Raw genomic sequence first — 144,179 nt, 5'->3', positions numbered from 1 at the left:
TTTTTTTGTGAGCCAGTGACTTGAACTGTTCAGAGGATCCTTAATGCTTTTCCTTCCAGTCTATAGATCCTCTCAACGGTAATTCAACCGAAACTTGTCAATTTCTCAATCTTTTTAAGTAGTAATGACCTTCAGGAACAGTGTCACAGAAAATATTTTGTTACAGTGCAGTTATTTTTACAAGATCAACTAATGTGCTTTGCCAATTCCAACCTCCCCCCCCCCCCCCCCCCCCCCCCCCCGCCCACCCACCACCACCAAACCAAAGACACTGATTCCTGCGGGGGTAGATTCCCACAAGTACCAGCTGTTTATAGTATCTTACTTAAAGGGCTATTCTTTATGAGTGTGCGTTGTCAGACCATAGTTTCTTGGGTTATCACACTCACCTGATATTCCTACTTGCCAGTAAATGTCACATTTTCTCTCTGTGGCCCAAGGGCACTTATGCCAAGTGTAGCAACCCTGCTGGCACAAGTCAAAACCAGCGAGCTCAGCACATAGCAGCAATTAAATCAGGGACTTACTGGTTTGTACAGCTCACTTAGATGATGTTGCTGCCAATTAAGCTATTGAGAGTGCCTTGGCGACACATCTTTGTGTAATTCTATCTAAAGCATTTCCTTCAGGTTTCTCAGCAAAGCTCTCTCCACTTCCAGTTCGTGTTTGTGAAGGAGAGAAATATTAGCATTCAGAATTGGATTCTGTTTTACGCAATCAGTATCAAGCATTCCCATGTCAAGTGTGAAATAGCCAGGGGCAGAGTGCACCTCTCTCTACTCTGCCCCAGCGATCTGCTTCAAATCAAACCTAGGAAGAGCATTCCCTATGACATGAAATGAAAATGAAAATCGCTTATTTTCACAAGTAGGCCTCAAATGAAGTTACTGTGAAAAGCCCCTAGTCGCCACATTCCGGCGCCTGTTCGGGGAGGCTGGTACGGGAACTGGTACAGGCTGGTATGACATCTGTTTACTGCTGGTGTCAAACCAGTTCTGAACTAAAGTTGTGGTAAAGCTGCTCCCCGCTCTATTTTCTATAAAGATAGATGGAAACCACATGCAGACTTGATGATATCTGCACTGACCATTTCCACCAAATCAGCATCTGCATCACATCATATCTTTTTTTTTCTTTAAATATATTTATTAAGAATTTTTAAACAAAATTTTCAACCTTACAAACGGAACCCCCCCCCTCCCCCCCGTAACACAAAAGAAAGAAAGTTTGCGTAGCAAGACATGAACTTGGCAAGTCAATGTGATACAGAACTTTGTACATTGGATTCCTCCCGTACGTTTCAGTCCTCCGGATCATTCATGTATTTTCTTGCTCAAATGCCCCCAGAAACCCCCCCTTTCCCCTTCCCTCCCCCCCCCCCCAAGAAAGATATCCCCCCTTCCCACCCCACCCCCCCCACCCTGGGTTGCTGTTGCTGCTGTCCGACCTCATTCTAACGCTCCGCGAGATAGTCTAGGAACGGTTGCCACCGCCTGTAGAACCCCTGCGCAGACCCTCTCAAGGCAAACTTTATCCTCTCCAACTTGATAAATCCTGCCATATCATTTATCCAGGCCTCCACGCTGGGGGGCTTCGCCCCCTTCCACATTAACAAGATCCTTCGCCGGGCTACTAGGGACACAAAGGCCAGAATACCGTCCTCTTTCGCCTCCTGCACTCCCGGCTCGTCCGCTACTCCAAATAATCACATCACATCTGGTCAACTCGAATTGTGTCTCATCAGCAGGGCATCCGGTGCCCTTGCCTAAGTCATGCAAATATTACAAACATGCCTTTATTTGATAAATCAATGCTGACTCTCTAACCTGTGCACATCTCAATGTGTTCCATGGAATCTTTATCATGCCATACACTCTCCTTTTGTTTCTTTCAATCTGCACTCCCACCTTTGAAGATTTATGTATTTGCACCTCTTAATCTCTGCTCTTCCACCTTTTAAGAATCACACTGTTTACAGTATACACTTTTTCACCTCACAATTCTTGGCTTTGAATTGCACCTAATTGCCTTCTCTGCCGCTCTGTCTATATCGCACAATCTTCCTCATAGTTTGTTATGTCACTAATTATATGCCATCAGCAAACATCAATATAATTTCCCTTGTGCCTACAGTCATTTTTATAAGTGGTGGACAAGCCCCACCAGAGATCCACAGAAAATATTGTTACCAAATCAACCCTTGGCAATCCAAACAAATTCCATTAGCCACGCCTTCTCTGCCTTCTGTCCCCTTGTTACTGCTCTATCCAATTATATTCCCTTTAATATCATGCATCTTAATTTTCATAAGTCTCTTTTGCGCATCTTATGAAACATCTCTGAAAATATAAAGCATTCACTGTGTTATATCCTGCACGGGTCTTACAGGGTGAGAATGATTATCTACCCCGTGGACATTGCAGAATACACACTCCCCCGACAAAGGAGTAGGGGATCTCCAACAATTTCTAAAAATATATCTGTATAAATAGCGTCGGCCAGTAAAGCACTGACTAGTGAAGCCACAGTTAGGGAGCTACTGGAACTGTACAAAACAGTAGTTTTAAAATAAAGTAAGTTTTTGTTTCTACAAACTCGGTATGGACAGATCGTAGCCTTACAAAACACTGTTTTCCCATTAACTGTAATTTCCTAAAGGAAAATAAATTGAATTTGTCAAACTTGACTCGTCTTGACAGTGACTGACAATTAACAGGCAGTCTAAAAACGAGAATCCATAACCATCTAATTGGGAGTAAAGTATTTAAAAGGGCATCAGAGTGGGATAGAGAATTGCTCCTGTAAAAATGCTTCATATTTTTATTGGTGCTCATCATCGTGCGAGACATTAGTGCTGGCTAATGAAGTAAAACAGGACGACACCTCAGTTAGTAAACAGACTGTATGGTGTGGTACAGAAAAGGAAGGTCTAGGTTTGATCCCTCATCTATGCTGCAAAAGCCACAAGACCCAACATTACTTTTCTATGCTTGTGTACTCTCGTTCTTATACTCACAGTAAGTGGAATGGCCCATAATTAGTCCACAAATACCCAATTAGACAAGGGAGTGAAAACAATTAGTGTTCATGTGGAATTTCATCTCAATATAAGTCACTAGCTACAGAAGACTACTGTGATAGGAGAAAATTAGACCTTAATTAATAATAAATAAAGCACAGTTGGGTTACAAAACAACTGTGTTGAGAGGGCCCAGCTTATTCATAGATGTGCATGAATTCTGATAGAAAATAAATCAGATAATGTGCCTCAACCACTTCCATCAAATTGCCACTCCTTCACAGTCGCTGGGTCGAAAGCCTGGAACTCCGTTCCAAACAACGCTACACCACATGGACCACATCAGTTCAAGGAGGCAGCTGAAGGGCAATTGGGGATGAGCAGGAATTGCTGGCCTTGCCAGTGATTCTCACATCCAATGAACACATTTTGTAATTTGCTGGCTGCTCGGCCACTACATGAGAACTGTCAGCAGAAGGTTAGATACTGCCCTTTTACCTTTCAGATCCAAGTCAAATTTAATTCAGAACAATTGAGAATGCATTTGAGTAATCATTACTTAATTCCTAATAACGTGTTATTACATAGAAACGTACATAGAAAATATAAGCAGGAGTAAGCCATTCGGCCCTTCGAGCCTGCTCCGCCATTCATTATGATTCATGGCTGATCATCAAATTCATCCGCCTTTCCCCCATATCCCTTGATCCCTTTAGCCCCAAGAGCTATAGCTAATTCCTTCTTGAAATCACAGGTTTGGCTTCAACTACTTTCTGTGATAATGAATTCCGCAGATTCATCACTCTCTGGGTGAAGACATTTCTCCTCACCTAGGTCCTAAAAGGTTTTCCCTTTATCCTCAAAATATGACCCTTGTTCTGGGCACCCCACCATCGGGGGAACATTCTTTCTGAATCTACCCTGACTAATCTGTTAGAATTTTATAGATTTCTATGAGATCCCCTCTCACTCTTCTAAGCTCCAATGAATATAATTCTAACCAACTTAATCACTCCTCATATGACACTCCCACCATCCCAAGAACCAGCCTGGTAAACCTTCTCCGCACTCCTTCCATAGCAAGAACGTCCTTCCTTAGATAAGGACACAAAAATGGCCGCTCAGCCCATCGGGGCCCGGAGAATTGCCAGGTGTGGCCTCACCAATGGCCTATACAATTGGAGTAAAACATCGCTATTCCTATACTCACATCCTCGCACTAGGAAGACCAACATACCATTTGCCTTCTTTACTGCCTGCTGTACCTGTGCGCCTACTTTCAGCGACCGATGCACGAGGACACCAAGGTCTCGCTGAGTATCCACCTCTCTCAATTTACACCCATTCAAATAATAATCTGCCTTTCTATTTTTGCTACCCAAGTAGATAACCTCACATTTATCCACATTATACTGCATTTGCCATGCATATGCCACTCACGTAGCCTGTCCAAATCATGTTGAAACATCTCTGCATCATCCCCACAGCTCACACTCCCATCCAACTTTGTATCATCTGAAAATTTGGCGATGTAAAGCGGGGTTCTCCGAACCCCCCCACCCCACCCCACCCCCGGGGTGGAAGAATCCCCAGGGGGCGGTGCAAATCCCGCCCCGACACCGGCTGCCATTTCCCCAGCGCCGTTTTTTGGATGGGGGCAAGATTCATGCCATGCCCGTCGGGGGCCGTAGGCAATTCTCCGGGCCCCGATGGGCCGAGTGGCCATCCGATTTTGGCCAGTCCCGCCGACGTGGGTTACGCATTGTCCCACACATCGGGACCTGGCAGGTAAGTGCTGGGGCAGTCCACGGAGGGGTGCGGGGGGGATCCAATCCTGGGGGGGGGGGGGGGGGGGGGGAGGGGGGGGGGGCCACGGTGGCCTGGCCCGCGATCGGGGCCCACCGATCAGCGGGCGGGCCTGTTCCGTGGGGGCACTTCTTCCTTCCGCGTCGGCCCCTGTAGGGCTCCGCCATGGCCGGGGCGGAGGAGAGAACCCCCTCCGCAGGCGCCACAATACGCTGGCCGGTCTACGCATGTACCATCACGCCGGCCCTTCAGAGCATGCGCGAACCCGTGCCATCCTTTCGCCGCCATCTGGAACAGCCCCAATCCCTCCGCCATCCACCTAGCCCCCGAAAGTGCGGAGAATTCCGCACTTTCGGCGGCTGTTGACGCCGGAGTGGTTGGCGCCGGTTCTCCCGCCGGTGTGGGGACTTAGTCCCCAGAAGGGAGAATTCCGCTGAATATGTTTAGTTCCCTCGTCCAAATCATTAATATATAATGTGAACAGTTGGGGTCCTAGCATAGATCCCTGTGGTTCCCCACTAGTCACTGCCTGACAATTGGAAAAAGACCCATTTATTCCAATCTGCTTCCAATCTGCTAACCAACTTTCTATCTCAAAACACTACCTGCAATCCCATGTGCATAGTAATCTGCTACGTGAGACCTTGTTGAAAGCCTTCTGAAAGTCTAGACAAACCACGTCCACCAGTTCTCCCTGGTCAACTCTACTAGTTACATCTTCAAAGAATTCCAGTAGATTTGTCAAGCATGATTTATGCCGAATTTGTCTGATTATACCACCGCTTTCCAAATGCTGTGCTATGAAATCCTTGATGATGTTATCGAGCAACTTTCCTACTGCCAATGTTAGGCTCACTGGCCTATAGTTCCCTGTTCTCTCTCTCAGTCCCTGTTTTCTATCTTATTAGCAGCAGAATAACTACTGTTGGAAATGGAAAACGTAGATTCCTGATACAATAGGGGCTGTTATTCTAAGTTTGGGGTTGGAGCACAGTTCCAGATGTGTCGTGCCTATTTGTGCTGTACTTGACCTTGTAGTACTTTATTCTGCTGTTGTATGGCCTGAAATGGAAACTGTTCCATTGCAATACCAACATTCTTACATTTCGCATGTAGATGAGAACAAAAGTTAAAGATTTTGAAGTTAATTTGTTCACTATCACTAACTCCGTGGCGACTAGGGGCTTTTCACAGTAACTTCATTGCAGTGTTAATGTAAGCCTACTTGTGACAATAAAGATTATTATATTTTATTACTAAGCATACATTTGGTGTCTTGTGAACTTTACTGTTGCTGGTTAATGTCAATTACCTGTGTATAGGAAATTGTGTGAAACAACACATTAATTTTGGTTTAAATATAAACTGTACACTTAACACAATGGAGACAATTTAAAGCTACTAACTCAATCAACACCGAGCACACAGGGTTATTACAAGAGGTATTGTTCCATTGAATCCTGATTAGCATGTGACTGGTATCCAGGTAACTCTTTGTACAGCCTCTTCAATTATTTAGCCCATAACTCAATCGAATCAGTCCAAAAGAAAACACAATTTGCGCAAAAGTGTAAACAATACGAGATGCAATATTTAATTTAGTGAGGTGAGCATTCAAATAGAATGACTGAGGAAGATGTTGTATTGCAAGCAGGCTTTCTACATATTGGAATCAGGCATTACAACAAAGAAGGTTTTGACTTTACTTTTGACGGATAAATAAATGTAATTTGAAAAAAATATTTTAGCCAGATGTAACTTTGCAATAATAACCAATGCACAAATCTAGCTGCACAATCAAACCATGGCAATTGGAAATGTCCATCCAAGACAGATTTTCCTTGATTGTATTAATACTTATATTCAAAGGTAAATTACATCAAAAGTCATTTGATTGATTGGATGAACTGGTTCAATATGTTAATATATGCAGATTAACAGACAAGATGAATCCAATTACACTGACGATTGAATCACTAAAGCATGCTGTTTTGTAGAAGATGATAATATTTAGGTACCATCGTGCCCCACAAGTTGTTCGTGCTGACCTCAAAGTCCTTCCTGGTTGTATATTAACAGGAATCCTGCAACAGAAATCGCACTGCTAGATCTTCAGCCATAAGCCTATCTCGAGATTCGGGGTGGTATTTTATCAACTTAGTCCTTGCTAAAAGAACCAGACTGGAAATTGAATGATGAAGCAGCAGACTTTGTCAAGACTCTTTTGCAGAGCTGCAGCATTAGAATCCTGCCTTTAAGCTGCCCATCCAATGGGGGAATAGAGTGGGGTGAATGGTATTCCCATTCTGGAACAATGACATGAGTTCTCCTTGCAGGAGACGAAAGCACGGTGACAATGTGCGCCCAGTCCCCCGCACCACTGGAGAGAGATCTTGTTCCAGGAGGCTGTAGCTGTGAGCGAAGACTTACTGAGAAAGCCTGAGCATCCTTACACAGTGGTGCCCACGCATGATGAGAGTGTTGATCCTCTGCTTGCAGATCCTCTGGTGAGGATCTCTCATCTTTCCAGCTGGATCTCAGTGTCCATCCTTTCTGCTTTCATTCAGGAGAAGGTTGGTATTTGGTGCTGGTGCTGGTGGTGTTATTTTCTGCTTTTCTTCCCCTCAGCATAAGTACGAGGTACAGCAACATAACTTTCTCCTATGTCATGGTGAAGACCAGCAACAGGGAAGTGCAACTGAAGGTGAGTGAAATTCAAGACAGGTGAAGTACCTTCCAAAAAGATGGCAGCCAAACAATTAGAGCACTCTCTGACCAAGATGCTTTGAACAGCAGTCTTTCACTTGTCCATGGCTAGAGTTTCGCTGTTCAAAACCTTCCTAGCTTGCCAGTTTAATTGATGAAGCTCCTCCTGCCCCACTAAGTTGCTGACAGGTTGAAAATCAGATGGCCTGCCTATTAAATCCGGAATTGTGCATTAAAACATTTCTTAATTTGCTTTTTAAGAACGTTATTTACTTACCTGACAGATTCAAGGGGATTTTCCACTCGCCTCAATCCACCCCAATTGAATATGGAAGAGGCCGGGTGATGTTGTTATCCCAAGCTAATTTCAATTTCAGGAGACTTAACTCCTCATTCAGGCAGAAACCTGCTCCCCTTGTCTGTAACGATTTCACCCCTGAATTCAGAAGTTTGAAAATTTGTCTCATCCACTTAAAACATTGCATTGTGAAACTCCACAACCTTCACCAAATGTACTAACAATTATTAAACTGTGTGAGAAATATATTCTATAAAGAGGTGTTTTTTCTTCTCAAGGACTAATTCTATTTTTATTATTCTTTTAATTAATATACTTTCACTAACTTGTGTTTTTTTCTGCTTTTGTATGTCTCTCAATCTGTAAATAAATCTGACCAGTAATTTTTGCTTGAAGTATTTAGTTTGATGGTGAGATATTTAGCCAATTGTGGCATGGTGACACAATGGTTAGCACAACGGGCAGCATTGTGGATAACACAATTGCTTCACAGCTCCAGGGTCCCAGGTTCGGTTCCCGGCTTGGGTCACTGTCTGTGCGGAGTCTGCACATTCTCCCCCTGTGTGCGTGGGTTTCCTCCGGTTGCTCCGGTTTCCTCCCACTGTCCAAAGATGTGCAGGTTAGGTGGATTGACCATGCTAAATTGCCCATAGTGTCCAAAATTGCCCTTAGTGTTGGGTGGGGGTACTGGGTTATGGGGATAGGGTGGAGGGTGGATCTTGGGTAGGGTGCTCTTTCCTAGAGCCGGTGCAGACTCGATGGGCTGAATGGCCTCCTTCTGCACTGTAAATTCTATGTAACACTGCTGCCTCACAGCTTGAGGGTTCAATTCTGGCCTTGGGTGACTGCCTGTCTTGAATTTGCACTTTCTCCCCCTGTCTGAGTGAGTTTCCTCCGGGTGCTCCAGTTTCCTCCCACAGTCCAAAGATGTGCAGGTTAGGTAGATTGGCCATGCTAAATTGACCCTTAGTGTCCAAAAGGTTAGGTGGGGTTACTGGGTTAGGGGGATAGGGTGGAGGCATGGGCTTAAGTAGGGTGCTATTTCCAAGGACCGGTGCAGACTCGATGAGCCGAACGGCCTCCTTCTGCTCTGTAATTCTATGATACTTTGAAGGGCATAGAGAATATGACGGGTATCCCACATTATGTTTAATGCATTCCATAACTCCTCAGATTGCATGTTATCCCACTTATGGCTTTAATTTAGGCTCAGGTTTCTGTTCAGATGATATTTACCTGCTGATGGAAATTCTTTTTTTTTTGCCTTTTGGCACAGTTTTGAGAAATCCAAATTGTAACAGAGGGTGGTGTAGATGATGGTATTACTTTTTAAGAATTAGAGTTAAAAATAACTTTTCCTTTTCGTGAAAATTGAAGGTCAAATTTATCCACTTTAATGCGGAGAACATTATGTTCCCTAAGAAGATCCCAGCTGCAGTGCTAAAGATCCATGCAACGATACTAGCCGGACCCCAGCCAAACATTACACACTATAATCAGAGGTAATTGTTCATCCAGTTGTACACTTTCCCACTCAAGGCCTCATGTATCTTTTGATGGGGCATGTGGTCCACTCATTATGTAGCTATGAAACCAATATCTTCCTGACAATGTGGAAAATTGCCCAGGTTTGCTTTAACCACAAAAGCAGGACAGGTCTAAGTCAGCCAATTACTCATCATCCTACTTCATCAATAAGGAAATGCTTGATAATGACATTTAAGTGACCTACTCACAAATAACTTTTTTTTACTGAAGCTTAGTTCAGACTCTACCTGAATTATTTGGCTCTAGATGTACATCTTCACAGTCTTGTTCCAGACATAGGAACAAGAGCTGAATACCAAAGGAGAAGTGAGAATAAATTTTCTCAACATCAAAGCAGCAATCAAACACCAAGCGTCAAATGTTAGGTCAATGGTGAAAACCATCCAGTGGCTGAAGACACGTCTGATGCACAGATAGATTGTTGGAGGCTAATCATTGCAGCCTCGGGACATCATTGCAAGTGCGTCAGACCAAGTGGTCTCAAACCATCGCCTGCAGCTGCTTCATCAACGGCCTTTCCACGGTTATACATTCAGAACTGGGGCTGGCCATTGACAACTCAGCTCTTTTTACAGCTCCTCCAATAATGAAGTGGTTGGTGCCAGTATAGAGCAGGATACACATGCCTTGCCCAAGCTCAGGTTGATAACAGGCAGATAACACTTGTATCACCTCACGGTAGCACAGTGTTTAGCACTGTGGCTTCACAGCTCCAGGATCCCAGGTTCAATTCCCAGCTCGGGTCACTGTCTGTGTGGAGTCTGCACATTCTCCCTGTGTCTGTGTGGGTTTCCTCCGGGTGCTCCGGTTTCCTCCCACAAGTCCCAAAAGACATGCTGTTAGGTAATTTGGTCATTCTGAATTCTCCCACTGTGTATCCGAACAGGCGCCGGAATGTGGCAACGAAGGGCTTTTCACAGTAACCTCAATGCTGTGTCAATGCAAGTCTACTTGTGACAATAAAGATTATTATTATTACAAGAGTAAAGCAGTGACCATTTTGAACAAAAGAAGGTTGAAGCCATTCTTCATAACCATTAAGAGTGATACCACCAACGTTCTGCATTTACATAGCCCCTTTAATGTAGTAAAATGTTCCAAAGCACTACAAAGGAGCATCTTCAAATAGAATTTGACACTGAGCCACATAAGGAGATATTCAGACAAATGTCCAAAAGTTTGTTTAAAGAGACAGTTTCGAAGGAGCAGCTTAAAGGATGTAAGTGGGGTCGAGAAGCAGAGAGGTTTTAGGGGAGAATTTCTGAGTTTAGTTCTCTGCTGCTCATAAATTTGTATCAAGGAGTGGCATGGTGGCACAGTGGTTGGCACTGCTGTCCCACAGCACCAGGGACCAGGCTCCATTCCCGCCTTACGTGACTGTCTGTGTGAAGTTTGCAAGTTCCCCCCGTGTCTGTGTGGGTTTCCTCCGGAAAAGGGGCAGCACGGTAGCCTTGTGGATAGCACAATTGCTTCACAGCTCCAGGGTCCCAGGTTCGATTCCAGCTTGGGTCACTGTCTGTGCGGAGTCTGCACATCCTCCCCGTGTGTGCGTGGGTTTCCTCCGGGTGCTCCGGTTTCCTCCCACAGTCCAAAGATGTGCAGGTTAGGTGGATTGGCCATGATAAATTGCCCTTAGTGTCCAAAATTGCCCTTAGTGTTGGGTGGGGTTACTGGGTTATGGGGATAGGGTGGCGGTGTTGCCCTTGGGTAGGGTGCTCTTTCCAAGAGCCGGTGCAGACTCGATGGGCCGAATGGCCTCCTTCTGCACTGTAAATTCTATGATATGCTCCAGTTTCCTCCCACAGTCCAAAGATGTGCAGGTTAGATGGATTGGCCATCCTAAATTGAATCTTAGTGCCCAAAGGCACGAAGGTTGGGTGGGTTACCGGGATAGGGTGGGGCAGTGGGCCCAGGTAGGCTGCTCTTTCAGGGGACCAGTGCAGACTTGATGGGCCGAATGGCATCCTCCTGCACCTTAGGGGTCCTTTGGATTCTCTGGCTACTGTTGAGCAGAGCTTGAACTGAAAGGGGGGCACGTCCGACAATGCAGCACAACCTCAGCACTGCATTGGACTCTGCCTGTCTAGCTTACTGCGTTCAAGTCCTGGACTGGGGCATCGATACATAACCTGCTGATTCAGGGTTACATTCCTGCTACCTAAGTGTTAGATTCATACTGTGCAACAAGGACACTACAGTACATAAACACTGAGACACATTTAATTCCTTATTAGCAACAGCCCCGATTTCTTGTCGCTATCCATGTCCAGGAGACAACAGATGAACGACATTGCGCGACAATCGCCAGGCAGGAATGTCTTACAACACCAGATTAAAGTCCAACAGGTTTGTTTCGATTTCACTAGCTTTCGGAGCGCTGCTCCTTCCTCAGGTGAATGAAGAGGTATGTTCCAGAAACATACATATAGACAAATTCAAAGATGCCAGACAATGCTTGGAATGCGAGCATTAGCAGGTGATTAAATCTTTACAGATCCAGAGATGTGGTAACCCCAGTTTAAAGAGGTGTGAATTGTCTCAAGCCAGGACAGTTGGTAGGATTTTGCAGGCCAGATGGTGGGGGGTGAATGTAATGCGACATGAATCCCAGGTCCCGGTTGAGGCCGCACTCATGTGTGCGGAACTTGGCTATAAGTTTCTGCTTGGCGATTCTGCGTTGTCGCGCGTCCTGAAGGCCGCCTTGGAGAACGCTCACCCAGAGATCAGAGGCTGAATGCCCTTGACTGCCGAAGTGGGAATGGGACCCTGTGTGAGAACCTCTCTGGCTACATCGAGGGCATCTTGAAACCTATCGTATAAGGTACGCTCAGCTTCTGTCGCGACACGACAGACTTCCTACAGAAACTCAGCACCCATGGACCAGTTGAACCAGGAACATTACTCGTCACAATGGACATCTCGGCACTCTACACCAGCATCCCCCATGACAACGGCATTGCTGCAACCGCCTCAGTTCTCAATACCGACAACTGCCAATCTCCAGACGCAATTCTGCAACTCATCCGCTTCATTCTGGATCACAACGTCTTCACCTTCGACAATAAGTTCTTCATCCAGACACACGGAACAGCTCACCCAGCTCATAGGGACCAAATTCGCACCTCAATATGCCAACATCTTCATGCACAAGTTTGAACAAGACCTACTCACTGCACAGGATCTTCAACAGACGTTATACACCAGATACATCGATGACATTTTTTTCCTTTGGACCCACGGCGAAGAATCACTGGAACGACTACACTATGGCATCAATAAGTTCCATCCAACCATCAGACTCACCATGGACTACTCTCCAAAATCAGTTGCATTCTTGGACACACTCGTCTCCATCAAGGACAGTCACCTCAGCACTTCGCTTTACCGCAAACCCACGGATAACCTCACGATGCTCCACTTCTCCAGCTTCCACCCTAAACACATTAAAGAAGCCATCCCCTATGGACAACCTCTCCGTATACACAGGATCTGCTCAGATGAGGAGGCGCATAACAGACATCTACAGACGTTGAAAGATGCCCTCGTACGAACGGGATATGGCGCTCGACTCATCGATCGCCAGTTCCAACGCACCACAGCAAAAAACCACACCAACCTCCTCAGAAGACAAACATGGGACACAACCGACAGAATACCCTTCGTCGTCCAGTACTTTCCCAGAGCGGAGAAACTACAGCATCTTCTTCACAGCCTTCAACACGTCATCGATGAACATGAACACCTTGCCAAGGTCATCCTCACACCCCCACTACTTGCCTTCAAACCATTGTTTGCAGCAAACTACCCAGCCTTCAGAACAGTGACCACGGCACTACACAACCCTGCCATGGCAATCTCTGCAAGACATGCCAGATCATCGACATGGGTACCACCATTACACGTGAGACTACCACCCACCAGCTACGTGGTACATACTCGTGCGACTTGGCCAACGTTGTCTACCTCATACGCTGCAGGAAAGGATGTCCCGAAGCGTGGTACATTGGTGAGACCATGCAGATGCTACGACAACGAATGAACGGACATCGCGTGACAATCTCCAGGCAGAAATGGTCCCTTCCAGTTGGGGAACACTTCGGCAGTCAAGGGCATTCAGCCTCTGATCTCCGGGTAAGCGTTTTACAAAGGCGGCCTTCAGGATGCGCGACAACGCAGAATCGCCAAGCAGAAACTTATAGCCAAGTTCCGCACACATGAGTGCGGCCTCAACCGGGACCTGGGATTCATGTCGCATTACATTCATCCCCCACCATCTGGCTGCAAAATCCTACCAACTGTCCTGGCTTGACACAATTCACACCTCTTTAAACTGGGGTTACCCCATCTCTGGATCTGTAAAGATTTAATCACCTGCTAATGCTCGCATTCCAAGCAGTTTGGCATCTTTGAATTTGTCTGTATATATGTTTCTGGAACATACCTCTTCATTCACCTGAGGAAGGAGCAGCGCTCCGAAAGCTAGTGATATTGAAACATACCTGTTGGACTTTAACCTGGTGTTGTAAGACTTCTTACTGTGCTCACCCCAGTCCAACGCCAGCATCTCCACATCGCAGTCAAGGGCATTCAGCCTCTGATCTCCAGGTAAGTGTTCTCCAAGGCGGCCCTTCAGGACACGCGACAACACAGAATCGCCGAACAAAAACTTATAGCCAAGTTCTACACACATGAGTACGGCCTCAACCGGGACTTGGGATTCATGTCGCATTACATTCATCCCCCATCATCTGGTCTGGGCTTGCGAAATCCTACCAACTGTCCAGCCTCGAGACAATTCACACCTCTTTAACCTGGGATTACCCCTCTCTCTGGATCGGTAAAAACTTAATTACCTGCAAATGCTCGCATTCAAAGCATTGTCTGGCATCTTTGAATCTGGCTATAGTTTCTGGAACCTACCTCTTCATTCACCTGAGGAAGGAGCAGTGCTCCGAAAGCTAGTGATTTGAAACAAACCTGTTGGACTTTAACCTGGTGTTGTAGGACTTCTTAATGTCCAGGAGAGTTAGGAATTCGCCCCCCGCCCCCCATCACCATGTGGGGCACTGTACACCACAAGTTTGACATTGCAATAGTGCTGGTGAAGTTAACATCCTGGTCCCGCCCTTCGATTTCTCACCTCTCACTTTCTCCACACTTCTGCTGCCACTAACATTCGGCCCCTCTCCTCCCCCACAACAACGTTCCCTGCTAGCACAGTTGCCATGATAACACTTTCAGAAGACACACAGATCAAAGGGTGACAAACTTAGAAGTTGGCCCGGCGTAAGACAAATAATTCAGGACAATAGCAACAGTAAAACAAAATGACCAACCGAGCAGAGACCAATGGATGGGAACTGAAATATAAAAAGAGCGACACCGTCAGATCAGAAATGGGATGGAGAGGGAAGTATAGTGTCAAGTGGGAAATGAGAGTGAAATAACGGGTGATAATTGTAACCTGCTCCATGAAATAGCGCCTGGACATGCTTAAAATTCACAAAATATCTATAACGATGGGAACAGCAACAGCACATTAAATCCCAGCACTCATCACTCATACATTTTAAATCAATCGTGGTGACATTTTACTGCAGGTTTCAGTAGATCTGTTGGAATTAAATGACTTATATCCGGTGCCCTTGAAGGTCTCTTGCTAGGATACCACAAGGAAATACGATTTAACAGACAGGGCAACATGCAAGCATCGAACCACCTTAGGTGTCCACCCTCTGCATTGATTTATTCACCGATCACGGGATGTCAGTTGTAAGGGAGGCTTTTAAAAAAAAAACCTGCAATCAATTTTAAAATAAATTATCCCTCAAAAATAACTAACTAGATTTCGACCAGAGTACATTCTGAGTTTCGAGACCATTAAATAGCGAGGGCACGTCTTTCCAGATTGCCTTTAATAAGATGAATGTTCCTGACTTGTTTCCTCCAAAGCAGACTACAGATGTTGGGAAACGTTGATGCCTGAATAATGTGTGCTCTTTCGCGTATGCACCTCACTAGCTGTGGGATCCATCCTATCACATATGTAATCAAATATTAACTTCACAGCCAAAAATAAAATTGCACGTGAGGGTGAATCGAGATGAACTCTCAAAAGTTCAGGTAATTTGCTGGGACTGGATGAAGCAATCAGTGTCATGGTAATTACTTTAAATTCCAATCCTCACTGGCAGACTCATCCAGAAGGCAAATCCAGTCGCTTGGCAAGGGGAACAATAATTATAATGGTGACCACAATACCAAGTGTGTCACTCACAGCAGCGATCCGTTGCCGGGGGGCGGGGAAGTACTGAAAGGGTTTATTTTTCTTTTAAAGAGAAAAGTAACTTAGTTATCGTCCAAAATGCTGTCTTAAAGCATAGCGCGAGCGGGAATGATAACAGCTCCAGTGATCTCCTTGGTAATGTAAGGACAGTAAAAACAATCCTTGCAATTTCAGGAGAAGAAAATATAACTACATCCAGATTATGTATCTCGCTGATATAACTGAATTGGTGTAGGTACCCCACACAGCCAACTCGTATAGATTTCACTGGAGCGGCGGGTCGGATAGGTTGATTGAGTGGTAGTCAAATCAGATACCAAGATAGAAAGATCGATTAATAGATAGATAGATCTATTTAGCATACGTTGGCAGGCAGACTGTATCAGTGAAACAAACGCCAAGGATAAAAGATTTTCTATAGTGTGATGGGGAGGGACAATAGCCTATCTAATGGAATGTAAGTAATAAAGGTAGATATCATCTCGATGCATTTTAATAAGAAAAGCGGAATAAGATAAAAGATCATTCTGCCCATCTAAAGTTCCCTAACTCTCCTAGCATAACATTTAATAGAATGAAACACCATTAAAGTTCATAGGAGGACGACGAAGTTGAGAATACTTATAAATACTCCATATAACTATCCCTCTTTTGAAAGTGGAAGTGTACATAATTCTGACATTTGAATCAACGCAGCACCCCCACGTTAAAGCAAGATTTGGGGCTTAACTTAACTAAGCTATTTAAAATTTTACATGATTTAAAGAAACAATACGCTAACTCTCCTCTCCAAGGTATAAGTTTATCTTTTGAAACGTTATTCATAATTCATCTGCCTCTGAATTGGAATCATTCTGACTAATTCTCTCTGTACCTTCTATCCTTGCATGACCCCCCCACGTGGTAACTAGAGCGGCACACAGTGATTATCTGAAATTAAGTCTTTACACCACTTACAAGGCACAAGTCAGGAGTGTGATTTGTCCTCTTGATTTTCAAAACAACATTCAAAAAGTTCAAAACCATTTAGGGGAAAGTGGCCTGATTTATGGGCAGGGCATCCACCATTCATTCACTCCCTCCACCACCAGTCAGCAGTGTGTGCACCATCTACAAGATGCACTGCAGCAACTCACTGCGTCTCCTTCAACAAACAGCACCTTCCAACCCCGCAAACTCTGCCACCCCGGAGGAAGAGTGCAGCAAGCACACAGTAAATTCTCCCGCAAAAACAACACCACGCTGACTTGGAAATGTATCACTGTTCCTTCATCATGGCTAGGTCAAAAACAGACTGAAACTCCCCAAAAGCACTGTGTTTCCCCACAGGGACTGAGGCAGTTCGAGAAGACGCCTCATTGCCATATTTTTAAGGGGCAATTAGGGATGGATTACCAATACAGCAATGCCCACCACCCATGAATTAATGGGAGGAGGGGCAGGATGATGTGTAATCTCACTCAATGCATTGTACGGTTTCCAATCAGTAGATTGTTCTACTTTAATACCATTTTGTTCACTTTTTGAATGGTATGTCCAGGGTACTGTGGTGTGGCTCGCTGACTAGCAGCAAATGTGAAGGAGGCCGTGATGCTCGATCAATTGAACACAGACGAGAGTTGAATACAACTGAGGCTTTATTACTCTAAGATGTGTGGCCTCCCACAGCAGCTGACGAAATGGCTGCTGCACGGAGGACACACATATTCATACTCTGCCTACTGGGCGGAGCCAGCAGGCAGGGACTACCGTCGTACCTGTAGTACAGGGTCTTACCGTACAACTCCTAATATATGTCCAACAGTGGTTGACCACATTCACACCCTGTTAAAATTTGAGTCCGGCGGGGGTGGAACTATATACAGCAAGTTTGAGTTTAATGTACAGTATTGCAAAAAAAAAACTATTTTGAAGTCCAGTGGATAGACAGTCCCGAACCAGTTATAGGTTTAGTCGGTCCGGGGCCTTGATGTGCCACTTGGAGTGATGCAGTGGTGGCAGCGATTCCGATGTTGGTCTGGTCCTCGGTGACTACAGGAGCATGCCAAAATCCTCTTCATCCTCGGGCGTGGGCAGGGGGAGGACGGATGGTTCTGAGGGGGTTGCTGCTGGGAGCGCCGGGGGATGGGGGGGGGTGGAGCCGGGCCAGAGGTGTATGTCTGTGTGTGGAACCTGCTGGTGCCAAGTCCCTGAGGGAGACAGTATCCTGGCGGCCGTTGGGGTACGCTACATAGGCATACTTAGGGTTCGCGTGGAGCAACTGCACCCTTTCTACCAACGGGTCCACCTTGTGGAGTCGGACGTGCCTACGGAGGAGTACGGGTCCTGGAGCTGCGAGCCAAATTGGGAGCGACACCCCGGATGTGGACTTCCTGGGGAAGGCAAAGAGACATTCATGGGTGTGTCGTTAGTGGCGGTGCCCAGTAGTGACTGAATGGAGTGCAGTGCATCGGGGAGGACCTCCTGCCAGCGGGAGGCCGGGAGATTTCTGGACCGTAGGGCCAGTTGGACGGCCCTCCAGACAATCCCGTTCTCCCTCTCTACCTGCCCGTTTCCCCAGGGGTTATAGCTGGGCGTCCTGCTGGAGGCGATACCCCTGCTGAGCAGCTCATCACTCATGAATGAGGATCCCCTGTGGATGTAGGCGGGGAAACCGAACAGAGCGAAGATTGTGTTGAGAGCTTTGATGATGGTGGCAGACGTCATGTCAGGGCATGGGATGGCGAAGTGGAATCTGGAGTACTCATCGACCACACTGAGAAAATACGTGTTACAGTCGGTGGAGGGGAGAGGCCCTTTGAAATCCACGCTGAGACGTTCAAAGGGGCGGGAGACCTTCACCAGGTGCGCACGGTCTGGCTGGTAGAAGTGCAGTTTGCACTCCGCACAGACCTGGCAGTCCCTGATGATTGTCCGTACTTCCTCGATGGAGTAGGGCAGATTGCGGGCCTTTATGAAATGGTACAACCGTGTGACATCAGGGTGACAAAGGCTGTTGTGCAGGGTCCGGAGTTGGTCTACATGTGTGCTGGCACATGTACCTCGGGATAGGGCGTCTGGGGGCGCGTTGAGCTTACCGGGGCGATACATAATCTCGTAGTTGTAGGTGGAGAGCTCGATCCTCCAACTCAAGATTTTAGCATTTTTGATCTTTGCCCTGCTGTGTGTTATTGAACATGAAGGCTACCGACCGTTGGTCAGTGAGGAGCGTGAATCTCCTGCCAGCCCGGTAATGCCTCCAATGCCGCACAGCTTCAATGATAGCTTGGGCCTCCTTTTCGACGGAGGAGTGCCGAATTTCGGAGGCATGAAGGGTGCGGGAAAAGAATGCCACGGGCCTGCCTGATTGAGGGTGGCGGCTAGGGCGACGTCTGATGCGTCACTCTCCACTTGAAAGGGCAGCGTCTCGTCTATTGCGTGCATCGCGACCTTGGCGATATTGGCTCTGATACGGTCGAAGGCATGTTGAGCCTCGGCCGTCAGGGGAAAATGGGTGGACTGTATGAGTGGGCGGGCCTCGTCCGCATAGTTTGAGGCCCACTGGGCGTAGTATGAAAAGAACCCCAGGCAGTGTTTGAGGGCCTTGGGCCAGTGGGGGAGGGAGAGTTCCATGAGGGAGCGCATGCGGTCGGGATCGGGCCGAGGATGGCTAAGCGGTTTGTGCTGAACATACACTTCTCCTTGTTATAGGTGAGGTTGAGGAGAGTGGCGGTGTGGAGGAATTTCGCAAGGTTGGCATCATGGTCGTGCTGATCGTGGCCGCAGATGGTGACATTGTCTAGGTACGGGAAGGTAGCCCGCAATCCGTACCAGTCGACCATTCGGTCCATCTCCCTTTGGAAGACCGAAACCCCATTGGTGACACCGAAGGGAACCCTGAGGAAGTGATAGAGGTGACCATCTGCCTCAAAGGCAGTGTATGGACGGTCCGCCTTGCAGATGGGGAGCTGGTGGGAGGCGGATTTGAGGTCTACAGTTGAGAAGACCCGGTACTGTGCAATCTGATTGACCATATCAGATATGCGTGGGAGGGGGTACCGGTCGAGCTGCGTGTACCGGTTGATGGTCTGGCTGTAGTCCATGACCATTCTGTGTTTCTCCCCAGTTTTAACTACTACCACTTGGGCTCTCCAGGGGCTGTTGCTGGCCTCGATGATGCCTTCCCGAAGCAGTCGCTGGACCTCTGACCTGATGAAGGTCCTGTCCTGGGTGCTGTACCGTCTGCTCCTGGTGGCGACGGGTTTGCAATTCGGGGTGATTTGCGAGAAGGGAAGGCAGGTCGACCTTTAGCGTCGCGAGGCCGCACACAGTAAGGGGTGGTAGGGGATGCCGAATTTCAAGATTAGGCTCTGGAGGTTACATTGGAAGTCCAGGCCGAGTAGCAGGGCAGCGCAGTGATTGGGGAGGACGTAGAGGTGGAAGCTGCTGAATCCTATACCCTGGACCGTGAGCGTGACTATACAGTACCCCCGGATCACCACGGAGTGGGATCCGGAGGCCAGGGAGATTCTTTGATTGGCGGCGTGTACCGCAAGGGAGCAGCTCCTTTCCGTATTCAGGGTGCTCCCGGAGTCCAGTAGGCAAGAGGTCGCATGCCCATCGATCTTAACGCGGTGGCCAGGTTGTGCGGGAGAGACTGGTCGCTGGTGTCGGATGATGGGGTGCCCGGGGGGCACGCGTCCTGCAATGGTGGTGGTACCCATGCGCCGTGGAGGAGACAAGATGGCGGCGCCTGGAGATCTTGTGGTGGACAAAATGACTGGCCGCACATGGCGGGGGTAGAAAAAGATGGCGGCGCCCATGGGCCGCATGTGTTCCGCGGAGGGGAAGGTGGCGGCGCCCACTGGCCGCGCGTGGAGGGAGAAGATGGTGGCGCCCACTGGCCGCATATGGTCTGAGGGGGAGAAGATGGCGGTGCCCACTGGCCGCGCGTGGTCAGGGGAGGCGAAGATGGCGGCACCCATTGTACGTAAATGAGGGGAGTCGGTGCGATAGCAGCAACTGAGCGGGCCAGGCACACCACGGCAAAGTGCCCCTTCTTACCGCAGGCCTTACAAAGGGCAGCGCGGGCCAGGCAGCGTTGGCTGGGGTGTTTTTGTTGGCCGCAAAAGTAGCATCGGAGACCCCCGGGGTTTGCTGGCTGGCATGTGGCGCAGGTGTATTGGCTGGGTAAGGCCCCCACTGGGGCGGCCGTCTGTGGGGTCCACGATGCGTAGGACGGGTGGGCCGCACAGCTGGGGGTGTAGGCCTGAATATTGCGTGAGGCGACCGTCATGGATAGAGCTAGCTTCTTTGTCTCTGCGAGATCGAGCGTTGCCCCCCTCTAAAAGTGGCTGGCATATGCGGTCTGACCCAATCCCCGTATCAAAAGCGTCCCGCAAAAGGATGTTCGAATGTTCCGTGGCCGCAACAGCCTGATAGTCACAGTCTCCGACTAGTGGAATTAAGGCACGCCAGAAATCTTCTACGGACTCACCAGGGAGCTGACAGTGAGTGGAGAGTATGTTTCTGGTGAAGAGCGTGTTCGTCCGCTGGGTGTAATTCTCTTGAAGTAGCGCCAATACTTTGTCGTAGTTCAGCGCGTCCTGGATCAGAGGAAAGATGTTGGAGTTCAACCTCGAGTACAGTATCTGTTTTTTCTGAGCTTCCGGGATTGGGTCTGGTGCAAACCTGATGTATGTCTCGAAACAAGCGAGCCAGTGCTGAAAGTGCTTTTTGGCATTGCTTGATTGCAGATCCAGCTTGATGCGGAGGTCCATCTTCTGAAAATCTTAGAGTAATAAATTGATGCACGATCAATTGGACAAAGACGAGAGTTGAATACAACTGAGGCTTTATTACTCTAAGATCTGTGGCCTCCCACAGCAGCTGGTGAAATGGCAGCTGCACGGAGGACACACATATTTATACTCTGCCTACTTGGCGGAGCCAGCGGGCAGGGACTACTGCTGTACCTGTAGTACAGGGTTTTACCGTACATCTCCTAATATATGTACAACAGTGGTTTACCACAGGCCGCAAGCCCCAAGCACAAGTTGGAAGCTACAGCGATTTCAGCCTCCAACTTCATAATGTGGCTACAGAATCTGATGAGAATTCCGGCCGTGTTGCATTGAAGGGGTCTCATCACTGTTGGCCTTTGCTTCCTCAGGCTTCCATGGTACCCATTTTATGATACCAGTGCCCTCTCACATTCGACCAGAACCCACTACAAAACAAGCACTCACTACACAGGCGAGTAGTGCCTGGTAATATAGCTCTGGTACTGCATGCATCTAATGAAGCACCTAGAAGAGCCAGTAAATTATTACCAATGTGTTCTCCTAGCATAACATTTAATAGAATGAAACACTCTATTGACATAACTACGTTTATTTTAGAAGTCTTCCTGTGACAATCCTGTTCTATTTGTTTCATTTTCAATTCACAATATTTTGCCTCATGTGCAATGCTTTATTTACACTTGTTTTTTAAAAAAAATGCATTTGTTACTTCTCTGCCTAAATGATCCAAATCCCCACTGGATTAGAATTTCCCTGTTTTATTGTCCATAAATATATCAATTTTGTAATATCTGGCAGAATGTGAAAACATGTCTGTGATTTGTTCCCACAACCTCAGCACATTTGGTGTCACTCGGGCACCAAACTTTAACAAGTTGATGGTCAATTTTGTTCGATTCCTGCATGGGATGTGGGTGGCGCTGACAAAGCCGGCATTTGTTATCCGTCCTTGACTGCCGTCGAGAAGTGGAGGTGAGCCCTTTTCATGAACCGCTGGAGTCCATGTGGTGTAGGTACACACAGTGTTCCCAGAGGTCAGTCCCATAGTGCGTACACCCCTCAAAAAAAATCTGTCTCACCCATCTCCTTTCTCAGAATAAATAATCAACATCTTGGAGGTTACCATTGACCAGAATGTGGACTGAACTAACCATATAAATAGGATGGGTAGAAGAGCAGGACAGACTCTCCAAAGCCGATCCACCATCTACAAGGCACAAGTCAGGAGTGTGATGGAATACTCTCCACTTGCCTGGATGAGTGCAGTTCTAATGACATTTAAGGAGCATTGTACCATCTAGGACAAAGCAGCCCATTTGTTTGGCACCCCATCCACAAACATTCACTCGCTCCATCACTGACACAGTAGCAGCCGTGTGTACCATCTACAAAATGCACTATAGGAACTCGCCAAGGCTCCTTAGACAGCACCTTCCAAATACACAACCACTACCATCTCGATTAGAAGGACAAGAGCGGCAGATACCTGGGAACCCCAGCACCTGCAGGTTCCCGACAAGTCACTCGCCACCCTGACTTGGAAATATATCGCCGTTCCTTCACTGTCACTGGGGCAAAATCCTGGAACTCCCTCCCTAACTTCACTGTGGGTGTACCTACACCACATGGACTTCAGCGGCTCAAGAAGGCATCTTACCACTACCTTCTCAAGGGCATTTAGGAATGGGCACAAATGTTGGCCTCGCCAATTATGCCCACATCCCGTAAACTCATTTTAAAAAGTAGAACCCCAATGGCTGGACGTTTGGTATGAGAATAGAAAATGTTGAAAAGTAGCAGCAAGACAATAAAATAAAGGCTTTGGGACCAGAGTCCATATCAAACTGTTTACCTGGGTTAGACTCAAACTCTTTGAAGCTAGGGGCACAGCTGAGAAAGGAACAAAAGGGGAGGTGGGGGAACAGCCTGTAGTAGGTGTGAATTTGGACTGATGGTCCCGATCAAAACGTGAATGAGTCAGTTGCTAACCCGCCAGATGCGCCTTGCTAGTGTTTCAATTTTACTGGGCAGAACTGCTTTAAGCTTTTAAAATATCAAAGTGTCCCTCCCCCTTCCCCCATCTGTTTAAATCCCCGATGACACTCAAAATATTAATGACCTTAATCCTGTTAAACATTATCCAACAATTCTGTTTATTTGATTTATTCTCCCAGCGCAAACACTTGGAAACACTGTTGGTCAATCCCATAGAGTTGCACAAGGTGAAAGGTCAAGCCAGCTTGGTTGAACTAGGTTAAAGGTCAGACAAACCCAGCTGCCACTTATTCCTTGAACGTTCAGGAATGCAGGTCTGGGGTTGCTCGCTACTTTCAAAAAGAAACATTTCTGCAGTCGGGTTGGGCACATTGATTCTGGGACTGGAGGATGAATGTGTTGTTTGTCCATCTGTCCAGCGGTGGATTTCAGACACCGAGCAGGGTGCAAACTGCTTTCATCTCCCACTCCTCCAGTCATCCAGTCAATTTGCAGATTTCAGATTGGATTTCACCTCAGCCATGAACAGATCCTGGAGATTACGCCCCCCCCCCCCCCCCCACACACACTTCCCCCTCCAGACTCACCATCTGTAAATTTAACCTGGTGTGTTATTCAGCGGAAATAAAGATTGCAACATCAAATCCCATCGCCTTTGAAATTCCCAACTTGTCTTTAAGAACGCGTTTGATCCAGTTATTTACCTCTGATCCTCAACTGACCTATTTAAATCGCCCCCTTGCGTTTTTACGGTGCGTTCAATGATTGTATGTGACTTCTTGTGTCTACTCAAAAGTTGGTGAAACTTTCACCCCCCCCCCCCGCTTTAAGAGTCCACCGATTCTGGGTGATACCCTCTCTCTCTCCCACAGAAAGCTGACTGGAGTCAATCCCGTGTCCTCTTCAGATGGTTCAAAACACGCTCCCTGCCGAATTTGACTGCAGCCTGCCCGTCTCAGCCGCTGCCCCTTCAGCAGCCCGCCTGCCCCTTTAAGAGGAGGCGAGGCTCCTCGATTCCCCTTTAAGCTGACTGGGGAGAGAGAGAGAAAAGAGAGAGAGAGAGCAGAGCCCCGGGGCTGTGCAGGAGGAAGTTGCGCAGACTTGAGGCAGAGCTGACATAAAAGCACAGATAGTGATTGAAAGTGATGTTAAAAGGATTTAGCCTGGGCATTAAGTTGGAGCAGAGCATTAGCCGAAAGCCCTGGACCATCTGCCCTTGAAGGGGGAGGGGGAGGGCAGGAAGCAGCAGAAGCCTCCAGGCTGTCCTGTCACTGATACAGCCTCCGGCACACGTTATGTTTGAGAATCCGGATCGCAGTTAGCAGGTTCGTGTCTCCCCCAGCTCATAATTGCCCCCCCCCCCCCCCCCCCCCCGTGTCTGCTCCCTTTACCAATGACCCCAAAGGTGTCCTCATTCCGCAGTAAGCTCTGGCCCTGGGGTGGGGGCGGGGAGGGGGGGTAAGATGTGAGTAACCAGGTTATGGGTGGGGGTTGGGGTCTTGTCTACTGTGTGTACCCAGGTTATTTTACTCCTCTCTCTCTCCCCCCCCCCCCCCCCCCCACCACCCTCTCCCCTTTCCATTAGTTGTCTGCGATGCCAGGGCGGATTTGGAGAGGACAGGAGCGGACTGGCACCTCGCCGCGCCCGGATACCCCGGCCGTGACCCGCAGCTGGATTTGGGAGGATTGGCAGCGGCTCCTGTGAAGTTTGGGAGGCGGCCAGACCGAGCCTGCGGACTGGGAAGAGTGTGAATGGGGCCCCGGCCCCCCGGCTGCAGAGAGAGAGAGGAGGGGTCTCGATGGGAATGATGGAGTTTCTGGGATGTTCCCGGGCCGGGCTGCTGTGTAAGTGGTGCCCATGCTGAGAGTGGCGCTGCGCCCGGCGCGCCCTCGCTCTCCGCCCCGCCGCCTGTGTGTGCGCTCCGCCCGGGGACCATGCGCTCCGGCCCCATGCCCATGTTGCAGCTGGCCGCCCTCGTCTACTCGCTGCTGCCGGCCAGGACTCAGTACGACAGCTGCAAGTCGCTGGTCAACACCGATGACGCCGGCCCTTCCTGGGAGTTTTACGCCTGCCAGCCCAGACCCGTGCCCATGAAGCGGTATCTGAGGGTGAAGGTGGAGCCGGCGGGGGTGACCTGCGGAGACCCCCCGGAGCGTTTCTGTGCCCTGGTAAGAGTCATGTGGCTGGGGGGCAGTGGCCGAGCCGGGGTTGGCAGGGGCTTGGGGGTGAGAGGGGGCAGTGACCGAGCCGGGGGTTGGCAGGGGCTGGGGGGGTAAGAGGGGGCAGTGGCCGAGCCGGGGGTGGCAGGGGCTTGGGGGTGAGAGGGGGGCAGTGACCGAGCCGGGGTTGGCAGGGGCTGGGGAGTAAGAGGGGGCAGTGGCCGAGCCGGGTTTGGCAGGGGCTGGGGCAGTGACCGAGCCGGGGGTGGCAGGGGCTGGGGGGTGAGAGGGGGCAGTGGCCGAGCCGGGGTTGGCAGGGGCTTGGGGGTGAGAGGGGGCAGTGACCGAGCCGGGGTTGGCAGGGGCTGGGGGGGTAAGAGGGGGGCACTGACCGAGCCGGGGGGTGGCAGGGGGCTTGGGGGTGAGAGGGGGCAGTGACCGAGCCGGGGGTTGGCAGGGGCTGGGGCAGTGACCGAGCCGGGGGTGGCAGGGGCTTGGGGATGGGAGGTGAGAGGGGGCACTGACCGAGCCGGGGGGTGGCAGGGGCTTGGGGGTGAGAGGGGGGCAGTGACCGAGCCGGGGTTGGCAGGGGCTGGGGCAGTGACCGAGCCGGGGGTGGCAGGGGCTTGGGGGATGGGAGGTGAGAGGGGGCACTGACCGAGCCGGGGTCTCAGGGGTTGGGGGGGGGGGGGGGGGTACCGCTTGTCATTAGCCGAGCGCGTTGAGAATTGTCAAACACAAAACCCTGGCGCTCAGTAAAGTTTAATGTCACTGGCGATCAGCTGGGAACGCGGTGGCAGGAACGGGATCGGGAATTGTGATCCAGATCGGCAAAGTTCCATTGCTGCCGGCCGGAGATGGGAAGTGATATTGTGCAAAGTGTGGAATTGAGTGAAGCAGAGAGAGAGAGAGCGAGGGAGAGATTTGAGAGAGAGATAGAGGGGAGAAAGAGAGTGGGGGGGGGGTGGGGGGGGTGGGGGGAGAGGGAGGGGGAGAGAGAGACAGGGGAGAGAGACAGGGAGAGAGAGAGGGGGAGCCGAGCTCACTGTCCGCAGCTTTATAGATCAATTCATATCTCAGGGACCTGTGCCATTATGTTGGTGTTTTTCCCTCTCAGACCTGTTCCCAACAACCCCCCCCCCCCGCCCCCTCAATACAATGTGTGTGTGGGGAGGGGAGGGGGGGGGGGGTTAAAGTGTAATTTCTCTCCGGGTCCCTGCAGCTTACAAAGTTGCCAAGAACACATTTTAAACAAAACACAAACAGGACAGCAGAGAAATTTGGAACAGTTCTGTTGCCTGTCAGATTTCCCCAGCTTTATCTGGGCGATGAGTTTGATCCGTGCGGGGCAGGGAGCTGCAGAGTAAATCCCAGCCCAGCTGCTGCTCCCGGTGCTCAGAACCGGGCAGCACAGTAGCATAGTGGATAGCTCAATTGCTTCACAACTCCAGGGTCCCATGTTCGATTCCGGCTTGGGTCACTGTCTGTGCGGAGTCTGCACGTTCTCCCCGTGTGTGCGTGGGTTTCCTCCGGGTGCTCCGGTTTCCTCCCACAGTCCAAAGATGTGCAGGTTAGGTGGATTGGCCATGATAAATTGCCCTTAGTGTCCAAAATTGCCGTTAGTGTTGGGTGGGGTTACTGGGTTATGGGGATAGGGTGGAGGTGTTGACTAAGGGTAGGGTGCTCTTTCCAAGAGCTGGTGCAGACTCGATGGGCCGAATGGCCTCCTTCTGCACTGTCAATTCTATGAGAAACCGGGGGGATAACCGAATCCACCGGGATCTTTCACTGCTGCCCAATAGGACCACACTCTGGATGGCCATGGGGTTTTGCTGGGGACTCACCGCGTTGCTCAGGAGCCGAAATGAATGAATGCACTTTGCAACATTAATAATTCAGCTAAGAGCGAATGCCGCCACTTTCGTTGAACAGACAGTCGGCTAATAGACTCGCAGTTATTCAGAATGCACCAGGAGAGCCTAATACGTGGTTTAAAAGAAAAGGGCAATTCACTCACGCCCCTGTATAAACTGCATCCGGATTAATGACAGACGGTTAAAATCCTCCCGTTATTTTTGGTTTTGATAAACTCAGATTTCCACAATTTGAATGTGAGTTACTGGGAGGGGAATGCAAACAATGAGGGTGTTTGTGGAACCGTCAGTGCTGCCCTGAATTGTATTCCTTGACCAGGAGATTATTTCGTTTGGAAACTTCCAAGATCCGTTAGGGTTAGTGTCAACACTCAGTAAACGGAACTCCATCCCAGATCCTTGTAAGAATCCTCATATAAATGGAATTCCCCGACTCTCCCTGTCGATCTAAGAACAGAATAAACAGCCTGTTTGGCGCTGGCCACAGCGGAATCTGTTGTAGACATTCTGCAACCATCGCGTTTCAAACTTGCCCAACCACTTTGGAAACAAATGGCAGGATGGAGGAGGAATCTGGGGCGCGATTTACTGGAGCGGCTGGCTTTTCAAGCAGTTTAGACTCGGGATGTGTGAGGGCGGACAGCTAGGGAATAACAGCCAGGCTGGAAGGCACATTGGAAATGAGCAGCCTCACTCACATTCCTTCCTCACACTCAACAACACAAAAACCCTCGGAAGTCTCCTTAACAAATTGACACAGCCTGCAATTGTTGCAATAACCCTGTTGAATCTGAAATGTGTCCGTGGAGCCCCGGCTCGTACCCCCACGTCCAGTCCCCATCAAACATCGATCCCACAGCCAGGATTGATGTGAGGTTGCTGCGGAACTTTGTGGACGGGAATGATTTAGCCGTCACAGGGTCAAGGTTAAACCAGTTTTACAAACCAATCTGTCTCTCAACTCGCCGCTTTGGGCAATGGAAACTATTGGCAAATGGATTCCTGCAACCATTAAACTCAGGGATTGCAGGGAATGTGCATAGCGAGAGTCTAATTTGCCACAATAATGTTTCGCCAGCGCTAGAAAATGGAGAACCTCTTTTAAACAGGATGGAAAATGAAATGGACGGGATGGGGGGGGGGGGGGGGGCTGGAGTGAGAGGGAGTGAGTTAGTTGTCGGTTCAATGTGCTGAGCGATGGCGGGGTTTACTTGTCCACGTCGCACCCCAGAGGGTGCAAATTTTAAACCATGTTATCTATTACTGGACAGCCTCATGTTGTAGTTAGAGAAGCAATTTGTTGGAAGGGAACACGGGGCATGCACTCACCCCGGGTCCCACACACACACACAGAGGGTGAAATCAGAAACATCAATACACCACTCCCAAAGGGGGCAGCTCAGTCAGACTGTGGAGGCAGGCAAGGGGCCTGTGACTCTGTCAGAGTGTCACTCGACACGTTAATCTGTCCACACACTCAGTCTGAGCGCAGTCCGGGGTTTCCAAACGACTGCTCTGCCGATTCCGGTGCAAACTGAAAGGACTAACTTTTACAAAGCGGTTCAGGATGTTTCAATGAGCGAGCAGCAGTAACAGAATGGAATTTGTTCAGTAGCGGACTGTCCGGCGTTCGCTGGCCCAGTTCACGGCGAGTGCTGGAGGGGGGGGGGGGGGGGGGTGAGGAAGTGGGGGGGAAGTATTGGTGAATGGATTAATTTTCTTGTCAGCAGCTGACTGCTTCCCGAGGCACAAGTGCGACCACTCCAAACAGGACCCGTGGGTTATCGGTGGCACAGAGTGGCTGAGGGTAGATCCACTCTCGCCCCACCTCCGTGTCCCGGGTGCCTGGGGCTAAAGGACCCTCCCCATTGAACCCCCCCCCCCCCCATTAGCACGAGGTAATTCGTTTCGATGGTTCAGGCCGGTTTGTGAATCGATCCTCTCAATATCTAAACGGTTACCGTTTGGGGAACTAGGGCAGCGATTGTAGATGATCAGGAATTCGGTGATTTTAAGTAACTGGATTCCAAATTACATTTACCCAATCCATCACTTTAAACATTCAGTCCCTCCACCACCGCACAGCAGTGTGTGTGTGTGTACCATCTCCAGGAAGCACTGCAGTAACTCACCAAGGTTCCTTAGACAGCACCTTCCAAACCCAGGACTATTACCATCTAGAAGCACAAGAGCAACAGATACCTTGGAGCCCCCCCCCCCACCCCCCCTGAAGGTTCCCCTCCAAGTCACTCACCACCCTCACTTGGAAATAAATCGTAGTTGCTTCACTGTCCCTGGGTCAGAATTCTGGAATGTCCTCCCTAGCAGCACTGTGGATGTACCTACACCAGGTGGACTGCGGCTGCTCAGTCAGGCAGCTCACCACAAACCTCCCCAAGGAGCAGTTAGGGATGGACAATAAATTCTGGCCTAGCCCTGATCGAATTAATAGTAACAAAAAGATGAAGTAGCTGATTGCTGGAAAGTGTTTTGGACTGGGGCTGACTCCTGAAAGGCGCTACATAAATTCTGGCGTTTGTTACTTAATTACACGGCAGTATTACAAACAAACACGACCGGCCTGGCTGCAGGCAAGTTTCTTCAACAACCTGAACATCTTTACGCCGCTGCCTGTTAAAGAGACATTTGCATTCATTTCTGAACTCTCAGGAATCTGGATTCAGGGCCGCGTTCCCCCTCAGTGTGGGGCTCAGACTGCTGCCGTTCCGGGAATAACCAGACTAGGGGCTCACACATTAAAAAGGCCAAGTTAAGAATGGGTGTGTGAGAGGGGGTGTTGGCAGGGAAACTGGCAGGATTCCCCGCCCTTCTGCCAATCATGCCACAGGATTTGGGGCCTCTGTTTAACTTTGCATCGAGCGAGGAGGGCGTCTTGCGGCCTCAATATTGGAGTGCTGGAGGCCCAGAGAGTGATTTTTCACCCACTGACTCAGGGAGATTCGACCAGAGCCAGGCTGACACTGCAGCCCGGCCAGTAAATCCATTCCAAGTGAATAAAGTGGATCAGACCGGCCTCACACAGCCCATTGGCATCAGAGTGAAATGCAGGGACATTTAAACGGAGTGACCCCCCCTCCCCCCCTGTCTGTCCTATCTTAGCGCCCCCCCCCCCCCGGTCAGTGTCCAGCTGCAGCTCTCTCTCTCCTTCAAACAGCACAGAAACAAACCGGTCTTTTTACTGGGCGAGGGTACATTAGAATCGCACCAATTTACTCTCACTATTGGCAGCACACGGACAACCCTTTGCCTTTAATTCCCGGTGAAAGTTAGGAATATGTGAGAGCTACCAACGGGGGGATGCACAGGGTAAAACCAGCCACTGGAAATCTATTCCCAAACTGATACGACTGAGCGTGTTCAGCCGCTTTGGGATTCTGACTGAACAGCAAATCCATATCTCAGTGCATTGCTGCAGGTGTTGCTGTTATTGTTTGTATTAATGTCCAGGGGTCGATGTAAGGAGCCGCCAGGGGCATTTCACACCCCGAGCTCTGTTCATCTCACCTGTCATTTCCTTGCTGCTAACTCACACCCAGCTCCGTCTACCAGGTTAGCGGGCAGATTCCTCAACTCTCCGTGAATGTATCAATGTTCCGGGCCACTTAACACGAAAGTAAACTAAACCAATATAAAATAATGGATAAAATGCCTCGACACTCCTTGACAGCGAGGCTCTGCGCAAGGGTTGTGTCTGTGTTTTACGCCTCTGTTTACCTGGGTGTCTGTCTATCTCTCTGTGTGTGGGTGTCTATCTCTGTGTGGGTGTGGCTGCCTATTTGTGTGTGTGTCTATCTGTCTGTGTGTCTGTCTGACTGTGTGTGCGTGTTGACGTGTGTGTATGTCTGTGTATCTGTCTATCTCTGTCTGTATGTGTTTGGGTTTCTGCCTGTGCGTGTCTGTCTACCTGTGTGTATGTGTGGCTGTCTGTCTATCTCTGTCTGTGTGTGTGCGGCTGTCTGAGTGTGTGTCTGTGTATCTCTGTCTTTGTGTGTGGCTGTCTGTCTGCATGTGTGCGTGTATGCCTGCCTGCATATCTGTGTGCCTATGTGTGTCTGTCTATCTGTGTGTGTGCCTGCTTGTGTGTGTGTCTGACTGTGTCTATATGTGTCTGTCTATCTATCTGTGTGTCTGTCTATCTGTGTGTGTGTGTGTGCCTGCCTGTGTGTGTGTGTGAGTTCTTAATGCAATAGCGGGAAGCATTTCAAAAGTTTTTTTTTTTGTAATGTTACAAATCCAAACTCTGGCCGTTGCGCAAAGGGACAAACAAGCGGAACATCGCCCCACAGTCGGTACAGAGCTGGTCACACAGGCAAATCCCGTCACACGCCTGGAGCGTCTATCCGGGGTCGGCAGATGGGAAGAGAAGGGACTGGATCAGCTTAGTATTAAAATATTAAATACTATTTTAACTACCTATTCTAATTGTATTGAAGCACAATGACGGGAGGGAGTGATTCTGAGCGGCGGTGAGGGGGGAGGGGGGGTGAGGGGCGTAGTCCATTTGCAAAGCTCACTTAATATGGAAAAGTGTCCCACTGTGAAAGAGCCGGAATAATTCCCATGTTCCTTCCAACAGGGAGAATATATTCTCTGATTTTAAAAATGAAAGTTACGAAATATGAGGGAGAAACTTCAGACTTCATCAGTGTAATCCTATGGGGGGGGGGCGGTCAGCTCTGGGGGGCGGGTTTAACTCTGGGGGGGGGTTCAGCTCTGTGGAGGGGGTTGGTTCAGCTCTGGGGGGGGGGCAGCTCTGGGGGGGTTCAGCTCTGGGCGGGGGGTTGGTTCAGCTCTGGGGGGGTTGGTTCAGCTCTGCGGGGGGGTTGAGCTCTGGGGGGGGGGTTGGTTCAGTTCTGGGGGGGTTGGTTCAGCTCTGGGGGGGGTCAGCTCTGGGGGGCGTTGGTTCAGCTCTGGGGGGGGGTTGGTTCAGCTCTGGGGGGGTTGAGCTCTGGGGGGGGTTGGTTCAGTTCTGGGGGGGTTGGTTCAGCTCTGGGGGGGGGTCAGCTCTGGGGGGCGTTGGTTCAGCTCTGGGGGGGTTGGTTCAGCTCTGCGGGGGGTTGAGCTCTGGGGGGGGTTGGTTCAGTTCTGGGGGGGGTTGGTTCAGCTCTGGGGGGGGGTCAGCTCTGGGGGGCGTTGGTTCAGCTCTGGGGGGGTTGGTTCAGCTCTGGGGGGGGTTGGTTCAGTTCTTGGGGGGTGGGTTGTTTCAGTTCTGTGGTGGGGGTTCAGCTCTGGGCGGGGGGTTGGTTCAGTTCTGTGGGGGGGGTCAGCTCTGGGGGGGGTTGGTTCAGTTCTATGGGGGAGGGTTGGTTCAGTTCTGTGGTGGGGGGGGTTCAGCTCTGGGGGGGTTGGTTCAGTTCTGTGGGGGGGTGTTGGTTCAGTTCTGGGGGGGGGTCAGCTCTGGGGGGGGGGTTGGTTCAGTTCTGTGGGGGGGGGGGTCAGCTCTGGGGGGTGGGTTGGTTAGGTTCTGTGGGGGGGGAGGGTGTTGAGGAGTCAACATGAAACAGCCTTTCCCCAGGATATATACACCGGCTCTGCCCAGACCACCCAACTCTCTGGGCCAGTAACTAAATGTGTACATGATGTGGAGATGCCGGCGTTGGACTGGGGTGAGCACAGTACGAAGTCTTACAACACCAGGTTAAAGTCCAACAGGTTTGTTTCGATGTCACTAGCTTTCGGAGCGCTGCTCCTTCCTCAGGTGAATGAAGAGGTATGTTCCAGAAACACATATATAGACAAATTCAAAGATGCCAAACAATGCTTGGAATGCGAGCATTAGCAGGTGATTACATCTTTACAGATCCAGAGATGGGGTTCATCCAGAGAATGAACGGACATCGCGCAACAATCACCAGGCAGGAATGTTCCCTTCCAGTCGGGGAACACATCAGCAGTCAAGGGCATTCAGCCTCTGATCTCCGGGTAAGCATTCTCCAAGGTGGCCTTCAGGACACGCGACAACGCAGAATCACTGAGCAGAAACTTATAGCCAAGTTCCGCACACATGAGTGCGGCCTCAACCGGGACCTGGGATTCATGTCGCATTACATTCATCCCCCACCATCTGGCCTGCGAAATCCTACCAACTGTCCTGGCTTGGTACAATTCACACCTCTTTAACCTGGGGTTACCCCATCTCTGGATCTGTAAAGATTTAATCACCTGCTAATGCTCGCATTCCAAGCATTGTTTGGCATCTTTGAATTTGTCTATATATGTGTTTCTGGAACAGACCTCTTCATTCACCTGAGGAAGGAGCAGCGCTCCGAAAGCTAGTGACATCGAAACAAACCTGTTGGACTTTAACCTGGTGTTGTAAGACTTCGTAAATGTGTATAGATTAAGCACTCTTGGCTGGCTGGACTTTGTATTCGTTTGAAGTCCATTAGAGAGTTTTTAAAACACGGGAATGATAAAGTGTGTATTTATTCCCTGCTCAGTCAAGTGTTGAGTCAGGTTCGGGATGGTGTGTGACCCCCCCCCCCCCCCACCCCCAAAGCCCTGTGTCTGTCCCGGTGGGATATGAACAGGAGGCGAGGAGAGGGACACCGCTTTCCAAATTGGAATTTGAACCCAGTTTGTCCAACATTCCAATGAATGAATGTTTTTCCACATTTTCCCTGCTCGAACTTGTAAATCTGACCCCCCCCCCCCCCACCAACACCTCCCTGATGTAGACTCAAAAAAGCTGGTTTAAAGATTGTTACTGATCCTGGCTGAAACCCATTAATGCAATTCCTGGTTGGGCAGCGACCTTCATTTCGAACGACCTCAAAGAAAAATCGATGATATTTGAGTGAGTGTCATTAAGCGGCGCTTGGATTAGGAACTGTCCTTTAAGAAGGCTTTCCGGAATATTAATATTTAATAATCCAAATGTGGAGTTTTTCTAACTGGACGGCAGTGCTCACTGAGGACTGAGGGAGAGAAAAAGACATTGAAGAATGCCACTGAGCGAGAGAACATGTGTTTAACTCCGAGGAATACCAATTTACAGGCGATTTTTGGAATTTATGTGGCGCCTTTTAAAGGATAAATATTCTGGACGCTTGGATACAATCGGGGTTGTGTTTAATACGGAGAAAACAGAAAGTGAAGGACACATTTAAATGCCTACTTGTGGATGCCTCTTGTTGAGCTGAAAGGCGAGAAATTATTTCACAAGTTTAGACAGAAAGGTTTGCATTAAAGTGACGGTGTGAACAGTGAGCGAAAGTTGTTCTCGTCTGCTGAACCCAACCCCTGACTCAGGGGGGATTGAAGTGGATCTGCCGGCTCTACACTTTCATTCTTGTCTGTCCCCTGCCTGCAACATCAATCCTTCCACTGGTTCAGCTTCATCAATACTTGCTGTTGCTTAAGGTCAGGCAGGCTTATGCATAGAAATCCCAGCCGCGCCATTACCGTCTGAACCATTATTGGTCGAAAATGCCCAATCATTTATTAGTAATAACCGAACTAATAATTTCCCATAATTTCTAACCCCCCCCCACCCCCATGCAGAACCAATTCGTTATAAACAGGCAATCAGGACTAGATTAGCAAATCCACAGGAACCCAGAAAGATATCGATCAAATCCCCCAAATTCTCCATCCCTATTGGATGGCGAATGATCTACAGTAACCCATGACTTGAACTCGAGCAACGAGTTCAAAAGCAACCGGGGTTTATTATTTTAGATGCAGTGGGTATTCATTTTCACACGCTTTAGAACACACCCTTTGGAAGTAAATGTCTTTTCAAGGTGGTTAATGCATATTAAATTCAGCTCAATAGCCATGAACTTTGACAAAGGGTCATTCAGGCTCATGGAAACATAGAAAACAGAAGCAGGAGGAGGCCATTCGGCCCTTCGAGACTGCTCCGCCATTCATTATGATCATGGCTGATCATCAAGTTCATTATGACCATGGCTGATTATCAAGTTCATTATGACCATGGCTGATCCCACCTTCCCCCACATCCCTTGTACCTTTAGCTCCAAGAGCTATATCCAATTCCTTTTTGAAATTACACAATGTTTTGGCCTCAACTACTTTCTGTGGTGGCGAATTCCACAGATTCACCATTCTCTGGGTGATAACATTCTCCTCACCTCAGTCCTAAAAGGTTTACCCCTTATCCTCAAATTATGACCCTATTTCTGGATTCCCCCACCATCGGGAACATTCTTTCTGAATCTACCCTGTCTAATCCTGTTAGAATTTTGTAAGTTTCTATGAGATCCCCTCTCACTTTTCTAAAGTCCAATGAATATAATCCTAAATGATTTAGTCTCTCCTCCTGTGACTGTGCCGCCATCCCAGGAATCAGCCTGGTAAACCTTCGCTGCACTCCCCCCATAACAAGAACATCCTTCCTCAGATAAGGACACCAAAACTGAACACAACACTCCAGGTGTGGCCTCATCAATGCCCTGTACAATTGCAGTGAAACATCCTGATACCTATACTCAAATCGTCTCGCTATGAAGGCCTACTTTACTGCCTGCTGTACCTGTGTGCTTACTTTCAGCGACTGATGCACGAGGACACCAAGGTCTCGCTGAGTATCCATCTCTCTCAATTTACACCCATTCAAATAGTAATCTGCCTTCCTATTTTTGCTACTGAAGCAGATAACCTCACATTTATCCACATTATACTGCATCTGCCAGGCATATGCCCACTCACTCAGCCTGTCCAAATCCCGCTGAAGCATCTCTGCATCCTCCTCACAGCTCACTCTCCCACCTAACTTTGCAACACCTGAAAATTTGGAGCTAATGCATTTAGTTCCCTCATCCAAATCATTAATATATAATGTGAACAGTTGGGGTCCTAGCACAGATGCCTGCAGTACCCCTCTAGTCACTGTCTGCCAATCACAAAAAGACCATTTATTCCAACCTTTTGCTTCCTGTCTACTAACAAGCTTTCTATCCATCTCAAGACACTACCCGTAATCCCACGCGCTTTAACTTTGCATATTAAACTGTGATATGAGACCTTGTCGAAAGCGTTCCCTTCTCTCTCCACAGATGCTGTCACAGCTGCTGAGATTGTCCAGCATGTTCTGTTTTTCTTTCAGATTCTAGCATCCGCAGTAATTTGCTTTTATCATTAGTCCTTGTCCTCCTTTCCTCTGGTACACGACTGCAGAAGCAACTATTGTTCTAGGGTTTATACCTCCATACTTTTCAAATTCGGATTCCCCCTTAGTCCTATTCCAGTTGTTGAGCCTCTAATTAATAAAAAAAAAGCAGAGAATGCTGGATAAACTCAGCAGGTCTGGCAGCACCTGTGGAGAGAGAAACAGAGTTAAGGTTCGAGTCCAATACAACGTTTTCCCCCACGTCCACGACTGCCTTCCAAACCGTCACCTGACGGAATAGGGACAACCCTGGGAATTACAGGCCAGTTAGGCTTACTTCGGTGGTAGGCAAAGTAATGGAAAGGGTACTGTAGGATTTCTGAGCATCTGGAAAGGGCAGGATTTCTGAGCATCTGGAAAGACACTGCTTGATTAGGGATAGTCAGCACGGATTTGTGAGGGGTAGGTCTTGCCTTACAAGTCTTATTGAATTCTTTGAGGAGGTGATCAAGCATGTGGATGAAGGTAAAGCTGTGGATGTAGTGTACATGGATTTTAGTAAGGCATTTGATAAGGTTCACCATGGTAGGATTATGCAGAAAGTAAGGAGGCATGGGATAGTGGGAAATTTGGCCAGTTGGATAACGAACTGTCTAACCTATAGAAGTCAGAGAGTGGTGGTGGATGGCAAATATTCAACCTGGATCCCAGTTACCAGTGGCGTATCGCAGGGATCAGTTCTGGGTCGTTCTGGGTCCTCTGCTGTTTGTGATTTTCATTAATGACTTGGATGAGGAAGTTGAAGGCTGGGTCAGTAAATTTGCAGACGATACGAAGATTGGTGGAGTTGTGGATAGTGAGGAGGGCTGTTGTCGGCTGCAAAGAGACATAGATCGGATGCAGAGCTGGGCTGAGAAGTGGCAGATGGAGTTTAACCCTGAAAAGTGTGAGGGTGTCCATTTTGGAAGGACAAATATGAATGCGGAATACAGGGTTAACGGTAGAGTTCTTGGCAATGTGGAGGAGCAGAGAGATCTTGGGGTCTATGTTCATACATCTTTGAAAGTTGCCACTCAAGTGGATAATGCTGTGAAGAAGGCCTATGGTGTGCTAGCGTTCATTAACAGAGGGATTGCATTTAAGAGCCGTGAGGTGATGATGCAGCTGTATAAAACTTTGGTAAGGCCACATTTGGAGTAGTGTGTACAGTTCTGGTCGCCTCATTTTAGGAAGGATGTGGAAGCTTTGGAAAAGGTGCAAAGGAGATTTACCAGGATGTTGCCTGGAATGGAGAGTAGGTCTTACGAGGAAAGGTTGAGGGTGCTAGGCCTTTTCCCATTAGAACGGAGAAGGATGAGGGGCGACTTGATAGAGGTTTATAAGATGATCAGGGGAATAGGTAGAGTAGACAGTCAGAGACTTTTTCTCCGGGTGGAACAAACCATTACAAGGGGACATAAATTTAAGGTGAATGGTGGAAGATATAGGGGGGATGTCAGAGGTAGGTTCTTTACCCAGAGAGTAGTGGGGGCATGGAATGCACTGCCTGTGGAAGTAGTTGAGTCGGAAACATTAGGGACCTTCAAGCAGCTATTGGATAGGTACATGGATTACGGTAGAATGATATAGTGTAGATTAATTTGTTCTGAAGGGCAGCACGGTAGCCTTGTGGATAGCACAATTGCTTCACAGCTCCAGGGTCCCAGGTTCGATTCCGGCTTGGGTCACTGTCTGTGCGGAGTCTGCACGTCCTCCCCGTGCCTGCGTGGGTTTCCTCCGGATGCTCCGGTTTCCTCCCACAGTCCAAAGATGTGCAGGATGGGTGGATTGGCCATGATAAATTGCCTTTAGTGTCCAAAATTGCCCTTAGTGTTGGGTGGAGGTGTTGACCTTGGGTAGGGTGCTCTTTCCAAGAGCCGGTGCAGACTCGATGTGCCGAATGGCCTCCTTCTGCACTGTAAATTCTATGATAATCTGACCACTAAACCTCCCCATCTAGGGTTGCAAGTCCTCCTATTTGTTGATAATTGCCCCATCCCTCTCGAAACCACTGCATTGACAGAATCCGCACAAACTTTGCAAACTGCCCTATAAAACATATAAAATGGCGTACGCAAGCTTGAGGCCCACAGAGATTTCACCACACAGATAGTTAAAATGCTGTATCGTGGAAATAGACTCTGTTCGACTACATAGACATCTTCTCAAATCTATCCGCTTTTTTTGTGGTGAATTTCAGCCTTCCACATACTTTAAAGATTTGGGAATTTTTTTTTAATGAGTAAAATGTTGTTAAAAATGCATCCGGTATACCACTCTTAAACTTCAAAGTTGTCAGATCTGAGGGAGTAAGTTATGCTAATCGCGGTACAGTCAGTTTCCCAGGGGAATTTCCATTTTGTTTGAAGTTCATTACAGAAAAAAAACACTTTCATTTCAGTTAAACATCCAGTCAAAATATCCAATTTTTTTTTTTTTGCTTTAGCATATTTGTAAATTGAAATCAAGATTTTCCAATCCAAAGTGTATCTGTTGAGAGGAACTCTTGGAAATGTAAGATTTGCGAATCAAAATACTAATGAGTTTGGGATCGAAATCGGGGATGGCAGAAAATGGTAGTTGGTGTAAGTCTGTCATTGATTTGACAATTTCACAAAAGCCTCAGCTTCGCTCTTTAATAAAAATATAATTCCTGCCACCATTGAGAGACTCCAGCATCTGTCACCCTCCTAATATTCCTGCCAAACAATCCGTTCTTAGCATGCAGCTATCCCATAATGTTCAAATGCACCACAACCATTGTTAACCTGATCATGCAAAGGAGCACCAGGAAGGAGTGGGGGAGGGGAGGAAACATTGGTCAACAATTTCAAAGGAGACTATGGTCATTATTCTCCATTTGTTCTCGGGTGTAGAGTAGCTCGAGCCTTACAAGGCGTTTTGAAAATGAAAATCGCTTATTATCACAAGTAGGCTTCAAATGAAGTTACTGTGAAAAGCCCCTAGTCGCCACATTCCGGCGCCTGTTCGGGAAGGCTGGTCCGGGAATTGAACCGTGCTGCTGGCCTGCCTTGGTCTGCTTTAAAAGCCAGCGATTTAGCCCTGTGGAAAACCAGCCCCTACCACATTTTGACGCAAAACCACACAAAAACCACATTTTTTACCCAAAATGTGCAAACCTTACCTTATAGCTGCAAATCCTTCTCTTTTCAACGCATTTAGTAAATGCAAACCCTGCCAGTGGAGTTTATCTTACCCCTTATGATATTAGAAAGCTTTTGTTTAGGTTACCTCAGTAGCACAGGTGACCACAGAACTTGAGTGTTGCTGGGAAAGAGGCATGCTGTTGAAGCTTTTCATCCTGCACTCATCAGAGAAGACACAAGAATACCAAATTTCAAAGGAAACAACAATCGGCACGAAAAAAGGGATGCTGATTGGTTGGCAAGCCCTTCTGATTGGTTGAGATACTACCATGGCAAATGCACCAAGGAATTATTGTCTCCCATGCTTTTATTCAAAAAATGTGCAATGCCTGGACATATCCATTTTGAGGAAGTTTGTTGCTTATGAATATATGTAGCTTCCAGCAAGCATAGGTATTCTATATTGTGAGTCCAACTGTTAATCTTAAATTGATTCTGACCTCAGGTGACTGTCTGTGTGGAGTCCACACATTCTTGTGTCTGTGTGGGTTTCCTCCGGTTTCCTCCCACAGTCCAAAGATGTGCAGGCTAGGTGGATTGGCCATGCTAAAATTACCCTTTAGTGTCCAAAGGTTAGGTGGGGTTACGACGCTAGGGCAGGCAATTGGGCCTAGGTGGGGTGCTCTTTTGGAGGTTCCAGCAATACCATGTAACTGCAGGATGCACTGGTGTGTGGACTCCCAAGATACCTGCCCTTTTTGCAGTCTTGTGGGGACCATGTTTATGTAGGTAGCCGTAGGCTGCACTCCCTGTTTCATTATTTAACAAATCTTTGGTGCATAGAGAGGAGGACCTCTTTGTGAACCTGCTCCTGCTGCTGGGCCTGGCAAAGCTTGCCATCAGCAGGTCCAGACAGCGGGCGATCGAGGGGGTTGTCCGACCTGACTGCCTGCCCTCATCCGAGGTACATTCGTGGCCGGGTGACCCTGGAGTGGGAGCATGCGGTATACACGGGCACCCTCAAAGCCTCCATGCCCATTGGGCATCACATGGGCTGCTGCGGTAATATGTCCAGACAACGCACATAAACAAAAGTATGGTTCTAATTGCTTCTTAATGCATATACCATAGCAACGTCTCACCCAATCAAAGCTGACTTGTCAACTAGTCAGTACCCCTCTGCTCAGGCAGTATAAATTATTGCTCCCCTTGAATTTTGACAATCTTGCTTCAACATCAATGAGTGCAAGATGAAAAGCTTCTTCAGCATGTCATGTTTTCAGCAACAGTCATGTTCTGTTTCTCTTGGAGTTCCATTAGTACAGTACATGATACAATAGAAAAACTCTATAATGAAAGTTAAATGCATGAATAACCCACCCCTCGGTGGGATTGCCTGTCCAACCATTCTTCACTCATTCCACTCCAGATGTAGTCCATTCATATTAAGGCCTGCTTACCACAAAATTATATTCATACAAGAATAATAGCTTTGTGTGTTCCACACTTGGTAGCTAGAGTAGTTTTATACTATTGGGTTTCCTCTTAGCTTGCGATATTTTGGTAGAAAGTAGCAAGCTGGCCGAGTGCCAATCTATAATAATGATTGTTGCCAAATGGGAATATCATGTAGACTATCTTTACAAAGCATTCACTGTTGCTAGCAATGTCAGACAGGCTGCAATTTAAAAGTATCATCTGACTTTTAGCTCCAATTTGAAATATGAATCTCTTTTTCCGTTCGACGAACAGTCCATTCAATTTTATTTTTGTTCTGCTGAGGTTTGACTGAAACTAGTCGTTGGTTTTAAAAATTATTATTGAATATACACAAATGGTTCTTAGCCTTTTCACTTGTTAAGCCATGCTGAATCTTCACCTCAACACATTCAAACATGCAAATGGTCCCTTGAATGAAATGCATTCACGGAGGGGCGATTTTCAGCCCATGTCTGCACAAATGGCGACACAAACACCAAACTCTCGCGAGAGGAGAGTCAGGATTCTCCACGTGAGATTGCCTTTTCCGATTTCCATGCCCCGCACCCGTGACATAACGTGGTTCCTGCCTTTCAATAAACTTGAATAAACTTACATTTCGTTATACGGATTCCCCACAACGTCTTCCCCCTTCACTGAATATTCGTACCTCACCAATGTGACGTTCCCAACAGTTATTTTAAAACTTGAAGCAGTTGAGGGGAACCCAACAGAAGCGTAAAAGTAATTATAACCCGGGGAGGTTGGGGGGGGGGCGGGGAGCAGTGGCATGCCCGGGCAGTGCCCTGAAACTGCCTGGGTGGCCGTGCCAGGGGAAGGGCCTCTGGGGAGCCCCGTTGGGGGGGGGGGGGTTCTCCTCATGTGTGGTGGGGGGATCACCCCGATGCTTGGGGGTGCAGGGGAAGCGCTGCCCGATGTCTGTGGGATGGTTGTGAATGTGCACCCTGATGCCTGTGTGGTAGCGGAGTGGGGTAACCCTGATGCCTGTGTGGTAGCGGAGTGGGGTAACCCTGATGCCTGTGTGGTAGCGGAGTGGGGTAACCCTGATGCCTGTGTGGTAGCGGAGTGGGGTAACCCTGATGCCTGTGTGGTAGTGGAGTGGGGTAACCCTGATGCCTGTGTGGTGGGGGAGGGGGTCACCACAGTGTTTATGTCCATGGGCGCACGGGGGAGTATATTTTTCCCACGGTTCGGGTCACCTGTTAAACATGGCTCCCCGATCTCTGGCTCTATCAGATCCCGACCCGCCTGAGTGTCGGTGAAAACCATATCCCAGATTCTTTTGCACAGAGTGTACTAACATCTGGAGCAAAAACACAGAGTGTACTAACATCTGGAGCAAAAACACGGCTGTGCAGCTGGAGCTGCAAACCAGTTATCTCACCTCAGTCACCACTCTGTGTACTGAGCAGAAGATTCCGCTCATGAAATGGGAAGTGTGTACAATTTGTGAGTTTAACATCATCTAAAGTACGATTGGAACAAAGTGTTAACTTAGTTAATATTGGATAACAGGCTCAGTTCTGGGTCAGAAGTTCGTGGATAAAATCCCCACCAGAATTTGAGTTCATTAGCTTGGTTCATCAGCACGGCAGCATTGTGGTTAGCACAATTGCTTCACAGCTCCAGGGTCCCAGGTTCGATTCCCGGCTTGGTTCACTGTCTGTGCGGAGTCTGCACGTTCCCCCCGTGTGTGCGTGGGTTTCCTCCGGGTGCTCCGGTTTCCTCCCACAGTCCAAAGATGTGCAAGTTAGGTGGATTTGTCATACTAAAATTGCCCTTAATGTCCAAAATTGCCCTTAGTGTTGGGTCGGGTTACTGGGTTATGGGGATAGGGTGGAGGTGTAGGATTGGGTAGGGTGCTCTTTCAAAGAGCCGGTGCAGACTCGATGGGCCGAATGGCCTCCTTCTGCACTATTGATTCTATGATTCAGTGTAGTGTTGCAAAGCCATGGATTATAAAATGAAACTTAATGAAGTTACAGGCTGGAAATGACTAATTGAATTTAAAAAAAAGACTAAAGCCACATTCTAATGACTTGCACTCAGTCGAAGAAGACTGAAAACGTTCTTCATTGTACCGCCTACATTCTTAAACATTGAAACGGAGAAACCCTGTCTGCAAAGCTGAACCAGGAACAAATACCTTGACGGAGTTTGAATGGGGCTATCTCCTACCCCATTAGCTAAGCATCCTAACAATCACCCGGATACTCAACTGGGTGGGGACAAACCATTAATGGGTTTCTGACTATGAAAGGAATATGCCCAGCTATAATCTAATTGTCTCAGAAAGGATTCCACTTGTCATGGCCATATTTGGATCACTGGGTAATTGGAGAGTGAGGGCCATGGGAACAGTCAGCCAACCCCTTGTGTGTTTAAGCACCTGCTTCCACTGCAGACCAATGCATAAACATATCGGATGCTTAAGCAAGACCCTGAGTGGGTTCCCTCATTCTCGCACCCCATTCTATCTACAGTTTTTGAGGCCTCTGTGCTGTTCGACTATCTTTGTGTTGCAGGTAGGGAGTAAACAATCAAGCCAGCAGCTGTTGTCTCCAGAAAAATAAGATAAATTGACTGTCCAAATGTTTACTGCCTCAATGCCGAACCCATTGAGTTTTGCCTGAAGCCAGCAAAGTCACCGAGTGGGATTCTCCGGTCCGCCAGCCGCATTTTCCTTTGCGGCGCGCCGGCAGTGGGATTCTCCATTCCCGCAATCAGCCAGGGGGGTTTCCCTCTGTGGGCCACCCCATGGCCTCGGGAAACGCACGGGCGTGAGTGAGCTGCCGGCAGACTGAAGTATCCCGCCGACGGAGAAAACCGCAGACCAACGTCCAGGATCCATATACCACTTTATTTTTATTAGACTTTAAATTGCACAATCTATCCTTCCAGCCCGTGAGTATATGTGGTTGTGAGAGTGAGCGTTGGCCCGTTTTTAATATTTGATAGACTGGGTTAATAAATGCTGTTCACTTTTCCTTTAAAAAATCAGGAAAACCTGTTTTCGCATGTCCTTTACGGTCACAGCACGTAAACAGTTAAACTCTCAATGAATTGGCAGGCACATCCTGTTTGTTGCAGTCAAATAAGGAATAGAAAAAGAGAGAAACTGTAACAATCCCAGTTGATGTTATAACTGGATTGGAAGATCCCAGAAATGAACCCTGGCTCAGACGACAGGCAGCGCAGTGGTTAGCACAATTGCTTCACAGCTCCAGGGTTCCAGGTTTGATTCCCGGCTTGGGTCACTGTCTGTGTGGAGTCTGCACGTTCTCCCCATGTGTGCGTGGGTTTCTCCCGGGTGCTCCGGTCTCCTCCCACAGTCCAAAGGTGTGCGGGGTAGGTGGATTGACCATGCTAAATTGCCCTTAGTGTCCAAAATTGCCCTTCGTGTTGGGTGGGGTTACTGGGTTATGGGGATAGGGTGGAGGTGTGGGCTTGGGTAGGGTGCTCTTTCCAAGAGCCGGTGCTGACTCGATGGGCCGAATGGCCTCCTTCTGCACTGTAAATTCTATGAAAGACGGTAATTTTTACTTTTTCAAAAATCAAACATCGAGGTGCCAAGGTGATGGGGGTGAATAATTAATGCGGATGGAGGATTGGCTAACTAGCAAGAAACTAGCAAGAAAGTTGATACAAACAGGTCATGATCAACTTGGCAAACTATAACCAATGGAGTACCACAGGGTTCAGTGCGGAGGCCTCAACTATTGATGATCTATATTAATGACTTGGATGAAGAGATCGACTATCGCAGTTAAATTTGGTGACAATACAAAAAATAGGCCGGAGAACAAGTTGTGAGGAGGACACAAAGGATCATAGAAAGGTTAAATGAGTGGGCAAAATAATTGGCAGATGGAATATATGTAGGAAAATGTGAGGTGGTCTACTTTGGCAGGAAGGATAGAAAAGCTTTAAAATTTAAAAAAGATTTAAATGAAGGGAGACTGCAGAATGTGGGTTGATGTGAAGAAGAACGTTTTTGTGCTGAGCGGTAATGACACTTCCCTTGAAGATGGTGGAAATAAAGATTTCAAAAGGAAACTGGATAGGCACTTGAAGGAAATAAATTTGAAGGGTTACAGGGAAAGAATGGGAGAATGGGACCCACTGGGTTGTTTCAGGGGGCCAGCATAGGCTGAATGGGCACAGTGGCCCCCTTTTGTGACATGCATGAAGGAGTTTAGTAATAGTAAATAATAGTTTGGATAAAGGTGCCGAATGTAAATAAACTCAAATCAATGTTTGGAATTACATGCAACACCACCTGTGCCTCCTGTTGTGTGGGAGAGCTGATTGAAGTATGAATCATTTACAGGTTTATCAGGATTCAATTTTAATCAAAGAAATTAAATTCAACGTACCTTTATCCTACACCCACCTATTCTTTCCCTTTTGAAAGCTCCGAATCTTGCAGGCGTGCAGTTACAAGGACACCAGATGTATTCTGGAATTCATTAGCACGATAGCAAAGTGGTTAACACAGTTGCTTCACAGCTCCAGGGTCCCAGGTTCGATTCCCAGCTTGGGTCAATGTCTGTGTGGAGTCTGCACGTTCTTCCCGTGCCTGCGTGGGTTTCCTCCGGGTGCTCCGGTTTCCTCCCACAGTCCAAAGATGTGCAGGTTGGGGGGATTGGCCATGATAAATTGCCCTTAGTGATCAATAAGGTTGTGTGGGGTTATTGGATTATGGGGATAGGCTGGAGGTGTGGGCTTAGGTAGGGTGCTCTTTCCAAGGGCCGGTGCAGACTAGATGGGCCGAATGGCCCAAATCTGCACTGTAAATGTTATGATTCTAGTACCTCACCAAAAATACTCATGTAAAAATAATACAATAATCTTTATTGTCACAAGTAGGCTTACATTAACACTACAGTGAGGTTACTGAGAAAAGCCCCTAGTCTCCACACTCCGGTGCCTGTTCGGGTACATAAAGGGAGAATTCATAATGTCCAAATTACCTAACAGCGCATCTTTCGGGATTTGTGAGAGGAAACTGGAGCACCCGGAGGAAACCCACGCAGACACGGGGAGAACGTGCAGATTCCGCGCAGACAGTCACCCAAGCTGGGACTCGAACCTGGGACCCTGGCGCGGTGAAGGAACAATGCTAACCAATGTGCTACCTTGCCGCCCATATATGCCCGAATAGTGAATGCTGGATGGATGTTTAACTGTGGACAGCATCACTGCTAAGCTTGTTTTCACTCTTTGTCCACACACTACTTTCCACTATTTTTCTGAATGATTTTTCCTGTTTCCTGTTGTGTGTCGGCTGTGCCTCAGTCTGTAACACTCTCATCTCTCAGCCCCAAGGTTCCAGTTTCAAGTCCCACTTCAGCACAAACCTCAAGGCTGGCACTCCGGCGCATCGCTGTAGGTGTGCTGCATTGCTGGTGGGTGAGACTCTTAAACCACGCTCTGCCTGCTGCTGGTGAATCCAAAATATCCCAGGGCGCTAATGAAAAGACGGGCAGGGGAGTTATCTCCAGTATCCTGGTCGATATTTATCGCTCAATCAACAGCCCAAAAAACAGATAGAATAAACACTGCGGATGCTGGAAATTAAAAATGCTGGAAAAACGCAGCAGAATCTGTGGAGAATGAGAGTTAACATTTTGAGTCCAATATGACTCTTCTTATGTACTCAAAACATTAACTCTTGGGTGGGATTTTCTGGTCGAGCCCACCCGGGATCAGAAATTTCCAATGGGCCTTTCGACGGTCCGTGAAATTGTCCGTCTCGCCGGCAATGATTCCCGTGGCGGGTGGGGCTGGAAGATTTACCCCTGGTTTTCTCTCCACCGATACTGCCGGACCTGTTGGATTTTTCCAGCATACCCCACAAACAAATTATCTGCTCTTTATCACTTTGCTCTTTGTGAGATTGACTGCTGAGCTTTCTACATTACAACAGTAACTAATTTCAAAAAGTACTTCCCTGGCTGCATAGCACTTTGAGACGCCAGGTTAAGCACTCTTTTATTCCCGCTCCCCCAATCCAGGGGCAATGAGGTTGCTACCGACAGATGTGTGTGTGTGTGTGTGTGTGTGCAGTTGGAAGGGGGAACGCTTCCCACTTATCTTTTCACCTCTCACAATTTCTTTCAAATAGCCTGACTTCCACCCTATGGCCGACTGGCACTCGGCAAATCCCCTAGTCAGGCCTTTCTCCTTATGGAAAATCAAAATCACCAACTAGTGTCCTCCAGCTCCATAATGCAGCCCAGAAATGTTTAAAGGCAAATCAACTAATGAAAAAAAAAGATACTGCAGTTTCAGCACTCGATGAAGCCAAATGCCAGCACATATTGCATTTGGTACTTGCTGTGGAATCTCACCCAGAGTTTGCAATCCCAATGTGGGAAATGCGGTTGTCAATGATGATCGGACAAGGAACACATGTTTTACCGTCCTGGTTGAAACTAAGGGCAGTTGCAGAATTACCATAGGGATGGGAATGAGGCTGAGAAACCCTTGGGAATAGAAAGTCATACTTTCAGCTGAGATACATGAAAATGCATATTGCTTGTGTTACCGTTGTAACCTACACGAGACCTACCGGGGTACCGATTAGGCTCCCCGTGGATCTCATGGAGTACGAGCTTCCCCGCTGACGTGTGGAGCTCTCTCATCAGAGAGAGAGCAAACCAGAATATAAAAACCTAGTCCCGAGTGTAGGCTGGGTTCGGGTAGTCCCTTCTGGGACCTGTCTACATAGGGTCTTTGTTCGACTATAAATAAATCCTTTGCCTCTACTCCCGTTCTCATATTTACAGAATATCATTGTTGTTTTTCGAAGCATGCTTTGCCGTTAAATTAAAAAATAAATTAACTCGTACTTAAACAACCTTTTTTCGATGTTCTCATTCCAGGGCAATCCTTACATGTGCTTTAGTGAATGTGATGCTTCAAACAGAGACCTGGCTCATCCCCCCAAACTAATGTTTGATCAGGAGGGTAATGGGCCTGTAACTTACTGGCAAAGTGTCACCTGGAGCAAATACCCTGAACCTCTCCTAGCCAACATCACCCTCTCCTGGAACAAGAGCATCCAGCTCACCGAGAATATCGTCATTACGTTTGAGGCAGGCCGACCCACCACCATGATACTGGAGAAGTCCCTAAACTATGGAAGGACATGGCAGCCTTATCAGTACTATGCCGAGGATTGCATGGAGGCTTTCAGAATGGAGGCCAAAAATGTCCGAGATCTCTCACCAGTGACAGCCCTCCAGATAATCTGCACGGAAGACTACTCCAAGTGGGTGGGCTTTGAAAACGAGAAGAACTTGCACTTTGAGGTCAAGGAACGCTTTGCCATTTTTGCAGGGTCACTCCTCCAGAACATGGAGGCTCTGTACAAGAGAATGGACATCAATAAGGGCCTGAGGGACTTTTTCACGTTAACAGATCTTCGAATTAGGCTGATAAAACCTGCAACTGGAGGGACGTTTGTGCAGAGGAAATACCTGAATAAATATTTCTATGCCATTTCTAATGTCGAAGTTGTGGGCAGGTAAGGGATCAGATTATTATTGGAATAGAATCATTTTCAAAATTTCATTTGTATTTTGTGAAAATGGTTTTGGACAAATCATTATTGAAAGTGATGTTACTAACTCTTGAATGTTTCAGTTGTCCAGCTCAGAGTTAAAGGCAAAATAGCTAAAGCTTTTGGACCTGACGAATTTGCCTAAAGCCTACCAATCCACTGATTTACGTTGAAATTGGGACTGGACTGTCTTAATACAGTTCAATTTAAATCTAAATGTCCAAGTTAGCAAAAGGATCAATCAACTCCTAGATTCTGAGGCGGCACGATAGCACAGTGGTTAGCACTGTTGTTTCACAGCTCCAGGGCCCCAGGTTTGATTCTCGGCTTGGGTGACTGTCTGTGTGGAGTCTGCACGTTCGCCCCATGTCTGCGTGGGTTTCCTCCGGGTGCTCCGGTTTACTCCCACAGTCCAAAGATGTGCAGGTTAGGTGGATTGGCCTTGCTAAACTGTCCTTAGTATCCAAAAAGGTCAGGTGGGGTTACTGGGTTATGGGCAAAAGGTGGAGATGTGGACTTAAGTTGGGTGCTCTTTCCAAGGGCTGGTGCAGACTAGATAGGCTAAATGGCCTCCTTCTGCTCTGTAAATTCTATGATTCTTAGCCACACGAACTTCGAGGAGGAGGATCAAATTCAGGTGCATTGGTTAAAATGAAACATTTGGAATAAATATATCAATTTCTCAAGGGTAACAATTCCACAATGGGTGGGCAGGTGAGGAACTGATCATAATCTACTTCAAAGATTATTTTCGGCCTGAAATCATTATTTTAAAAATAACCCTCCACCACTTTTACCTTGTGCTCATTCTGCTCATTTTATGTGTCTTTTGTTCCATTCAAGAGCTGCACCATCTTGGCCAGAGCTAGCTTCAGTGTAGTTGTCAAAGAAACATGGGAACAGGAGTAGGCCATTCAGCCCATCGAGCCCGAATTGAGCCATTCAATACTATCACGACTGATCATATCATCATCTGACAGGAAGCTGTCTTGGCAAAAATAAGCAGGAGCAGTGGGTTAAACATTGGCCTTTCACCACCTGGGCCTGGGTTAAAATACAACCTGGACGGCAGGATTGGTGTCTCAGCTGCTTGCTGAGTGGATATCATGGTCTGGGCTTTCTCCAATACAGCTTCCCTTGACAGATCAGCTTTCACCCCAATGAATCCAGTATGGTTGCAGTTCTAACACCACCGGTATCCTTCCATCCACAAAAGGTGATGGACATGCAACGAGTAAAATCCATTTCAGATGGGCTGTCTCCATATGGCCCAACTTTTCTGATGGCTGAAGAGGCTGATAGGCATTGATAGAGGCAGGTTCTGCCACAGGCTCCGCTCACAAAGCGACTGGATGTCGCTGTGGTTTGTTGCTCCCAGCGTTGCTAACTGCCGTCAATCTGCTAAAAACACTGACGAGTCATCATGGTGATTCATGCCAACCCACAGGAGGGGTTGCCATTTTTCTCTGACATCAGTCATTAACTCCTAAATATGATAATCCATGTCGAGAGCACTCATGCCAGGCCTGCAAGCTCCAAGCTTCAAGCTTCTTTGAAGTGGAGTTTTGGGTGTACAACTGGTCATCAGGCTCCAGCTATCCCGCGATGCAGAATGTCCTTGGGTGTGTGACTGTCTTCTGTCCTACAGTTGTGCCTCAGCAAAAAAAAGCCTTGTCTAGTTTGGTGACCACTAACAAACATGGGAACGCTGTCTTGGGGAGGACAGCTGCAATTCCTGGTCTTGTCCTGTCAGGGTATACCCATAAGGCACCGCAGACAGCGAAGATGCAAGTTGTTAATCTTCTTTTCTTGGTAGTTGTAAGTTGTCCATGTTTCACAGTCATGCAGCAAGATACGGAGAACACAGGCCTCAGAAACCAGCAGCTTTGTCCTAAGGGTCAGTTTGATATATTTCCATGCACGTGTTGTCTGTTGGTCAAAGGTGGTAGCTGCTTTTGCCACGTGTGTATCAGGCTCTGCATCAAGGGACAGATTGCCTGCCACTGTGGACCACAGGTAGCAGAATTTGCTGATCACGTTCAGTAAGGTATTATTTTGTGTGTTATTAAGGGTGGCATATTGCCTCATAGCAGCAATTTTCTTCATGCCTATAATCAGGCAGAACATGTTACAGGCATGGGAGCGACGGTCCCTAGGTTGTTGCAGCTGAACTCATGTGTGGGCTATGGGTGTTGCATCATCAGTGTGGAGGAGTCCTGTGACCAGGGTACAACGGGTGAGAATCTTCCAGCTCTTCGTGCCATGCCAGCGGGACCTTCTGGTCCCTCTGATGATGTGTCCCCGCCGCATGTTTCCCGGTAGCATGGTGTGGAATCAATTGGAGATTCCATTGACAGTGGCGGAACTGGAAGATCCCGTCACCAGCCAAAGATGGACCGCCTCCTGTTGCCGAGAAACCCACTGTGGAGAGGCCAGAGAATCCCTCCGAATGTGACTTTGCCTTTCAGTCTTGCTGGGTTTTAGAGCTTGCTGTCTGACCTTGTATGCAGCTAAACGTCTTCCATATCTGTAGAGTATTACGATCTGAGATCAGACCCCAACAGTGGCTAGGATACTGGACCGAAACTCCAATATTTTAGTTTATTTGAAAGTCTGTGCAGAAAGAATGATTCGCTCCAGGAGTGATTGAATGAAGAAATAGGACATGGTTATTTTAAAAACTTTATTATAACTATAATATTAAACTTTTTAACTTCACACGCAAAAAGAACAGCTTACAATTTACACCTTAACACAACTATACAAGTTCCCATTAAACAACAAGAAAATAAACATGCACATCTCAATCTACCTTATTGTGGGAGAATTGTGGATTCTGCATCAGGCAGATCAGAGGGCAAATCCTCTCGCCAAAGTTTCTCCACCAACTCCCTCACTAATGCTTTCAAAATGTCTCTCTGCCTTCCTTGGCTCCACTCAGCAATGACCTCATCTCCCCAAGTTGAAAAACAACTTAGGCTGGATTCTCCATTGGCGGGTTCCTCCCTTTTGCCAGCAGCGCATTTATACCTGCGGATTTCCCCATTGGCCGGCTGCTGGGATGGAGAACCCCACTGCGTAGAAAATGTTAGTTTAGATGGGCAGCATGGTTGGCACGGGCTTGGAGGGCCGAAGGGCCTGTTCCTGTGCTGTACTTTTCTTTGTTCTTTGTTTGTTTGCTGGCGGGGCACGCCAGTCCAGAAAACTGGTGCGGCGGGACGGAGAATCCCGCACCTTATCTCTACAGGCTGCAAAACATATTAACTCCCCAGGGACTTCCCCACACAAACCACTATGCATTAGCACAGACTGAAAAACACATTCCTTCATCAATTTTCACCTGCTGGCTGCTAAAATCACACAGACCCTGCAGAACAGAATTATTTTTCAACAAACACATTCTAGCCCCAGGCTTTTAACCCTTAAATTGCCCACTACATTTATAATCTAATTTTCCGAACATCTTCGAATCGTCAAGTGAAGATAAAGATCAGGAGCATAGAGAAGAAGATGTCGGTTAGTGTGAGAGCTAGGACACAGCCCTCTTTAATTTCATTCTTCATTTTAAAACTGTCTGAAGTGGAGCCATCAAGTTGTACGGTGCAGTGTAAGTTGTCACGGAAGAAGCAGATGAAACCATGGCGTTTTGGTGGGCAGCCCACTGTTCCCAAAATCTTGCAGCGTCCTGCTCTGCTGACAATGTCAAATGCCTTGGCGAGATCTACGAAAGGGTGGTAAAGGCGGGTTTCCTCTTCCCTTGTCGCTGATTTATGGAGACTATCATGCCCACAGTAGATCTACTGGCTTGGAAACGTCACTGTGTTTCCAGCTACACTCGGTCTGCAAACTTAAATTCTGATCCTAGCAAAGGCCTTCCCAGTGATTCAAAGGATTCTAACTTATCCACGGCAGGAATCTGTGGGAGAATGTCAAGTACACACTGGGAGGTGTCCAAGTCACATGAGTATAGATCACAGTATTGATCAGCCCAGACGGATAACTGTTTACTTCAGGGGGGACAACTTTGGTGAATGTAGGAACAAGCACCATTGTGATCCCTTCAAATGTAGCTTGTAAATTTCCATTTTTGAGGCAGTTTGGATTTCTTGACAAAACTTGATCTAGCATTTATTTTTGCAGTAACCTTATCTTTTGCACAGCTGTCCTGGCCACTTCTCATGTTTTAGCTGTTGGGTTTATTTGTGCATCATGTATGCTTTGCTTTTTGCATCAATGACAGATAAGACCTCAGCTGAATAGATCTCTAACCAGTCCTTGTTCTGCCTTTACCAAATGATGCTTCTCCGCTTCTTCATAGATGATTGAGCTCAGTAACCTCCAAGCTTCACTGATACAAGCATTGGTGCTACCTGGAAAACATTTGGTGGGTAGCAACAGTACTGGTCCTTGCCGTCATTAATTGTGCAGCGAATATTGATTTATGTTGGGCCGTCATGTATGGAACTGTGAAACCTTCTGGGGTCCACCTCCACTCTGCTGGTGACAAGAGAGTGGTTGGTGTCACAATCTTTACTGTGGTAGGTGCGGATGTGGAGAACACTGGGCATATTGTGCCTTCTAATGATGGTGACAGGTCTGGTGGGTGCCAGTGTCTAGACCATGAGTGACTCCATGATACCTTGTGGCAATGTGTACCATGAAGGATGGTGTTGGCGATGCAGAGTTCATTCAGGGTACAAAGCTTGAGAAGGTATTGCCCCCCCCACTCCCATGACGGCTGAGGTACATTGGCCATGAATCACCATCTGCTCCAGCAGGTGTGTTGAAGTGACCCAGGATGAATAGCATCTTGCCGTTTGGAATATTCTTCAGAGCGTCCCCTAGATATATTCTTAGGCTAGCATACAAAGTTGGTGTGTAGGTGCATATGATGTTGACTGTGTCTCCATCAGATGACAGCCACAGGGAGATGAGGTGCTCCGAAGTTGCTACAGGTGACTCATTTGACTGTACCAACTGGTTGGTCAATGCAAAGCCTACACCATGCGTTTGGTGGTTCAGCATTCTTTTCTTGCCAGTAGATGGTGTCATTAGCCTCACAAGTAGAGCCTGCATGGACTAATCTGGTTTTGTGACAAGTGCAATCTCGACACCAAACTTATGTAGTTTCCTGTTAAACAGGACCATTGTGCAAACACATACTGTAGAATGTGGGTCATTGTTCATGCTACAGCACATAGTCCTCACATTCCAGCTTCCAAGCTGAAATGTTACCTTTCTTTGCTTGCTGGTTTTACAATTAATAGCAATCATGGTAAAATGCTTTACCATTGGGTGGCCATTACTTCTGTCATTTGGAAGATGGAAAGTATTGCAAAACTAAAGCTCTGACCAGGTTTTTTCCATGTGATTTATAGAATCAGGGACACAGGCATTTCAATCAGTAACATACCCTACATACAAATGTAGTCATTGTTTAAATTTGTCTGTGATTCAGCCAACTACTCTGTTATGCTCTTAGAAAGCAAGAGCCTCTGGTTATGCACACGTAAGAGTTGCTCACAAAACTCTACCTTCTGTACACACAGCAACTTTAGTACAATTAACAGAAATTAATTAAAATTAAAAGCAGAAAGCGCTGGTAAAACTCAGCAGCCTAGCAGCACCTGTGGAGAGAGGGAAACAGAGTTATCACTTCGAGTGCAACATCATGCTTCTTTGGAAATTAATTAGCATTGCAATAATTTTGGTCGGAGAGATATTTTCCCATTTCAAATTCAAATGAATTTTTTAAAGACGGGTCAGCTCATCAAGTTTGGCTGCACCAGAGAATGAAACGATGGTGTTCCAACCGATCACAATGACCTGTCTTAAATCACACTTTGTAACAAACACTATTGACATCAAATTCGAAGCACACGCATCCACCGATTAATATGACTAAGATTACAGTTTCATGAATTCAACTGCCAGAGGGCTATGATGAATATTTACGATGAAATGTTCTTCATCAATCCAACAGTGATGAGCACTATCTGCATCGCCAGCAATTATGAGGATCACCTTCCGCAGAACAAAGGGGGTTTTATGAAGAATTGCAATGGACCCAGCAAGCTGATGCCATTTTAAAATACGAGTTCTCCTACCTGTTTCAAACAAAACACTAAACACACACTTTTGTCACATAAAAGTCCAGTGCAAATAGGGTCTTGTTAGATAATCCAGATTCTAGTTCATGCAGGCCCACAGGACATGGCTGGCGCTAATTAGCACTAAATAGATAATCTTACTTACAGCAATCACGCAATGGCTAGTGTGGGACATGGAAAAATGTCACAGTGAGGGGGTTGGTGGTTCTATTCCGGGGATGTTTAAGCACCACGGCTTAAGCACCGCATATTTGTTTATACGATAAATACAAATTCTGATTGCAGCTGTGTCTGTTGTTGGGGGAGAGTGAAGGGTGTTTCCACTGCGCCATATCTGAGCTTCATGTGCTGGATGTTAACACTGATGACCCAACATCGACTACCTGTTCTCACTGCTGATGTTCCCCACCTTGATAAGCACCTACATTGCAGCAAAATGTATTTATTTTATTCACAAGCCACGATGATGGATAATGGAATTTGTGTCAAAATGCTTCACATCACTTATACTTCGTATTACCATGTTGAAGAAGACACATGTCTGTTCTCCATTCCTGTGATAAAATCTATGCTTCTTTTAAAATCTGTATAAAAAGGCAGCAGTGACTTTGCAATGGACCTATATCACTGACCCTTATGTTAATACAAGTCTGAAACTAGTGGGTGTCAGATTTATAAAACATTGATCTGATATCTACAATAATTACGCCTGTCATCGTGTCATTGCCTCTGTCCTTGGTAAAACTTGCACCTCCAGTACTTGCTATAAGCAATGTATGCGCCAGCAAACAACAATATTTTCAGACGTGAATCTGATGCAGATGGGGAGATTATGTAGACTGTGATTGGAATCACCATCTGCACTTGCACTGGGGAAAGAGGAGGCCGATTAAGGGAAGGGGAATCTGCCCATTTTTCGTACTCGATGCCCTTTGCACATGCAGTGGCCACTCTGTGGTGGAGCTAGCAGGAGTGGCTGCCTTCGGGAAAGGAAAGAATGAAAATTGAGGGGCAGAGTGGTGGAGGAAAATGTTTTTGATAGAAAGCTGGCACAGAACCCTTGAGCAGATTCAAGTGAGGACGGATGAAATTTCAAGAGCTAGAATTTTAAAGAGCTTATCACAGCTCAAATCAGCAAATTGTGACCATTAAAAAGACAGAATTCATCTAATTCATTATATTCTGACAGACTCAGCACTGCATAGTATTGTCTACTTTTAAGTAATATTTCGATAGAGGTAAGTAATTAGTTGGTTGGTTTGGTTTGGTTTCTTGTCATGTGTACCGAGGTACAGTGAAAAGTATTGTTCTGCGTGCAGCTCAAACAGATCATTCAGTCCATGGAAAGAAAATATATAATAGGGCAAACATAAAATACACAATGTAAATACATGGACACAGGAATCGGGTGAAGATATGTGAAGAGATCAGATCAGTCCATAAGAGGGTCGTTTAGGAGTCTGGTAGCAACGGGGAAGAAGCTGTTTTTGAATCTGTTAGTGCGTGTTCTCAGACTTTTGTATCTGCTGCCCGATGGGAGAAGTTGGAAGAGTGAGTAAACCGGGTGGGAGGGGACTTTGATTATGCTGCCCGCTTTCCCCAGCCAGCAGGAGGTGTAGATGGAGTCAATGGATGGGCGGCAGGTTCGTTTGATGGACTGGGTGGTGTTCATGGCTTTCTGTCTTGGGCCGAGTAATTGCCATACCATGCTGTGGCCACAAGGGAACTTAGGCATCTCTCTCTATTGGCTCCATATTAAGCAAGGGGCAAGTAAGGAGGCTTCAGTTGAAATGGGATTGAAATCCTGCTGTTGGGATTACTCTGAACTACAGGCCACCTGAGCTAACCAGCCCCTAATCCTGATATAACTTGATGTCCACCTTAAAATATGTTTTTTTTTTGTACATTTGTTAATTTAAGATCAGCTGAAAACCATCATGAGGTATGATCTCCACTTTAGCCACAATCTATGATCTGGGTACAAACTACTAGTTTTGAGATTTCCTCATATTTTCATATCACTGACACAAAACCTGCTGATCGGTCAGAGATACTTGATGAAGGCATCTGAAATGGAGTTCATTACAAAAAGTAAACATTTTTAATCTGTAAATTTACCACCTGTGACCTGATTATGAAATACTGAAGAATTTTGAAAGGTACAGAACCACGGATGTGCAGATTAGGTGAATTGGCCAGGGTCAATGTGGGGGATTATGGGGATTGGAGGGTCAATGCAGGCCCAATATAGCTGAATGGCCTCTTTCTGTACTGTAGGGTCTCTAAGGATTCTATACAGTATATGTGCAGAACCATCACTTGGGAGATGAAACGGGAAGGCCTATTCCATGATTCTACCAGTTTCTACCTGGAATTGACAAATAGCTTTTCCTCTTTTCATACTGTTAGGAAAACAAAGGTAGTTTTAAGGGAATTAGATTTTGATTGGTAAACATTAGAAATAAGGTATAGTTTTAAGTGGGTTTAATGTAATATTTCTGTGCCTGTAAGGGTAGAACCTATAGCTAGATTCATGCTGGACAAAGGTGGGCATTGTTTAAGTTTATACATGTAGGCATTGGTTAAGTTTCAACTGTGTTTCTATTGTGCTTAGAGAGGGTTATAACATGAAGAATAAATAGGCCAGCAGAGGTATGTGGGCGTTGCTGAGCAACTGGCTCCTTGTAGGTAGATACGTTTTAAAGTTTTAGTTTAGCTAAGTTGATTGCAGTTGGAGATAGGTAGTGAGAGGGAAGGCAGTTCTCACAGGTCTGCAGTTGGTTTAGAAGGCTAGAGAAGGAACATCTCACTCAGCTTTGTGAGAAGAAATAACATACCATTGAGTAATGGTTAAGAAAACAAGTGCTGAGGTTTGAAGAGCAGCCAGTTAAGAAAACTAGAGAAATGAAGAGAGGTTTCCAAGAAGAGGCACAGTGGTTAGCACTAATGCCTCACAGTGCCAGGGTACTGGGTTCAATTCCGACCTCAGGTTACTATGTATGTGGGGTTTGCGTGTTCTCTCCGTGTCTGCGTGGGTTTCCTCCGGGTGCTCTGGTTTCCTCCCACGGTCCAAAGATGTGCAGGTTATTTGGATTGGCCATTCTAAATTGCCCCTTGGTGTACAAAAGGTTAGGTGGGAGTATGGGGATAGGGCAGGGGATTGGATGCTCTTTCGGAGGGTGGGTGCAATCTCGATGGGCTGAATGGCCTCCTTCTGCACTGTAGGGATTCTACGATTCCATGATTGAGGTTAAAAGTACTAGAAAAGAGAATTGTTCAGTAAAGATAGGCAGAGCCGAGAAGAAGGCTGAGATGCCAAAAAGATATCTGAAGTGATTTTCAGGTTTGTGAGATTTTACTACAGCCTGTGGAACGTGAGTTAAAAGTACTATAGAAATTGGTGGCTGGATGCAGTTCAGACAAAGGAAACCTAAAAGTGGGTGGTGTAAGAACCTAGACTGGATTCGCTGTTAAAAGTAGAGCAGGTGATTGGGTTAAAAGAGTCACTTGTAAAACCTGGACTGGATCTCGGAAGGCAAACTGCTAATTATGTGAGACGATTTCAAAGCATGTTTTTGGGAGTGGAATTTGGAAACTGTCACATGGCAGCCATCTGGGGAATTCTGAGAAGACATCCACAAACATTCACTTAGGGTTCAGAGTGGAGAGTGTACTGGCCCACAGTCATCTTGTGTGCTTAAAAGGGACTTTGTATTAATGAGACCATTGTAGATTAAGATAAACTTTGTAATCTGTGATAATCCTAAAACTGGTGTGTAATTGTTAAACTGAGGGGGGGGGGGGGGGGGAGTAAAGGCACATTGTATCATAATCCAATTTTTAAATAATAAATGTTTTTTTCTTGTTGTTGAAACTAATTAGCAGTCCCATGTCTCTGTTCCTCCATGTTTTACCAAAAAAAATTAAACATTTGAGCCAGTGTTCCATTCTGGGATCTTCCTGTCCAGTTATACCATCAACTGGGAACCTAACAGTACTTTGTTATTAGGAAGTGCCTACATTGAGACTATCGATGTCAAAAAAACACTTAGCAAAGAGAGAGCGAGAGAGAAAGGAAACTGGATCACACCTCCCAGTATGTTCATTATTGCCACGATATCACTATATGGAAACCAAATGCTTTCATCACAGCAACAGATAGATAGCTAAAAAAAAACATCTTTGCCCAGCAAGGTCAGTGTCACACTGAGCGGACATGCCTTCTCTGCTAAAAATGCTCATCATCCAAGTTCATGCACAAAGAAAAGTCAATTGGACAAGGTAGTGGAAAGCTGCCAGCCATGAGACCAGCATGATTAGCTCACTGCCTTCAAGGTGGAGGGGGGGGGGGGGGTCAAGGAAGAAAGTTGGCGTGAAAAAGAAATACGTTTTTTTTTGCATATTATTTATTTGAATATGCAGTTATGCTAACTCATCATTTCACAGATTTGCTGAGAAGAAATACTAATTGAATCAAAGAAAAGGTAATGTAATTAGCAAGCTGGCTGGTTTTATCTGGCTGGGAATTGCTATCAGTGTGAATAGTGGGCAAGTCCATGCCACAAACCTGCATTCCCGAAGAGTTCATTGGAGACGATGTAGGATCCATACTGTGAGTATGGAGACATTTTCAAAATGTCGATCCTAGTTTCATTCAACCTGAGATCCCAGAGGTTGCAACAAAAATAAACTTAAAGGTGGAAAGTTCAAGTTCACAATAATAATAATAATAATAATAACAATAATAATAGTAATAATCTTTATTAGTGTCACAAGTCGGCTTACATTATATTGCAATGAAGTTACTGTGAAAAGCCCCCAGTCGCCACACTCCGGCACCTGTTCGGGTACATTGAGGGAGAAATTAGAATGTCCAATTCACCTGACAGCATGTCTTTCGGGACTTGTGGGAGGAAACCACACAGACACGGGGAGAAAGTGCAGACTCCGCACAGACAGTGACCCAAGACGGGAATCGAACCTGGGACCCTGCCGCTATGAGGCAAAAGTGCTAACCATCGTGCTCCATGCCGCCAAAAGTGTTGGTAAAACTCAGCAGGTCTGGCAGCATCTGTGGAGAGAGAAACGGAATTAACATTTCGAGTCTGATATGACACACCTTCAGAGTCATAAAGCATAAGTTTTTTTTGGGGTTCTATAAATACTGTGTAGACATTTCGGGTACAAAAGCCAGGAGGTTATGCTGAACCGACATAACCACCAGTTCAGCCTGAGCTGGAGCACTGTGTCCAATTCTGGACACTATGGATGGGATTCTCCAACGCGGCGCCGGGGCGGAGAATCTCCGGGGATCAAGGGAATTGCGTCTCGATGCCGGCTTCCTCATTCTCCGGCGCCGATTCCGGGCGCCCTCGGGATTTCCGCCATTGACAGCAGCCCCCCCCCCCGACCCCCGGCGATTCTCCAGGCCCCGATGGGCCGAGTGGCCGACGAGTTTGATCGAGTTCCTCCCGCGTGGGTTACTCAGGTCCCACATGGCGGGACCTGGAAGGTGAGTCTGCGGGGGCCATCCTGGAAGGTGGGGGCGGGGGATCTGACCCCAGGGGGTGGGCCCCCATGGTGGCCTGGCCCGCGATTGGGGCCTACCAATCGGCGGGCGGGCTGGTTCCGTGGGGGCCTATTTTACTCCGTGCCAAGCCCCTGTAGGGCTCCGCCATATTGCCTGAGGGCCGGCGCAGAGTAGGGAACCCACGGGCATGCGTGGAAATACGCCGGCCGTAGCGCACATGCGCAGAAATACGGCGGCTATTCCATTCATGTGTGAACTCGTGCCGGCCGATCTGCTCCGGCGGGGGCTGCGGGGACCATTCTGGCACCAACCTAGCCTTCTAGGAAGGGGAGAATTCCTCACTTTCAGGGACCGTTGATGCTGGAGTGGTTGGCACCGCTTTTCACGCTGGCGTGGGGACATTAGCCCCATTATTAGGGAATCCTGCCCCTTATTTTAGGAAGCAGTTCAAAACACTGGGGGTGGTACTGAAGAGACTCAGAAGAATGGTTTTAGGGATGAGTGGTGGGTTACAACCAGGTGGGCTGCAGAAGCAGGGTATGTTCTCCTTAGAGCAGAGAAGGCAGGGAGGCGATGTATTGGAGGTGTTTAAAATCCGGGACGGGTTAAATAGAGTAAGCAAAGATAAACCTTTTCCATGTGCTGAGGAGTCAGTAACCAGGGGGCACAGGCTTCAAATATTAGCGAAGGAACCTGAGGCAACATGAGGAAAAACGTCTTTGCACAATGAGTGGTCAGAAGTTTGAATGCACGGCCTGATGGGGTGGTGCAAATTGATTCAATAGTAGCTTTGGATAAAACCTTGAAGGAGAAAAAAATGCAGGAATATGGAGGAAAGAGTGGCAGAGTGGAATCAATTGGATTGCTGTTTGAAAGAGCCAGCACAGATTCATTGGGCCAAATGGCCTCCTTCTGCACTGTGCTATTCAATGAAAGTACATTACTCTATGAAAAGACAGTATTCTAACTTCCATGCACCTGCTCGTCCTTCTTCAAATAATTTCTTATGATAAAGAAATTCCAATTAAGGGGCAATTTAGCATGACCAATCCACCTACCCTGCACATATTTGGGTTGTGGGGGTGATACCCACACAGACACGGCGAGAATGTGCAAACTCCACATGGATAGTGACCCGGGATCGAATCCTGATCCTCGGCGCCATGAGGCAGCAGTGCTAACCACTGTGCCACCCATTTATTTCCCAACTATAAACACACCAATACTTTTCACCTCATTTGGGTATCTAATAGACACAAGTTATACTATGTTAATCAAAATCAGCGTCTGTGTCTTGTTAAGGTGTGCAGGTTATGAATGGTTGTCATTAGTATATTTGTCCCCTCAACTACAATTCTTAGACTTTAACCCTTTTAGGAATCCTCTTCAACCGTTCTGTAACTCGTGCATTTCAATTGATTTGAATTACCGTTTATCTTCAGTTTATTTAGATTTTCGGAAGGTTCCACATAAAAGCTGATTTCTAAGAGATTCTAGAACATAGAACATACAGTGCAGAAGGAGGCCATTCGGCCCTTCGAGTCTGCACCGACCCATTTAAGCCCTGACTTCCACCCTATCCCCATAACCCCTCCAAACCTTTTTGGACACTGAGGGCAATTTAGCATGGCCAATCCACCTAACCTGCACATCTATGGACTGTGGGAGGAAACCGGAGCACCCGGAGGAAACCCACACAGACACGAGAACGTGCAGACTCCGCACAGACAGTGGCCCAGCAGGGAATCGAACCTGGGACCCTGGCGCTGTGAAGCCACAGTGCTAGTCACGTGTGCTACCGTGCTGCCCAAGGGCAGAGTTTAAGTTGGTTAAAGGGGAGAAAACAGAGAGAACATCATTGAAAAACGTAACGAAAAACTGAAACGAGGAACTGGAATCCCTCAGGGATTAACGTTTGGAAACCTTTTATTTTTCGCATACATAAGTGACTAAATATAGTTCCAAGGTTTTGAAATTTGTAGAAGACACTAGAATAGGCAGCAATAGAAAATGAGGATACAGCTAAGGATTGACAATTAGATTTGCATAATTTGTTCAAGTAAGCAGGTAGATAGAAAAACACCCAATACTGGCAGATGTAAAGAAGCGGAAATTGGGCTGGATAATGTGTGATACAATGAATGGAATGGAATTAGCAAGGGACATGCAGAATAGAAGTAACTGTAGATTCGCTCGAGATAAATGTCTGGTTAATGTGGTAAAATAATTAAAATGGTTTTATATATATATATATATTAGCAGTATAGTGGAATGAATACATCTCTTTTGGAACAACAAGAATTATTTCAAATACAAGGGAAATGGGACTATGAGAAAGGTATTATTTTAAAACGCCCTCGATCTCTATATATTAGTGCAGTGTTTCTCAAACTTTTTTCCCTGGACCCACTTTTACCACCCGGCCGACCTTCACGACCCACGCTTGCCAACCTTAGTGACTCACGCCGGCCGACTTTAGTGACCCACACCAGTCAACCTTCATGACACACCATTCTCGCTTACCTTTAATGTGACAGGTGAGCCTGTTTGGCCCTCACGATCCCATTTGCTCTGTCATTCAATGTTACAATTCTGCTACGGTCTCAGCTGATGATTTGAGTTCTCACGGCACCCGTTGAAAAAAATCAAGAGGTTTGCCCTCGAACTCGCCGTGCTTAATCTTCAAAGCCTTTGAAGATTTGAGGGTTTTAAACTCTCATATTGGTAGGAATAACAGCAAAAGGGATTATTATTTAAATGATAAAATATTAAAACATGCTGCTGTGCAGAGAGACCTGGGTGTGCTAGTGCATGAGTCGCAAAAAGTTGGTTTACAGGTGCAACAGGTGATTAAGAAGGCAAATGGAATTTTGTCCTTCATTGCTAGAGGGATGGAGTTTAAGACTAGGGCGGTTCTGCTGCAATTGTATAAGGTGTTAGTGAGGCCACACCTGGAGTATTGTGTTCAGTTTTGGTCTCCTTACTTGAGAAAGGATGTACTGGCACTGAAGGGTGTGCAGAGGAGATTCACTAGGTTAATCCCAGAGCTGAAGGGGTTGGATTACGAGGAGAGGTTGAGTAGACTGGGACTGTACTCGTTGGAATTTAGAAGGATGAGGGGGGATCTTATAGAAACATATAAGATTATGAAGGGAATAGACAGGATAGATGCGGGCAAATTGTTTCCACTGGCGGGTGAAAGCAGAACTAGGGGGCATAGCCTCAAAATAAGGGGAAGTAGATTTAGGACTGAGTTTAGGAGAAACCTCTTCACCCAAAGGGTTGTGAATCTATGGAATTCCTTGCCCAGTGAAGCAGTAGAGGCTCCTTCATTAAATGTTTTTAAGATAAAGATAGATAGTTTTTTGAAGAATAAAGGGATTAAGGGTTATGGTGTTCGGGCCGGAAAGTGGAGCTGAGTCCACAAAAGATCAGCCATAATCTCATTGAATGGTGGAGCAGGCTCGAGGGGCCAGATGGCCTACTCCTGCTCCTAGTTCTTATGTTCTTATATGCCAGTACCTTCCTGCATATAACACACATGGGCTTTGCATCCTGATTCCATTGGAAGAATTAAAGCCATGCCTGAAATCATCTTTCTACTGCTTTGTTCTTGATTTCAGTTTTGTCTTAATGAGTTGTTCACCAGAGGCCCTGGGGCTCTGCATACAGCCCACACCTGCGCTGAATTGTCCTGCCATGGACTCTCCTGAGAAGCTCTCTCCAGTAGATTCAGTTGTGAGATCCTGGCCTGTTTGTGTCTCTGACCCTCTCTTCCTTATTCCAAAATATTCCATCTTCAGTCCTTCACACAGTCCTGTTGCTTGCTTGCTGGCAGCTTCAAAATGAAGGAATCTCTCCATGATTTAGCACCCAAATCATTGACGTACGGGGCACATCAGTGTACGTGCCGGGCACGTGACCTCCCCTCTGCCGCTGCCTTTGGTGGAAAGACTCCATCGTTCTTATTTAAAGGCCGGTCGTGGCCGGAATTCTTTTTTTTCTTTGAAACTTTATTTACAATTCCTGATTTTTCCAAGTTTATGACTTTTAACTGCTGAAAATTAAAACCAATTTCAGTTGAACACGCGCATCCTTACATTTGCACACAAACTTTGTTTTAAATATATTCCCATTTCTTTAGAAATTTAAACAAGTATAGATAAAAGTACAATCTTATTCTTACTTGCGTGGCATGGTGGTGCAGTGTTTAGCACTGCTACCTCATGGCACGATGCCAAGGACCCGGGTTCGATCCCGGCCCCAGTTCACTGTCCGTGTGGAGTTTGCATAGTGTCCCTTTTTCAGCGTGGGTCTCGCCCCCACATCCCAAAGATATGCAGGTTTGGCGGATTGTCCATGCTAAATTGCCCCTTAATTGGAAATAAATAATTGGATACTTTAAAATTTAAAAAAAAAGGTTTTACTTTACAAACTGTAACTTTAGATGAAACAAATTAACTTGTCAAACACACACAATGTCACAATATTTCTTACTGGTTCCACTGCACTGCACTACACAAACATTCAAGTCATCTCGTTCTCCACTCTCACCAAAAGCACTCACTTCCTGGTTACCAGAGAGTGGCCACACAAAGTGATAACTCTGAAGGTTTCTTCCAGTGTTGACATGTGTCAGCCGTATTGACCACGGAGCCGCAGGTTGCATACTGTCAATTGGTGATGGGGGACGAGCTGTGCAGCGTGCAGAGGACGAGCACTAAAGCGGAGCTCCAAGATGGGACCACCACCGTTAGCATCACGCATGCATGTGGACGCCAGTCAACCCCTGCCCCCACTCCCCGCGCATGTGTGGTAACCAGCACACAGCCCAGCCTTGCACTGCTCTGCCCCCTTGAACGCCGCAACCAATCGGGGACTTCCCGCGGCCAGCATTCTTAAAAGCCAGTCGGGGCCGTTGGGGGTCTCCTTCCCATGATCGGGAATGCCACGACTGATCACTCCACCATCACCCTCCTGACACCCGTTTGCGACACTGAGTTTCAAAAACCCTGGGCTGGATTCTCCATCGGCGGGATCCTCCGATTCGCCGGCAGCGCACTTGCGCCCACGGATTTCCCGACGGTGCGGAGGTGCCCACAATGGGAAACCCCATTGACTGGCTGCCGGGACGGAGTATCCTGCTGCCAGCGGGGGCAGGCTGCAGCAGGAAACGGGTGTGGCGGGACATAGAATCCTGCTCCCTGTATTAGAGCGAAAATAGTTAGGATAGAGCTTTGTTGAAGTCTATGAAATGTTCAATGGCATTTTAATGCTGTTAGTATAAACCATTAAAAATAAATGATAAAATATCATGAAGAACTTCTACACACAAACAGGTGTTATGAAAACAAAGGTTGTTTTAAGGGATTTATATTTGTATTGGTAAGCATTAGAAGTAAGGTATAGTTTTGAGTGCGTTTAATTTAATGTTTCTATGCCTGGGTAAAACCTATAGTTAGATTCATGCTTGTCAAAGGTGTTTGTATGTGTGGAGGTTGGTTAGGTTCCAGCTGTGTTTCTATTTTGCTTAGAGAGGGCTATGGCATCAAGAGTAAATAGAAGTAAGTCAGTGCTTCGCAACAAGAGGGCACTTTGTGCTTAGTTTTAACTGGAAGCCAGAGCAGTTGGAGACAGGACACTGGGGACTGAACAGCTCTCAACTCTGCCAGGAGAAGAGTGGACAGGACAAAGTAGTTGCAAAGATGCAAGCTTCCTAAGGAGTGAGAGACAATCCAGATAACCTGGGAATTCGGACAGCAAGAACGTTTAAGGCACTTGAAGTTAAGAGAACAGAGACCAAGGTATTGTTTAGAAGAATTCAAGGAAGAGTAAACAAAGTGTTTTGAGTTAAAAAGACAATTGCAGTAACTAGATTTAAAGTGGGATGTCAGGCTTCAGAAGTAGATGAAACATCTGATGCTATTTTAATACAGTCTGTGAGTCGAAGGTTAAAGCAATTGTGAACAGTTTGCAATATGAATTTAAAAAATGTAAAGGGGGTGGTGTAAAATTCTGGACTGGATTCGCTGTTAAATGTGGAGCAGAAGCTTTGTTTAAAAGTGTCATTTGGAAAACCTGGTCTGTTGAAATGCAAACCGCTAAGGGAAAGCATAATTTAAAAGAAGATTTCAAAGTGTGACTTTTGAAAGTGGAATTTGAAATCACTCTTGTGGAAGACAGAGTTCAGTGAGACCAGGGTGGCTCACGGTATAAGAAGCATCTGTGGGGGCGGATTTTGCGGAGAAATCAACAGACATTCACTTGAGTTCAGAGAGGAGTGGGTCTTACCACAATCATCTTGTGTGCTTAAAAGGGACTTTGTGTTAATGAGACCATTTTAGATTAGGTTTTACTTTGTAATCCATGTTAATCCTAAAACCTGTGTGCAATTGTTAAAATAAGGGGGGGGGGGGGGTGGAGCGAAGGGGTTTTGTATCAGAATCCAATTTTTTCATGTTTAATAAATATGTTTTTTCTTGTTGTTAAAACTAATTAGCAGTCCTGTGACACTATTCTTCCGTGTTTTGTAAAAATGTAAGTTATGGTCTATTGAGCTAGGATTCCATTCTGGAATATTCCCGTCCAGTTATAACACCAACTAGGATCGTAATGTTTTGAACTGGCGACCAATGGTGGAGTATGATTTTCAATGCTTAATATGCACTGAATGCTCAGCTGGAAAACTTAGGGATCAGGACAAATGCCTTTACATGTGTTATTGCAGAATACTGAACCACAAACCCTTTGTTCTTTCCGGGGCTTATCGCTATTAACAAATTGCACTTATAATTTAGATTTGATGCTGCAGCTTCACGTGTCAGAGCCAATTAAGATAATTATTTCTTTCTGTCAATTTGTGTGGGAACAACAACTTATATTTACATAGCACCTTTAACACAGACACCACAGGAGTGTTGGCTAACAAAACACCCAGCCACATCGGGAGGTGCTGGGGGCAGATAAGCCAAAGCCTGTTTAAAGAGGTAAGAGGAAACGGGGTTAGGCAGGGAATTCTGGAGTTTATGGTCTGGGCAGCTGAAGGGAAGCAGGGATGGCTGTGTCACCATTTATTTGAAGGGATTAGTTGTAATTGGCGATCTGCATCACTCGATGAAAGCAGCTCTTGTTCTTGGTGGAGATGTGTGCAAATGAGAAATCCTGGTAAAATATTACAACCAAGGCTTTTGCCCGTCTAACGTTACATCAGTGCACAGGTCAATTTTCCTGATAGTTTTGATTATTCAGCAGAGATGTTACTTGCCTGTGATAAACCCCAAAAACCCCAAACTCCGGATTAATGCTGCGCTAATCACTGTGATCAGATAGAGGGGTTCACATACAGGACCTCAGTGCCGTAGCATTTTAAAAAATAATCTTTACTGTCACAAGTAGGCTTACATTAACATTGCAGTGAAGTTACTGTGAAAATCCCCAAGTCGCCACATTCCGGCGCCTGTTCCAGTACACAGAGGGACAATTTGGGATCAATTCACCTAACAAGTACGTCTTTCGGGACTTGTGAGAGGAAGCCGGAGCACCCGGAGGAAACCCACACAGACATGGAGAGAACGTGCAGACTCTACACAGATAGTGACCCAAGCTGGGAATCGAACCTGGGACTCTGGAACTGTGAAGCGACAGTGCTAACTATTGTGCTACCGTGAGGTAGTATTGTGAAATTTGAGCAGTTGTGACAGGTAAAATTGAAGATTGGAAGTCAGGCTTCGGGGGTCTTTAAACAGAATAGGATGAGAGTAATCGCGAACCTGGGACCCTGGCGCTGTGAAGCAACAGTACTAACCACTGTGCTACCATGCTCCTAACCTGAGTACAACGACGGGCATCTCAGGGTTGAAGCCTGGACGGTAGGTGAGGTCAGACTTTTGAGGCAATGAGCAAAATAGCCAATGAGCATCCGCTGTCCCAGCCGCCCAATGAAGAAGAAATGGACGGTCCATGTGAGAACAATGGGGCTGGAGTATCGATTTGCAAAAGAGAATGGGGGAGGAAGGTTTGAGGGAAAAAATCGATGGGGAAAGATTCTCAATTCCCTCAGGTTAAATCTAATGGTGGTGGATGCCTTGACATATCCTTGGACTAGAGCTAAATCTTGAATCTTTTATGGGCTGCATTATATATGCAGAACAAACTGCACAAGAACCATTCCCTGGGGAGTTACGGCTTTGCTGACGCCGTACTTTCTGAGTTGGCTCGTTTCAGGACCGTGGACAGCAGGTTTTTTTTTCAATAAACTTCCTGTTACTATTGATCTAGTGCGTAAGAGGAGACAGATGGAACTTATTAGATGTGAACACCCAGCACAAAGATGAAAGTGCAAAGCCTTTCCGCTGACGTCTAAATCTAGAGCTATATTTTCACCCAATTTTAGTAATGAGACAAATTTAAACTCTGATAAAGTGGACACAGTTGGTTTATCTTTGTCCTTTGTAATACGAGGCCCGATCGATTGGCAGAGAACTGGACTCCTATCTCTGGCATAATATGTACATTCTGCTCATGGATACAATATGCCTGTCCCCCCTAGTCTCCTTCTGGGACAAAGACAAAAGATAACTTGAGCTCAGGAGGAAGCTGCTATCTGGTGTCAGGGAGTTGATAATCGAGCCGAATCATATTGTAGACATAACGAGCTGGCCATTAGACCACAAGACGTAGGAGCAGATATAGGCCATTCAGCCCATTCGAGTCTGCTCAATGATATCATGACGGATCTGATGTGATAATCTTCAACTCCACCTTGATTGCTTTGCTGATTAAAAATCTGTCTAATGCAGCCTTGAACATGCTTAATAACCCAGTCTCTACAGCTCTCTGCCATAAAGAATTCCACAATTCAATACCCTCAGAGAGAAGAAATTCCTCCTCATCTCGATCTGAAATGGGTGACCGCCTTACTCTGAGATTATTCCCTCTGGTCCTTGATTCTGCCACAAGGGGAAGCAAGCTTTCAGCATCTATTCTGTCAAGCCCCCTGAGAATCCGATATGTCTCAATAAGGTCGCCTCTCAGTCTTCTAAACTCTCATGAGTACAGGCCCGACTCACTCAACCTCTCCTCATAAGAAAATCCCTCCGTACCTGGGATCAACCATGTGAACCTTCTCTGGACTGCCTCCAATGTCAGTATCATAGAATCAGAATCCCTACAGTGTAGAAGGAGGCCATTTGGCCCATCAAGTCTGCACCGACCCTCTGCAAGAGGACCCTACCTTGACCCCCTCCCCCGCAAACCTGTAATTCCACCTAATCTTTGAACACTAAGGGCCAATTTATCATAACCAAGCCACCTAACATGCACATCTTTGGACTGTGGGAGGAAACGCACACAGACACGGGGCAAAAGTGCAAACTCCACTCACAGAGTTTTCCGAGGCTGGAATTGAACCTCGGTTCCTGCCGCTGTGAGGCAGCAGTGCTAACCACTGTGCCGCCCTGTATCTTTCCTTAGATAAGGGGACCAAAACTGTTCACAATATTCCAGGTGTGGTCTACTGAGTGCCATTCTGAAGTTGCAATGTGGTCGAGGATAATTATATTTTGTGTGAGAAAAGCAAACCTTTCAAATGTATTCCAAACCCCCCCCGTTATATATTTTCCCTCCAGTATGAAGTGGGGTGGGAGAACAGAGTATCCATTCGTCTGGTGACTAGCAATTTTGCTTTGAAACTGGTGGACTGAAGGTGCAAGTGCGCATGTAGCAGCGTGAAAGGACTGGTCAGTTTTTTTCTAAACAAGCACACAAGTTTCCAAGAATAGATACAAGAGTATACGTGATCTGATACTGACACAGAGATGGGACCCTTGCTGAATGAGACTTGAGATATCAGCCAGCCATGAAATTATCAGTTCCTTGCACACTGAACATATGGGGTCGAGTCGAGGACAGAACATTACTGGCCTGTCCTATCAGAGCACAGGAACAATACTGATCTGCTCATGGATCTTGCCCACAACCAGCTGTTCTTTTGAGCTGAGCACAGAATGGCAGTAATCAAGGATAATTCATCAGTGTTAGTGTTCAGTCCACATTGACAATGTCAGGTGTCCGACTGCAGAGTTTGCCTCTCCATTCTGAAAGTGGCTAGAGTTACAGTTTCAAATGTAGATTAAAGCAGTGTTTTTCAAACTCTTTATCCCGGGATCCACTTTTACCAACCGGCTGGCCTTCGGTACCCATGCCGGCTGAACATCACAACCCAGCATTTTCGCTTACCTCTAATGCGACAGGTGAGCCTGCTTGGTCCTCACGATCTCACTAGCTTTGCCATTCTATGTTACAATTCTGCGAAGGGCTTCAGCTGATGATTTAAGTTCTCGCTGCACCCTTTGAAAAACATCAACAGGTTTGTCCTCAAACACGCCACGCTTAGTCTCCAAATGTCTTTGAAGTTTTGAGGGTTTTCCTGTACTTCCCAGAACGCATCCTGATTTGCATTGGCACAATTAACAAAACCATACCTCAAGAAATCATCTCTATACTGCTTTGTTCCCGATTTCAGTTTCTTTTTAATGGGTTGTTCACCAGAGGCCCTGGAGCTCTCTATACAGCCCACACCAGCATAGCTCTGTCCTGCTGTGGACTTTGTCTCTCTGACCCTCTCTTCCTTACTATAAAACAATCCATCTTCAGTTCTTCACAGTCCTGTTGCTTGCTTGCTGGCAGTTATAAATGGAGGAAACTCTCCTCTGTGATTTCACGCCCAACGCACGGACGTACAGGGCACGTGGCATCAGTGTATGTGTCGGGCACGTGACCTGTTCTCGGCCACCGCCTCTGGTGGAAAGACTCCATCGTTCATCTATAAAAACCGGTCGCGACCGGCATTCCCAACTTAAAAGTCGTGGCCGTTGGGAGCTTATCCCGTGATCAGGAACGCCATGGTCGATCGCTCTGCGATCCCCCTGACATCCACCCATGGCCCACCCGAGGGTCGTGACCCGCAGTTTGAAAAACCCTGGATTAAAGAACTGACCAATGACCCAAGAAGGAAATAAAACAAAAGAACATTTTCACCAAAAAGAAATGATGCCCTCATCTGAAGATGCAGACTCTGGCTGGGTTCCACAGATAGCTGACAGTCCTCTAGTACACACCATTGGCCACCCTCCGGAAGGTGGTACCTTGCCACTGGGGCACACTGGCACTGCCAGCCTGGCACCCTGGCAAAACCACCTGGATGCCAGCCTGGCACTGCCAAGGTGTCCAGGTGGCACTTGAAAGGTGCCCAGGTGGCACTGCCGGCTTGCAGGGGCACTGCCCAGGTACCAGGTTGGCACTGTCAAGGTGCCAGGCTGGCATTTTTGCACGGTGGCTATCAGTCCGCGAGTGCCCTCTGTGGGCATTGGGGAGGTGCGGGGTGGGGGTGGCGGAGACCATCCATAGTGTGTTGGGGCTTGTGGGGGGGGGGTGGGGTCAGGGTGCTCTAGAGGTCGGGGTGCCATTTTTAAATGGTGCCCCGATCTCTTGCTGACTGAGGGGTTCCGGCGAGCGAGCACGGGGAGGATGTGCAAACTCCAAACGGACAGGGATCCAGGGCCGGGATTCGAACCCAGGTCCTCAGCGCTGTGAGGCAGCAGTGCTAACCACTGCGCCGCCCTGAGGCCCCCTATCTATCCAGGGGTGCGTTTAATAGTGTTGTGTCGTTCGGCGCTGCCAGCACCAGGAAACACGCAGCTAAACACACTCGCTGTCCGACTTTGTTACCATTTAGTTAAATCGCACCCTATGTACGATTCCAACCATTGGAGGGTTTTTCCTAATTCCCATTGACTCCAGTTTTGCTCGGGCTCCTTGATACCACGCTTCCTTAATACCTGTTTAGAACAAATAAATAAAAATTCCTCTGGAAAGACCTGGTTTCGAATCTTATACATCAAAGAACAACGCAGAACAGAAACAGGCCCTTTGGCCCTCCAAGCCTATACCGGTCATGATACCAACCTTTGCCAAAACCCTCAGCACTTCCTTGTACCGTATCCCTCTATACCCAGCCTATCCATGTATTTGTTGAGATGCCTTTTGAACACCGTTAATGTATCTGCTTCCACAACCTTCCCTGGCAACGCGTTCCAAGCACTCACCACCCTCTGTGTAAAAGACCTGCCTCGCGCATCTCCTCTAAACTTTGCCCTATGGACCTTGAACCTATGCCCCCTGGTGACTGACCCTTGCATCCTGGGAAAGAGTGCCTGCCCATCCACTCTATCCATGCCCCTCATAATTTTGCAGACCTCTATCAGGTCATCCCTCAACCTCCATCGTTCTAATGAAAACAGTCCGAGTCTATTCAGCCTCTCCACATAGCTAACACCCTCCATACCAGGCAACATCCTGGTAAACCTCCACTGCATCCTCTCCAACACCTCCACATCCTTCTGGTAGTGGGGCGACCAGAATTGTGCACAAAATTCCAAGTGCAGAAACAATTCTGTTTGTGATGATTGGTATTGAGTACATGACCAGAGCAGGATGTTCTCCGCAATTAATTTTTGTTGCCCTGTGGTTGATTGCCTTCCCCCACCTAATGGCACACAAGGCAGACTTTAAACTGTTTCCATAGCTGTTTATTCCTGGGACAGGTTGTTAGCCTGTCGCCAGAGGCTTGTAGCTTGAGGGGCACCACTCCACATTAAGCATTGTTGGCCAGGAGTCCCTCCTCTTCTCACTGCCTATCATTGGTTTAATAGGAAGGATTTGGCAGATTGATACTCAACCTGTTTGACTGCGTTATGAACGCACCTTCCTTCGCCATCAAATCCTGGGGCGGGACTTGAACCTGGGGTCTCTGAAAAGAATCTGGGACAGCACAGAATGTTTCTCTATTTGCCACAATTCTCAAAAATATCGAAAAATACCAATCTTGTGCTGATTTTGAGCACTGTTCTCCGTGCTCTTCCTGGATGCCCCATTCACTGAAACAAATTGTATCCCTCCCATCAGCCCCTAGCGCTGTCTCCTTGGTATTTCTCCAGCTTTGTAACTGTGTCTTATTCTGTGCTTGGCGAGGACCGGAAGCCAGATACAATAAATATTTTAACAAAACTGTGAAAAATGTAACCGCCAATGAGGTACAGGGAAATATATAACTAGCAAGAATCCAAGCTGTTTTACATTGTGATCAGGGGCTGCTGTAGGGTAAATATTGATTGTCTCACCCTTCTCTAACCCTCTGTTAGTGGGGGGGTCAATAAAACGGTATCTCAGTGCAAGTTGGATTTGGATGCTTCACGTGTGTCGATTCCCACTCCCCTGCCCAGTCAATGCACTTTTTAATATTCCTCTTATCAAACAACTGACAACGTTTGAAAAAATAGTTTATGGTCTTTGCTTCAACAATCGTTTGATCCAGAATTCCAAATTCTGATCATGCACTGTGCAAAGAACCTTCTGCTCATGAGTGGGGCTAGAAGTGTTATATATCTACACGAGGGCAGGTTGTGTAGATTAGATTTATATTTCCTAATAAATAGGGGACAAAGGATTATCTATTTTTATTCTTTCAAGGAATGTGGGCAATGCCAGCATTTGCTACCCATCCCTAACTGTCCTTACTCTAGAGGACAGTTAAGAGTCAACCACATTGCTGCGGTTATTGGGCGGGATTCTCCCGTACCAGGCAGGGCGGGGGGTCCCGGCGGGCTGGAGTGGCGTGAACCACTCTGGCGTCGGGCCGCCCCAAAGGTGCAGGATTCTGCACCTTCAGGGGCTAGGCCCGCCCCGGAGTGGTTGGCGTCCCGCCAGTCGGCGGGATAGGGGCCTGGCGCCACGCCAACAGGCGGCGAAGGGCGGCCGGCGCGGGTCGGCGCATGCGCGGGAACGCCAACGCGTGCTGGCGTCATCCCCGCGCATGCGCACATGGCGTCACTTCCGCACTGGGAATGGCGGATGACCACGGCCTCCGGTGCGGAAGGAATAGAGTGCCCCCACGGCACAGGCCTGCCCGCGGATCGGTGGGCCCCGACCGCGGGCCAGGCCACCATAGGGGCACCTCCCGAGGCCAGATCCCCCCCCCCCCCCGCGACCCCCCATGAAACCCGGAGCCCGCCCGTGCCGCCAGGTCCCGCCAGTAAGGAACCAACTCCAATTTACGCCGGCGGGACCGGCATAGAACTGGCGGGACTTCGGCCCATCGCGGGCCGGAGAATCCGGACAGCCCCGGGGCCCATTGAGACGCGCCGGACCCCGCCATTCTCCGAGGCGGGCGGCGCGGCTCACGCCACGCCGGGTTTTTGAGGGGTGGGAGAATTGGGAGGATGGTGGGGGCGGGATTCACGCCGACCCCCGGCGATTCTCCCACCCAGCGGGGGGTCGGAGAATCCTGCCCCTGGAGTCATATGTAGGCCAGATCAGGTAAGGACGGCAGACTTTCTTCCTAAAGGGCATGAGTGAACCAGATGGATTTTATGACAATCAGTGATAGCCTCATGGTCACCATTATTGAGACTAGCTTTCAATTTCATATTTATTGATCAAATGTAACTCAGACAGCCACTACAGTGTGACTTGAAGCCCTTGTCCCCAGAACGTTAACCTGGGTCTCTGGATTACTGGCCCAGCAACGTTACCACTGTGCCTCCACTCTCCTTATGAGGTGTTTACAATGTCCATAGGAGGTGATAGGTAGGTGGAGAGAAGATATACCCTCCAAAGGGCAGACACCATAGGCAGAATTTTACAGCCCCTGTAGGCAGACCTGCCGGTGGGGGGGGGGGGGGTCCATAAAAGTCTCTGAGTGGCTTCCTGCTGCTTAGCCACTCTCCCTGACGTCAACATGATTTTAGGACTGAACAAAATTTCCCCGAGCACATTTACCCGAGCACAGCCGCAGAGAGTCAGGAACAACTCTATCAGGTCATCATTTAACCATCTCTACTTTAGAGACATAAAACATATCTTCTCGAATATCGTCGCTGGTAACATAATACTCAAACTGTGCCTCATCCTTCCCTTTTATATCTTTTCTATCACAGAGAGGCAATACTGTACACAATACTCTGAGTAGCCATTGAACTATGGTCTTGTGCAAGGTCAGTGTTACTGTGTTTGCATATGTTATGTCTCTAAAACCAAGGATTCCAATTGTATTTTATGACTGTATCTATTTATATGTCGCCTTTAATCACCCATATATTTGCACACTGAATTCCCTTTGCTGTTCAGTTCGATTTAAAATCTTATTCATTCGTATTTTTAAAATATTCCTTCACAATCTGCGACATTGCAATGTACCGTTTGGCCATTATGCTGATTTCTATGTCCTTCTGCAGTCTTCTACAATTCAACGTGCCCCTACTTCGTTCTTGTCAGCAAATGTTGATATTTTTACAGGTTGAAGTTGGTATAGTTGGATGCCCGGGCATACAGAGCATCTGCCCCTCGCAGAGATTGCGATATAGATCATAGAATTTACAGTGCAGAAGGAGGCCATCGAGTCTGCACCGGCACTTACAAAGAGCACACTACTCAAGCCCACGTATCTACCCGATTCCCGTAACCCCTACTTAAACTTTATGGACACTAAGGGCCATTTAGCATGGCCAATCCACCTAACCCGCACATCTTTGGACTGTGGGAGGAAACTGGAGCACCCGGAGGAAACCCAGGCAGACACGGGCAGAACGTGCAGACTCCGCACAGACAGTGACCCAGCGGGGAATCGAACCTGGGACCCTGGAGCTGTGAAGCAACTGTGCTAACCACTATGCTACCGTGCTGTCCCAAGGCACACAAGTCCCTGCTGGAGCCCTGGAATGACCCGGTGGCATAAAATTTCAGGACTGCAGTGACTTTCACGGCCACTGGGGGAGCGGGTGTCCTCCTCCGCGGGGTACCAAGTCCATGAGGATATGGCACAGGTGCTGCACTGTCTCCCTGCTGAAATGCAGTCTTCTGAGGCACACGATGTCCATCAGCCCGTTGAATGACCAACAACGCCTGTACACCTTGCGCCATCGCTGGCCTCCCCTTCTGGGTCCGTCCTCAGCCCGATGGGCGGCCACATCTTCAGGGTGTCGGGTGGCCCCCTCAACATGTGGTGCCATCTCCCCACCTTGGCTGTCACAAGCAACACAAGGGCATCGACTGCAGCAAACATCGTTTTATCTGAAAGGAATTGGAGAAGGAGAGAGAGAGACCAACAATCGGGGCTTCCACCCTCAGATCCTCAAATCCCCAAAGTTTCCCCACCCTTGCGTGTCGTGCCTTCTCTCTGAATGCCATCCAGTGAGCCAGTTGTGCTGGCGAACCTTTCTCTGCATACTCACCCCCGAAGACCCCAGACCCCAGACCTCTGCCGGAACACTAGGGAGACTGTGCTCAGCTGCCCGCTGCTCATCCACACACTTACCCCTTGGTCATGAGAAGATCCCCAGTGCTGAAGCCCTGCTCTTTCGTGTTTGATTGTTGGCTGCTGCCTCGATGGTGCTGATGCTCCTAGAATTCAGGCACACTGTTCTGGCATCGAAGATTGTTTGACATGCTATGCACTAATCATCCTCTGACACTGTGCCCTTGTTTTTAAACGGTCAACAGTAACAAAGATTTGAAAATCAACTACGCAACATTCCACAGATCACACTAAACATTAATCAACAAGGAAATGTCACCATTCCATTTGGTACCAATACAAAGCTATATCAGCTCATTTTTCAAAAAAAGGACACACGGCATCCTTCCTCACAGATTCCTCAACAGAAACGGAGGACAATCCTGAGAATGTGTTATTGTGTCCAGACGTTTTATGTATAAATGATCTGTCCATCAATGTGTGACTTGTTCCATGTATCACTTATGCAAAAAAAAAAGGCACAGCCAATATATTTCTCAACCCAGGGCTGAGGGCAGGCCAGACAGCAATGGCGAGGCGGGGGCGGGGGGGGGGGGGGGGGGGGGGGGGGGGGTGCTAGGGTGAGAGGCACAAGCCAAACTGAGCCAGCTGGTTAGCAGCCGTCGAACAGCGAGGAGAGGCTGCCCCGAAGACCCCAGGTGAGCCAAGTTAATGAGAAAACAAAAACACCAGCATTTGACAATAATCAGGACTGATGCTACAGTTGACAAAAAGGATATTCTAAAGGCAGTCACCTTTTTGAAAAAGTGTTGACACCAGGGGAATATTTTTCCCATGCGTGACCCCACTTGTTAATCAACCTTAGGTAATGCATTTTGGAAGGTCTAATACAGGTATGTAATATACAGTGAATGGTAGAACCCTCAAGAGTATTGACAGTTAGAGAGATCTAGGTGTACAGGTCCACAGGTCAATGAAAGGGGCGACACAGGTGGAGAAGGTAGTCAAGAAGAAGGCATACGGCATGCTGGCCTTCATTGGCCGGATCATTAAGTATAAAAATTGGCAAGTCATGTTGCAGCTGTATAGAACCTTAGTTAGGCCACACTTGGAGTACAGTGTTGAATTCTGGTCGCCACACTACCAGAAGGATGTGGAGGCTTTGGAGAGGGTGCAGAAGAGTTTTACCACGATGTTGCCTGGTATGGAGGGCATTAGCTATGAGGAGAGGTTGAATAAACTTGGTTTGTTCTCACTGGAACGAAAGAGGTTGAGGGGTGACCTGATAGAGATCTGCAAGCTTATGAGGGGCATAGACAGAGTGGATAGTCAGAGACTTTTTCCCAGGGTAGAGGGGTCAATTGCTAGGGGGCATAGGTTTAAGGTGCGAGGGGCAAGGTTTAGAGGAGATGTACGAGGCAAGTGTTTTTACACAGAGGGTAGTGGGTGCCTGGAACTCGCTACCGGAGGAGGTGGTGGAAGCAGGGACAATAGTGACATTTAAGAGGCATCTTGACAAGTACATGAATAAGATGGGAATAGAGGGATACGGACCCAGGAAGTGTAGAAGACTTTAGTTCAGATGGGCAGCATGGGTCCACACAGGCTCAGAGGGCCGAAGGGCCTGTTCCTGTGCTGTACTTTTCTTTGTTCTTTGTTGTTCTTTGAATGTTTGCCTACAGACTAATGGTGGGGCTAAGCATCTCAAAACATTATAAAAAGTAGAGTATTAAAAATTTCATAAATATGGAAGCACATTGTTATTTTGCATATTAGTATGTTTTTGTGGCTTGCACATTTGCGTTCTGAGGGGCGGAGGTAGGCGGGGTGGGGAGCGGTGTGATGTCATGGGGGGGGGGGCAGAAATGAAGATGAGCATGGGCAATAAATACTGGCCCAGCAATATCTCATGAAAGATTTTAAAAAGCACTAATTCTCCTCATCAATTGGCAAGATGAGAATGCCATGATGTGAGCCCTGACCTTCCTTTTGCTGCTTTGTGGGTTATGAAGTTTGTTAGTGAGTTTTTGTTTGCAGCCATCGTTTTGCGCAGTCCTGGCCACTGTCAGCTAGTATTCTGGACACAAGTAACACTTTGTCAATACAATTTTTGTTGGATGTAAAAATTCAACCATTACTCCAAAACGTTAATGCTGTTCAGTCAATAAAACGGAAAATGATATCTCTGGGTATGTTGAGTGCATGAAAGCTTCTTGGTAATGGTATTTGAACATTGATTTTAAAAATTAACCTTGTTATATATTTAGCAACTTAACAGAGAAATGCTTTCTCCGTGCTCGGGGGGAATGACTAGCACTATCAATAAATTGAATTGCTGCTTATTCGACAATACAATACGGCAGACCCACTATGAGTCGGCCCGGGGTGCTACAATTAGTTTCAGTCGCTGTGGGGTCAGTGGGGGTAACAAGGATCTCTCTCTCTGTGTTCCCATTCAGAATCTGGGATAGTGCATCTATGTGGATGTTGGGTTGACTGTTGATGTTCCCTTCCGGTTGAAGTTTGCCCAGGCTCACTCTTCATTTCCAAACATGAAAAATCTGGAAAAGAGAATGACGAGGGATGTCCCAACAGAGGTCTTTAAAATTCTGAGGGAGGTTGATAGGGTAAGTTTGGAGAAGAGCTTTCCATTTATGGCGGTGTTAGGAAGGTTTCAGAAAATATCTTGAAACAATTATCAGTTGACAAACGGGGACAATACCAATCATCTTAGTCTACATTGCAGCCACAGCAACAGGCAGTAGATCAGCAGCGCTCCTGGACTCCCAGTTAAGCAATATCCATTCCAGTCTTGATTAAATACAAACAATTTCAGAATCTCAATACCGTCCACATTTAGCTAGCATGCCCATCAGGGAAATATAATCTAATCTGATGGATATACACAGACAATGCTAAGAAGCAGCTGGTGATATAAAGCAGAGCATCAATTGGGGTGAAGTTGCCAGTGTATTGGAAGTGATTGAGTTTTATTAGTCATATCCTAACCAATGCTTTATCTCCTGCATTTCATGTCAACTGCTATTTTTTTTTCCAGTAACATAACTCCGCATCGGAAAGGAATGCTTATTTCTGATTCTCTTTAGCTTTCCCTCTGACCCTTTCTTTCCAGCCACGAGGAGACACAAGCTCAAGGTGAGGGGCTGGAAGTTTAGGGGGGATTTGAGGAAAAACCTTTATACCCAGAGGGTGCTGACAGTCTCTCCCTGCCTGGGAGAGTGGTAGAGGCCTCACATCCTTTAAAACGTATCTGGATGAGTACGTGGCATGTCATAACATTCGAGGCTATGGACCAAGTGCTGGCAAATGGGATTAGGTAGCCAGGTGTTTTTCATGAGTGTGTTCAAACTCAATGGGCCAAAGAGCCTCTTCTGCACTGTGATTTTGTGATTTATACTCTTTTGGAGGTTGAGCCAATAATCATCACTTGTCTTTAATAAGGGATTATCTTAACAATCCAATTGCCAATGCATGAACTTGCTGATAGATTGACAGTGATTGCATTTCAAAGTAATTATTGTGTGAAAGTGCTGAGAAGTTTCACTATTATTTGGCTCACTAGAACACTGTTGCCCCTGAATCAAGGGACAAATGGATCAACCATCACTGCAGGAATTTGAGCACATAATCTAGGATAACATTATAAAGCACCAGTTAGACCTCAACTGGAGTATTGTGTCCAGTCCTGGGCGCCACACTTTAGGAAGGATGTGGCAGCACGGGAGAGAGTGCGGAAGACGTTTACAAGAATGGCTCCAGGGATGAGAAACTTCAGTTCTGAAGTTTGGAGAGGTTGGGACTGTTCTCGTTGGCTAAGAGAAGGCTAAGAGGAGATTCAGTTGAGATGTTCAGAATCATGCGGGGGACAGAGCAGATAGGGAGAAACTATTCCTGCTCGGAAACAGATGGAGAATGAGAGGGCACAGATTTGCAAAAGAGGCAAATGCGAAGTGAGAAAAAACTATTCACACAAGTGAGTGGTTCAGGTCTGGAACACACAGCCTGGAAGTGTAGAGGGGGCAGATTCAACCAAGGCATTCAAGAGGGCATCAGATGATTATTTGAATAGAAACAATGGGCGGGATTCTCCACTCCCGCGGCAGTTGGGAGGATCGCCTGGGTTGCCGAATTTTCCCGCGACGCCGGTCCGACGCCCTCCCGCGATTCTCCCAAGCGGCGAGAACGGCCTCGCCGAGTTCCCCGCGGCGCAGGGCGGAGAATCGCCCGAGACACCCAAAATGGCGATTTTCCGGCACCCATGCTATTCTCCGGCCCGGATGGGCCGAGCGGCCTGCCCGAAACGGCGGGTTCCCCCCGGCGCCGTCCACACCTGGTCGCTGCCGGCGGGAACAGCGGGGGAACGCTGGGGGGGGGGGGGGGGGGGGGGCGGCCTGCGGGGGGGGGGGGGGGGGATCCCGCATCGGGGGGGGGGCCTCAAATGGGGTCTGGCCCGCGATCGGTGCCCACCAATCGTCGGGCCGTCCTCTCTGAAGGAGGATCTCCTTTCTTCCGCAGCCCCGCAAGATCAGTCTGACATCTTCTTGCGGGGCGGACTCGGAGAGGACGGCAACCAGGCATGCGCGGGATGGCGCTGGCCAACCCGCGCATGCGCGGGTGACGCCAGTTACGTGGCGCCGGCCGCGTCATGTATGCGGCGCCGCCTTTACGTGGCGACAAGGCCTGGCGCGTGTAAATGACGCGGCCCCGCTCCTAGCCCATTATCGGGACCTGAATCGGTCGGGATAGGGGCCGTTTCGCGCCGTCGTGAACCTCGACGGCGTTCACGATGGCGTGGGCACTTCAGCGCGGGAGTGGAGAATCCCGCCCATGTGCAGGGTTGTGGGGAAAAGTCATAATTCTCATTCGAAGAGCCGGTGTAGAGACGATGGGCCAAATGGCCTCCTTATACACCGTAACAATTCTGTGATTCTGTGAAGCACTGGGGGAATGTCAGAATTGTCTTTTGTGTAAAATGTTAAAGGGAGCCAAAATGTTGATGGGCGGGAATCTCCAGTTCCTATTCGCTAGCGGTGGGATTCTATACTCACGCTGCTCGTCAATGGGATTTCCCATTGAAACCACCCTACGCCACCGGGAAACCCACCAGTGAGGCTGCGCTGTTGGCAGGAAAAGTGAATCATGAGGGCCGGAGAATTCTATCCCATATTTCTATTTTGAGCAAGAACAGAACTCCTAGATTTCTGGCCAACGCTTGTCCCCAAATTAGCATCAATGAAGCAGATTATCTCACTGCTGGATGTGGGGCCTTACTGGGTGTTAAGTGGCTATTGTGTTTTCCTACATTACAATAGTGGCTACACTGGGGTCGGCACGGTGGCGCAGTGGTTAGCACTGCTGCCTCACAGCGCTGAGGACCCGGGTTCCATCCCAGCTCCGGGTCACAGTCCGTGTGGAGTTTGCACGTTCTCCCCGTGTTTGCGTGGGTTTCACCCCCACAACCCAACGATGTGCAGGTTAGGTGGATTGGCCACGCTAAATTGCCCCTTAATTGGGAAAAAAAATAATTGGGTACTCTAAATTTATATAAAAAAACAATAGTGGCTACACTGGAGTAGTACTTCATTGACTGTGAAACACTTTGGAAGCCCTGAGGGAAAGGCAGCAATTAAATGCAAATTAATTCTTTCTCTTTGTATAGAAACCCAAGTGTTATTAAAAGCAAATTAAGAGAAAGAAGAACTTAATTATGAATAACATTTGTACGCAGCAGAGGTGCCCAAAGCCACAATCGCACAGATAGTGTGCGATTCCCCAGTTTGTTGCAGACAGACCCCCAATCCTCTGTTTCAAACTCTTTGACCAAATAAAACCAAAAACTGCATTGGAATCAATCGAACAGAGACCGGGGGTTGCCAGGGGGTGGGCTGTGGGGTTGCGGTGGTGGGTTGGATTTGCGCATAGCCGGCGCCATGTTGAACGGTGCAACTGGTGCATGTCGTCAGCCGTGCCCAGCCCAGAACTTGCCCATACTCCGGCCATTTTTGGCATGGTCCGCAGGAGTTCCACGCGGCACCGGGGCTAGTCCCTCACCGGTACCAGAATTAGTGAGGGTTCTGCGCAGTCCACACATGCTCCACTGGCATTAACACTTAGTCTCCCAAACAGAGAATCCAGCCCTATGTATTTTGTCTTTTGGGGGCGGAGTATCGTGGGTGGGCCAGCCGATGACGCGCCAATGCGCTGAAACTGCGCAAGGTGCGCGCCACAGTGACGCTGGTTTGGAGGGGGCAGAGCATGGCGGACTGGCGTCAAACCGGCACTGGCCCCGATTCCTGTGTCGGAATCCGTTCTCCGCCCTATTTGGGGCGGTAAGTGATCTTTGTGCATCATCAGAGCCCTGGAAATAGGCCCACGTTTCCAAATGCAATCATGGAATCCCGTCAGTGCAGTAGGAGGGCATTTGGCCCATCAAGTCTGCACTGACCCTGCCTAGGCCCACTCCCCCGCAACCCCACCTAACTTGTACATCTTTGGACTGTGGGAGAAAACTGGAGCTCCCGGAGGAAACCCACGTAGACACATGGAGAACGTGCAAACTGCACACAGTCACCGAAGGTGGGAATCGAACCCGGGTCCCTGGTGCTGTGAGGCAGCGGTGCTAACCACTGTGCCACCGTGCTGTGCCTCTGAGTAATATCATTGTGTGAGTTGGTTCATTTCAACCTTGGACATAGGTTGAACATTTGCTGTATTGCCAGCACTACTACCCAGGATAGAACAGCAATTTTAGACGCATTTACAACAGGAGTTTCTTTCTCTGCTCCTTCGCCCCTCCTTTTTTTAAATTCGTTCATGGGATGTGGGCATTGCTGGCTGGGCCAGCATTTATTGCCCATCCCTGAGGGCATTTAAGAGCCAACCACATTGAATCTGCAGTCACATGTAGGCCAGACCAGGTAAGGACGACAGATTTCCTTCCCTAAAGGACATTAGTGAACCAGATGGGTTTTTATACCAAGTGACAATGGTTTCATGGTCATCTTTAGACTTTAATTCCAGATTTATTTTTTATTGAATTTGAATTTCACTATCTGCCATGGCGGCATTCGAACCCGGGTCTCCAGAGCAAGACTCTGGACTTCTGGATTACTTTTCCAGCGACAATGCCACTATGCCACCGTCTCCCCTCTTTCTGTCCCCTGTCTGGGACTGTTCTCTGGGGATCTCTCCCTGTCCCCTCTCCCTGTCTCCTCTCCCTGTCCCCTGCCTCGGACACTTATTTTCAATGGAATCCTGCTCTCGGCCACATGATTTGCGTTTTCGATCAATTTTTCTTCACGCACAGGCGCACTGAGCCTTACAAACTTAAAAATTAAGAACTGAGTATGTGGAGCCCACTCCCAGTCGGCAAGTGCATGGAAAGTCTGACGTCTGCCGAGACTCAGCATTCCCGATTCCAACCCTCAACTCCAAAGGTACGTTTGGCTTTCATACAATCGCTACGCAGTCAAAATCCTGGGACTCTGTGTCTCACAGCACTGCGGGGGTACCTTTACCACAAGGACTGCAGTGGTTTAAGAAGAAGATCCACATCAGCTTCTCAAGAGCAACTAAGGATGGGCGATAAACACCAACCTTGCCAGGGATGCCCGTGTCCCGAGCATGAATATTAAAGAGAGATTAGTCGAACACAAAAAAGTCAGGTTTCAGAACATAGGCCAATGGAAGCACTGATAAGTGCCACACTCTGGTAGCATATTACCATGGGAGCTAGCTCCAACAGACTTAGGAATGGAGACAGGATCAGAAAAGTGATTATTCTGCCTCTAAAAATTTGAAACATTGTCCAAAAGTATGAAATATATCTGCTGCGCCAGACGCCCATCTATTCTGGTACAATATTGGAACCAACGTGGTGGATAACTGTGAATGATTTTTGCAGAAATATAGTTTGATGTTAACGCTGTTCAATGTGGGAGAACAGCAGCTCGGAGCGCTGTCTGATCAATGGGTGGACTCCCTTCCCGATTCAACAGAAAATAACACGTGCTAAATTGTTTGCTGCAGCAGTGCGTCTCTATAGGTTGGAGAACTCACACCCTGTGCCCTGCTGTGTGCCCTTAGAAATCAATTAATAACCAATATTCATGTAACCAAAGCCTCAGACTGCATTAATAGACTCTGCGTAAAAGGAGCAAATGCACAGATCTGTCACATCAACAGCAAACAGGCTCTTCCTAATGGAGTATCTGAGGACTATCAGCTGCCAAGGTTTGTTTTACATAAAGGCAAAAGAAAAAAAATCAAGGACAAGTAAGGAGCCTTCAGGCTGTTGAGGCCCATTCTTCCCGTAACTCACCCAGCTGAGCACCATCAGGTGAATTTTGATGTCCTTTAACATGGTTCTATTACACTATTTGGCAGCTCAGGGCAAACACTTATCACCCTTTGAGTAAAAACAATTGATCGAAGATCTGTTTTAAATTAATTTTCCACTCGGGTTGTTTCGAAGTGAGATCTTTCCATAAAAGCTGCAACTGTACAGCCGTGCTTTTTATGAAATAATCTCCAAATCTATTTTAAACATGCTCCGTTATGTCCTGATTTGTATTCTGTCTGCTCTAGGGTTTAAAATCTGACACTGTCTAATCTTAGACTGGAATTTAAGCTCTTGGTGAATTGCATTACCAACTCCAACACGACCGACCAGGGACAAAAGTTAAATTCACAGATAACCAACAACATAGCACGTCACACTGAGTATCAGCCCAGTTTTTAAAAATAAATTTAGAGTACCCAATTATTTTTTTCCAATTAAGGAGCAATTTAGCGTTACCAATCCACCTAGCCTGCACATCTTTGGGTTATGGGCGTGAGACCCACGCAAACACGGGGAGAATATGCAAACTGCACACGGACAGAGTGTTAGTCCAGTTGGATACATTCTCGCTTCGGAGTCAAAATGTTGTAGGCTTGGTCCGCACTGCAGGATTTAAGTACATCATCTAGATCCTAGGCTGATGAGCCAGTGCAGCATTGAGACGCTCATTGAGGTTAAGATATTAATCGCAAGCCATTGCCTGCCTGTTACCCTGGTTCAAACAGGTTTTTAAATTCTTTCATAGGATACAGGCATCGCCGAAGGCCAGCATTTGGTGCCCATCTCCAATTGTTCTTGCTGAGTGGTTTCGAGGCAATTTCTTTTTTTTTAAATACGTTTATTAAAAAGTTTTCATACAGTCAAGAAAAACCAGACCACGCAAAAAAAGAGAAAAATACACAACACCTAATTGACTTAAATACAAAACTAACCTAAACCCACTAACAACTGACGGTGACGAACTCCATAAAAAAGGAAATGGTTGCCATCTTAGGTAGAACCTCTCTACCTACCGATACCCTCCCCTTGATGGTGAACTTGACTTTCTCCAAATGCAGGAATAATATTAAGTCACCCAGCCAAACAGAGGCAGTGGGTAGAGCGGGAGACAACCAACCAAGCAATATCCACATGGAGTACCTGTACGTTTGGGGCAGGACCGGGACATATATTCACCGGCCCGAGGGAACAGTGATCACACCTTTCCTCAACACTCAGGAAGAACCCGCTCAACCTTTCAACTCCAGACTTATACATTGAATTCCTGTGCCCGTGTCCCCAGAGCATTAGCCTGGGATCTGGATTTATCGCCCAATGATATTACCACAAAGCCACTGCCTCTCCCCACGTGGTCAGAGGCCCCTGAATGTAGAATACCTCTGTCAACGCTTATCTCGTGTTTCCATGAAAGAGTTAGTTACTGGGGATGGATTTCACCTCATCCACTACAGCTGATTAGTCATAGAGTTATAGGGGTCTACAGCACAGAAAAGGCCCTCCGGCCCATCCTGTCTGCGCCAGTCAAAAACAATCACCTAACTATTCTAATCCCATTTTCCAGCACTTGGCCCATAGCCTTGTACACCTTGGCATTGCGAGTGCACATCTAACTACTTCTTCAATATTATGAGGGTCTCTGCCTACACCACCCTTTCAGTCAGTGAGTTCCAGACCCTCAGCAGCCTCTGGGTGAAAATGTTTTTCCTTACATCCCCTCTAAACTTCCTGCCCCTTACCTTAAATCTGTGCCCCCTGGTCATTGACCCCTCCACCTAGGGGGAAAGAGTCTACCTGTCTACTCTATCTATGTCCCTCATAATTTTCTACATCTCAATCATGACCCTCCTCAGTCTCCTCTGCTCCAGGAAAAACAAACCTAGTCGATCCAGTCTCTCTTCATAACTAAAACTCTCCAGCCCAGGCTGATAAGTCTCCTCTGAACCCTATCCAGCGCTATCACATCCCTCTGATAATATGGATTCCAGACCTGCACACAAGACTCTAGCTGTGGCCTAACCAATATTTTATACAGTTCCAGCATAACCTCCCTGCTCTTAAACTCTATGCCTCGGCTCATAAAGGCAAGAATACCATATGCCTTCTTAACCATTTTATCCACCTGCCCTGCTGCTTTAAGGGACGGCGTACATCAGTGTTCTTCAAACTTTTTTCCGGGGACCCATTTTTACCAACCGGCCAACCTTCGGGACCCAACCCGGCCGATCTGCGTGACCCACCATTTTCTCTTACCTGGGCCGGGATTCTCCCCTACCCGGCAGGGCGGGGGAATCCGGCATAATGGAGGCGGGAACCACTCCGGCGTTGGGCCGCCCCAATGGTGCAGAATTCTCCGCACCTTTAGGGGCCAAGCCCTCACCTTGAGGGGCTAGGCCCACGCCGGAGTGATTTCTGCCACGCCAGCCGGCGCCGAAAGGACAACGCCGGGCGACGCATGCGCGGGAGTGTCAGCGGGCGCTCACGGCATCCCCGCGCATGCTCTCCCGCCTCCGCCATAGTGGAGACCATGGCGAAGGCGGAAGAAAAAGAGTGCCCCCACGGCACAGGCCCGCCCGCCGGTCGGTGGGCCCCAATCGGGGGCCAGGCCACCGTGGTGGCACCCCCCGGGGCCAGATCGCCCCACGCCCCTCCCAGGACCCCGGAGCCCGCCCCCGCCCTCTGCCCCCGCTGGTAAGGTAGGTGGTTCAATCCACGCCGGCTGGCGAGGGTTGACAGCGGCGGGCCTTCGGCCCATCGCGGGCCGGGGGGAGCCCGCCGACCGGCGCGGCGCGATTCCCGCCCCCGCCGAATCTCTGGTGCCAGAGAATTCGGGACCCGGCGGGGGCGAGATTCACGCCAGCCCCCGGCGATTCTCCGACCTGACGGGGGGTCGCAGAATCGCGCCCCTGGTTTGCTGCTGACGAAAATGGAGGAAATGGTTTTGGGTCCCTTTGGCCCTCGTACACGCTCCTCCAATGGAACCTGTTGGATGAAGGTGAAGCATTCTGGTGTCAGAAAGTATGGAGTCTCCAACTGTCCAAAGTTCTGCATTTTTTTCCTGTAAAGGTTTATGAAATAAACCCCCCCCCGAACTTGTAAAAAAAAATAATAAAATGAGTGAAATAAATGAAAAAAATGAATAAAACCCCCCTGAACTTGTAAAAAAAATAAAATGAATAAAATAAATGAAAAAAATAAAAATTAAATGAATAAAATAAATGAATAAAAACCACTACAGAACTTGGAAAACAAAAAGCTGCAACCGGTCATCGTGCGCACATGCACAATGCGGCCAAATGTTTTTTTAAAAAACATGTTCGCGGGCGCTTGCAGCCCGCGTTATGAAAAGCCGGCTGCTGCGCAGGGATTTGTGCGATCGGGAGCGCCGCAGACAACGGCTCCGCGACCCTCCCGACACCCGGCCGCGACCCACCCGCGGGTCGTGCCCCTGACTTTGAAGAACACTGGTGTACATGCACAACAAAGGTTCCTCTGATCCTTGGTGCCTCCCAGGGTCCTTTGATGAATTGATTTGATTTGATTTATTGCCACACGTGCTGAAGTACAGTGAAAGGAAACGGGAGTACAGTAGAGGACTGAGCACACATCCTTGTGAGGCCTTGGTGGTGAAGATGCTGTTACCTATCCTGACAGATTGCGGTCTGTTGGTGAGGAAGTCAAGGATCCAACTGCACAGGGAGGGGTCACGTCCAAAATTTCAGAGTTTGGTTATTAGTTTTGCCGGTATAATGGTGTTGAAGGCGGAGCTGTAGTCGAAGAATAGCAGTCTGACGTAGGTGTCCTTGTTGTCAAAGTGTTTGAGTGTTGAATGTAGGGCCAGAGAGATAGCATCTGCTGTGGACCAGTTGCGGCGATAGATGAACTGCAGTGGATTGAGAACGCCTGGGTGGCTGCCGTTGATTCGTCTCAAGACTAGCCGCTCAAAGCATTTCATGATGACAGATGTCAGGGCCACCAGTCGGTAGTCGTTGTTGAAGTAGTGAGGTGTTGAAGATGTCTGTGAATACACTCGCCAGCTGGTCTGCTCAGGCTCTGAGTGCTCGCTCAGGGACTCCGTTGGGGCCCCTCGCTTTCTGCAGGTTCACTTTCAAGAAGGAAGCTCTTACCTCTGAGGCTGTAATAGTGGGTATGGGTGGGTCCAGGGCTGTTGGGGCGGGTGGCACTGATGGATTGGCTGACTGTTCAAAGCGAGCATAGAACCCATTCAGTTCATCGGGGAGGGATGCTCCAGCACCGGAGATTCTGCCTGGACTTGCTGTACAGCTCGTAACCCCGTGTAAGCCCTGCCATAGATGTTGTGGGTTTGTGTTTTTGGCCTGGGACTCTAGTTTGACCCGGTATTGTCTTTTAGCGTCCCTGATGGCTTTACATGCGTCGTACATGTATTTCTTATCCCAATAAGGATCGTCAGACTTGAACGCCTCAGTCTGGGACTTTAGCAGGGAGTGAACCCTCCGGCTAAGCCAGGGATTACGATTGGGAAACACCCGTATTGTCTTCTTTGGTACACAGTCATCGACACACTTACTGATGAAGTCTGTGACGGTGGTTGCGTACTCGTCCAGGTTAGCTGCCGTGGCCTTGGATATGGACCAGTCCTTAGACTCCAAGCAATCGTGGAGGATATCCTCTGATGCCTCGGACCAGCACTGCATGTTTTTCTTGATTGACTCAGCACGCTTGAGTTGCTGTTTGTAAGCCGTCCTTTGACTTGCCTGAGGCCTTCGTGTGGTCCATCAGGTGGCTCGAGAAGCCTTCGGATGGCGCAATCTGGTGTGGCCGGAGTGAGCCATTACTCGGTGAAGCAAAGCCAGTTCCTCACTTCTCTCTGGGAGCTAAGCCGAGCGTTGAGGTCCAGCTCGTTCTCAATCGCTTGAACATTCGCCAGGAGTACGCTGGGGAGAGGAGTCTTGAAGCCGCGTAATTTAAGTCTCACCTTCAAACCCACGTGTTTTCCCCGCTTCCTGGGTCAGCGGCTGCTCTTGGGTGGGAGGGCTGGATTTCCATAAGGTAAGTGGTTACGTTCAGTGGGGTCGTGGATGATGGTGGCAGTGTCAGGCTCACTGGAGGGGTTGTACGTGGGGCGGCGAGGTGGGGGTCACCTTCCGATGTGGTCGGGGCCCCCAGTGGAGTTCCTGACACCCCGGGGCTGGCGAGGGCATTTCAGCTTCGCTGGCGAGGGTACGCGCCCCCCCCCCCACCCCCACCCCTTGCCCTTTATCATGTATTCCCTTGCCTTGTTTGTCCTGCCCAAGTGCATCACCTCATGCTTAACCGATTGAATTCCATTTGCCACTGATCAGCCCATCTGAACAGCCCATCTATACCCTCCTGTAATCTAAGGCTATCCTCACTATTTACAACCCCACCAATTTTCGTATCGTCCGCAAACTTACTGATCAACCCTCCCTACATTCAAGTGTAAATCATTTATATAAACCACAAACAGCAAGATCGCGAGCACTGATCCCTGCGGGACCCTTCGGACACCGACTTCCAATCAGAAAAATAACCCTCGACCATCACTCTCTGATTCCTAGTCAGAGGATAATGATTGGGCTGAAGACTATATGTGTTGGTACACTGTACATTCATGAGCTATGAATGAGAAAGGACTGTCAGAGTTTGGAAGTCAGCATCCTTACCCTTATTCAGAGGAATCCTACGGTTCACTAAATCTCAACTGGTGAGGTTTGAACCTCGCTTGCGAGATTCCGCGCCCCCTTCTGCCACAGTGTCTCCTTTGCTGGTGAGGTTGGGAGGCACAAGAGGCGGACCTCGTGGAGGCAGATTAATCCATGTGGAATAACAGAAACTTTCCTGTTCCTCTACCGTTTGGAGGCACAATCCCACCAACTCAGTATAATGTCACCATGGAACCCCTGTTGTGCACAAAACACGGGACCGGTCGCCAGACACATTCTCGACAAAAGTGATCAATCACCACAGCAACAGAGTGGCTGCAGGGATTGATCAAGAAGAAAACAGATGGCATCTTGATTCAAAAGATCCAACGCTCCCAGGAGATGCCAAATGGTGCCATTCTAATTGCGTAGATGGGAAAATGGCTGGCTTATGTAAATAGGCAGCAAGCGTGGCTCAGGTGCTGAATTTGAATATCTTGTGAGGTATGTTTCCATAAAAAGAACTTGAAAAGAACAATCTGTTTGCACTTTGTGTCAACTAATTTGGTGTCTGTGAGGCAGTTTTTGCTTAATTGGGAATATTAGTGTGCCAGATGTGCACATTACAACTTTGCAAACTTCGTGCGTATTTTGCTGGCATCGGAACGTGCCCAGATTGGAGTTGGCATTTTTAAAAAAAATTTCCATTCATGGCTTAAGGTTGCTGACTTGCACCGGGTTTAGATGCCTCGAGATTTCAGAAGCTCAGCCAACTGGCCATTTTTCATCCGTGAGTCTATTCTAGACAGGGGAATCGTGGCAGGCTATTTAACTGTGAGAGCCTTCACAGCCGGGCCTGATCTGGCCCTGAGCTAATTTCTGCACTCTCCAGGCTGAGTTTAATGATTAGCACAGGGATGCTGAGATCTGCTGTAGTATTCCAGCTACAAACCAGGTTAGCTTCGGCTAAGTTAACGCTGACTAGAGTTCAAACTGGAGTAGGGGGGATCTGCCTGGAACGTACAGCTCAGTACCGCATTTGACCCTGGATTCACCAGGCAACTGGAAAGAATAGTTACAAACGTGATATTTACTGTAGTGTTCACGTCCATCAGTGGTGTCGAGAAATTATGATGGGGGGGGGGTAAGTTCTTTCTGCTGATAATTGGGAGCCAGAGACCATCAGCAAAAGAACAAGGGCAGTGGCTGGGAGAAAATGATTTTCTGCAAAGTGTTATTAGGATGTGGAGCACCCGGTCTGGCAGAAGAGCATGGAATGGGAATAAGTGGGGCTTTCAACGAGCTCAACGGACCAAATTGCCTCTTTCTAGCCTGGAAATGTCTAGGATTCTAAATGTATAATTATGTTGATAGCAACAGCACCAAGTAGATTGGACTAATTCACGGGCAGGATTTTCCCTCCAGGACTCTGGACCCCACTGTCGGGCTGTAATAGGGAAACAGTTGCTCGATATGACTCCAGAGCAACAATGTAGTGGCTAGAGGGCAGGTTCGCTGTCCAATTGAGGACAACGGGCAGGGTCTTCAAGCTGGGGGGCCGATCAGAGGCCTTACAGCTTGAAAGCGCCAGCAGGACGCCCTGGCAGGTAAATGAGGGAGGGAGTGCTTCAAAATGGAGGTGCCCCTCTCTCCAGCTTCTTAGAAGTTTCAATTTTTAAAAAAGGGTATTGCAGGCAGACCTGAAAGGGGTTGAGGACCCCTCTCCTGTAAGGCCTACACTGCTGCGGCACCAAGGCAGGCAGGGAGGGCCACTACAAGCTGAGGGGAGGCCATCTTCAGGCACGTACACTGCTCTCCCTGCCTGTAGGAACCCGGAAGTCTATTGGAAAATCAAACCAATTGGCTGTCCTCAAGTGGCCAAATAGCCCGGGGTCAGGCAGCATCTGGGGAACCAGCAGACTGACTGGTTGGGGTTATTTTCGATCTTCTCCCTGCCTCTGATGCCCCCATGGGCCATAGGAAGCAAGCCGCTAAGATCCGGCTGACAGGGTACATCAAACATTTTAGCTCAACCTCTTCCTCACTCTTCTGGTCTATTCAAATTCTTTGTGCACAACAGCAGGAGCTGTGTAATCCAAATTGTTCACATTGCTCAACCTGACGATGGATATTTACTATCCAGAAGAACATCTACCATTCCTAAGGAAGGTGGCTCCTGCTGTCAATTGCTCTTTGTGTGTGTGTGTGTGGGGGGGGGGGGGGGGGGGGTTGATTCCAAGAGATTGCACTGCATGTGGAGCCTCACCTGCTGGGAGGACATATTGGGAAATGGGCCACACAATGGCCCACCTCACAACAACGTACTCTCCAGACTGGTTGTAAAGGCCTGCTGTATTTTCATAGGACATTCCTGCAGATGCGTAACTAGAAATGGAATCTTAATTGCTGGAGGACTGGGATGGGTGACTAATCATGTCCTTTTGCAAACTGGAGAACAGAATGTCTGCAGGAACGTATCAATATTTCTGGGAAGAGGGATCCCCAACAACCACAGGAGGACGGCCTGGGCCGACTGGTTGAGTGAGGCAGGTCAGCCGTTTACTTTATGCTGCATCAAGTCATAGGTGAGACAGAATTTCCTCCAACTATTCATGGGAATTGTCAAAACCAGTGTTTTCTGACTCCATTCCACTTACTCCATCTATAAGATATTTGGGTTTTCACACCAGATATTCTACTTGGATTCTGGATCAAGAACCGCCTGAAATCTGGAGAGGTTCCTTTATCTACCCAATGCCATAGGCAGGGCGGGTAATTGTCTCGATGGGTCACATGGACAGTTTGGGCAATAAATGGATCTTTCAATATAAAAGCTTACTTAACAATTTATAATAGAATGTTGATGGGAAAACTTTTTAATATAATAAATACAAAATCAAATATATAAAAACCAAGGAAAAATGGGCAGAATTCTCCCATTTTGAGCCTACGTGTGGTGGTGGGCTGCTCTGTTTCTCCGACCAGAATAACGGGATCCTACGGCAGATTCACTTGGAAGCTCATTAATTATCCACAGGCGAGTTCCCCTCCCACTCTCCTGTGAGCTGGCAGCTGATTTGACCGCCCTCCCTCAGCTGTCAGGTTCAAAGGTCGTGGCGTCATGTTTAAACACCAGTCCAGCTCAGTCGTATCGCCCTCTCCAGCCCACCTGTCTTCACCTGACCGGGCAGGGTGTGAGCAACCCAGAGGGAAGAGGCGAGTAGCCTCAAGAAAAATCTGTTTCTCAATTCAATGACTCAATTCAACAACCTTCCCCCGGACCCCATCAGCTGTGACACACCCATGCCCCACTTGGACCTCGACCCACCACATTTTGAGACTTCGTCCATCCCCTTCCAATAAGCAGTGTGGTGTCCATTTGACCCCCCCCGCATCTTGTTTGTGAGCTTTTAATGGAGCCTGTTGGGGTCCAGCTTCCCTCCCCTCGTCTTCCCTCTGCCTTCATTGTCGGTCTTCTTCAACCACCCCCTAGCCCTCCTGCTTGCCACCCTGAGCCCTCACCCTACACCCTCCCCTCCCCCACCCCCACCTTGCACAGCCCTCCTTCCATATTTCCCTCCCATGTTTTTTTTTTCTCTTTAAAATTTAGAGCACCCAATTAATTTTTTCCAATTAAGGGGCAATTTTAGCGTGGCCAATCCACCTAACCTGCCCATCTTTGGGTTGTGGGGGCGAAACCCACGCAAACACTGGGAGAATGTGCAAACTCCACACGGACAGTGACCCAGAGCCGGGATCAAACCTGGGACCTCGGTGCCGTGAGGCAGCAGTGCTAACCGCTGTGCCACCATGCTGCCCTGTCCCCCCCCCACCCCGTCTTAATCAGGCCACCCTCCCACCCACCCCCTCCTCACCTCAATATCCACCCCTTGGTCGATTTGAGACCTTTGCTGTGGTGGCTGTATGAGCCCCACTACACAGTGCTGTCCAGATAGACACTGGTGTGTGGGATCAGGGAGAAGGAGACCCCTGTATTCCCCAACCTCCGACACTGTACGGAACAGAGACGGTGAAGCAGGAGGGTCCATGAAGACCAGCTCAGCATGGAGATGGAGGGCAGGAAGCCCCCGGCATCAGGAGCAGCGAAGCACTATGGTGGGAAGTGTTGCACTCACCTCAGAGTCTCTTGCCAGCCGAGGGCCATCTTGTGCAGGTCACTCTGCAGCAATCGAGTTTGACAGTCAATGTGATTTCCTGCTGACATGACACAAGATTGTACAGTCTGACAGGACACAGGTGAACAGCTGTTTTAATGAAAATTCACGAGATTCAAATGGCGTTAACGCCACCAGCCAGCGAGATGACTGACCCTCCATTAACCCTCCACTGGGGGAATTGCAACATCATTTTTGACCGGTGGGTTTCTGACTTTATGACTCCAACCCACCCGCCTCGCACCAAACCCACCCCAGGAGACTGAAAAAACGAAACCCTATCCCCACTTTGTCCTCCAACATAACTAGCATTCAGGAAAAGTTTGCTTATTTCTTATAAGGGGAAACCGAACTGTGGAACTATTTAAAGAATAGGAGGGGAGGAGATTTCCTGATTCAAACCAACACTAGATCACATTATGTAGTCATTTCTCTCACTGCTGTTTGTGGCAAGCTGCTGAGAAAATTGGCTGCTCTGTTTGCCTCCAATGACTGATCTTGTTTCAGAGTTTCATTGGTTGCAAAGTATTTTTGGATAGCCTGAAGGTGCCATGTAAACATCCAGTTCCAGGTTTGGCCACTAGGTGGTATAATTGAAGAGGGGCTGAAGGTTTACAGCACACGAGCAGTGAAGCTCAGTGTAAGCTCAAGGAACTAATTGCACCTTATCTTTCAACTAAGCCCCCTACAGTCTTCTGGACCCTACATCGAGTTCAACACATTTGAGATCATAACCTCTGCAGTACGGCGGCACAGTGGTTAGCACTGCTGCCTCACAGGGCCAGGGATCTGGGATTGATTCCGACCTCGAGTGATTGTCTGTGTGGAGTTTTCACGTTCTCCCCGTGTCTGCGTGGGTTTCCTCCGGGTGCTCCGGTTTCCTCCCACAGTCCAAGGATGCACAGGTTAGGTAGATTGGACATGCTAAAATTGCCCCCTAGTGTCCAAAAGGACTATGTGGGGGTTACTGGGTTACTGGGTTACAGGGAGAGGGTGTGGGCATGGGCCTAGATAAGGTGCAGGGTTGGTGCAGACTCAATGGGCCGAATGGCCTCCGTCTGCATTGTATTTAGTGATTCTGCCTCCAACTTGCTCAGTGTGATTTTCTTTTGTTTTCCTGGTCTTGTTTTTCTTTATCCTGCTTCTTGTTACATTCAGATAGAGTCCTAAAGTCTCAGAAAGAGACACATCAGCCCATCATGTCTGCGCCAGTCATCAAGCACCTATCGATTCTAATCACGTTTTGCAGCATTTGGCCCCATAATCTTGTAAGTGCTCATCTATGGTTGCAATGTAGCCATTCACAGCTGCAGTCCATACACAAAGGGAACGGAAATCTTTGTTTCATTACTATACCCATTGGCACTCTCTTTGGGTGTTGCAATCATGAAATCTTTTGTTATTTCAGCTCTCCTGCCCTCAACCCAATCACAGGCCTTCTCCCTTGTTCTTCCTGCCCCCCCCCCCCCTCCCCTTCGTTCATCAGAACTGAAGAAATATGGAAATGTTGTCAATTCATCCCAACCTGAAAGATTAACTCTGCCTCTTTCCACAGATGCTGCCTGACCTGCTGAGCATTTCCAGCATTTTCTGTTTTCATTTCAGATTTCCAGCATCCGCGGTATTTTGCTTTTGTTGAGCCTGATGACTTATTTTGCATCTCCGTTAGCCTTGGTTTCTCTCAATGCAACACCAGCAAACGTCCTAGTCTAGAACAAAGACCTAACTTTTAAAGTCCAAAAGTGCTTTACGCAATGAGGTGGAGCTGGAGTTGGGATTATTGCATAAATTCTGGAGGTTGAATTTTCTTTATTATGATTTTGACGGGACTTGAGCGTTGCTGGCTAAACCAGCATTTTTATTGACCATCCCAAATTGCTCTTGAGAAGGTGGTGGTGAGCTGCCTTCTTGAACCGTGTGGTGTAGATACACCCGCAGTGCTGTTAGGGAGGGAGTTCCTGGATTTTGATCCAGCAACAGTGAAGGAACGGCCAATGTATCTCCAAGTCAGCATGGTGTGTGCTTTGGAGGTGAACTTGCAGGCGGTGGCGTTCTCATGTATCTGCTGCCCTTGTCCTTCTAGGTGGTAGAGGTCACGGATTTGGAAGGTGCAAATGAAGCAGCCTTGGTGAGTTGCTGCGGTGCATCTTATAGATAGTGCACACAGCTGCTACTGTACATTGGTGGTGGAGGAGGTAAATGTTTAAGGTGATGGATGGGGTGCTGATTAAACAGCCTGCTTTGTCCAGGGTGGTGTCAAACTTTTTAAGTGATGTTGGAAATGCAGGTCGAGTGCATCCCATCTCAAAATCACAAATTGCTGATGTTTAAAAGGGTAATTAATTGGCTGTGAAGCACTTTGGATTGTCCGAAGTGTATGAGTCTATAACTGTAATCTCTCTCTTTCCTCTAATTAAAAAGTTGAACGGTTGCTGACTCTACAGTGGGAAACAGAGTAATGAGACTTTTATTATGAAGGAATCTGACTTTGTATGTCCCATTTGTATTGTAGGAATTTTTGGACCTGCCATTTAATGGACCATCTGGGGATCAACCTCCCCTACTTTACCTGAAGGATTGATGGTGTCTGGTGGAGGGAGCTCACTAGAAAGGGAATGGGGAGAGAAATCCGTCCAAATTGCTATTTAAATTATTTACTTTTTAAATAACTGTGCATCAATTAGAGGTTGCTGAATACCAGAATCCATCAATACAGCTGGTAGTTTAATTCTGGAAAATGGCTGATGCCTTTCAACCATGATGGCAGATGCTTTCATTTTAATTGGAGCTGCAGATCACAGAGCTGGAGTTCCCAAGGCGCGCAGGACTCCGCACATTCGGCCGTCCCAATCATTGATCAGTTCGACACAGGCTGAACTCCCGATTCCAAAGAACACTGGCGCCAGGGGATAATTGCCGTTGCACTTCTTCTCTTGTTCTGTTACACTCTCTCCTTCTCGTTCCAGGTGTAAATGCAACATGCACGCAAACAGCTGCCATTTCAAGGAAGGCAACCTGATGTGCGATTGTGAACACAACACAACAGGACAAGACTGTGGGAAGTGCAGAAAGAATTACAAAGCCAAGTCGTGGCGACCAGGCAGCTACAGTCCGTACCCAATGGGAACAGCTAATAGCTGTATGTATATTATTCCTGCAGCTTTGCCACTTCTGGAAGCTGTGATTGTGTTACAGTCTATTTCTAACCATCGGACGGTTCAAAGTCTCTTGAGCTTTCAAACCCTCTATCTCATTAAACCCTTGTAAACAGCTCACAGCTCTGGTCAAAAATCTTGAAGCCCAGGCAAAGAAGGGATGATTGTCAGTGGGAAAGAGTTTGTCATCCCTCAGAACTGGACATTTTCACCTCCTCTGGGGCCTGACATAAAATCACAGATTTGGCCAGTTCACAGCCCGCCGAAAAAAGTAGCGCAATTGGGCAAGTTTCCCTGCTCAAGCAATGAGGAGCGTTCCACAAACATGTAAAAACCAAAGAACTCTCCATTTATGCTACGCCATTTCAAAACCAGTTATAAATCTTATTATTCAGTCACATTCAGGCAGAGGAAAGCTGATTCCAGCCAGATTCCTACCTCACCGATGTGCAGACATTGTGGTCGCGATCTACCGGCTGCTCACTTTGGCGGAATATTCCGCTGCCACGCCGGAGCACGGGTTTCCTGGCGACAAGGTGTGCAGTCACCAGGAAATCCCGCTGACAACGGCGGTGGTCAGTAAATCCAGCTGACGGGCTGCCTCCGCCGCCGAAAAACACGCAGCGAGTTTGGTCGGCGAATCCCACCCTTTATTCCTACTGATTGTTTTACTAATAATTTTGTTGGGGCGGCACAGTGGTTAGCACTGCTGCCTCACAGCACCAGGGACCCTGGTTCAATTCCAGCCTTGGGTCACTGTCTGTGTAGAGTTTGCACTTTCTCCCCGTGTCTGCGTGGGTTTCCTCCGGGTGCTCCGGCTTCCTCCCACTGTCCAAAAATGTGCAGGTTAAGTGGATTGGCCTTGCTAAATTGCCCCTTAGTGTCCAAAAGGTTTGTTGGGGTTATTGGGTTTAGGTAGGGTTGGTATAGACTCTACGGGCTGAATAGCATCCTTCTGCATTGTAGAGATTCTATGATCTCTAAGTAAGAACATTGGCCGGGATTCTCCGCTACCCGGCGGAACGGGCCGTACCAGCGCCGAGGAGTGGCGTGAACCACTCCGGTGTCAAGCCGCCCGGAAGGTGTGGAATCCTCCGCACCTTCAGGGACTAGGCCAGCGGCCGCGGGGTTGGCGCCGCGCCAACCGACGCCAAAGGGCCAGTTGGCGCATGCGCGGGAGCACCAGCGTGTTCTGGCGTGATCCCAGCGCATGCGCGGGGGGGGTTCTTCTCCGCGCCGGCCATGGCAGACCGTTACAGCGGCCGGCACGGAGGGAAAGAGTGCCCCTCCCGGCACAGGCCTGCCCGCAGATCAGTGGGCCAGGCCACCGTGGGGCCCCCTCCCCGGGCCAGATACCCCCGCGCCCCCCCCCCCCCGAGGACTCCGCAGACCGCCCGCAGAGCCAGGTCCCGCCGGTAAGGACCTTGTTTGATTTCCGCCAGCGGGACTGGCCGAAAACGGGCGGCCACTCGGCCCATCGCGGAGCGGAGAATCGCCGGGGGGGGGCCACTGCCAACGGCCCCCGACCGGGTCGACGAGATTCCCACCCCCGCCGAAAAACCGGCGCCGGAGAATCCAGCAGCCAGCGCTGGAGCGGCGGGGCGGGATTCACACCGCCCCCGGCGTTTCTCCGGCCCGGCAGGGGATCGGAGAATCCCGCCCATTATGTGGGCTCCAACAGAGAACTATCCAATTATCCGATGGAAAACAGGATCAGGGCAGGGTATATAATGGGAGGCTGATTGACTCCCACCTGTTTTGAACCACAAGTTAAAAAGTGAAATTTGCCACAGTGTTCAACACAGTTTTTGGCAAAGGCTGGAGATAGGGATTTCCAGCTAATGCTTTGCCTGTTGTCCCATGGAATCTGTGTGGGAAAGGGAAGAGTGCGCATTTGTAAATCACGGATTAGGAAACATTTTCGGAACCAATGTTGCTACATCTGCAACCCCATCATCTTTGAAACAAAGTTTAGGGCAGGGATATGAGCTTCAGAATTTGAAATTTGCCCCTTGCCATAGTGGACATTGTCAGCTCCATTCCAGCTTGCCTAAATTGCTTTAAAATGCAAAATAAATACAAATGGCTTGGCATCCATTTATAGAGCCAGTGAATGGTAAAAGCAGAGAGGGGGCCATTCGGCCCATCATGCCCATGTCTGCTCTCTGTGTGAGCTACTCATTTAATGCAAATGCAACAACACCTCTTTTCAAGGAAGGAGACAGAAAATGATAAACTATGGACCATTTAGTCTAACACCTGTCATCGGGATACTAGTAAAATCCATTATTAAGGATTACTGCAGGACATTTAGAAAATCATGATATAATCAGGCAGATCCAACATGGTTTTGTGAAAGGGAAATCATGTTTGACAAATTTATTGGAGTTCATGGAGGATGTAACAAGCAGGGTGGATAAAGGGAACTAGAAGATGTGGTGTATCTGGATTTCCAAACAGCATTGAGAAGATACCACATAACAGAATACTGCGCAAGATCTCAAGATTTTGGGGGTGGTATATTAGCGTGAATGGAGGATTGGCTAACTAACAGAAAAAATAGAGTAGAAATAAATGCACAATTTTCTACTTGGCAACCAGCTGAGTGCCACAGGGTTCAGTGCTAAGGCCTCAGATATTTATGATCTATATTAATAACTTGGATGAAGGGTTTGACTGTATTGTAGCCAGATTTGCCGATGAATCAAAAATAGGCAGCTGTGAGGAGGATACAAAGAGTCTTCAATAAAGCTGTAGCTCAATTAAGTGAGTAGCCAAAAATTTGGCAGTTTTAGGAAAATGTGAGGCGGTCCACTTTGGCAACGAGAATAGAAAAGTAGAATTTTATTTAAATGGAAAGAGATCGCAGTAGAGAAGGAATTGTGTGCCTTCGGACATGAGTTACTTAACGTTAGTATGCAGGTGCAGCAAGTAATTAAGAAGGCAAGTGGAGTGTTGGCCTTTATTACAAGGGGGAAGAGTATAAAAGTGGAGAAGTCTTGCTACAACTGTGGAGAGGATTGGTAAGACTCAACCTCGAGTAGTGTACAGTTTGGTCTAAGAGAATATTCATTAGGTTGATGCCTGAGGTGGAGGGATAGTCTTTTTTTGAAAAAAAATTCAATTAAGGGGCAATTTAGTGTGGCCAATCCACCTGCCCTGCACATGAAAATGAAAAAATGAAATGAAAATCGCTTATTGTCACAAGTAAGCTTCAAATGAAGTTACTGTGAAAAGCCCGGAGTCGCCACATTCCGGCGCCTGTTCGGGGAGGCCGGTACGGGAATTGAACCCGCGCTGCTGGCCTGCCTCGGTCTGCTTTAAAAGCCAGCTATTTAGCCCTGTGCTAAACCAGCCCCTAATTATTGGGTTGTGGGGGTGAGACCCAGGCAGACACGGGGAGAATGTGCAAACTCCACACGGACAGTGACCCAGGACCGGGACCGAACCCGGGTCCTCGGTGTCGTGATGCAGCAGTGCTAATCACTGTGCCACTGTGTTGCCCCGTGAAGGGATAGACTTGTGAGGGAAGGGTGCACATGTTGCGACTATACTCACTGGAGTTTAGAAAATTGTGAGGTGATCTTTTTGAAACACATAAGATTCTGAGGGGGTTTGACAGGGTGGATGCTGAGAGAATGCTTCCCCTCGTTGGAGAATCTATAACTCGGGGCATAGTTTAAAATAAGATGCCTCCCATTTAAGACTGAGATGGGGAGAAATTATTTCTCACTGATGGTTTTTAATCTTTGGAATCCATCTGCTCGGAGACCAGTGGATGCTAGCTTATTGAATTGATTCAAGGCTGATTTAGAGAAATGTTTGAACAACAAGGGAGTTGAGGGTGATGAAGGGCAGGGAGGTAAATGGAGTTACGGTCACAATAATATCAGCCACGATCTTATTGAATGGCGGAGCAGACACGAGAGGCTAACTGGCCTATTCCTATTTCTCATGTATTCCCACTCCTCTGCCTTGTCCTCGTAGTCCTGCAACTCTACGTCTTGAGATCACTGTCCAATTTCTTTTTGGACGCCATGATTGAATCTGCCTCCATCATTCTCTTAGCCAGTACATTCCAGATCCTAACCACTCGCCGTGTTAAGAAACCCGCTTTTCTTCATCACTCCTCCAGTTCTTAAAGTCCTCTGGTTCTCAACCATTCTGCCACCAATGGAAACAATTTCTCCCCATCTACCCGTCATGATTTTGAACACCCCCATCAAACCTCATTTCATCTAGATTCTGCCCCTGTGAAGCATTTGGGATCTTTTAAATGTTAAATGTGCTTTTTAAAAACAAATTGTCACCCGGCTAAATACAAAACAATGGCATTATTCTGGCAGTGGCAAGGTACCTTTTCTTTAAACAAAATGAAACAAATATATCAAATTAGCTGCTTGGTATCATTCATTTTACTATTAACAGAGAATGCTGGAAATACGTCGCAGGTATAGACCACAGAGAGTGAAGGACAGGTAAAGCTTTGTCTTGGGAGATTCTCAGTCTGATGAAGGGATTTTACCCTCAAAATCTATTTCATTTCTCAAGTGCTGGCAAGCCAGTTGCGAAATTCCAGGATTTTCTGCTTTAACTGCAGGGCTACAAACATTGGCAAGCCTTTTCTCAAATCGTTTGTTGTACAAGTCTGAGGAAAATATTCATCTCCACGTCGGTGAAAAGCCCTGAGTAATGAGTTCACAATGTCAGCTTCCCAATGGGGAGACTTGCTGAATTAAACCATCACACGCTGAAGATTTATGAGCTCCGAAGCGGCAGGAAGTATCTCACTGCACCTTGTGCGATTCCTGCCTCTAATGATCTGACCAATATCTTGGATGCGCTTTCTTTATTCAGAGAGACTTTGGATCAAAGAGTCAAACAAGTTGTTAAGGGCCAGGAAGCTCCCTTTAATTCCCAATCAACTAAACAGAGCTGAGAATTGGTGCACACGTGTGACGAATTGGTGCCAGCACTGTGCCATTATCATAAATGTAAGAACGGCAAGGGTTAATGTAATGTCTAAATCAACCACTAGAGGGAGCTAGATGTACAAGTTTTAAAGACATTGATGCTAAGCCTTGTGGGTGAGAGGTTGAGGAGAATGCTAGAGAACAGACTGAAGGGAAGTTAGTGTGAGTGAGAGCAGATCATAGTTAATGTAATAGTGTAGAGATTAGTAGTCGATGAGTGTAGATTATATGTTTATTTTCAATTGTGAATGATATCAGAGTAAGTGACGATTCCAAATAAGTAGTGTTAATAAATTTATAGCTTTGTTCAATTTAAAGCTATGATGTGGAGATGCCGGCGTTGGACTGGGGTGAGCACAGTACGAAGTCTTACAACACCAGGTTAAAGTCCAACAGGTTTGTTTCGATGTCACTAGCTTTCGGAGCGCTGCTCCTTCCTCAGGTGAATGAAGAGGTCTGTTCCAGAAACACATATATAGACAAATTCAAAGATGCCAAACAATGCTTGGAATGCGAGCATTAGCAGGTGATTAAATCTTTACAGATCCAGAGATGGGGTAACCCCAGGTTAAAGAGGTGTGAATTGTACCAAGCCAGGACAGTTGGTAGGATTTCGCAGGCCAGATGATGGGGGATGAATGTAATGCGACATGAATCCCAGGTCCCGGTTGAGGCCGCACTCATGTGTGCGGAACTTGGCTATAAGTTTCTGCTCGGCGATTCTGCGTTGTCGCGGGTCCTGAAGGCCGCCTTGGAGAACGCTTACCCGGAGATCAGAGGCTGAATGCCCTTGACTGCTGAAGTGTTCCCCGACTGGAAGGGAACATTCCTGCCTGGTGATTGTTGCGCGATGTCCGTTCATTCGTTGTCGCAGCGTCTGCATGGTCTCGCCAATGTACCTTCAGGACCCGCGGCCAAGGCGGCCTTCAGGACCCGCGACAACGCAGAATCGCCGAGCAGAAACTTATAGCCAAGTTCCGCGCACATGAGTGCGGCCTCAACCGGGACCTGGGATTCATGTCGCATTACATTCATCCCCCACCATCTGGCCTGCAAAATCCTACCAACTGTCCTGGCTTGGTACAATTCACACCTCTTTAACCTGGGGTTACCCCATCTCTGGATCTGTAAAGATTTAATCACCTGCTAATGCTCGCATTCCAAGCATTGTTTGGCATCTTTGAATTTGTCTATATATGTGTTTCTGGAACATACCTCTTCATTCACCCGAGGAAGGAGCAGCGCTCCGAAAGCTAGTGACATCGAAACAAACCTGTTGGACTTTAACCTGGTGTTGTAAGACTTCGTACTGTGCAATTTAAAGCTATTTGTGGTCTTTGTGAACACTACGCCAACCATGCTAAATTTAGCAACACAAGGAACACCACAAGCAGCAAGACACAAGTTAGTGGGGGTAACCAGGGAGCAGCTTCTGCCGCACATTCATGCAAGAAAAGCACTGCCGGAATGTACAGGCGCTGGCTCAAAATGCTGAAATTCCCTCCCCACACCACATGGACTGCAGCCGTCCTAGGCAGCGGCTCACCCCCACCACCTTCTCAAGGGCAATTAGGGAGGGTCAATAAATGCTGGCCTTGTGCCTCATTAACATTTTGTGGCATTGGGGTGGAGGTCAGTCCCTCCACCCTGTGCTTCGGCGTGGCTGGGGGATTTGATAGAGTCCTCGGGTGGTTTTACTTTGTACTGTTGTCCGCTTTAAATGTTAAAATGTTAAAATTTTTTAATAAAAATACTTTAAAAAAACACATTATTTTGGCAGCACCTGTTGTGGTATCCCGCTCCGTCCCTGTATCCACAAGGATGACTTTTAAGAAATTGCTACAATTTAAAATTGCTTTTTTGGTGGCAGGAAATGCTTAAAGAAGAACCCAGCACACACTGCGTGTGTATATTTATATAGCACCTTTAAAAAAATATATATCTTATTCAAAGCATTTTCAGATTATATGCAGAACACACAATATATTGTACAAGTATTTTTCAACAAAACCCCCTGTCTTAAATTCTACCTGCCCCACTTTGTAACTATACTTTAAAAAGTAGATTTAAAACCCCCCCAAAGGTCCCACCTCCCTCACCCTCCCCTCTGCTGACGTTTACCAATCCTTAAAGAAGAAGATGAATAGCCTCCACCTCAAGGAGCCCCCCCCCCCCCCGATTCCCGAAAGGAAAGCTTTGGGCTGGATTCTCCGATTTTGCGGCTATGTCCGGAGGAAGCGTCCGGTCTTCCGACCAAAATGTCGGCGGTGGCCGTGTACGGACCTGACCTGCCGGATAGTGCCCCCCCCCGTAACCCCCCTCGCCACCCCTGGACCAGCCCCCACCAGTCCCCCCAACCCCCGCTGAAGGCCCCCCTGCCGGCGGATTGACTCCCCCCCCCCCCCCCCCCCCCCCCCCCGACTGTGGTAGCGCTGGACACAGTCCGCAGCCTCCATGCCAGGTTCACGAAAGTTGAGAGGACACATGTGCCACGCCATCGGGAAGTCGGGCCATCGGGGGTAGAGCATCGGGGGAGGGCCTCAGGTGACGTCCTGAGGCCGTCCTAATGGCGTGCGGCATACTCCTGGAGTACGCCGTTTTTGAGGGTGCGGAGCGTCCGAAAAATGGCGCTGCCCCCGATTTCGCAGTAAAAACGGATTCTTCAATCGCCAAACGCGACTTTGGTGCCGGCAATCATAGAATCCCTCCCTCTATCTTTTCCAATTGGAGGAATTCTGCCATATCACTCACCCATCTAGTTGCCTTGGGGAGCTTTGGGGCTGGCCACCCTAACACGATCCTTATCCGAGCTACCCGGCAGACAAAGTTAACACATTGACCTATCTCCCCGTCTGCACTCCCGGATCCTCCAAAATCCCCAAAACTGCTACCCAAGGACTTGGTGTAAATAGCACCTTTAACATAACCAAATGTTGCAAAAATAAAACATCCGGGCCACATAGGAAGATATTAGGACAGGCGATCAAAGGTTTGGTCAAAATGGTGAGATTTTAAGGAGTATTGGAAAGGAGGATAGTGAAATAGAGACGTGGAAAGGTTCGAGGAAGGAGCTTAGACTTTCCGAGCTCAGTTCAAAACAACCAGGGCTAAGACAGATGTCAGGACCCCTCATTTATAACTGTAAGGGACCCAATGCATGTTTTCGGAGGCCACCTGGTGCACCTGCAGGGCTGTCTCTGCCAAGGTGGCAGTGCTGGTAACATAGGCAGGAATCGGTGGCTTGCATTTCAAAATTGACCCTTCCTGTCCAGGGAAAATGAACAGAAAGAATTAATTTCTATCCCTATAACCTGGATGGACTACTGTCCTTCAAAGGGATGATATCAAAAGGCAGCAACGCTTCTGCAAGTGTAAGAATGTGTACGTAGTGATGTATATAAAATTGTACTCCGGTGTGCAAAAAGCATCATTGTTAGCTCAGTTGAGGGTGGGAGTGCTGTATTTTTCTTTATATGCAATCCCCATTTTACACTGGTAAGCGGGTAGAGATCAGCAACTGGAGGGAAATACTGAGCCTGTGCAAAGTGCAGTTCTGCCACTGTCTGTGTCTCTCTAAGATCTTCCTCTGATTTCCTTGCAGGTGTGGCAGCCAGTTCCACTTACGGCAGTAAGTACGACCAGGGAGGCCCCTCCCCCAACTCTCTACTTGCTCTTTCCCATTTACTCTACATCCTATTTTTGTTTAACATTTTTACTTTGAACATCTCTTTCTCAAAAGATGACAAAACTGAATTTGTTCTGCTTTGTTTTCCAGTCTGCATGCTGTTTTTTTCCTCTCGATGTTTTGAAAAAAAAGTTTTTCCACAGTTTTCAACCTAAATCAATGTTTTTTAAAAAAGGAATTCTTCGGAATGACCCGGCGCTAGCATTTCAGAAGGTCCTCGATTTGCACCGCCTGTTTATTTCTTGAACGTATTTTAATTCATTTCCCTGTCCCTTGTGGTCTGCGGACAGTCTCCTACAGACTGTCCAGCCAGGCTGGAACCAAAATGCCTCAGTGGGCAACAGAGAGATGACCACGGCCGCACTTATCATCAACAATTGCAATCGGACCTGATTCCCAAGTTACACAATGTAGAAGTTACAGGACAGACATCTATCCCCGACACTGTCACCAGGGGATCTGAAAAGGTGTGAAACCGTCCTCACTTCATATTGGCCGCTGAACTCGGTGATGGCAGCAGTGGGGCTTCTCGGAAGCTCTTAGCCTAGTTGATGACTAGTTGGGGGAAGGAAGTGAAGGGTGCATGGGTCTGCCCCTGAATACATTCCAGGGACCCTTGGTTGGTGTGGTGTGCTGCTCGGACATTGAAGAGGAGAATATAGAGCAGGGTTGTGCTATCTTCTGCAGTCTGCGAACACTCAATGCCGAGGATCACAAGGGCAAGGTGCCAAAGGCAAGGGGCGGGATTCTCCACTCCCACGCTGAAGTGGCCGCGCCGTCGTGAACGCCGTCGAGGTTCACGACGGTGCGGAACGGCCCCGGTCCCGACTGATTCAGACCCTGACAATGGGCCAGTATCGGGGCCCCGTCATCTACACGCGCCAGGCTTGTCGCCCGCGTAAAAGTGGCGCCAAATAGATGACGCGGCCGGTGCCGCATAACGGACGTGATCTGCGCATGCGCGGGTTGGCCAGCGCCAACCCGCGCATGCATGGTTGCCGTCCTGTCATAATCCGCCCCGCAAGAAGATGGGGGAGATCTTGCGGGGCCGCGGAAGGAAGGAGGTCCTCCTTCAGAGAGGACGGCCCGACGATCGGTGGGCACCGATCGCGGGCCACCCCACATTCAAGGTGAAGCCCGGTGCAGGATCCCCCCTCGCCCCCCCCCACAGGCCGCCCCCCCCAGCGTTCACGCACCGCCCACGACTGTAGTGACCAGGTGTGGACGGCGCTGGGGGGAACCCGCCGTTTTGGCCTGGCCGCTCGGCCCATCCGGGCCTCAGAATCCCGGAGGTGCCGGAGAATCGCCATTTTGGGTGTCTCCGGCGATTCTCCGGCCTGTGGCCCGCGAATCCCGACTGGCCCGTTCCCGCTGCTCGGGAGAATCGCGGGAGGGCGTCGGACCGGCGTCCCCGGAAATTTTGGCGGCCCAGGCGATTCTCCCAACCGGTGTGGGAGTGGAGAATCGCGCCCAAGGTACCAAGGTCTGACGTTGTGTAGCCTTGCTCCAGTTGGTGATATATGGAGGAGGAAGCTGGAGGGTGTTTTCTTTGTCAATCAGTAGAGTAGTAGATTCTTTTCTGTGTTGAATGATGTCAGGATTTTCCATTCTCAGTATAGCGTATTGTAAGGCATGTTCTCTGTTATGGGGGGGGTTCCCTGGTTCTTCCTCAACCAGTCCAGAATGGTTCTGTTTATCTATCAAGAGTAACACCAGGAAATGCTGGAATTGAGGTTGGAAAGTGAAACGTTAACTGCTTTTAAGCGGGGACCATTCATTATTGAACGGTTCCAGTTCAATCATTAGCTATCTTTCTCAGTGAATATAAGCAGAAAGTGTACATTACTGTAAATCAGAAATAAAAACAGAAACTGTTGGAAAGACAAAGGAGGTCTCCCAATGTCCCCAAAACAGAAAAGATGGGTGACCATTTCACGCAGAGGCCTTTTGTCAGAATTGCTGCCCCTATGAAGGGTCTTAGCCTGAATTTCTCACCAGATTCTTGCTCTTTCTTCGAGTCCCTGCTGCATACTTTCAGTCTTTAGAGTTGTAAATCCTGCGGTTTTACGGTTTCATGAGGTCCGGTGGAGCAGCAGTGGAGGAAAAATGTTCCAGGATTTATTACCATGACTCCCTGTTTGTGGCTTTCATTATTTGGACAGGGTAATAATGTTTTCTAAATCTGCGACCAGCTGAGAATCTGGGATTTGTGTCTCCCTGTGCCGTCCATAGTCAGCAGCCCTAGTACAATATGCAGGGCCTTAAACACAACAAAACTCCCCCCAGAGTGCATCACGGAGACAGAAATGGGCACGGCACAGAGACCCTAGAGAAAGTGGATGGGAACGCCCTACATCCCCCAGCAGAGATTTCAGAGACCAGGGCCATAGATTGAAAGTGATTTGTACAGGTTGAGGAAAAATGTTTTCACCCAGAGGATGATAGGACGTTGGAGTTCACAAGGGCATTGGAGTTCACAAGGGCGTTGGAGTTCACAAGGGCGTTGGAGTTCACAAGGGCGTTGGAGTTCACAAGGGCGTTGGAGTTCACAAGGGCGTTGGAGTTCACAAGGGCGTTGGAGTTCACAAGGGTGTTGGAGTTCACAAGGGCGTTGGAGTTCACAAGGGTGTTGGAGTTCACAAGGGCGTTGGAGTTCACAAGGGCGATGGAGTTCAGAAGGGCGTTGGAGTTAACAGCTTGATAGGGCAGTAGAGGCAGAAGCCATCATCACAATTAAATATTGTACCCTGCTGGGGTACAGAGAGTGGGCTTACGGGAGATAGTTCTTTCTCGCTGCCACTGACACAATGGGTGAAAGGATCACCCTTCTGTGCTGGAAGTCTTCTATGTTTCCAGCAAGCAGGGTTTATGGGAGGTGACTGGAGTGGAAAGTTGTGACAAAGTGTTTCAGGAGGGTGGGGAGAGGCTCGGTGAGTTTGAATGGTTCAGGGAAAGCACTCTGGGGTGTGGGTGCAAGACACACATGCACGCCCGCACCTACCTTGAAAATGGCTACAATGACCATACACTGCTTTATCCAGGTGATTCTGTGCAGCTAACTGTTTCCTTTGTTTTTATACGTATGCAGTTATCCAGGAAACACAGGCGGTGATTCCACCCCTGGCTGCTGCCTCTCCAGAGCCGCAGAAAGTATCAGGTACCACCACCCCCTATTAGCTTCCTCTCAACCAGCAGATCAATTAGAGAACAAACTAGAATGAGATCCACAGACTGCTCTTTAAATGGCCACAAAAAGATGAAGGGAAAATCCGGTCAAATTGTGCCTGCGTTTTTGATTTTCAATTTAATCTGATTTTAAATCTCCATCGGCAACAATATCCCAACAATCGAACCCCATTGGAAAGGATCAAGTCCACAGAGCCAGAGAACGTTCTTGGGGGCGGTTTTCCTGCCATGTTCGACGCAGATGCAAATCGCGATATGACCGCTAACTCTCGTCAGAGGGCCATAGCGCGATTTGCAATGGGGTGGTCTCACTTTGAGATCTTTCTCGCCACCCCCCCCCCCCCCCCCCCGGCCAGTGACGTAATCAGGTTCATGCCCAGGGAGGATGTGAACCTGATTAGCATGTTATGGGGGGGGTGGGGGGGTTCCCTGTTATGGGAGGTTCTCTGTTATTGGGGGGTTCTCTGTTCTGGGGGTTCTCTATTATGGGGGGTTCTCTGTAATGGGGGGGGGTTCTCTGTTATGGGGGGTTCTCTGTTATGGGGGTTCTCTGTTATGGGGGGTTCCCCTGATATGGGGGGTTCTCTATTATGGGGGGTTCTCTGTTATGGGGGGTTCTCTGTTATGGGGGTTCTCTGTTATGGGGGTTCTCTGTTATGGGGGGTTCTCTGTTATGGGGGTTCTCTTATGGGGGATTCTCTGTTATGGGGGGTTCTCTATTATGGGGGGTTCTCTGTTATGGGGGTTCTCTGTTATGGGGGGGTTCTCTGTTATGGGGGGTTCTCTGTTATGGGGGTTCTCTGTTATGGGGGTTCTCTGTTACGGGGGGTTCTCTTATGGGGGATTCTCTGTTATGGGAGGTTTTCTGTTATGGGGTGGTTCTCTGTTATGAGGGGGTTCTCTGTTATGGGGGGATTCTCTGTTATGGAAGGTTCTCTGTTATGGGGGGCTCTCTGTTATGGGGGGTTCTCTGTTATGGGGGGTTCTCTGTTCTTGGGAGTTCTCTGTTGTGGGGGGTTCTCTGTTATGGGGGTTCTGTGTTCTGGGGGGTTCTCTGTTATGGGGGTTCTCTGTTATGGGGGTTCTGTGTTCTGGGGGGTTTCCTGTTATGAGGGGGCTCTCTGTTATGGGGGGTTCTCTATTATGGGGTGGTTCTCTGTTATGGGGGGGTTCCCTGTTATGGGGGGGTTCTCTATTATGGGGTGGTTCTCTGTTATGGGGGGGTTCTCTGTTATGGGGGGTTCTCTGTTATGGGGGGTTCTCTGTTATGGGGGTTCTCGGTTATGGGGGGATTCTCTGTTATGGGGGGTTCTCTGTTATGGGGAGTTCTCTGTTATGAGGGGATTCTCTGTTATGGAAGGTTCTCTGTTATGGGGGTTCTCTGTTATTGGGGGATTCTCTGTTACGGGGGATTCTCTGTTATGGAAGGTTCTCTGTTATGGGGGTTCTCTGTTATTGGGGGATTCTCTGTTATGGGGGGTTCTCTGTTATGGAAGGTTCTCTGTTATGGGGGGCTCTCTGTTATTGGGGGATTCTCTGTTCTGGGGGGATTCTCTGTTATGGGGGATTCTCTGTTATGGGAGGTTCTCTGTTATGGGGGGTTCTCTGTTATGGGAGGTTGTTATGGGGGATTCTCTGTTATGGGGGGATTCTCTGTTAGAACATAGAACGATACAGCGCAGTACAGGCCCTTCGGCCCACGATGTTGCACCGAAACAAAAGCCATCTAACCTACACTATGCCATTATCATCCATATGCTTATCCAATAAACTTTTAAATGCCCTCAATGTTGGCGAGTTCACTACTGTTGCAGGTAGGGCATTCCACGGCCTCACCACACTTTGCGTAAAGAACCTACCTCTGTCCTATATCTATTGCCCCTCAGTTTAAAGCTATGTCCCCTCGTGCTAGCCATTTCCATCCGCGGGAGAAGGCTCTCACTGTCCACCCTATCTAACCCCCGATCATTTTGTATGCCTCTATTAAGTCTCCTCTTAACCTTCTTCTCTCTAACGAAAACAACCTCAAGTCCATCAGCCTTTCCTCATAAGATTTTCCCTCCATACCAGGCAACATCCTGGTAAATCTCCTCTGCACCCGCTCCAAAGCTTCCACTTCCTTCCTATAATGAGGTGACCAGAACTGTATGCAATACTCCAAATGCGGCCGTACCAGAGTTTTGTACAGCTGCAACATTCATTTAGTATCTCGCCTATCTCTTCAGACTCCACACACAACTTCCCATCCCTGTCCTTGACTGGCCCACTCTTACCCTAGTCATTCTTTTATTCCTGACATACCTATAGAAAGCTTTTGGGTTTTCCTTGATCCTACCTGCCAAATACTTCTCATGTCCCCTCCTTGCTCGTCTTAGCTCTCTCTTTAGATCCTTCCTCGCTACCTTGTAACTATCCATCGCCCCAACTGAAACTTCACACCTCACCTTCACATAGGCCTCCTTCTTCCTCTTAACAAGAGATTCCACTTCTTTGGTAAACCACGGTTCCCTCACTCGACGCCTTCCTCCCTGCCTGACCGGTACGTACTTATCAAGAACACGCAGTAGCTGTTCTTTGAACAAACTCCACTTATCCAGTGTGCCCAACACTTGCAGCCTACTTCACCAACCTATCCCCCCCAAGTCATGTCTAATGGCATCATAATTGCCCTACCCCCAGCTATAACTCTTGCCCTGCGGTGTATACTTATCCCTTTCCATCACTAACGTAAACGTCACCGAATTGTGGTCACTGTCCCCAAAGTGTTCTCCTACCTCCAAATCCAACACCTGGTCTGTTAACATAACACCTGTTATGGGGGGTTCTCTGTTATGGGGGGTTCTCTGTTATGGGAGGTTCTCTGTTATGGGGGGTTCTCTGTTATGGGGGATTCTCTGTTATGGGGGGGTTCTCTGTTATGGGGGGGTTCTCTGTTATGGGGGATTCTCTGTTTTGGGGAGGTTCTCTGTTATGGGGATTCTCTGTTTTGGGGAGGTTCTCTGTTATGGGGGATTCTCTGTTATGGGGGTTCTCTGTTATGGGAGGTTCTCTGTTATGGGAGGTTCTCTGTTATGGGGGTTCTCTGTTATGGGGGTTCTCTGTTATGGGGGTTCTCTGTTATGGGGGTTCTCTGTTATGGTGGATTCTCTGTTATGGGGGTTCTCTGTTATGGGGGTTCTCTGTTATGGGGGTTCTCTGTTATGGTGGATTCTCTGTTATGGGGGTTCTCTGTTATGGGGGTTCTCTGTTATGGGGGGGTTCTCTGTTATGGGGGTCCTCTGTTATGGGGGTTCTCTGTTATGACGGGCTCTCTGTTATGGGGGGATTCTCTGTTATGGGGTTCTCTGTTATGAGAAGGGTTCTCTGTTATGGGCGGTTCTCTGTTATGGGGGGTTCTCTGTTATGGGGGGTTCTCTGTTATGGGGGGCTCTCTGTTATGGGGGGCTCTCTGTTATGGGGGTTCTCTGTTATGGGGGGTTCTCTGTTATGGGGGGTTCTCTGTTATGGGGGGCTCTCTGTTATGGGGGTTCTCTGTTATGGGGGGTTCTCTGTTACAGGGGGATTCTCTGTTATGGGGGTTCTCTGTTATGGGGGGTTCTCTGTTATGGGGGGTTCTTTGTTATGGGGGGCTCTCTGTTACAGGGGGATTCTCTGTTATGGGGGTTCTCTGTTATGGGGGTTCTCTGTTATGGGGGTTCTCTGTTATGGGGGGTTCTCTGTTATGGGGGGTTCTCTGTTATGGGGGGTTCTCTGTTATGGGGGTTCTCTGTTATGGGGGGCTCTCTGTTACAGGGGGATTCTCTGTTATGGGGGTTCCCTGTTATGGGGGTTCTCTGTTATGGGGGTTCTCTGTTATGGGGGGATTCTCTGTTATGGGGGGTTCTCTGTTATGGGGGGTTCTCTGTTATGGGGGGTTCTCTGTTATGGGGGGGCTCTCTGTTATGGGGGGCTCTCTGTTATGGGGATTCTCTGTTCTGGGGGGTTCTCTGTTATGGGGGTTCTCTGTTATGGGGGTTCTCTGTTATGAGGGGCTCTCCGTTATGGGGGGGTTCTCTGTTATGGGGGTTCTCTGTTATGGGGGGGTTCTCTGTTATGGAGGTTCTCTGTTATGGGGGTTCTCTGTTATGGGCGGTTCTCTGTTATGGGGGGGTTCTCTGTTCTGTGGGGTTCTCTGTTATGGGGGGTTCTCTGTTATGGGGGGTTCTCTGTTATGGGGTTCTCTGTTATGGGGGGTTCTCTGTTACAGGGGGATTCTCTGTTATGGGGGTTCTCTGTTATGGGGGTTCTCTGTTATGAGGGGTTCTCTGTTATGGGGGTTGTCTGTTATGGGGGTTCTCTGTTATGGGGGTTCTCTGTTATGGGGGGTTCTCTGTTATGGGGGTTCTCTGTTATGGGGGTTCTCTGTTATGGGGGGTTCTCTGTTATGGGGGTTGTCTGTTATGGGGGGATTCTCTGTTATGGGGGGTTCTCTGTTATGGGGGGTTCTCTGTTATGGGGGGGCTCTCTGTTATGGGGATTCTCTGTTTTGGGGAGGTTCTCTGTTATGGGGGTTCTCTGTTATGGGAGGTTCTCTGTTATGGGGGGTTCTCTGTTATGCGGGGTCTCTGTTCTGGGGGTGGTTCTCTGTTATGGGGGGTTCTCTGTTCTGGGGGGTTCTCTGTTATGGGGGTTCTCTGTTATGAGAAGGGTTCTCTGTTATGGGGGGTTCTCTGTCATGGGGGGTTCTCTGTTCTGGGGGTTCTCTGTTATGGGGGTTCTCTGTTATGAGGGGCTCTCCGTTATGGGGGGGTTCTCTGTTATGGGGGTTCTCTGTTATGAGAAGGGTTCTCTGTTATGGGGGGTTCTCTGTCATGAGGGGTTCTCTGTTCTGGGGGTTCTCTGTTATGGGGGTTCTCTGTTATGGGGGTTCTCTGTTATGGGGGTTCTCTGTTATGGGGGTTCTCTGTTATGGGGGGTTCCCTGTTATGGGGGTTCTCTGTTATGGGGGTTCTCTGTTATGGGGGGTTCCCTGTTATGGGGATTCTCTGTTATGGGGGGCTCTCTGTTATGGGGGGTTCCCTGTTATGGGGGGTTCTCTGTTATGGGGGGTTCCCTGTTATGGGGGTTCTCTGTTATGGGGGTTCTCTGTTATGGGGGGTTCCCTGTTATGGGGGTTCTCTGTTATGGGGGTTCTCTGTTATGGGGGGCTCTCTGTTATGGGGGGATTCTCTGTTATGGGGGGCTCTCTGTTATGGGGGGATTCTCTGTTATGTGGGGCTCTCTGTTATGGGGGTTCTCTGTTATGGGGGTTCTCTGTTATGGGGGTTCTCTGTTATGGGGGGCTCTCTGTTATGGGGGGATTCTCTGTTATGGGGGGCTCTCTGTTATGGGGGGATTCTCTGTTATGGGGGGTTCTCTGTTATGGGGGGTTCTCTGTTATGGGGGGTTCTCTGTTATGGGGGGTTCTCTGTTATGGGGGTTCTCTGTTATGGGGGGTTCCCTGTTATGGGGGTTCTCTGTTATGGGGGTTCTCTGTTATGGGGGGTTCCCTGTTATGGGGGTTCTCTGTTATGGGGGGTTCCCTGTTATGGGGGTTCTCCGTTATGGGGGTTCTCTGTTATGGGGGGCTCTCTGTTATGGGGGGATTCTCTGTTATGGGGGGCTCTCTGTTATGGGGGGATTCTCTGTTATGTGGGGCTCTCTGTTATGGGGGTTCTCTGTTATGGGGGTTCTCTGTTATGGGGGTTCTCTGTTATGGGGGGTTCTCTGTTATGGGGGTTCTCTGTTATGGGGGTTCTCTGTTATGGGGGGTTCTCTGTTATGGGGGGATTCCCTGTTATGGGGGTTCTCTGTTATGGGGGTTCTCTGTTATGGGGGGCTCTCTGTTATGGGGGGATTCTCTGTTATGGGGGGCTCTCTGTTATGGGGGGATTCTCTGTTATGTGGGGCTCTCTGTTATGGGGGCTCTCTGTTATGGGGGTTCTCTGTTATGGGGGTTCTCTGTTATGGGGGGGTTCTCTGTTATGGGGGGTTCTCTGTTATGGGGGTTCTCTGTTATGGGGGGTTCTCTGTTATGGGGGATTCTCTGTTATGGGGGGTTCTCTGTTATGGGGGATTCTCTGTTATGGGGGGTTCCCTGTTATGGGGGGTTCTCTGTTATGGGGGATTCTCTGTTATGGGGAGTTCCCTGTTATGGGGGTTCTCTGTTATGGGGGGTTCTCTGTTATGGGGATTCTCTGTTATGGGAGTTCTCTGTTATGGGGGATTCTCTGTTATGGGGAGTTCCCTGTTATGGGGGTTCTCTGTTATGGGGGGTTCCCTGTTATGGGGGTTCTCTGTTATGGGGGGTTCTCTGTTATGAGGGTTCTCTGTTATGGGGGTTCTCTGTTATGGGGATTCTCTGTTATGGGAGTTCTCTGTTATGGGGGATTCTCTGTTATGGGGAGTTCCCTGTTATGGGGGATTCTCTGTTATGGGAGTTCTCTGTTATGGGGGATTCTCTGTTATGGGGGGTTCTCTGTTATGGGGGATTCTCTGTTATGGGGGGTTCTCTGTTATGGGGGATTCTCTGTTATGGGAGTTCTCTGTTATGGGGGGTTCTCTGTTCTGAGAGGGGTCTCTGTTATGGGGGGGTTCTCTGTTCTGGGAGGGGTCTCTGTTCTGGGAGGGTTCTCTGTTCTGGGAGGGTTCTCTGTTCTGGGAGGGGTCTCTGTTCTGGGAGGGTTCTCTGTTCTGGGGGGTTCTCTGTTATGGGGGGTTCTCTGTTATGAGTGGTTCTCTGTTATGGGGGTTCTCTGTTATGAGTGGTTCTCTGTTATGGGGTGGTATCTGGTGGGGATATCCGATAATGATCTGTGATGCGGGGTCTGGGTGGTCTCTGGTGGGGGATCATTGGGCAGGCGTTGGGTCACCTTCTTGCAAGCGCTCTGGGGGGGGGGGGGTGCGGGCGGGGTGCAGGTGACACATCAATTCCCGTGGCGGGGGGAGGATGCTCCCATTTGTCGGGGGGGGATTTGTGTTGCAGTGGGGCCAAGCACCAGGTGCCAGGTCTCGCTAGTGGGACACCCGCTCATTATGGCGGCCCGATAGTGGGCTTCACGACGGAATCCCTTGCGATGCCCGTCATGCATAAATTTGCAAGGCAAGCGACACTGAATCGCTTGGGGGCGCCCCTCCTATTGCCAGCGTGGAACAGAAGCGATTCAGCTCCGGCAGGAGGACATAGTCTCATGAACAGAGAATCCAGCCTCTGTTGTAATTTTGCTGTGGAATTTGTAGAGATGGAAATGCGTGCGTCCAGGCTGACCAAAAATCAGGAATGGCAGCAATGTGCTGAGTCAGGAGGAGTCAGTATTCCGGGAAATAAAATAGATTTAGATATACTGATTGGTGTTAAATCAATTCATCGGGTACCCAGTGGATAATGTACGCTTCCAAATGTCAAATGAAAATCACTTATTGTCACAAGTCGGCTTCAAATGAAGTTACTGTGAAAAGACCCTAGTCGCCACATTCAGGCGCCTGTTCGGGGAGGCTGGTACGGGAATTGAACCGCGCTGCTGGCCTGCCTTCAAAGCCAGCGATTTAGCCCTGTGCTAAACAGCCCCTGCTTCAGTGGCTTCACGCGCCAGAAGTTACTAACAGAACAAACATTAGTTGGTAAAATAGTGAAAATATGAAACAAGACAAATTGCAAAACCATTTTCAAATCGATGACCTTTTTAAACCAAGAATGAAAGAGGCTTGAACATGCCGCATCCCATTGGGAAGTATGGGTAACTTTGGGTTGAAATGAGACCTACACGGGAATTAGAGACGGTTATCGGTGATGGCCATTTTCTGAGCCCGATTGCAGCCAGAGTCAGTGATGAATCTCAGCTGTTACAGTTCTAGTAACTAATGCGAATCATAAAGGCAGGAGCTGTGTTAAATGCTGCAATAAGGCCTTTCAGTTTGAGCCTAGCTCAGCTGTTCAACCCTCATCTCCTGGCAGTTTTCCCAAGAAAGATATCCAGCAGCCATCTTCTGTTAACCTGATTATTGTTGCAAGAAGGCTGGGATACCTACACTCTTCATTCTCCAATGACTATACAAGTCCTTCACAAAGATCCATTATATTGTGCTGCAACAGTGTATGGAATAGTGCAGCGATTGTAATCTTGAATGTTAAGTGACAGTCATAATGACATTAGGGAAGGAGCCCATCAATAGCATTGATTAAAAAAAAAAAAGAAATACTTAAATAGTTTCCCTTAATGCAGATTGATTCCCAAAGCCTGCGGAAAGAAAGTTTTAATGGCGTACAGTTCCTTTCGATTGAACTAGTACTGATCATTCCCTGAGCTGGTGCTGTACTTTCTGTGTAATAGTTCAGAAAAGGCAAACTGCAACAAAATGTTCAATGGGTATTTTTCACAGTGTTGGGATCATTCTTCTTCTCCATTTGTATATCAACAGGGAGCACTATCAAAATGTTCAAATAATATATAAAATTAGTAAGTGTGATAAATTGTGACGGGGACTAAGTGACTTCAGGAACACATAGGCGGAGCAAGTGGACATCAGGCGAAACCTATTGCCGAGAACTGTGAGGTGTTACATTTTAAAAGGAACAATAAGCTACAGGAAATGGCAGAGAATGATAACATTTTAAAAGATAACAAGTAGGTAGATTTGGGTTTGTCAGATGTGTAATTCTTACAAGTGAGGGGATAAATTGACAGAGATTTATATTTTTTAAAAAGACTACATAATGCTAGATTTTAGAAAGTGGAGCAGAGTACAAAATGAAAGGAACAATGTTAAACCGAAGCAATTCATTGGTTAAGCCACAGATAGAATAACAAATGGGTCATGCTTTGTGCAAACCTACTTTATATTATGGGGAAGATGCAAATGGAAATCACTAAGGTGATACCAGGGCTGAGGACCTTTAATAATAATAATATAATAATAATAATCGCTTATTGTCACAAGTAGGCTTCAATGAAGTTGCTGTGAAAAGCCCCTAGTCGCCACATTCCGGCACCTGTTCAGGGAGGCCGGTACAGGAATTGAACCCGCGCTGCTGCCTTGTTCTGCATTACAAGACAGCTATTTTTCCCACTGTGCTAAACCAGCCCCTATGGGAGTCTAGAGTCCAAACATGTGCAGGTTAGGTGGATTGGCCACGATCACTGTGCGGGGATAGGCAGGGGTGTTGGCCCAGGAAGGGTGCTCTTTCAGAGGTCTGTACAGACTGTGGGCAGAATGGCCTCCTTCTGCACTGTAGGATTCTTTGGAAACAGAGTTCTTGTCAAAAGGACAGGTAAGGTTAAGAGGAGGCTCAAAAATATGAGGGATTATGATGAGATCAATTTCCACAGGTCGGTGAGTCGATGATGAGAGCACATTGTTTTAAAGTTAAAACCAAAGAAAAGGGGGGGTGAGGTCAAGACAATTTATTTTACGCAAAAGGGTAACATGGAAACTGGCGGGATTCTCTGTCTCATCTATGGCGGGATCCTTTGCGAGCAAGAACAGAGGGTTTGGTGTTCCAGCCAAAACTCCATTCCTTTTCAGAGGTACCGGAAAATCCCTGCACCAAATAAGGAAGAAAGATTTCAGCCAATGGTTGAACAGAACTCAGAATATCACTTTACAAAGGAAAGTGGACAGATAAAAAGAAAAAACAGTGAGGAAAACAAAGGGGATTGGAGAGAAGAGGGACTGGAGAATGCCCAGTACCACTGGAAGTGAATGGCCCAGCAGGGAAATACTAGACAGAGCCCCACAAGCTCATCCCTGCTTTAGACTGAGGACGGAAACACCCCCAAAAAAACACTGATCTTCTTGCCACTCGATTGATTATTATCATTACTCTGATCGATTTTCCAGGTCCAGTGTTCAAAAAGTGCGCCAACTCCTGCAACTGGTTCATTTACTGTAGTGTGTATGTGGTGGTCAGTGTAACTTCTGTCGCCAATAGTAGAACATTGCTCCTCTAACTCTACTTAATTGTTCAATTCACTTTCTGTGAAACTAGAAACCAGCAGAAATAAGCACGTAAATTAATAGTTAGCAACAGACTTTGTATTTGACATTTTCCTCAAGTTGTTCTACTGATTAAACTGCCTTTTTCCTGCTTCATCAAAAGGAGAAACCGTTTCAAGCCTTGATAAGGAAGTCGAAATCAGTAAGTCTTTAAGGCTGGTTATCGATAGCTAGTAATGTTATTAGTATAGACCAGTAGCGAGAACAGCGATGAGTAGTGCAGACCGGGTGTGTGGGTCACTATTGGCTCCAGCAACAATAGTAATTAATTTTAGAGCTAAACCACCAGACCAAGGGCGCGATTTATCATCTGTGTCCCACCGGAAACGGGATGGGATTCCATTGGTAGATCCCGGGAGAGGCCGTTGCACGTTGTGACGTTGCAATCTGGATCCCGCCCAGAATGGGTGGGGTGCAGAGCGCAGAGTTTAATGAGTTTAAAAGGTCTCCCCCCCAAACGATTGGAGGCCCCCGGGTGGTCTGCCTCTGGGCAGTATGGCACCCTGGCACTGCTGGTGCCATCTGGGCACCTTGGCACTGCCAGCCTGGAACCCTTGCAATGCCACCTCGGTGCCACCCTGGCACTATCAGGGTGTCCAGATGGCACTTCCAGGCTGACAGGGGCATTTCCAGGGTGCCATGGTGGTGGTGCTGAGATTCCAGGCTGGCATTTTGCCTGCATCGGGCCTAGGGTGCCCTGACCATGTGAGGTGAGGCCCCAAGGAACTCTTATAGGTGAGTTGCGACATGGGGGAAATGAAAGATGCGACATGGGGGGGAGGGGGTGGTCGAGAGATCTCTTCCCCAAGCAGAGCTCCTCAGTGCAATAAATGATGCTAAGGGGGTGGGGAGGGGGTCATTCTCTGTCAAAATAACAACAAAGTGTCATTAGATAGCAGGGTGGCACTGGAAACAACCCTGCTAATCCCGCCCAGAGCGGACTCCGATTTAAAAAAAATTAAATCACGCCCTAAGTCTCTTTCTTCAACTTACATTGATGTGGACCAGAGTTACTATATTATCCCCCTCCCCCCAGCCCCTATCATCCCCTCTAACATTAGGTATTTCTCTATGACTACAAACTGTTATCTATTACCCTCATGATTGAAATAAATTAGCTTGCAATATAGATTCTCCAATCTAAGTCAACCTCAGAAATTGTGCTTGTGTTTCCTACTGAAGGCCCTGCACCAGCTGCTGAGCGAGAGGTTAAGAAGGGTGAGTTTACAGTTGTGATTAAAGTCTTCTCCGGGGGCGGGGGGGGGGGGGGGGGGGGGGGGGGACACCTATTCTTAAATAGCCACTTAGCCTTAAACTTTTGGCAGATGTGTAACTTTGCGGTTCTCTGCAGAAGGCCAAAGTAGCTGAAGAATAATTCGACAAGTGGGCCAACTCCACAAAACGACAGGCATTTCAGCCACTGTACCGTTTATCAGCTTTGTGCCAGCAACCTATACACCCGAGGCTAAGCTTTGTGTGTTAAATTGGCCTCTACGTACCCTGTAAGCCATTAATCTGGTAGTCCAGTATAGACAATGCCTTCTGATCATTTTAGAAAATGGTGACATTATCATTCTGGCATCAACTTGGTAGATCCCGGGCGAGGCCGTTGCACGTTGTGACGTTGCAATCTGGATCCCGGTAATATAAACCACTTAATGGAAGTTGATGCTACCAGACTTGCTGTCAGTTAAATTGCTTACAATTTAGTTACTGGTACTAGTCACTCGCACTCGTTATCGAAGGCACCAGTGAAGATCTATAGATAGTCATGGTTAGTGGTGAGGGTCACTCCCTGAGACACTTATACATTGCAAAATATTAATCTGACCAATGGAATCAGTTTACATTTAAAATATCTAATTGAAAAGATGAACATTCACTCACTCACAGATTATTTGATTGCATTTCTTTGCTATAAATAATCAGTCTTAGCACAAGACTGTGACAGAAACTCTGCTGGTATAAGTTGCGAGTGGAAAAGTATTGCTTGTTAATGTAAATTACAGAATTGGACGCACTACCTTGTTATAAAGCTGAATTAGTAAGTGTGAAAACAAAAATTTCTTCACATGTAGAAATTAGATTATCATACTGATTGAGTCTTCAATCTGACACCTACCTCTCACATTATACCTACATGACGGTTCACTGCTTGCTTACAAGGAGGACGCATCTCAACCTCAGGTCAAGCAATCAAGACGGGTGAGTTTATAACACGAGTTGCTGGCATTGACCAGTGCCAACTGCACTGATTACTAGTGTAGAATTGCAGAATTATTTTTCAAATCTAGAATAATCCCTAAAGTCTTGAGCACTAACAGACCTGTAACTGATAAAAGTAGGAGGCAAAACCACTCAAGTCTAAACCTGATAACAGATGTTTCTGTTAAGTGAATGGGAATGGGAGATTTACTTGCAATAACTGTTAATGGATTCATTTCCTTTCGAAATCCCTTTAAGTGAGCAGTTTCATTGGCAAATCGCAGCATTCAGCAGGTTTGCTACCATGTTATACTGCTCCTTTGGGTATCAATCTCATGACTTCCTATTACTTTCAATCACTTTGTATTCAGCTGGTAGAATGTGCACGCACATTTTAACACACAAAGTCTCACTCTCCCAGTGGACTGTTTATCTTCTACACAATATCCCACCTAATGATCTGATTCTTAACAGTCACTCTATACACTGCCACATGGTACCTCGATAGGCTCACAAATGTTTGGGTCATGAAGACATTGACTTTATGCAGAAACAAACATAGCTAGAGCCTCCCCCCCTTCCCCCACACAACCACCCACCCCCTCCCCCGATTCGAATTTACTACTACGCATGTTAACCATTCTTCCTAATTCCTACTGCATGCAATCATCTTGCTTGTATGTAATTGAAGAAAGTAATCGACCCCCCCCCCCCCCCCCTCTTCCTTTCCACCCTGCACCAATTGCAGTGCAGGATTCTGTCCACGGAGACAGTAGTTCTGGCTTGTTGAATGATCAACATTGATATGCGACATGAGAAGGTCGAGGCCTACACTATGAGTAATGAAGGGAGTGAATGCAGGGCATGCTGTACGGTGTCCCTGGAGAACAGCTCATTGACAAATTAATCCATTGCCTCTCAGATTCTTTCCTGCCTCAAGTCCCTGTTGACAAGATGAATGTCTTGTATGAACACGGTTCTGTCTCATAATGAGAAACAATTTTCTTCAGATAGACACTGAAACTATGTTTTAAACCCTAACATACTGGTTCGCTTGTGGGCATTTACAAGGTGGCCTTGCTTGATTTAATAGAGAGGTTTAAGCAACATTTCAAATCAAATATGTAAATTATTTTAACAGGCAAGTCTAGCTGAGGAGTCATAATATTAAGCCACCTTGTTTCAATTGATTAAATTGAGAAAAGTCACAGTACGTATTTTTTGTCAACTAAACTAAAATTCGAACTACGTTTCTTGTGAAGGCTAAAATTAAAACTATTTTTAGAAAGAAGCATCAGTGGTGTTAATCCGACATAATAACACTCATTCCTTGTTTCTATACCGTCTGATTTGTGAAGTTGCAATCACACTTGCTGCTAGTTCTCTTAGCTTCCAATTGTATCAACCCAGCATCTTCAGGCACATACCGCACCGTCCACAGTCATTACACTGGTCCATTTAAATAAGGATAATAGGGAGCAACTAATTCTGCAATAGCTTGCATTTTCTTTAATATTCATGTAAGGGATGTGAGCTTCGCTGTCTAGGCCAGCATTTATTGCCCATCCCTAATTGCCCTTGAGAAGATGGTGGTGAGCCGCTTTCTTGAACCACTGCAGTCCAGGTGGTGTAGGTAAATTCACAGTGCAGTGAGAGGGTTCCAGCATTTTGATCAGCGACAGTGAAGGAATGGCGCTATATTTCCAAGTCAGAATGGTGAGTGACCTGGAGGGGAACTTGCAAGTGGTGGTGTTCCCATGTATCTGTTTCCTTTGTCCTTCTAGATGGTAGTGGTCGTAAGTTTCTAAGGTGCTGCTGAAGGACCCTGGGTGAGTTTCTGCAGTGCATCTTGTCAATGGTACACACTGCTGCCACTGTTGGTACACACGCTGTCTGCGGAAGAGGGAGTGAATATTTGTGGAAGGGGTGTCAATTAAGCGGATGCTTTGACCTGGATGGTGTCAAGCTTCTTGAGTGTGCTGGAGCTGCACTTATCCAGGCAAGTGGACTGTACCCCATCACATTCCTGACTTGTAGATGGTGGACAGGCTTTGGGAGTCAGGAGGTGGGTTACTTGCCACAGTTAAAAAGTTAGTTTTTAAAAACATTTCCAATTAAGGGGCATTTTAGCGTGGCCAATTCACCAGCCCTGCACATCTTTTGGGTTGTGGAGGTGAGGCCCATGCAGACACGGGGAGAAAGTGCAAACTCCACACGGACAGTGACTCGGGGATTCTATATCAATCTATTCTTTAAGGAGACGCTACAATCTTATTAAAGGTCAGGTACTTTACATGCTGGTGTTACACCTAATGCTTCAATCATCTTTCTATTCTTACTCCAATGCATAAGCAACTTCCTCACCCACGGCAATGTCTGAGAGGGTTATATAGGGTTATATTGGAAAAGTAATAGAGGGGCGGCACGGTGGCACAGTGGTTAGCGCTGTTGCCTCACAGCACGAGGGACTCGGGTTCAATTCCAGCTTTGGGTGACAGTCTGTGTGGAGTTTGCACTTTCTCCCAATCTCTGCGTGGGTTTCCTCCGGGTGCTCCGGTTTCCTCCTACGGTCCAAAGATGTGCAGGTTAGGTGGATTGGCCATGATAAATTGCCCCTCAGTGTCCAGGACTACGCAGGTTAGGTGGAGTTACAGGGATAGGGTGGTCTTTCAGAGGGTCAGTGCAGACCCGATGGGCCGAATGGCCTCCTCCTGCACTGTAGAGATTCTATAATTCTATTCATGCACATTATTTTCCCAAATAATTACATTGGGCTCTAATCCCTTTACTGCCTTTCCTGTTGCATAGTGAAATGAAAAAAATGGAGTCTTGGCCTTTATTACAAGGGGGAAGAGTATAAAAGTGGAGAGGTCTTGCTACAACTGTGTAGAGGATTGGTAAGACTCAACCTCGAGTAGTGTACAGTTTGGTCTAAGAGAATATTCATTAGGTTGATGCCTGAGGTGGAGGGATAGTCTTTAAAAAAAAAAAAATTCAATTAGGGGGCAATTTAGTGTGGCCAATCCACCTGCCCTGCACATGAAAATGAAAAAATGAAATGAAAATCGCTTATTGTCACAAGTAGGCTTCAAATGAAGTTACTGTGAAAAGCCCCTCGTCGCCACATTCCGGCGCCTGGTACGGGAATCAAACCGTGCTGCTGGCCTGCCTTGGTCTGCTTTAAAAGCCAGCGATTTAGCCCAGTGTGCTAAACCAGTGAGTGATACAGTGTGGCCTCATAGGGTTTGTGGAAGAGGTTTGGATAGTGGCAAGACAAAGATTACTTTGTGAACAGGAACAATCAAAGGTGCTGTCAGGTTAATCCACCGGGCCCACAGCTCCTCGAGCTATTAGGGCCAGTCGGAAAACAGAGGTGTCAGCGCCTGGATTCAGAGCCTCAGTGAGACACATGTTGAACTGCCTGTTTAACCAAGAGATAGATTCAGCAGCAACTTCAAAAAGAGAACCAAATATTGGTATTGTCTCGAAAATTGAGCACATTGATAAGGCAGATATATAAATATGCCAAAGTTAGAGAGATTCAAACTTTAAAATGTTATTAGATTTCAGATTAATCTGGACTTTTCTCATGTGAAGTTGTCCTTGGAACTCCTTGATGGATTCAGGAGAGGGTGCAGACCTGTCATAGTCAGTGACAAATACCTCAACAAACAGTCATCATCAACCTTGAGCTTAGAAACAATCTGAACACTGACAACAGACACTTCCAAATGGCCTACTATTGAAATTGGGCCTTGCTTTTCTGGAGACATCACTTTCTCACGTTATCGACATAAATGAGACCATAAAACTGGCAAAGTACTGACTGCCTCACAAAGAAACGTTCAATGTAAAAGAAAAATCATGGCAGCAGTGGCTTTTATCGATCATCGAAATGCATTTGTTCAGTGTAGGCCTGCACTCCCTTTACAAAGCAAGTACCCTGTCCTTTAGTATTCAGAACCAAGAAGAATTACTTTAGCATCCTGGTGGCGCAGTGGTAGCACTGCAGTCTCACTGCGCCGAGGTCCCAGGTTCAATCCCTGCTCTGGGTCACTGTCCGTGTGGAGTTTGCAAGAGCTGGTGCAGATTCGATGGGCTGAATGGCCTCCTTCTGCACTGTAAATTCTATGACATGTCCTCACGGCAATCATGAGGCACTGTGGACCATCAGCAACTGCATAACTCTATTCAACCACAAACTGTAACCTCATGGTCTAGCATATCCCCACTCTACCATGATTGGATTGGATTTGTTTATTGTCACGTGTACCGAGGTACAGTGAAAAGTATTTTTCTGCAAGCAGCTCAACAGATCATTAAATACATGGGAAGAAATGGGAAGAAAAGAAAATACATAATAGGGCAACACAAGGTATACAATGTAACTACATAAGCACTGGCATCAGATGAAGCATACAGGGTGTAATGTTAATGAGGTCAGTCCATAAGAGGGTCATTTAGGAGTCTGGTAACAGCGGGGAAGAAGCTGTTTTTGAGTCTGTTCGTGCATGTTCTCAGACTTCTGTATCTCCTGCCCGATGGAAGAAGTTGGAAGAGTGAGTAAGCCGGGTGGGAGGGGTCTTTGATTATGCTGCCCGCTTTCCCCAGGCAGCGGGGGGTGTAGATGGAGTCAATGGATGGGAGGCAGGTTCATGTGATGGACTGGGCGGTGTTCACGACTCTCTGAAGTTTCTTGTGGTCTTGGGCCGAGCAGTTGCCATACCAGGCTGTGTTGTAGCCAGATAGGATGCTTCCTATGGTGCATCTGTAAAAGTTGGTAAGGGTTAAAGTGGCCATGCCAAATTCCTTAGTTTCCTGAGGAAGTATAGGCGCCGTTGTGCTTTCTTGGTGGTAGTGTCGACGTGGGTGGACCAGGACAGATTTTTGGAGATGTGCACCCCTAGGAATTTGAAACTTCTAACCATCTCCACCTCGGCCCTGTTGATGCTGACAGGGGTGTGTACAGTACTTTGCTTCCTGAAGTCAATGACCAGCTCTTTAGTTTTGCTGACATTGAGGGAGAGATTGTTGTCATTGCACCACTCCACGAGGTTCTCAATCTCCCTCCTGTATTCTGACTCGTCGTTATTCGAGATCCGGCCCACTATGGTCGTATTGTCAGCAAACCTGTAGATGGAGTTGGAACCAAATTTTGCCACGCAGTCGTGTGTGTCCAGGGAGTAGAGTAGGGGGCTAAGTACGCAGCCTTGCGGGGCGCCGGTGTTGAGGACTATTGTGGAGGAGGTGTTGTTGTTCATTCTTATTGATTGTGGTCTGTTGGTCAGAAAATCGAGGATCCAGTTGCAGAGTGGGGAGCCGAGTCCTAGGTTTTGGAGCTTTGATATGAGCTTGGCTGGGATTATGGTGTTGAAGGTGGAGCTGTAGTTAATAAATAGGAGTCTAATGTAGGACTCCTTGTTGTCGAGATGCTCCAGGGATGAGTGTAGGGCCAGGGAAATGGTGTCTGATGTGGACCGGTTGCGACGGTATGCGAATTGCAGTGGATCAAGGCGTTCTGGGAGTATGGAGGTGATGCGCTTCATGATCAACCTCTCGAAGCACTTCATTCCGACTGAAGTCAGGGCCACCGGATGGTAGTCATTGAGGCACGTTGCCTGGTTCTTCTTTGGCACCGGTATGATGGTGGTCTTCTTGAAGCAGGTGGGGACCTCGGAGTGGAGTAGGGACAGTTTAAAAATGTCCGCGAACACCTCTGCCAGCTGGTCCGCGCATTATCATCGAGCCAGGGCATCAGCTTAGTTCAATGAAGAATGCAGGAGCAGCACTAGGCAGAGCTAAAAATGAGGTGTCAATCTGGTGAAATTACAGCACAGGATTCTTTGGGAGTCAAACAGTGAATGCAACAAGTGAAACATAGAGTTCAGCGATCTCATAATCAACGGATCATATCTGCAGTCTTGACACATCCAGTCATGAATAGTGGTGGACAAATTAACTAATCAGAAGAGGAGGTTGTAGAATTATCCCCATCCTCAATCAAGGGGGAACCAGCAAAATCACTGCAAAGGTCAAGGCTGAAACATTTGCAACAATCTTCAGCCAGAATGGATAATCCAAGTCAGTCTCCTCCTGAGGTCCCCAGCATCACAGATGTCAGCCTTCAGCCAATTTGATTCACTCCACGCGATATGAAGCAACAGCTGAAGGCACTGGATGCTGCAAAGGCTAGGGACTCTGACAATTCCGTAACAATACTGAAGACCTGTGCTCAGGAACAAACTGCACCCATAGCCAAGCTATTCCAGGACAGCTGATACACCGGCTTCTACCTGACGGGCGGCACGGTGGCACAGTGGTTAGCACTGTTGCTTCACAGCGCCAGGGTCCCAGGTTCGATTCCCGGCTTGGGTCACTGTGTGGCGTCTGCACGTTCTCCCCGTGTGTGCGTGGGTTTCCTCCGGGCGCTCCGGTTTCCTCCCACAGTCCAAAGATGTGCAGGTTAGGTGAATTGGACATTCTGATTTCTCCCTCTGTGTACTCGAACAGGCGCCGGAGTGTGGCGACTAGGGGGTTTTCACAGTAACTTCACTGCAGCGTCAATGTAAGCCAATACTTGTGACAATAATGAAGATTATTATTATTACAATGTGAAAACTTTCCCAGGTATGTCCTGTCCGCAAAAGCGCTGTGCAACCCAACCTGGCCAATTACTGCCCCTTCAGTCTACTTAGATCATCAGCAAAGTGATGGAAGGTGTCATTGACAGTGCTTTGAAGTAGCACTTAGACAGCAATAACCTGCTCACTGACACTCCGTTTGGGTTCCACCAGGGCCATTTGTCACCTGACCTCATTACGCCCTTTGTCCAGACATGGAAAAATAGAGCTGAACTCGAGGTGAGGTGAGAGTGACTGCCATTGGCATCAAGGCAGCGTTTGAGCAGCCGGAGCAACTGGGAGCCCAAGCAAACCTGACGTCAATGCAAATCGGGGGACATTTTTCAATGGTTGGAGCCATATAAAGGATGACGATTGTGCTTGTTGGAGGCCAATCACCTCAGTCCCAGAACATGCTGAAGGGGTTCCTCAGGGTAGTGCCCTAGGCAGAATCATCTTCAGTTGCTTCATCATAAGGTCAGAAGTGGGGATGTTCGCTAATGATTGCGAAATTCTCAGCACCATTCCCGACTCTCAGGTACTTAAGCAGACCATGTCCAAATGCAGCAATACCAGGACAACATTTAGGCTTGGGCTGATGTGACAGCAACATTCCCCACACACAAATGCCAGCAATGACAAGCACTGCTGGCTTTAAAAGCAGACCAAAGCAGGCCAGCAGCACGGTTCGATTCCCGTACCAGCCTCCCCGAAAAGGCGCCGGAATGTGGCGACTAGGGGCTTTTCATAGTAACTTCATTGAAGCCTACTTGTGACAATAAGCCATTTTCATTTCATTTCATTTCACCAATAAAAGCAATTCGCCCTTAACATTCAGCACCGCTGAATCTCTCACTATCAACATCCTGTGGGTAACCATTGACTAGAAACTGAACTGGACTACCTGTAAAGGTTCTGTGACTACAAGAGCAGGTCAGGACTGGGGATTCCGCAGCGAGTAACTCATCTCCTGACTCCCCAAATCCTGTCCATCTACAAGCGAGGAGTGTTGGAATACTCTCCATTTGCCTGGATAAGTGCAACTCCAACAACACTCAAGAAACTTGACACCGTCCAGGTCAAAGCAGTCTGCTTTGATACAAAGCAGTACTCATGCAAAGTTGCAGCTGAGTCTCATGGTACAAAATGCACTGCGCTAACTTGTCAAGCCCCCTTCGACATCATGTTCCAAACCCTCCACTACCAACACACAGTGATTGCACACTAAGATGCACTGTAGAAACTCCCCCAGGCTCCTTAGGCAGCACCTCAGAAACCTACGACTGCTATCATCTATTAGAACAAAGGCAGCAGATGCATGGGGACACCATCACCTGCACATTCCCCTCCAAGTTACTTGGCTTGGAACTATAATCACCATTCCTTCACTGTCGCTGGGTCAAAATCCTGGAACTCCCTAACTGCACTGTGGATGTGCCCACGCCCCATAGCGGTTGAAGAAGGCGACCAAGGGTAATTAGAGATGGCAACAAATGCTGGCCGAGCCAGCAATGCCCATGTAAGGATTTAAAAAATAAACCTTAGTGAAATTATGCCTATCACGTGCTGCGACCCATGTAGTACCTGCATACTGACATTGGGCAAAGTGGAGATTGGGCTCTGTGATAACATCCACTACAGTGAGCTGCTTCTGACCATCACTGCCTGGGCTCACACATAAATGAGCTCCCCAGGAAGGGAGAAAATGAGAGAAAATTGGTGCAAAGCGCAAAGGAAAAAGCCGGGCTCATATTTATACCAATAGGACCACTTAACGCAGCTAACTGCATCCCTGACATTTACTGCAGCTCATGTCTAACAGATCATGAATAATAAGGTATTAAATGGATGTATCTGGATAAACATATCAACAGATTAACATTTGGAAAGGTGAAGACAAAGGATATTTAATCTGCTTCCTCAGGTTATTTTCATCTAGTATTCTGTGTGCGCGTGCGATGCATTTAAAAGGAGAATTCCACTCAGTAATACGCTAAACAGATCAGGCCTTTATGGAAATAAATGAGAACATCCAGGCATTTTAAAAAGTTGCATCCTAAATAGTAAACAGTGCTTTGCTTACGGGTAAATAAAGTCATCAGCCACTGCCAAAAGTGTATGAACCCAAAACCAATTTATGATCGTGAGTGCGGAATATTTTTGTGCAGAGATGCATTCCAAAATAAACTGGCCAGCCATTTTAGCTTCCTTAATTAGAATTTTAAAATGCAAACACCATCAATCGGAAACAGAAATAGAAAACACAAGGAAATAGATGTAATCCCACCAACACCATTTTTAGTCAAAACGCACTGGGGTGGGCCCCTTCCTTGGATCCTGGAGATGGTAGATGGTGGCATAGTGGTAATCCAGAGGCCCAGGCTGATACTCTGGGTCATGGGTTCAAATCCAACCATGAAGACTCAAATTCAATGAATAAAAATCCGTAACGGTGACTATGACAACCATCATCAATTGTCATTAAAAAAACACATCTGGTTCACCCATGTCCTTTAGGGAAGGAAATCTGCCGTCCTGGCCTGGTCTGGCCTACATGTGACTCCAGACGCGCAGCAATGTGGTTGACTCTTACATGTCCTCTTAAATAGCCGAGCAAGCCACTCAGCTTCAGGGCAGCTAGGTCTGGACCAACCAGCTATGCCCACATCCCATGAATGAATTTTGAAAAAGATAGAAAGGATTATATAGTTCTAACAAATTTGCTCAGAGCAATATACAGAAATAATTTATTAATTCATAATCAATTGGGAATTAAAGGGAACACTGGAATCTAATGGCAAGGATCTAGGTTCTGAAATGTACCTTCAATACCAATTTCTTCTAACTTTAAAATTTGCGCCTTATTTTCTGATCCATGGCGAAAGATTTTGAAACCTGTCCAGAAGATCACTATGGCTTTAATATTTCTGTGCAATACCTACCTCCATCCCATCGCATTTATCTAACCGTGTGTCTGAAATATACAACTATCTCTTTTTCCAACATACTGTATGACGGCAGTTCTAAAAATGTATTTCTTTTGTTTTTTTAAATTTAGAGTATCCAATTAATTTTTTTCCAATTAAGGGGCAATTGAGCGTGGCCAATTCACCTACCTGCACATCTTTGGGTTGTGGGGGCGAAACCCACGCAAACACGGGGAGAATGTGCAAACTCCACACGGACAGTGACCCAGTCGGGATCGAACCTGGGACCTCGGCGCCGTGAGGCAGCAATGCTAACCCACTGCGCCACCGTGCTGCCCTAAAAATGTATTTCTAACACTCCTCACATTTACATGGAAACAATTTAAGGGTCGCTCATCTTCTATCTTCTTTAAGGAGGGATGGATCGCAGAAGAGACTAAAAAGAGCTATTGTCAAAAATAAACGCCGGAAGAATCATGCTGCATGTTATATGTACATAGGAATACTTGATTGTACTGTGAACACAGAATTCCGCATATCAGGATAATAGAGAGGAATGAGAGTCATTAACGAGTAGGAAAGCCGATATGCTGCTGAACATTTATCAGATTTATACTTGAGTGGAGCTGATTTCTAGTAAGGAGAAAAATGGCAAAGCCTAAGTTTCTTATTACTAACCAGGTGGTTTCTGATACGTGCAGATGTTCCAAAAAGAAAAGCAGAGGTTGGAGTGCCCTCTGGTGGAGGCCAAATGAAGAGACCTAAAGGTATTCATTGAAAATAGATCAGCGAACTGTTCAGAGTTTGGGTGAGGGTAAATGATTTAAGAGGTCAGGAGTGCATTGCAGAGTTGAGCTATTTAACATAAAATGACATATTTACAGAGGAATTTATAATTTAGCGTAAAAGTTCAAATCTAAGCAGTTTTCCGGTCCTCAGTAGATTACACCTTGTTTAGATCATAGTACCCTGGAACGTGACAGCTTAAAGGAAGACTTGCATTTATATAGCAACTTTCACATCCTTAGAATGTCCCAAAGCACTTTACAGCCAGTTAAAGTACTTCTGAATTGCAGCATTTGTTGTAATAAATGTGGTCCCCAGCTTGCTCACAACATGAAATGAAAATTGCATGTTCCCACAGATAGAATTGTGAGAACGGTCAAATAAATTAATTTTGTGATGTTGGTTTAGGTAAATTTGGGTCAGGATCCTGAGGACAACTTTTCGAAATAGTGCCATGGGGCCCTTTGTGCCCACGCAAGAGAGCAGATGAGATCTCCATTTAATGTCTAATTTGGCTGATGAGGGAGGAACGTAGAGACAATAATGTGTTTGAAAGTTGGTACGCAGCAAAACATGCCAAGCATTTCTCCTGTGTACAGCTCAAATGGCAGAGTTTGGAAAGTCAGGACCCAGGATTGTCCTGTCCCCACCCTTCATAAACCCTCTCGTCCACTTCCTCTCTTACTTAAACACCTTTGCCAACCCAGCCTCTCAGCCCCCTTCCTAATCTCTCCTTGGATGGTTCGATGTTCATTTCCTCTGGTGGAATATCTTGGATTTGAAAAGCGATATACAAGTCCTGTTACACTGTCCAAATGCCATTTCCTGCCCCGTGTTTCATCCTCACTGAAACTCATGGCTATCTGCTTTCTGTTCCACTTTATCTGAACTCAATATCGTCCAGACCTCCTCCAGCACCAGTTTCTGTTCACCATCACCCCCCCCCCCCCCCCCCCCCCACCCCCGGCACTCCGCTGTCTTTCCAATCCCCCCTCCCATACACTGGCCCATTCACAAGTCCATGTGTGGCTTTGACACAGGAATGGCCCAGCCCACACAGCTGGGCTTCTGATGGTGAGCCGACCCGACCCTTTCACCTCTGATCTGAGCTAACTCAACCAAGATCTGGATTTGTGCAGTCGCCGCACTGGGCTGCCTGACAGCCTTGAGGAGCATGCCTGTCTCTGCCTTCCTGCTTCTGCCTTCCTGTCTCTGAGACAGAGGCAGGTTGTAACACCTCGAATGCTAACTGGGCTGAGATCAGCTAACATCCCTGACCAAACATTTCTAAACCGTGTGACCCCACGTCCTATTACGCTGCATATTTACCCACTGATATGAAGGCCATCAGTCCTGTTAAAGGCTCAGATGGAACATTCAGTCATTGCCTCCTCTTTACTGGATTGCGTTCCTATTTATTTATTCACATCACTGATTATTTCTAAAACTTTACACGTGGTGGCACCAATGGAAAGATTTTTTAATAACATTTTTTCAAGCACCAGAGAAAATATTAAAGCCCCGCCAGACAGAGCCAAGGCCCAGACCAGAAGAACAAGGAAACTTTCAAGGTAGGACAGTGATTAGAATAGATGACGCACACCCGTCATTTAGATTGTTCAGAGTTATTGTGTGTTTAAATGTTGCTTTATTTTCTATTCCCTTCCCACCTCCAGCCGTCTCCTGTCCCATGCAGAGTGTTCACAGTCAGTGAAACAAAACGTTCCCATTTCTCAATCTCCTGTTGCATTCCACAATTCAGGCTATGGGCTTCTCTCAGCCGGTTAGGTGAAGTGTTTGATCCTGTGTTCAGTTCATTACCAGCACCCAGAAACCAGCCACATCTCCTTCCCAGCCTGACCCGGTCTAACATTGGAAACGTAAAGTATGTGCGGACTGCGGTGTGTGTGGTGAATCCTTCAGACTTGACCAGAGGTGCGCTGCTCCACAAGTTGGCCGCAAGGTTCTCCTTTTACCAGCGTTCCCTCTGTGTCGAATATCTGGAACTTTGATCAGTGAGCAACTGGATCCCGGATGTGAGAGGTTAGAATGACAGCAGGTTTAGCACATTGGTCTGGTAGAACCTGGATACAAAAACCTGACGTTAGATTGCTCACCATAAACTGTGCTCACCATAAACTGTGCACACTATAAACTGTGCTCACCATAAACTGTGCACACTATAAACTGTGCTCACCATAAACTGCACACTATAAACTGTGCTCACCATAAACTGTGCACACCATAAACTGTGCTCACCATAAACTGTGCACACTATAAATTGTGCTCACTATTAACTGTGCTCACCATAAACTGCTCACTATAAACTACTCACCATAATTTGTGCTCACTACAAACTGCTCGCCATAAACTGTGCTAACTATAAACTGTGCTCACCATAAACTATACACACTATAAACTGTGCTCACTATTAACTGTGCTCACCATAAACTGCTCACTATAAACTGTACTCACCATAATTTGTGCTCACTACAAACTGCTCACCATAAACTGTGCTCACTATAAACTGTACTCACCATAAACTGTGCTCACTATAAACTGCTCACCATAATCTGTGCTCACTATAAACTGTGCTCACTATAAACTATGTTCACTATAAACTGTGTTCACCATAAACTGCACACTATAAATTGTGCTCACCATAAACTGTGCTCACTATAAACTACTCACTATAAACTGCTCACTATAAACTACTCGCCATAAACTGTGCTCACTATAAACTGTACTCACTATAAACTATGCTCACTATAAACTGTGTTCACCATAAACTGCACACTATATATTGTGCTCACCATAAACTGTGTTCACCATAAACTGTGCTCACTATAAACTGTGTTCACCATAAACTGTGCTCACCATAAATTGTGCTCACCATAAACTGTGTTCACCATAAACTGTACTCACTATAAACTATGCTCACTATAAACTGTGCTCACCATAAACTTTTGTTTCTAATCAATTCCAGGTAAAGTCAAACCCGTATTAACCAATGGGGTTTGTGTGCCAGTTCGTATGCAAACAAAATCCATCTTTAAATCAGAACTTTAAGAAATAGCCTCTGTCTTTATGGCTGGATACACTGTCAGCACTATCACAGAATCAGAATCACATCCTGCCTTAGGGCCATTCATTCCCCCGCACCTGCACATTGTTTCTATTCAAATAACCAGAACTGAAGTGTGTTGTCAACCTGGTATCTGCTGCGTTACTGCCTGCGATTAGAAAACACTTTGTAATATTCCATCTGAAAAACCTATTTCTGGAAGAAACCACTGGGACTTCTTCAACTCACCCCCGAGTCTTTTCCAAAATGTTGCTATTTTTTTGTCAGAAAGGAAGGAATGATTTGAGGCTTACCTGTACAAACCCCAACCCAACGGGGAACCTCACCTCGGACTATGAGAGTGTCTTTTGTTATTGAGCAGGATATAGGACCATAAGGACCTGTGCTCCTGTGATTCTCTAACAATGTCATCCAAAGAGTATATATAATAAACCAGAGCCCTCAATGGCTCACCCTCTGATCACAAGAAACTTCTCATTTATTCTGTTCGCTGCAAAATAAATCAACGAATGGGATGCCTGCCTGCAGATGAACAAACACAGCTAATTGACAGTAAGAGGGGTGAGTTGGTTTTGTTTTTTTGTAGGAAGTGAGACACACAGTCAATGAAACTAAGTACTTCAAGCCCTGCCCCAGCATCTCCGATACCTGCTTCAGAAGGTTTTCCTCAAAGGTTCTGGTTAAAGAGACATGGGGGGACAGCAGTATGATCCAATGATGCAGAAACCGCTTTGGAGTCAGGTCAGGTTCAACAGATGCTGAGGAATCCATCACTCCAGTACCGGTCAGAGAGAGAGAGAGGTTTTATTGTTGCCTTCCCGTCTTCCTCCTCCACCCAACTGACCAAAGGTCAAGGTCACCTGGTTCATTCTCCCTCTCATAGAAATCTACAGAGCCCCCCCCCCCCCCTCCCCCGGCAAGACCATTCCAGGTGTTGATCACGACATGAAGCAAGTACTTCCAGATATTGCTCCTGGTCTTCACTGAGATAGGTAAGTGCAGCGAGTGGGCTGGATACTGTGCTCTTCTAAGGGTCGCTGCGGACTCAATGGGCCAAGGGGCCTTCTTCTGCACTGTAGTGATTCTATGAATATAGCTTTAAAAGCTAAGTTCGTACTGCAGCTGTAAGATACATTTATACAGCCTCATGTTTACCATGTCTGGGTTTATCCTCAACATTTACTGATTCGAAAAGGAGTTAAAACAGCAGACTGTGGAAAAATTTAGGTCCTGCGTTTCTATTTGTTTTCTATTTAGGCTTTCAAATCCACGAATACTTTCTGTCATCTTTCTGTCACCTCTATTTCAATCTTTTCATCAAATATTTTTCACAAATGCATTAAGTTCGTTTTGTCAAATGTGTAAAAAGCAAGTTTTCTCATTGCAGAAACCACACCGTGCATTTTTTAAAAATAAGACTTGCTGCTTGTATCTCTGAAAATTGTTTATTTCTCCCCTTCAAGATGTTTCGTCTCGAAGTTTGCATTGATGTTTTTGTGGCACTAACTTTCCCCATTCCCCCCCCCCCCCCCAAACCCCCGACCCTACACTTCCACCTCCAGACTGTGAATGCTACGGGCACTCCAATCGCTGCAGTTACATCGACTATCTCAAGATTGTGACTTGCGTCAGCTGCAAGCACAACACCAGGGGGCAGCACTGCCAGCACTGCCGACTGGGCTATTACCGCAACGCCTCCGCAGAACTAGATGATGAGAACGTCTGTATTGGTCAGTACGAGCGGCCTTAACTCCAAGCAGGTTGTGCAGATCTATTTTAACGTTCACCCTGAGCAAAAGGCCAGGTTTCACCTCAGATTCCCCAGCTCTGTGACCTTTAACGAAGATCTCCAGTTCATTTTGAATTTCAGACAAGAGACTTGATTGATTGATTGATAGATATTATTGTCACATGTACCGAAGTACAGTGAAAAGTATTTTTCTGCGGCCAAGGGAACGTACACAGTACGTACATAAGAATAATCGAAAGAGTACATTGATAAACGGTACTTCAAGTCGATTCCTGGAGTGCCACCTCTCCTGTAGATGCCACACTGCGGATTGTCTGCGGGGAGGTCTATTTGATGTTGGTCTCCATGGAGCCTCTCCGTCATGCCAGCTCTGCCATGTTTTGTTTCGGATTTGGCAGAGCATTCGACGCAAAGCAAAAAAAAAAAGCCAGTCAGCGTCTGTAGGTGAGCTAAAAGTTTCAGGTGTGAACTCCTCAGAGTTGGAAATATGACAGAGGAAAAGTTTCTCAACAAGGGACTCAAAAAGGGAAGAGAGAGGGAAATGACCAGCCGCAATTTCTGGTGAAGGGTGTACACCCGAAATCGCTGTGCTACTCTGCTTCGAGCCTTTCCTTATTTTGTTTCAGGTTTTTATCCAGTATTCTTTCAGGATTCTTGCAGAGATGGCACTATCATCAGGGACTTACTGAGCTCTTTATTACATTAGAATGTGCAGAATCTCGACTGGTGCTGTTCATAAACTTCACTTTTGCATTTGTCTCTCTCTCCCATATGTCACTAATAATATAATAATAATAGCTTATTGTCACAAGTAGGCTTCAATGAAGTTACTGTGAAAAGCCCCTAGTCGCCACATTCCGGCTCCTGTTCAGGGTGGCCGGTACAGGCATTGAACTCGCGCTGCTGGCCTTGTTCTGCATTACAAGCCAGCTGTTTAGCCCACTGGTGCTAAACCAGCCCCTAACCTTCAGACAAGCCAACAAATGAACACAGTGACAAACTCCTTCACTCTTCTTCCCATGAGATGCAAATATATCGCATCAGCTGCTTTAGCTTGGCAAGGAAAGCTCTTTCTTAAAATGATATTCCTCCCAAAGGTGCTCCACCCAGTGGCCCAGCTGAGAAAAATCAGGTTTAATTTTTGCAGGAAATTGGATTGGCTAGTGAAGACCTTCTCTCCCACACAGAGTGACCAATGCAGTGCTTGGCTCCTGCTATGTAAGGTGCTTTATTAACACTCGGCAAGTGCTGGAGCGGTGCATTCATTTAACTTCAACTGGAAGGTTGTAGGTTTGAATCCCAAGGTTACCTGCCACTGGGGTTTTGGCTTTTTCTGTTGAGCTGATGGAGAGGGACTAAGAACATTACGCGCAAATTCTTGTTTGGTCAATTGCAACCCAGATTAACATGAAGTAAGCAATGAGCAGTAAAAGGAGAAGGGGCAAAAATAGCAAGATGAAGACAATTCACTGGATCACAGAACATCTTTTGTCGAGATTAGTGAGGAAATATCTTGAGCGTACTGGAGTCCACAAGTTTTGCTCTACGTGCGTTAAGGTTTTCTTGATGTGCACTGGGAGCAGTTTGTGAAATTTGGGCTGAAGACACGTTAGGAGCAGGTGAAATGTAGAGGTACTGCTATCTTGTTGCTCACCAGGATGTAAAAAGATTGTCTTTATTTTACAGAATGTAACTGCAACCAACTTGGATCAAGACATGATCGCTGCAATGAGACAGGGCATTGTGAATGTAAAGCAGGAGCTACGAGCCCCAAGTGTGAGGATTGTAAACCAGGATACTATTGGAGACTGGGCTGTTTCCGTAAGTATATAGAGGTCACCACCAGTGAGTTGGAAGAGTTACAGCAGACCATTCACGCTAATCTCATTCAACTATCGCGGTTAGCTCGGCCCTGGCTATTCCTGGCCAAAATGCTGAAAGGGCCACCAATATCCGGTGGTGAAATTCAGCGAGGACTCACTGCCAGAGGCCAGTCAACGAATAATGAAACAGAACCAGAGGATGGCTGATGGCACACAGCGCCCTGGGAAAGTGTGGAAATTACCCAACCGAACATTAATCTGATGCAAAAGCAAAACGTTGTGGATGCTGAAAATCTGAATTAAAAAAACAGGAAATGTTGGAAACTCTCAGCACACCAGGAAGAATCTGTGGAGAATCAAAGTGAATAATTTAGTCCAATGACCTTCCACCAGTTCTGACCTGACAATTAATTGAAGGCCATTGAACCAAAATGTTAACTTAGACCATAAGGCCATAAGACATAGGAGCAGAAATAGGCTATTAGACCCATCGAGTCTGCTCCGCCATTCAATCATGGCTGATATTTCCTGATCCCCATTCTTCTGACTTCTCCCCATAACCCCTGATCCCCTTATTAATTATGAACCTATCTATCTCTATCTTAAAGACACTCAGTGATTTGGCCTCCACAGCCTTCTGCGGCAGAGTTCCACAGATTCACCAGCCTCTGGCTGAAGAAAATCCTCCACATTTCAGTTATAAACAATTGTCTTTCAGTTTGAGGCTGTGTCCTCGGGTGCTAGTGGAAACACCCTCTCCTCGTCTACTCTATCTAGGCCTCGCAGTATCCTGTAAGTTTCAATAAGATCCCCCCTCATCCTTCTAAACTCCAACGAGTACAGACCCAGAGTCCTCAACCGTTCCTCATACGACAGGCTCTTCATTCCAGAGATCATTCTTGTGAACCTCCTCTGGACCCTTTCCAAAGCCAGTACATCCTTACTTAGATACAGGGCCCAAAACTGCTCACAATACTCCAAATGGGACTTCACAGGAGCCTTATACAGCATCAGGAGTATATCCCTGCTCTTGTATTCTAGCCCTCTTGACATGAATGCTGACATTGCATTTACCTTCCTAACTGCCAACTGAACCTGCACATTAACCTTAAGAGAATCCTGAACTAGGACTCCCATGTTGCTTTGTGCTTCTGATTTCCTAAGCCTTTTCCCATTTAGAAAATAGTCTATGCCTCCATTCTACCTACCAAAGTGCATAACCTCACACTTTTCCACATTGTATTCCATCTGCCACTTCTTTGCTCACTCTCCTAGCCTGTTCAGGTCCTTCTGCAGCCCCTTGCTTCCTCAATACTACCTGTCACTCTGCATATCTTTGCATCATCTGCAAAATTAGCAACAATGCCCTCAGTTCCTTCTTCCAGATCGTTAATGTGTGAAAAGTTGTGGTCCCAACACTGACCTCTGAGGTACACCATGAGTCACCGTCTGCCATCCTGAAAAAGACCTATTTACCCCCACTCTCTGCCTTCTGCCTGTCAGCCAATCCTCTACCCATGCCAGGATTGTACTCTTAACACCAAGGGCTGTTCACTTATTGAACAGCCTCCTATATGGCATCTTGCCAAAGGTCTTCTGGAAATCTAAATAGATCACGTCCACTGGTTCTCCTTGATTAATCTGAGGCATCTGCTCCATTAAGACAGCCCAAATAATGACCTGAGAAGTATGAGAGGGGAAATTTACTGAGTAACATTGTGGGTACATTTACAGATGAACTTTAACAAGGTAGCAAAGCAGTTTACCTAAAGTTGCCGTGGAAACACAAGATAGTGAAGGCATATGGTACAGTTCACTTGCTTTTATCAGTAGTGGCATGAATCATAAGAGCAGGAAGGTTATGTTGGAGCTGTACAGGACTTTGGTTCGGCCACAGCTGGAGTGCTATATTCAGTTCTGGTCACCGCACTAATAGGAAGGATGTGATTGCACTAGAGAGGGTACAGAGTGAAGTGTTGGGTACTCTGCTACACAGACGAACCAACACGGTTGCGAATGGTACAATGCAGTTTTATTTCAAACATCTATTTACAGTGGTAAACTGTTTACTGAGGTTCGATCATGACCCTTGATTCTGTGGACCTATTCCTAATTCTATCTTGTAGTGGCACTCAGCACATGGTGGATGTCTGAGTGGCTTGTAATGAGCTCTGTGCCCTGAGCCGTCTCCTGCTCGAGTCCCCAGGAAGTGTTGTGTTCCCTGTTTTGTACTGTATATGCTCTTGCCTGTGATTGGCTGTCGTGTTGTGTGTGTTGATTGGTCCGTTGATCTGTCCATCAGTATGTATGTATGTATGTATGTGCTATGATGTTTACCTGAATATCATGACAACAGAGGCGATTCATCAGAATGTTGCCTGGGATGGAGCATTTTTGGCGATGAAGTGAGTCTGTATAAGCTCAGGTTGTTTTCTTTGGAGCAGAGAGGGGACCTGATTGAGGAATATAAGACTATGAGGGGCATGACAGGATGGATGTTCCCCTTAGTTGAATGGTCAATAACAAGGGGCACAATGTTGAGGTGAAAAACGGGAGGTTTAAAGGGGATTTCAGGACAGAAAGTTCACCCAGAGGGTGGTGGAAATCTGGAATGCATTCCCTGGGAGAGTAGCCGAGAAAGGAACCCTCATAATCTTTAAAAAGTACAAGTCCTGGGAAGTGGGATTAGTGTAGATTAGAGTAGTTTGTTTTTGTCGGTGCAAGCTTGATGGGGGTCAATGGCCTCGTCTGTACTGTGACTCTATGTCTCTCATCTTTGGCTTTGACAAGGGGTGTATATTCTTTTGTCTGAGTTCTTGAGGTTGTTGATGTTCAACCGTTAATAGTTTGAAAGGAAAGGTGTCCTAGCAGACAGGTAGATGCTGGTTGCCAGGCCGGTCTTACAAAATGTAGATGGCCATTGTATGATTCCTTTTGAATTTCACCTCTGCAATCTCCTCAAAGATAAGGAGGTGCAAATGTCTCCCAAACTGCTAGACCAACTCCTATCGTTCAAGATTACAGATAAATTCAGCCTTTTTAAAGTCTTTGCCCGGTTTTGAAAAATTTAGGAAGTAGCCATGTTGATATTTCATAAACATATAATGAGGTCTTAACTCTGTTATACTTATAGATGTTAAGACTTTTAGGTGCTTTTATCATTTTATGATTCTATTCCCTGCAGCAAACATTTGTGACAATGAACTTCTGATGTGTCAGAACGGCGGGACCTGTTACCAAAACCAGCGCTGCACCTGCCCCAAAGGTTACAGCGGCATCCTCTGTGAAGCCGGCAGTTGCGACCTGGAAAGTGGAAACTGCAACGCGGCTTCCACCTCACTTCTCGGCCCGTGGACGGTCCTGGTCGCCGCACTGACGTTGCTGCTGGCGTGCGAATAATGAACAAGCAGCTGGGAGAATCCAGACCCAGGGGATAACCTGTCCGAGGTGTTTCAGGAGCAGGAGCCCCTGTCGACCACACCGTGCCGTCAGCGTGGCGTCCCAATGGGAGTGTCACTTTATAGATTCCATGTATCTAACAGGGTGATAATGACGAGACTGTATAGGTTTGACACGTGTTGTACCGTATCCCACAGTGAACGTTGCTCATAATCAGTTTAGGGAGGGAAAGGGGGGTTGGGGGAAATAAAGATATTCTAGAGGAGTAATTCCATCACGAAAGCCAACAGAACATTTAGGAACTTTTGTGGCAAGTAACTGCACACTGAATTGTTCAAATTCTGCTGCATAATCCAACATCATCTATTGCCTAGGTGTACTGATGCCTAAAACACTAGTGGCTGCATTTTGTTTCGCAAAATACCAGTTTGACGGGAGAGAAATTGGATCCGTTTGCAATGAGCATGGTTTTCAAAGGGTGGAGAGCTGGTGTATAACATGATGAGCAGTATTATTCTACCAGATTCAATAGTTTTTTTTGTAGAAATGGTTATTTTTGCTCTATTTAAATGTTAACATATTATGGACATTTTATTATACAGTGACAACACACAGTAAAGTGACTTGTTACATCATTACTCTGGTATTCTTCTTATTTTTCCACATAGTTGTTTTCCCCCTCCCCTCCCCTCCCCGGCCCACTCCTGGCTGGGTTTAGCGGTGATAGAAGAATCCGGGAAAGGAAGGGTCATCAGGAGTAATTTCAGGATTTGGAATGGGTGGGTGCGGCTGACGACTGGGGGTGAGTAATGAATGGAGCATCTGGACGGTTCGGTGGTGCAGTGTTTAGCACTGCTGCCTCATGGTGCCGAGGGCCCGGGTTCGATCCTGGCCCCGGATCACTGACCATGTGAAGTTTGCACACTCTCCCCGTGTCGGCGTGGGTCTCGCCCCCAAAACCCAAAGATGTGCTGGGTCGGTGGATTGGCCACACTAAATTATTAGAAATTATTTTGTTAAAAATGAACGCTGCATCTGTGAAAATCCAAGTCCAACCTGCCCGAGATCAACAGAGGCCAAATTCTCTTGTGATGAGGCTCTGTTGGGAGCGTCACTTCCTGTGCCCCAAGGTTGAAAAATGCTATACTTCCAAATCCACACTTTGCCACTAGTAGCAGTGGCCTGTGATCAGGAACAGCAATTGCAGGTTCGAGCCACTCACTGACTTGCGACCAACCAACACAGGCCCGTCACCTCGCCGGAGTTGTTTAATCTTTCTATTATTTTATACACACATGAGCTCCAGCCCTCAAATGACAATTCCACACTAGGAAAACATAATTCATCTTCTACACAGAGACATTGTATTCAGCTGATTGAATTCAAAGCTAATTAGAGCCAAGTTTTTTTGTTTGTTGCTGCACCAGGTCACCTCGTCTCCGGCACATCCATTACGCAGCATGGGGCCGATTAGCTCAGTTGGCTGGGCAGCTGGTTTGTGATGCTGAGCGAGGCCAACAGTGAGGGTTCAATTCCCGTACCGACTTCTCAACCTCGGCCCTCGCCTGAGGTGTGGTGATCCTCGGGTTAAATCACCACCAGTCAGCTCTTGCCCCTCAAAAGGGGAAAGTAGCCTATGGTCATCTGGTACTATGGCGACTTTA

At 47.4% G+C, this 144,179-nt stretch overlaps 1 protein-coding gene across 8 annotated transcripts; it reads left to right on the top strand.

Moving 5' to 3' along the window:
• The first annotated feature begins 24,477 nt into the window (after positions 1-24,477).
• ntng2a (netrin g2a) lies at positions 24,478-143,150 on the top strand. 8 transcript variants are annotated; one of them, XM_072488598.1, is made up of 14 exons: positions 24,478-24,766; positions 25,027-25,610; positions 48,103-48,746; positions 97,877-98,049; positions 106,640-106,666; positions 109,812-109,880; positions 120,024-120,062; positions 121,103-121,138; positions 122,087-122,125; positions 132,374-132,439; positions 133,958-134,029; positions 137,106-137,273; positions 138,980-139,114; positions 142,301-143,150. In XM_072488598.1, exons 2-14 carry the CDS (start codon positions 25,377-25,379, stop codon positions 142,513-142,515), a joined length of 1,917 nt encoding a protein of 638 aa, XP_072344699.1. In that variant the 5' UTR covers positions 24,478-24,766; positions 25,027-25,376; the 3' UTR covers positions 142,516-143,150. The 8 variants fall into 8 exon arrangements, with proteins under 8 accessions (XP_072344699.1, XP_072344706.1, XP_072344700.1 ...); XM_072488605.1 differs by lacking the exon at positions 25,027-25,610; XM_072488599.1 differs by lacking the exon at positions 120,024-120,062 and having other exon boundaries at positions 24,486-24,766.
• The last annotated feature ends 1,029 nt before the right edge of the window (positions 143,151-144,179 follow it).

Source organism: Scyliorhinus torazame, chromosome 22 (assembly GCF_047496885.1).
Source record: "Scyliorhinus torazame isolate Kashiwa2021f chromosome 22, sScyTor2.1, whole genome shotgun sequence".
In the NCBI taxonomy this organism is placed as follows: domain Eukaryota; kingdom Metazoa; phylum Chordata; class Chondrichthyes; order Carcharhiniformes; family Scyliorhinidae; genus Scyliorhinus; species Scyliorhinus torazame.
This window is presented reverse-complemented; position numbering and strand designations above follow the sequence as displayed.

What these genes read in the sequence shown, in the direction of transcription:
- ntng2a (XM_072488598.1), top strand. Translation starts at nt 25,377, where the DNA reads ATGCGCTCCGGCCCCATGCCCATGTTGCAGCTGGCCGCCCTCGTCTAC. An exon ending in AGGTCAAGCAATCAAGACGG is followed by an intron (nt 122,126 to 132,373) that starts GTGAGTTTATAA and finishes TGATACGTGCAG; the next exon opens with ATGTTCCAAAAAGAAAAGCA. An exon ending in AGAACAAGGAAACTTTCAAG is followed by an intron (nt 134,030 to 137,105) that starts GTAGGACAGTGA and finishes TTCCACCTCCAG; the next exon opens with ACTGTGAATGCTACGGGCAC.